The 144,179-nt window shown below is 41.5% G+C and overlaps 2 protein-coding genes across 5 annotated transcripts; one reads left to right on the forward strand and one right to left on the reverse strand.

Annotated features, from left to right (window-relative positions):
- The first annotated feature begins 1,342 nt into the window (after positions 1-1,342).
- Positions 1,343-60,726, forward strand: WASHC4 (WASH complex subunit 4). Of its 3 annotated transcripts, XM_042947587.1 has the most exons (34): positions 1,343-1,458; positions 4,586-4,725; positions 6,075-6,128; positions 6,222-6,287; positions 7,203-7,248; positions 7,715-7,782; positions 10,892-10,974; positions 12,537-12,579; positions 13,038-13,141; positions 14,572-14,692; positions 16,198-16,321; positions 16,421-16,548; positions 17,552-17,712; positions 24,041-24,167; positions 28,727-28,852; positions 31,978-32,085; positions 33,197-33,343; positions 33,469-33,548; positions 34,671-34,776; positions 35,284-35,400; positions 37,019-37,187; positions 37,472-37,626; positions 39,130-39,204; positions 39,473-39,577; positions 42,210-42,344; positions 44,036-44,144; positions 48,685-48,751; positions 49,196-49,282; positions 52,821-52,968; positions 55,373-55,469; positions 55,979-56,175; positions 56,436-56,532; positions 58,453-58,528; positions 59,767-60,726. In XM_042947587.1, exons 1-33 carry the CDS (start codon positions 1,398-1,400, stop codon positions 58,518-58,520), a joined length of 3,519 nt encoding a protein of 1,172 aa, XP_042803521.1. In that variant the 5' UTR covers positions 1,343-1,397; the 3' UTR covers positions 58,521-58,528; positions 59,767-60,726. The 3 variants fall into 3 exon arrangements, with proteins under 3 accessions (XP_042803521.1, XP_042803520.1, XP_042803522.1); XM_042947586.1 differs by having other exon boundaries at positions 58,453-60,726; XM_042947588.1 differs by lacking the exon at positions 6,075-6,128 and having other exon boundaries at positions 58,453-60,726.
- Positions 60,727-65,741: 5,015 nt separating this feature from the next.
- Positions 65,742-119,613, reverse strand: APPL2 (adaptor protein, phosphotyrosine interacting with PH domain and leucine zipper 2). Of its 2 annotated transcripts, none has more exons than XM_042947590.1 (21): positions 119,403-119,613; positions 112,417-112,515; positions 101,344-101,403; positions 100,721-100,792; positions 96,377-96,464; positions 93,332-93,373; positions 92,909-92,967; positions 91,615-91,761; positions 87,098-87,180; positions 83,311-83,469; positions 81,789-81,977; positions 80,471-80,513; positions 80,332-80,388; positions 80,147-80,235; positions 75,467-75,625; positions 75,263-75,315; positions 73,530-73,704; positions 69,180-69,216; positions 68,855-68,995; positions 68,072-68,119; positions 65,742-66,641 (listed from the first exon to the last, which is right to left on the reverse strand). In XM_042947590.1, exons 1-21 carry the CDS (start codon positions 119,454-119,456, stop codon positions 66,615-66,617), a joined length of 1,881 nt encoding a protein of 626 aa, XP_042803524.1. In that variant the 5' UTR covers positions 119,457-119,613; the 3' UTR covers positions 65,742-66,614. The 2 variants fall into 2 exon arrangements, with proteins under 2 accessions (XP_042803524.1, XP_042803523.1); XM_042947589.1 differs by having other exon boundaries at positions 65,742-66,855; positions 119,403-119,612.
- Between the last annotated feature and the right edge of the window lie 24,566 nt (positions 119,614-144,179).

Genomic DNA, 144,179 nt, shown 5'->3' on the forward strand with positions numbered 1-144,179 from the left:
AATAAGCTTTCATTGTTAAAAATTAAAAAAAAATACATAAAGAGATAATAACAAAGCTCGAAAATCCACTTTTCAAATCACCAACACATACTCTTTTCCAGTTGGCCTCTGTCTTGTTTAACGTAATTTGAGTTCTCTTTCTATGCATTTACATGCACACATGCACAAACGTGTTTACATAAAAGTATAAAGGTAACCACAAGTCGACATTATTCGGCAACTGCCTTCTGTCAGTTTCTCATGTCTCCATAAATGTATTTCAGTTTTGGGGCGCCTGGGTGGCTTGGTCGGTTAAGCATCTGACTTCGGCTCAGGTCATGATCTCACGTCATGATCTCACTGTCCTGAGTTCGAGCCCCCGTCGCTGACTGCTCAGAGCCTGGAGCCTGTTTCAGATTCTGTGTCTCCCTCTCTCTCTGCCCCTCCCCTGTTCATGCTCTGTCTCTCTCTGTCTCAAAAATAAATAAACGTTAAAAAAAAATGTATTTCAGTTTTAAAAACAGCTATCTAGTATTTCGTAATATGTATATATTAAACTTTATGTAATTATCCTCTATTGATGGGCATTAAGATCATTTCCTGTTAATATATATTAAAAACCATGCAGCAATGAACACTGCTGTGTAAATATCTGTATACCTGTAGAATTACAGGGTAACACAGATCTCTATTTGCGGAAAAGCCCAGTTAGTCAGCATTTTGGAACACATTTAAATAGTGCTTCTTGTCCGCCCCCGCCCCCCCCCCCCCCCTCGCCTATTTAAGAAGAGGGGACGCGGGATAGGTTAGAGCAAGGTAAGCAGAGTAGTAAAATGCCTCCCTGGGGTGTTCGCGAAGTAACTCCTCTCACACACCGTTTTTTGTTCTCAAGATCAATCAGCACAGGACTTGCAAGAGAAGAGCGGCAAAAACTCTGATGAGGGGGTGGGGGTGGACAGGCAGGGCATTGGCAATTTGTGCTTCTTGTGAGAAGCACCTGGACAGCGACATCCTCGAGGACCACGCCCTCCTGTTAAGCCACTAGTGCGTCAATTTTGCCCTTCTTAGGCTAGACTGATGGAGCAACTCCCCAGGTATTAAAAATGACCTGGAGACACCAGGGAGAAGTCAAAGGCACCGATGTGTCTTCGGATGTGAAGCGAACGGCGGTGAGGACCAAGTCCCGATCGCAGGACGCCTCGAGCACCGCCGCCGCAGCGGCCGCCTCCGGCCGCCGCGGACGACTCGCTTTCCCAGCAGCCCCCGCGGCCCATAGGGCCTTGAGCCGGGCCTGCCCTCGCGAGCGGGGGCGGGGCCGGGGCCGGGGCCGGAAGTCACGTGCCTCGACAGCCGCCCGGGTGAGGCTGCCTCGGTCGCCCAGTCTGGTTGGGGCTGTGACTGTGGGAGGCGCCGGGGTGATGGCGGTGGAGACTCTGTCCCCAGACTGGGAGTTCGACCGCGTTGACGACGGCTCACAGAGTAAGGGAGCGGCAGGGCAAGGGCTGCGGGTGGATGCTCGCCGGCCCGCCTCAGCCCCCCACCGGCGGCGCTCCTGCGGGAGGGCTCTGCGTCGTGGTCGCCGCGCAGCCGTCCAGTTCGGGACACTTGCTGCCCCTTGAAGTGTGAGAGGGACGCGCCCTCGGGCGTTGCTTTCGGGGTTGGGGCTCCAGCGGCGGTGGGTCAGGCCGGCCGGGTCAGGGCTCAGCGTCCGGGGCGGTGGCTCTCCCGAGGAGCCCGTGGTGCCCGGGGTAGCAGGCGTCCCCTCTCCGCTACCCAGGGTCGGGCGGGGTGCGTCCAGGGAGGCCCAGCAGCCCGGGGAGCCGAGGCTGGCCCTGCCTGTGGCCTCTCGGGGCTTTCGCCACATGTGCGGAGTGTGCAGTTCTAGAACGGGCTGAGTGAGGTCCGGGTTCCTGTTTTCGCTTTCCTGTTTTTCTACTTTTCTTCCAATCAACTTTTGGAAGTTTGAGGATTTTTTCTGCATGTTCTTACAGCGTAGAAGACAGCGGAAAAGCACTCTTCACGCGGAAAAAATAAACGAGCGAGTGCCAGTTTACCTCCTTCCGTGCCTTTTATTTACAAGTAGCGTTTTTCAGAGATGTTCTGTAGCTTCCGTTGCACCTAGAAAGGTTGCAAAAATTAAGCAACTTATATTTCATAAAATCGAGTCGTTTCGTTTCTAACTTGAAAGTCCAACCCCCAAAACCAAAGGTAGAGACCAAATAATTATTTTAGTCAAACTCTACTTAAGATTAATTCAAATTGGTAATGCTTCTTACCTGTAGTGCTGTTAATCTGTTTAAGTGATACGAGGGATTGAGACCTCCCACTTGTGAATTTGTTTCTTAATGCAGTTTTCCCAAAAGGTGAATGTAATTTTTAAAAATTACACGTGAACCCTGCCTAACTTTACAAAGAAAAAAAAATCATGTGTACCAACTTACATGTAATTAAGTAAGAAGCATGAGCTCAATTCATAAATGGTTTGCAGTTTGTCATAAAACATTCCATAAGTTAGGAGCTCTTATGCAGCATAAAAAAAAAATCTTGGTGGTAATGACAGAGTCCTTCAACTTTTTTTGTGGAGAGGATTTTGTATTTACTGTTATAAAGTGAACTGCGCCTTGTCACGTATGAGGTTTTATGGACAGAGGTCCCTTACTCTAGTATCTTCAAAAAACTGTAATGAAAATATATTGCTAGGTTTGAAAATGGTTCAACTGAGAGTAGGATGATCGGATTCAGTCAACAGACATTTTCTGCATCCTAGGAACTGTATAAAGTATTAGGGCTGCAGAGATTACACAAAGAATGTTGAGATGAGCATGTAAATACGTTTTTGGATTTTACTCTTGAGGAATCACCCTGGATTTCTTCAAATCTTTTTATCATAACTTTGTACTAATTTTACAACTATTGATTATTTTATCAGCAAGGAGCTTTAATGTTCTTGCAGGTTATTAGTTGCCCATTGCTTTGTGAATTCCCAGACTAACTGCCACCATGCTTTTCTGGCATTGTCATGAAGAACTCATTTGCTGGTTAAATGCATGTAATTGAGAATTAGGCATGTATTTGGGATTTCAAGAATCTCTCACAGTTTTTAAATTTATGAGTCATATCTAGATCGTCTTTTAAAATTGCCTAGGTTGGGGCGCCTGGGTGGCTCAGTCGGTTAAGCGTCCGACTTCGGCTCAGGTCATGATCTCGCGGTCCATGAGTTCGAGCCCCGCGTTGGGCTCTGTGCTGACAGCTCAGAGCCTGGAGCCTGTTTTGGATTCTGTGTCTCCTTCTCTCTGTGACCCTCCCCCGTTCATGCTCTGTCTCTCTCTGTCTTAAAAATAAATAAACGTTAAAAAAAAAAAAAAATTTAAAATTGCCTAGGTTACTCCTGCAGTGAGATAGGAGCCTCACTGAATGGAACTGATCCTCCTGATCTAGATCTCAGGCTCTGAGCATTAGTTGCAAAATAAGGGAGATTGAAGAGCTAGGTCTTTATCCTTAGAACATAATTTATCTTAGAGTTACTTTGCATTGCTAATTTGAGAGAAAAATTTTAGTTTTTTTTTTTTTTAGAAGACAACGACTGAATAGTTATTCACATCAATAAAAGAAACTGAATTGGATTTGCTGTCTTTGGAATAAGTAATTAATTCTTATGTATAAGATAGAATATCTCCTTTTAGTATTAATTTTGATGACTAGACATACTTTTATTGTCCAGTTGATTCCACTGACCCCTTAGAGTCATCTATTGTGTAAATTATGTAAATATTACCACTATATTCTATACTCAGTGTTCTTCATTTGGCTTTTCCAACTCTATTATGACAGTGAAGTCATTAAAATATCTTGGTGAATTTTGGGCGTTACAGAAATAACATGATAGAGCAGGTCTAAAACCGTTTTTAAAAATATTTAGATGTATTTAAAAATTTTTTTTCATGTTTATTTTTGAGAGAGACAGAGTGTGAGCGGGGAAGGGGCGGAGAGATGAAGACACAGAATCTGAAGCAGGCCTCAGGCTCCGAGCTGTCCGCACAGAGCCCCTTGTGGGGCTCGAGCACACGAACTGTGAGATTGTGACCTGAGCCGAAGTTGAATGCTTAACCGACTGAGCCACCTAGGCACCCCTGGATGTATTTTTAGACAGTAGTTTACAGTCTAAGAGAATTAAAAATTACCTTTTTAAATTTTGCTTCTATGACAACAGAGATTTTTGCGCCTGATACAGGTCTTTATTTATTTTTTTTGCAAAAAAGTTATGACTAAAATATAGGATCAAGATGTTGAGCTATTGAAGGCATTATTCACATTATTTATGGGGTAAATAGGACAATAAATTTTTCATAGTACTTTAAAGTTGTAGTTTAAATGTGGTATTACTGTATAACATGCACAGCTTTTAAAATTACTATTTGGAAAAGATGAAAAGCTGAATTATTGTTTAATTTTGAAACTTTATTTTCAAGACGTCCAGACATTCCAAAGTAATACATTTAAAAATGCTTAGTAAGTACTTTGCTGTGACTTTTGAGATTATTTGAAGTAAATGTCCTGTAATTCATTACTTGTACTTCTTACATACTATTTTAAAATTTAAATTTAGAAATTCATGCTGAAGTTCAACTTAAGAATTACGGGAAATTTCTTGAGGAATATACATCTCAACTGAGAAGAATTGAGGATGCATTGGATGATTCAATTGGTGATGTTTGGGATTTCAATCTTGATCCAATAGCATTAAAGGTTTGATTTTGTTTTATTTTTAATTTATGTGTGTATTTTCAGGACATACTATATCTTGAAAACATAATTTTAAAAAATGGAATATACAGTTGGCCCTTGAACAATGTGGGGGTTAAGGGCACTGACTTCCCATGTCATTGAAAATCTGCATATAACTTTTGACTCACCAAACTTCACCTCCTGTGGACCAGAAGCCTTACCAATAACATAAACAGTTCATTGACACATATTTTGTCTGACACATATTTTGACACGAATTATGTATTATATTCTTACAATAAGCTGGAGAAAAGAAAATGTTATTAAGAAAATCATGACGAAAAATACATTGACAGTACTGTACTGTGTTTATAAAAAAATGAATCCACATGTAAGTGGACTCACACAATTCAAACCTGTGTTGTTCAGAGTTCAACTGTATGTTTTTATTATTTGGAATCTAGAGAACTGAAACTTGGAGGAAAAATTGTTAATTTCTTCATCTCTAAGCCATGCAGTTGGTTTTTTTTCGTTTTTTTTTTTTTAAATGAATGACACAGACCTCTTTGAGGTAGCCTTTGTTTTTCACCAAGAAAATGAAGAGGGTTGGAATAAAATATTCAAGCTTTATTTTTTCCTTATTGAGATTATTTTATGTGCAGTGAAATACATAGATTTACAATATACTGTTCGGTGAATTTTGTCAAACATCCATATCCATGTAACTCTAATGAAAATATAGAAGATTTCCATCATTTCCCCTTATGCTATTTAGAGGATCTTAATGTGGGAGTACTGGCTTTTTTGGTTTATTTTTTAAGTTTTTTATTTAAATTCCAGTTAGTTAACATATAGTGTAATACTAGTTTTAGTAGAATTTAATTTGGGAGTAATTTCTTAATGCACAAAATAAGGCATTCCTGCTCTGTTCCATTTTCAGATCATTCTGTCTTGTTTTATCTTTGAAACTGTAATCGGTTACCACTTAATAATTAACATTTACTTAGCATTTGTTATGTACTAGACACTGCCCTCAGTTACATATTGACTTTTTCAGGAACAGTTTTCTTGAAATTCACACATCTCACAATTTTTGGAATTCACATATCGTATAATTCTTTGTTTTTTTAGTGTATTCACAGAATCCTGCAGGTATCACTGGACTCAATTTTAGAGCATTTTCAACACCCTCAAAAGAAATCCTATGCCCCTTAGCAGTCACTCCTGATCTAGTGTGGTGTTAGTGCTAAGTACAGGGTTCAACGCAAGTTTGAATAGAATAGATAGGGCTAGACTCAATTTGTGTATTCAAAATTTCAGTGATTTTTTTTCAAATTAAAAAGAAATGTTCTTTCCCTCTGTTACTATAGCTTTTGCCTTATGAACAGTCTTCCCTTTTGGAACTCATAAAGACTGAAAACAAGGTACAGATTTCTAAACCTAAAAATCTTATTTTTTTGAAATGTTTAGTTATCTGCTATAACTTATATTTTTTATGTTTTTACACATGAAACTAGGTCTTGAACAAAGTCATTACTGTTTATGCTGCACTTTGTTGTGAAATCAAGAAATTAAAGTATGAGGTAATTATTTGTACTCTTAAGATGTTAAAAACATGATAGAAAAGCAAATATGTGCTTACATATACAGTGTATATAAAGATTTATTGCATGTTGAATGAATTGTTTATTTAAAGTAATACTAATAATAGTGATTACCATTCACTGAGTGTGCTTTCTGTGTACCAGACACCATAGGAATCCTGTTCATACGTAGAATGAAAGGCAGATAGTATGAGGAATAGATGAGGAAACAGATGAGCTTAAAGAGGATGTCACTTGCCTAACATTTTACTAGTGGTAACTGTTTGAGTCTGGGTCTGCATACCTTCAGAGTCTGTGTTATCTGCCACATATACTAGCTTTCTAGATATAATTGACTTTTTAGCCTTTTTTTTTTTTTTTTTTTTTTTTAAAGTGAGCTCCATGCCCAGCATGGGGCTTGAAGTCACCACCCTGAGATTAAGAGTTGCATGCTCTACTGACTGATCCAGCCAGGCATCCCAAGATATAACTGATTTAAAAAAAAAAAAAAAAAAAAAAGCTTTGGATTTTTAATATGCTTTGTATTACCTTACCCATAGGTCATTAAAACTCTGGTAGAAGTTGGTAAACTTCCTCTTTTTTTCTGTACCCTTTTGATACCATGCGGTTGCTTTCTCTTCTCATGAACTAGTGGGAGGATGTGGGACAATTAGAATGGTTAGAAAAGACAAAGGCAAGGGTAAAGAAATTAAGAGATAACTTTGAGTATTAATGATATCTTTGGTAGTCTGAAGATAAATTGAATTTACCTGTTTTGTAAGCAGTTTTTGAATTTAAGTGAATTTGTATGTGATGTAGTCCTCTGATTATTATTAAATATGGATAACTAAGAGAGCCTAGGAATTTAAAAACAAAATAGCAACCTTTAAAATTATTTTATTTTTTTTTAAACAGGCTGAAACTAAATTTTATAATGGTCTCTTGTTTTATGGAGAAGGAGGTAAGTTTTAAAATTTTACATCGTAATGTCATAATGCCTTTTTGACATTGAAATGAACAAAAAGTTGACAATTCTAGGACTACCATGATTATATAATGTATTAATGTGAGAAAAGAAATATTCAGATTTTTTGTTGGTTTATTTGTTTTCATAAGCAGATGGAAAAAGCCTGAGTGATGAAGCAGGAGCAAATTCTCTAAAATCTATTTGTGATATTTTTATAACTTACAAAGCACCGTGGCTAGATAAGGATTTTCCTTGAATTCACTAAATAGTGAAACAGATGATTGTTTTAACTGAATCATTAATGATTGTCTCATTTTTCTTTTCAGTATAAACATTCTGTTTTCAATAGTATGCAGTTTAGAAGATATACTAATAAAAGTTGTATTTATTTTTCTTTTTGGGTCTTGACTAAGTTTAAACTAAAAAATTGAAATATGACTCTTTATGTTGCCCTTTAAAGCTACAGATTCCAGCATGGTGGAAGGTGATTGCCAAATTCAAATGGGAAGATTTATTTCATTTTTACAGGTAACTAGTTTTGACTTTTTGCTGTTTTTTTCTTTTTTTTCTTAAAGTTTGGGTAGATTACACTCAAAAAAGAGTTCAAATGCTAAGAACGTGTACTGTGAGAGTAAGACACTTAGTTGGTATTGAATTATAGTTAAGAGGTCATAATTCCTGAAAGATTTTCATAGCATTTTATGGAAATCAGGTATCAAAGTAAGTTTGTTTCTTTCTTTCATAATTTCATTTGTGGACAATTTGTCACCATGCCTTTTAAAATAATTTAAACTTTGGGGTCCTTGGGTGTCTCAGTTGGTTGAGCATCTGACTTCGGCTCAGGTCATGATCTCGTGGTTGGTGAGTTCGAGCCCCGCACTGGGCTCTGTGCTGACAGCTCAGAGCCTGGAGCCTGCTTCGGAGTCTGTGTCTCCCTCTCTCTCTGCCCCTCCCCTGTTTGCTCTCTGTCTCTGTCTCTCTCAAAAATAATAAACATTAAAAATAAATAAAAGTTGGAGGGCTGAAAGAAAAGAAGGTGAGAAAGAATGACATCTTGCCATTTGTAGCAATGTGGATGGAACTAGAGTGTATTATGCTAAGCAAAATAAGAGAGACAGATACATGATTTCACTCATGTGGAATTTAAGAAACACAACAGATGAACATAGAGGGAGGGAAAGAAAAATAAGATAAAAACAGGGAGGCAAACCATAAGGGACTCTTAAATACGGAGAACATACCGAGGGTTGCTGGGGGTGAGGAGTTAAGTGGGTGATGGGCATTAAGGAGGGCACTTGTTGGAATGAGCACAGGGTGTCATATGTAAGAGATGATGGGTTCTACTCCTGAAGCCAGCACTACCCTGTATGTTGAGTAACTTGAAAGTGCATTTAAAAAAGTGAAAAGAAGATAGGTTATCCAGAGAAAGCAGATACCACCTCTGCATCAAGGGAAAAAAGGGAAAGGGTTGGGGTTGCCAGAATCTGGGAGTTTGGAGCAGGAGCCCTGTGGAGTTAGTGGTCATATCTATGAAGGAACCAGCGCTGCCTGGTGGGCTGGTACCTCTGAGACAGCAACATGGGGTTGGTTCTGTAGTGCTGAAAGAAGCTGAAGGCTGGAGCAAACTGCCGTTGATGGGGTGGACTGCTCTTGTCTGGGTTTTATTGATAAAATCAGCAAGAAGTAGGGGCGCCTGGGTGGCTCAGTTGGTTAAGCATCCAGCTCTTGATTTTGGCTCAGGTCACAATCTCATCGTGGTGAGATTGAGTCTCTCGTTGGGCTCAGCATGGAGCCTACTTGGGATTCTCTCTCATGCTCTCTCTTAAATAACTTAAAAAAAGAAAAAGCAAGAAATAGAAAGAATGTCCTTTTCCTGCCCTCTAGTGTCCTTTTAGTGCCACCTGTTGACAGAACCTAATGGGAAACCTTCTGACAGGAGTCTAAGAAATGTAATTTGCAGGGTCCCCAGTGAATGTGTCAGTTTCTCTGTCTAGTTTTATCAAATTTCACATTTCTTATTTTCAGGATATTCTGTATGGTGCATACAAGTTTAAAATTGTTAATCATTCTTTGTAAGTTGAATCTTTTGTGTGGTAACCCTGTTTAACTATAACAATTACATATGTAATATATGATTGCATAAGGATGTGTTATAAACTATAGCTCTGATATACTAACAAACTCTATTTTGTCTGATATTATCACTGTCCCAGCTCTGTTTTAGTTAACATTTTCTTGATTTATTTTTTTATATTCTCTCAACCTTTCAGTATCGTTATGTTTGAGTTGTGATTCTTTAAAGTCACATGTATCTGGATTTTGCTTTATTACATGATCTGAAAATCTGAAGATCTCTGTCTTTTAATTGGCTAATTCTATTTTATTTAAATAGTCTATTATTTAAATAGACTTGTTTCTTCCTTTTTTATTTTGTGCTATTTGTCTGAATTTTCTGTTCTTTGCTCTTATTGAACTTTTAGAAGTTTAATAAGAAAGGTAAAACTAGAGCTATTTAAAAAAATTTTTTTTTAATGTTTATTTTTGAGAGAGAGAGAGAGATAGAGTGCAAGCGGGGGAGGGGCAGAGAGAGAGGGAGACACAGAATGTGAAGCAGGCTCCAGGCTCTGAGCTGTCAGCACAGAGACCGACGCGTGGCTCAAACTCATGAACCATGAGATCATGACCTGAGCCAAAGTTGGACGCTTAACTGAGCCACATAGGCGCCCCTAAAACTAGAGCTATTTAAGTAAAATTGAAATGCATTATTTATTTTTGTTTTCAAACATTTAAAATTGTTTTTGGATCTCATTGACAGCTGCATAAAACTAAAATTTTAAACCTTCAACAAGTGTTTCATAAGCCCTAGCATATGTTAGGAACTGTTCTTGGTGCTGGGGATACAGCATTGCACAAAACCAACAGAAATTTCTGCCCTTGTAGAACTTAAAATTTAGCCACAGATTTAATCAGGCTTTAAATACTTTTGCATACCAGTTGTTTTTTTAGGTTTAAGCGTTGAGAGCTTCTGAAAAGAAATTTTCAGAAGGTATGGGACATGGTAGATGCAAATTAATTTTTTCATGACAAACATATGCCTGCAGTCAGTAGTATTTCCCTTTCTGTGTACCAAATCTGTTTATAGATGAGGTTAAGGGTCATAAGCATTTGAAGTTATTTCAGAGTGACTTCTGGAGAGCCTTTCCCTCATTGTCCTACTTCCTAAAATGCCAGCTCTTGAGCTTCTTCGTTCAGGTGTTCATTTTTTTATTCACTTCACGGGACAGAACTTTATTGAGAAGCACTTGAGGGTTAGTCACCATGCTGGACAGTGGATACTTAAAGAAGGAATAAGACAGTCTCTGTCATTTAAGAATTACATGAGTAACTAAAGTATAATCTTTAAAATAAAAGTATGAATGAAATGCTGTGGGGACAAAGCAGTAGAAATGACTTTGGGATGCAGGAGAAGGGTTAAGGACTGCTTACTTGAAGGATGTTTGGAATTGTCTGTCTGCAGGTTAACTGGAAATTTTACTGGAAAACTGTTTTGTTTTTGTTTACCATTGTTACCATAAAATAGAGAAATGGTGACATTTAAAAAGCAACTATGTAACATATACTCAACTTGTCATTTCAGGAACTATCTTGTTTTGTGACGAGGTGCTATGAAGTGGTGATGAATGTAGTCCATCAGTTGGCTGCCCTCTATATCAGTAACAAGTAATGGATTTTGTAAATATTTGTGCATTTATAATAGAGATGCAGGGAATGTTTTTCTAAAACTAGCCAGTTACCCGAAATAATTTTTCATTTGTTTACTTATTCTTTCATTCATTTATTCAGCATCTTTTGAAGATGCATGATGTTTCGAACAGTACTTGATGTGTATAATACATAGGTTAATAAGACAATTTCTACCATGGTAAATGATGTTATCTCTCTGAATAAGAATGTTGACAGAATAAACTTAAATTCGATTATATAGAAAAGGCTAATATGGAATTAGAGCTTGTACCAAATTCTCTCCCATTATTTCTCCTTTACATTGTTTCCTGGCTTATTAGAATTACATGGGACGTTTCTACAACTGCAGAATCTGGTGGAGTGGTGCCAGGGAATCTACACTGAAAAAGATTTTGGTTTTACTCAGTTGATCTTGCAAGTTTGAGAACCACTGTTCTAAATCAAGAAGAATAATCAAATTTTCATAGAGCCCTTACTGTTCTTAGTACTACAGAGTAATATCTCACATTTGATTAATTCTTTATACTTAAAAACTTTCCCATTTGCTATTTAATTATAATCTTACAGGAACTTTGTTTAGGTATATGACAAAGGGTTCTCAATTATGAGAAGCATCTGAGACCCAGAGGAATTCTATAAGATTCCATAGCAATTGAGATGCTGTTCTTTTGATCACCAGGTCCATTCATTGTTGTTCTTAGTATACCAGAATGCATCTTAACTGTTGCTATGAACTGGAAGACTGTGTTAAGTGTTTCTCATTCTCACGTTTTTCTCTGCAGTTAGGTGTTTACTTTATGTTCTGTTCTTTCACTGCAGCTGTCCTCAGGGCAGGGGGGCATGAGAGCATGAGAGCGTGACTACACATCTGCAGTATCTGATGTGTAATTCAAAGAGAACTCCCCACCACCATGCCCCTGTCCAAAAGAGATGAAATTTATTTGTATTCTGAATTTAATTTTTAAAATATTCTATCCTGTGGAATATCTGTATGTGCTTTGATGTATAAATACTGTCTTAAATTATTTACTGTTGAGTAGGAGATGCCTAGGAAGTAAAATTTGAATTATCCTGGGGCTTTTGACTTTGGCATGTTGTTTGTATGCATTGTTTTTCAGTAGGAATGAGAACTCAGAAATAAACCTGACTAGTTTCCAAATGCCAGTTTGGGTAAGATAACGAAGATTCTGGGTTGGGAATTGAAAAATTCTAATAGTTGAGAAAGAAATGAATATCAGTTTCACTATTTCTCCACCTCCATCCCAAACTTGATCCTTCAGGTTTAAAGGCTAGGGTTATTCATGGGTCACATATGGTCATTTCCCTACCCGTTGAGTTTAGGTATAGACAAGGATAACCCTGACTCGGTATACATGTTCGTTCTCTTCTTAGAAAAGTGGAGTGTGGCCCCATAAATTATAGTGACTATAGCTGAAATAAAGCTAAATACATGTTAAAAGTCCAAGAGCTTCTGCTATGTGTTTTTCTTAAAAACAAAAAAGTTTTTTTTTTTTTAATTGGATGCTATTTTATTACAGGATTGCACCCAAAATTATAGAGACAACTGGAGTTCATTTTCAGGTAAAAGTCATTTAACTTGATCTGTAAAACTGTAATTTTTACTATATTTTACTGTGGAGTTTGTGTGATGGGGGAGTACAACAATTATAGCAAGACTCTTCAGAAAAAAAATTTTTTTTTGCTTTTTAATTTGTGAAGTTGATGAGGCATTATTGACCCACTAGCGATATAATTCTTAGTTTTTCCCAGTAGTGGCCCAATGCAGATTCTCTAAGTGGTCTCTTTGGAGAGTGAAATAATTCTGCAATATCCCAGTTAAGGATGAAATAGTGGGCAAAGCGTTTCTCTAAGGTTTACTGTTCCATCTGAGGATTAATAGTTTCATCTGTACGTTAATAAACTGATTTACCCACTGCTTTAATTCAGTAATTCGCCCAGTGTGTTTAACTTTAAAAATCCATAGGAAGCTTAACTTCTAACTAGTGATTAAATGGTAATCATTAAAGGTTTTTTGACAGACTATGTATGAGCACTTGGGAGAGCTGCTAACAGTTTTGCTTACCTTGGATGAAATTATTGATAATCATGTCACATTGAAAGAGCACTGGACTATGTACAAAAGGTGAGCCAATTAAATGTTTGAAATATTCTCTTTATATAGTTAACGTGTTAGTAAAAAAGAAACAAATGTAAATGATGCAGCTCTTTTAAAAGACCTAGAGACCTATATTTAGAAGGATCTCCTGTCACATGTTTCTATGAATACAGTAACCATTTTTTTAATTAATAATTTATTTACTTTTTAATTTACATCCAAGTTAGCATATGGTGCAACAATGATTTCAGGAGTAGATTCCTTAATTCCCCTTACCCGTTTAGCCCATCCCCCCTCCCATAACCCCTCCAGTAACCCTCAGTTTGTTCTCCATATTTATGAGTCTCTTCTGTTTTGTCTCCCCTGTTTTTATATTATTTTTGTTTCCCTTCCCTTATGTTCATCTGTTTTGTCTCTTAAAGTCCTCATATGAGTGAAGTCATATGCTATTTGTCTTTCTCTGACTAATTTTGCTTAGCATAATACCCTCTAGTTCCATCCATGTAGTTGCAAATGGCAAGATTTCATTCTTTTTGATTGCTGAGTAATACTCCATTGTGTGTGTGTGGGTGTGTGTATACATATATATATACACACATGTATATATACGTGTATATGTACGTGTATACATATATATATACGTATGTACGTACATATATATATGTATACATCTGCTCTATCCACATCTTTATCCACATCTTTATCCACATCTTTATCCATTCATCTGTCGAAGGACATTTGGGCTCTTTCCAGACTTTGGCTATTGTTGATAGTGCTGCTATAAACATTGGGGTGCATGTGCCCCTTCGAAACTGCATACCTGTATCCTTTGGATAGATATCTAGTAGTGCAATTGCTGGTCGTAGGGTAGTTCTATTTTTAATTTTTTTGAGAAACCTCCATTCCAGAGTGGTTGCACCAGCTTGCATTCCCACCAACAATGCAAAAGAGATCCTCTTTCTCCACATCCTCGCCGACATCTGTTGTCTGAGTTGTTAATGTTAGCCATTCTGACATACAGTAACCATTTTTAAATTTCAGATGGGCTTGTTTGAGAGTATGGTATACTTATATAAAGCATCCTAATACTTAAAGTATATTAGAATGTTAATTTGACTACCTTGGAACTCAGAGTTATTTTTTTCTTGGGTTCTGTTCAAGTGACAGTTGTTTTCCTGAACTTGGTTTTATTTCATTGTATATTCTTAAGACTTCTTTAAGTCCAGGGATTTTATTTAGTTCATCTGGTATCTAAGAGTACCAGACACCTGAATTTAGGATGATATAAAAAAGGCATGATTAGAAAATTAAATATCTTAGCATTGTTTTTGTTCAGGTTTTCAAATGTGTAGAGCCAAACAAGCAATCAAACAAATGTAAAATTTTGATTTCTCGGAAATTTTTCAATTGAAGAATTATTAGTAAAATTGAAGGTCTTTCTCCTAATCTTCCACAAGGTTACTGAAATCTGTCCATCACAATCCTTCAAAATTTGGAATTCAGGAAGAAAAGCTAAAGCCGTTTGAAAAGTTTTTGCTGAAGCTAGAAGGGCAGTTACTTGATGGAATGATATTTCAGGTATGACAGCTCTATCAGGCTGTACTAAATGGGCTTGTATTAGTTGATCCAGCTCAGAACTCTGTATGACACTTTGATAGCATACCACTGAAATATGTTTTCTTTAGAAGTGTTTGGCTTAAAACATTGTCAGTGTACTAAATGTAATTATTTCAGTACCTAGTAGCAAACAAAATTAATGGTACTAGTTGTATTTGGGGTGAGGGTTTTGTTTTTTTTTTTAATTATGTAGAAGGATAAAACTATTCAAGGATTAAGATCTAAGCAGTTGCTTTAGTGTTTGTTGTTAAACTCTAGATTTGGGTGTGTTTAGGGACGCCTGGATGGCTCAGTAGGTTAGGCGTCCGACTTCGGCACAGGTCATGATCCTGCCTTCATGGGTTCAAGCCCTGTGTTGGGCTTTGAGCTGACAGCTCGGAGCCTGGAGCCTGCTTTAGATGCTGTGTCTCCCTTTCTTTGTGCCCCTCCCTTGCTTGTACTCTCTCTCCCATAAATGAATGAACGAATGTTTAATTCTTCCTAGGCTCAGGGAATATAATTTGGGTCTGTGTAGTCCAGGTAGCTTCCTACTATTTACTAGCTATTTTAAGTTTAAATTAATTAAAATGAAATAAAATTTCACTTTCTCCACCACTTTCACGTGCTTAACAGCTGCATATATATAATCTAATCATTGCGGCAGACACTTCAAACTTACATGTTGTATATCAATAATATCTTAATAAAGCTGAGGGAAAAATAGCCACAATTAGTCTGTGACTAGCTATCCTGTCAGCATAGAAATGTAGAACATTTCTATGATCACAGAAAGTTCTATTGGATAGCATTGCTTTGGGTAGTATTTATTAGAAATTGCAATATATTTATATTTAAAATCTGCTTCAAGGTTATTTTTAACATATTTTTACATAATGACAATAAAAAATTGATATATAGTTGACACATAATGTTAGTTTCAGGCATACAACATAGTGATTTGACATCTATACATTATGCTATTCTGAGGATCACACATTTTACAGATTGATCCCAACTATTGTTTATACTAATTAACAGCTGATATATTCGATTCAGAAGATGATTTTTTGTCATTGAGTCTTTTTCCAGGAGACATTCTGATACATGCTATAATAAAGTGCTAGGAAAGTAATCATCAGAAAAAATACACTATTCTCTTAAAAGTGCATGGTAAAATAATAAAACGTTTTCCGTGCTTAATCAGATACATCTTCCATACGTCACTGAGCATCACTGTGTATATCTCTTCATGTAGAATTTTGGATTTGTGGTTCAGTTGTATTTCACTAACTAGGTACTTAAGTACATAAGTACATATTTTTCACTCAAAAGGATTTAGTTATTAGATGACATTAAGGTAAAAACTTGAGCCTCAGTGTTACTGAGATTAAAATGATGAATGTAGAAGTTTGTCACATGGTGTATATTTAAGTCTGTTTAATAACTTATTGAAAGTTTAAATTTCCCTTTAAATGTTTCCTATTTAGGCCTGTATAGAACAGCAGTTTGATTCTCTCAATGGAGGAGTATCTGTGTCAAAAAATAGCACTTTTGCTGAAGAATTTGCACATAGTATTCGCTCAATTTTTGCAAATGTAGAAGCCAAACTTGGTAATGTAAAATGCGTTTTTTAAATTTGTGTTGATAAAGTTTGCATTTCCTTGAATGTAGAATTAAGTATATTTTTCTCACATGTTGTTGTTTTATAAGGAGAACCTTCTGAAATTGACCAGAGAGACAAGTACGTTGGAATTTGTGGACTCTTTGTACTGCATTTTCAAATTTTTCGGACTATTGATAAAAAGTTTTATAAATCTTTATTGGACATTTGTAAGAAGGTAAGAACTTGGAACTTTTTTTTTCAACTTGAGTAGGTGAAAAAGATTTTGGATAAAATTGGATATTCTAAAATGTATTTTATTCCTGATTATAAAAATAGTAATTTTTACAGTACTTTGTAATAATTATAAAAATAATACTATAAGAATTTTTAAAAACCAAGCATTCCCAGAGCACCTGGGTGGGTTGAGCGTCCAACTCTTGATTTTGGCTCAGGCCATCATCTCATGGTTTGTGAGTTTGAGCCCTGCATTGGGCTCCACTTTGGGCTCTGTGCCCACAGCGTGGAGCCTGCTTGAGATTCTCTCTCCTCTCTGCCCATCCCTCATGCTCCCTCTCTCTCTGAAAATAAGCATTTTTTAAAACCCAAAAACCAAGCATTCCAGAAATAAGTAACATAGTAAATGGAAGTACTGCATAATTCCACATCATATAAATACCTATTCGTGGAAGTTCTTCCAGATTTTTTCCTATAAATTAACTTCCTATTACTGTCACTGCTGTTTTCTTTTTCTTTGGTTCTTCTCCTCTTCTTGCCATTCCTTCTCATTATTGAAGTGGAAAAAAATTAAAAATTTTTTTTTTTTTTTTACATCTTTGCTATTTCCATGATGTGACACACCTGATTTCAAAATTGAAAACTTTGTGTGTAAAATCAAGTGATATGTGACCATGAGAATCCAGCCATCTTGGGTCTTTTATTTTTTCACTAATATAGAATAAAAGTAAAAGTGGTGAAGATTGAAGTTTCTGTTTGCTTTTTGCATATTTTTATCTGAATATCCATGAGAGTGTGTAAGTGTTTAATATTTAGGCAGAATAAAACTTTCTCATGTCCCATATCAGATATTAGAATGCCTTAATTGTGCCACAGTAAGATAATTTGTGTCATAATGTATAAATGATTGTAAGTTGTCTTCCCGTTGTGTATTATAGGACTATTAAACAGCTTACTGTTAGCCTGAATTTATTGATTTCCCTCTCTTACATTTACTATTTCAGGTACCAGCCATCACTCTAACTGCTAATATTATTTGGTTTCCTGATAATTTTTTGATCCAGAAAATACCAGCAGCTGCCAAACTTCTAGACAGAAAAAGTCTTCAAGCCATTAAAATACACAGAGATACTTTCCTACAGCAGAAAGCTCAATCACTTACCAAGTGAGTTTATAAGTACCCGTAACGAAAGTGTTTAGATACTTTATATTCTTGGATCTTACACTGACTCTAAATATATGGAAAATATTTGGTTATAAGATCAAATGTACTTACTCATTACCAGAGAAGAGGTTAGACAATCTCTAGGAGGCTTAATTTTTAGGAGTTTTTTTGGTTTTGTTTTAAATGTTTTAGGTTTAAACTTAAAGATGCAGGAAAATTGTACTTTATGGAGATGTGTGTGTGTATATAGGCACACATACATATGTATACATGTATTTGCAGACATATACACATACTTTTTATCAGACGCATTAAATATTTTGTGTAGAGTGAAGTTCCCGCAGTAGATGTCATTTGATGACATTAAAAACATTGGGTGTCCATGACTCAGTGATAATTTTTGGAGGCGTTGACTTTAATTTGATGCACTCCTTTTTTTAATTTGTATTTTTATGAAAGTAACATATGTACATACTTAAGTCCAAAAGTACTAAAAGTTGAAAGGGAAAAACAACTGTCCTCTGTTCAGTTTCCCCCTGTACCTGAGCCTGTTCCCTAACAGAATACTTTTTTTTTTTTCAATATATGAAATTTATTGTCAAATTGGTTTCCATACAACACCCAGTGCTCATCCCAAAAGGTGCCCTCCTCAATACCCATTCCCCACCCTCCCCTCCCTCCCACCCCCCATCAACCCTCAGTTTGTTCTCAGTTTTTAACAATCTCTTATGCTTTGGCTCACTCCCACTCTAACCTCTTTTTTTTTTTTTTTTTTTTTTTCCTTCCCCTTCCCCATGGGTTTCTGTTAAGTTTCTCAGGATCCACATAAGAGTGAAACCATATGGTATCTGTCTTTCTCTGTATGGCTTATTTCACTTAGCATCACACTCTCCGGTTCCATCCACGTTGCTACAAAAGGCCATATTTCATTCTTTCTCATTGCCACGTAGTATTCCATTGTGTATATAAACCACAATTTCTTTATCCATTCATCAGTTGATGGACATTTAGGCTCTTTCCATAATTTGGCTATTGTTGAGAGTGCTGCTATAAACATTGGGGTACAAGTGACCCTATGCATCATTACTCCTGTATCCCTTGGGTAAATTCCTAGCAGTGCTATTGCTGGGTCACAGGGTAGGTCTATTTTTAATTTTCTGAGGAACCTCCACACTGCTTTCCAGAGCGGCTGCACCAATTTGCATTCCCACCAACAGTGCAAGAGGGTTCCCGTTTCTCCACATCCTCTCCAGCATCTATAGTCTCCTGATTTGTTCATTTTGGCCACTCTGACTGGCGTGAGGTGATATCTGAGTGTGGTTTTGATTTGTATTTCCCTGATGAGGAGCGACGTTGAACATCTTTTCATGTGCCTCTTAACAGAATACTTTTAACTTTAGTTTCTTCTGATATTTACATCCTTATGTTGTTACATAATGTAACAACAATCAGATGTTCTTCTGATATTTACATCCTATTTTGTTGAAGTCTTACTATGCAAATTTTCAAATATACACAAAAGAGAGAAAATAGATGAGTTCCCGTGTTCTCATCACCTAGCCTCAACACTTAATTTACTGCACATTGTTTCTTGAGTGCATTGCTAAAATCACACACTGACCTGGATGAAGATTTTAGTGAAGTGATGCAGGACTGTGCCACTGGCTCTGTGCTGGACACAGTTTTTATTTGTGATATGATTAGAAGATAATAGGGATATTTATTCATTTTCTTTCGATCTTGACTGTCAAGGGGAAATTGGACCACTACTGCAGAATGGGGGAAGAAGGAGTACATCAGGAATATAGGAGTCCCCTAAAGCATCTCTTAGTACTCTCAAGTCTGGTGGTTCAAGTCCATGGAAAATGACAGTTACTCAATTCAGGCAGGACTACACATAACGTAAATTTCAGAGCTTCCTCCTATCTTCTAAAACAGAACTGAGGAGGGAAAAAGACATAGTTTGGAGTTAAAGCTGTGAATTCAATAAGATGGAGACACAGGGATTAGGTTAATAGTATTAATTAAGGTGTGTGGATATCTTAATTATCAGAAGCTTTATATCTATATCTATATCTATATCTATATCTATATCTATATATATATTTTTTTTAATTTACATCCAAATTAGCATATAGTGCAACAATGATTTCAGGAGTAGATTCCTTAGTGCCCCTTACCCATTTAGCCCATTCCCCCCCTCCCACAACCCCTCCAGTAACCCTCAGTTTGTTCTCCATATTTATGAGTCTCTTCTGTTTTGTCCCCCTCCCTGTTTTTATATTATTTTTGTTTCCCTTCCCTTGTGTTCATCTGTTTTGTCTCTTAAAGTCCTCATATGAGTGAAGTCATATGATATTTGTCTTTGACTGATTTCACTTCACGTAATACCCTCCAGTTCCAATCATGTAGTTGCAAATGGCAAGATTTCATTCTTTTTGATTGCCGAGTAATACTCCATTGTATATATAGACCACATCTTCTTTATCCATTCATCCATCGATGGACATTTGGGCTCTTTCCATACTTTGGCTATTGTTGATAGTGCTGCTATAAACATGGGGGTGCATGTGTCCCTTTGAAACAGCACCCCTGCATCCCTTGGATAAATACCCAGTAGTACAGTTGCTGGGTCGTAGAGTAGTTCTCTGTTTAGTTTTTTGAGGAGCCTCCATTCTGTTTTCCAGAGTGGCTGCACCAGCTTGCATTCCCATCTTAATATTCTTGAATAGTGTGATGCAGTTGCTAAAAATGCCAATACATACTTGGATTATGTTAATAACTATATCCAGATTATGGGAAATGGTACTTATAATATCTAGGCCATGTGAATTGGTAGTTTCATTGAATTTTTATTGGTCAGATCGTAGTTGGTGTCCAGTGGTGTCACATTTTTAAGAGGGACACAAAATGCAGCAACCCTAAATGCAGCTGATCAGGATATGTCAGAAGACCTGACAACCATGCCTTTTGAAGAATCTCTACATAGTTTGACCTTTAAAAGAGAAATCTGAGAAATGATGTGGTGAGCTCCTTAAATATTTGAGGGGCATTCAGGTTGAAGAGGGAACAGATTTGATCTCTGTGGCTCCAGAGATCCAAAATCGCCAACATGATTGAGCTCTTAGTAGCAGGCATTATGCTAAAGGCTTTAGACACTTTGTCTTATGCAAACCCTGTAATAGTCTTCTCATGTGGGAAATAATAAAGGTAACAACCAATATTAACCCAGTGCTTTCTGTAAGCCAATAACTAAACTGTTCCAGGAACTTCACATTTATCATCTCCTTTAATCATGAGAGAATCCTATGAGGTAGATACTGTAATTATGGCCATTTTGTAGGTGAGAAAATTGAAATACAGAGAGATTGAACTTGCCCAAATTTAAACAGCTAGTAGGTGGCAGAGCTGGGCAGTCCCAACTCTAGAGCATAAGCTGTTAACTGCTACTCGACAGTACTATTTTTATCCCATTTTTAGATAAGGAGAATGAGGCTTAGAGAAATGAACTTTGCCAGGTCAGAGAGCTAGGTGTGCTAGTGTGCAAGCCCATACCAGTCCTGCTGAAGAGCCTCTGCTACCAAGTCCTGGAGGCTGTCCTGAGAGGTAATGCACTCTTTTACTAGAGCTGTGTAGGTAAAGTATAGATGACCTCAGTCCAAGATGCTGTAGGAAGTGAGGCTTATCAGGTAGAAGATTGAATAAGTTGACTTTCAAAGACCCCCTCCCCCCCATGATAACATTTTATATTTCTAAATTCTTTGATTCCAAAGATACACAGTTACCATAGAGCTCCAGGGAGCTGAAGGGGATAGTGTCTTTTTCATTCTCCTTGCAGTTATCCCAAACAAACCTAAAATTCACTAAAATGAAACCCAGTAGAGGGGAGACAGTGTGACTAGCATGAGTTTTATCCAGTGTTTTAGGAAAAATTGAGGGAGTGAACAAGAGCTGTCCCAGTTAGGTTCCAGAGTTATTAGATAATGAGGAAACAGTGGGGGACGGTTTCCCTGCCCCCCGCCCAGTATGCACTAGACTTCAGCTGGCCGAGTGTCCCAGCCACATTCCTGCCTGGGGTCCAAGGTTTGTAGGTTGCTGCATTTTGCTTTTCATTCAAAACCATTTTGACACTGGAAATACTGACTTCAGAGGATAGAGCTCTGAACCTTCATTTCAAACCTCTGTTGACATAGAAGTGTTACCGCCATTTGGTGATTTATATTGGGACAGATTTTTTTTTTCCTTAGTGTTTTTCCTGTTTGTACTTTGAAGTGAAGCTGACCATCTGACAGGACCCTTGGCTATTTTTGGACTCCATTTGTCAAAAACTTGTTTTTTAAAACTTGAAACAGCTTAATTTTCATTTTCATAAGAGAGGAATATCATCTAGTGTTTGAATGTAGGAGTGATGGGTGGAGTAATGGATAATCTCTGCTTTATCCTGCATAGTCTGATCTAAAACTGAGTGAGTGCCCTTGACTGTGTTATTAGCCTTCATAAGGTTACTGGTTTGATTACTGTCAAGGAGGGCTCTATAATCTAGGCCTCTTCCTTCTGTCTTGGCTTATGACCTTTCTCTTCCCTCCTATACTTGTATCCCTGCTGAATACTGATCACAGCTTCCTCAAAAGGAGGCATTGCCCTAGGACCCTGCTCATTCTCCGTGTTTCACATTTTTAAGTCAAATAATCCACAAGTCAAATAATGTTAGCACCATTTGAGGCAAAGCCAAAAAGTACAGCTGTTGGTGTCATTTGTTTAATGGAATCCTGGCTCAGCAAGAAATTTTTCTTAGATTTGATGCTAGGGTTTTACCTCTTTAAAAGACAGTTATGAAAAATTTTGGTGTAATCCCTCTTCAGACTGAGTTCTTGACATTGTCAGACTCTTTGGCAGTATGGCTGACCAGTCACCTCACTGTGGGGTTCAGATTTCGGTCAGGTGAGTCTCTGCAGTCCCTTGCCCGGAGTGCTATCCTCTAGTTCATTCTGACTGGCAGTAATGGGATGTTTCTCTGACTGGAGGAAGTCTCTAAAGAGTTGGTAACATCAGATCCCACAAAGGGGAATTGTTTGTTTTTCCACACTAAACCTTTAAAATAAAAAAGAAGTGTATATTAAATAGCTTCTGGGCTAAAAGTTTCCATTTTGAGCCATTTGAGATACATTGATAGAGTGATTCAGTGTTTGTAATTGGCTTGCAGCGGAGAATTAAATCAGTAGATTTAGTCTTTCCTGGATAGGAAAGCTTCCTAGATTTGGGCTTTTATCTTGGGTTGGCTTTTTACCAGTTATGATCTTGGGCACGTTACTTAACTTCTCTGTGTATCAGTTTCCTCTTCTAGATCATAAGGTTATGTGAGGATTAAATGAGTTACTTTGCGTACAGTGATTAGAACAGTGGCTGGCACATAGGAAGCGTTCAATCAGTGTAGCTTTTATATCCAGATTCTGACCACTTCCAGCCTTCCCTTCTGGTTCAAGTTGTCATCCCCTTCTGCATTATCGTGGTAGCTGCCTGAGTCGTTTTTCTGTTACCCCACTTGTCCCCTTTACAGTTTATTTTCAGCATCTCAGCCAAGGTGATTTTGGTCCCCTGCAAAGTTAGATAAAGTCACTCTGCTCAAATGCTTTGGTGGCTTTCCATTGAAGCCCTCTCTACAAGGTCATACACAAATCCTGTTCTACTCCCCACCCTTCCTGCCCCCCAACCCCCACCTTTGTACTTCTCTGATTTCCTTTTATGTTCTCATCCCTGTTCTCTGAGCTCCAGCCATACTGACTTCTTTTTATTACTTGAACATGCCAGACGTTTGCGTTTGTTATTTACTTTCCTAGAATTCTCTTCTCATATATTTACATAGATTACTCATTCATCTTCTTCAAATCTTGGCTCAAAATCATAATTTCAGTGAGCCTGCCTTGATCACTGTAATTAAAATTGTACCTGCCCTCCAAGTCTCTGTCTCTTTTTTTCTCTCTGCTGCATCTTTTCCATAGCACATATCTAACATCTTACAGATCTTAATTATTGATTTCTTTGTTACACAACTCTCCTTTCTTCAAAGAATGTAAACTTTATTGTGGTAGGGATTTTTATCTATTTTGTTTACTGCTAACTTTTATTTTTAGTACTGAGAAACAGTGTCTGGCCTATATAGGCATGAACATTTGTTGAATGAGTAAATTATGTATGTATGTAGGATGTCTGTAATTTGAAAACCAGAAAGGTGGCTCCTGCAAGGAAATATTTTATCCCAACCAGTTCAAAGAAATGGAAGTAAATTTTATTTCCTGTGCTGAGTAACCCCAATATTTTCCTTTTTTAGAGATGTACAGTCTTACTACGTCTTTGTGAGCTCATGGATGATGAAAATGGAATCTATTTTATCTAAAGAACAGAGAATGGATAAATTTGCTGAAGACCTCACCAATAGATGTAATGTTTTTATACAGGTAGTTGCATCTTCTTACTTAGAATATTTTGGGGGTCATTTCTTTGTTAATTCAATGTATAGAACTTACACTTTGAAAAAACTGGAAGGGGTACGATATGTTTTTGTTTTTAAAAACTGAAATTGATTTGATTATGTTTAGATCTGTGTGACTAATTTAGATTTTCTAATACATGCATTTAAATCTCTGTATTCTCTTCAAAGCATGACTTTTTTTGCTGTATCCCATAAGTTTTGATATGTTGCATTTCCATTATTTAGTTCGAAATATATAAGAAATTTTATTGTGATTTCTTTTTTGATCTGTGGGTTATTTTGAAGATATGTTTTAGTTTGTAAAGATAAGAGGATTTCCTAGTTATCTTTTATTATTGATTTCTAGAAGTACTAAAATAATTTTGCTATTTTTAAATTTGTTGAGATTTGCATTATGGCCCAGCCTATGGTCAACTTTGGTAAACATTTCATGTACACTTGAAAAGAATATGTAACTTGCATTTATTGGTTGTAGTGTTCTGTATATGTCAAGTAGGTTATGTTTGTTAATGATTTTGTTTACATATTGTGTCAGTTACAGAATTGGGTTAGAATCTCCCACTAGCATGGTGGATTTGTCTGTTTACCCTTTGTTTTTGTTTTATATGTTTTAAAACCAAGTGAGTGCATAACATTTAAGAATTATTATTTATTCCTGATGAATTGAACCTGTTGTTATGAAATATCCCTTTTATTTCTAGTAATGCTCTGTCTTAAGTCTTGTGTGTATAATAGTAATATAGCTATACCAGTTCTCTTTTAGTTAAGGTCTACATAGTATGTCTTTTTTCATCATTTGACTTGCAACTTGTTTGACTCCTTATATTTAATGTGTGTCTCCTGTGTGTAAGCAGCATAAATTTTTCCCCAGTCTAGTTGTCTTTTTTTATTTTCTCTATGTCATTGCTGATGTATTTGGATTTAAAACCAGCACCTGACTAGTTGCTTTCTATTTATCTCACTTGTTCTGTGTCCCTTTTACTTTCCTTTCTTGCTCTCTTTTGAATTAATTCATCATTTTATTTCTCCCTTTATTATGTTGTTAATTCTGTATCCTTTTACTGGTTACTCTAGAGATTTTAAGTGCATCGTTTAACCTTCAACTCCAAAATAAATAAGTAGTTTTATCTCTTTCTAGACAGTGTGAGGATCTTAAACCACCGTAATTCTCTTTATCTACCGTCTCACTTCTGATGTTGTTGTTTATTTTGATTCATTTTATATATTAAACTTCTCGAGGCATTATTATTGCTGCTGTTGTCTTTATAGTCCTGGTCCATTTAGATTTATCCATATATTTACCTGTTCTGTTGCTTTCCGTTCTTCTGCGTCTCTTCATTCTTCTTATATATGTATACATATGTGTATGTATATACATAGACATATGTATACATATATACATGTATATATATGTGTATGTGTATGTATATACATATGTACGTGTGTGTGTATGTATATACATATGTATTTGTATATATATATATTTTATCGTTTATTTATTTTTGAGAGTGAGACAGAGAAGTAGAGCATGAGCTGGGACGGGGCAGAGAGGAGGGAGACATAGAATCCTAAGCAGGCTCCAGGCTCCAAGCTGTCAGCACAGAGCCCAACACAGGGCTTGAACTCACGGATTGTGAGATCATGACCTGAGCCAAAGTCGGACGCTTAACCGACTGAGCCACCCAGGTGCCCCTCTTCATTCTTCTGTTTGTGGAATTCATTTACAGTGTCCTTCTGTTGATGAATTATCACTATTTTTTTTTGTCTGAATATGTCTTTATTTCAACTTCATTTTTGTTTTTTAACATTTATTTATTTTTGGGAGAGAGAGTGGGTGCAGGGGAGAGGCAAAGAGAGGGAGACAGGATCTGAAGCAGGCTCTGCACTGTGAGCACAGAGAGCGATGTGGTGCTTGAACTCACAAACTGAAATCATGATCTGAGCCGAAATCCAGAGTTGGCTGCTTAACCCACTGAGCCACCCAGGCACCCCTCAACTTTGTTTTCAAAAGCATTTTTGCTATGTAGAGAATTCTGGGTTAGCAGGATCCCTCACCTCCCTCCCCAACTTATTGTCTTCTGGCTTTTATTTTTGTTGAGAAGTTAGCTGTCAGTTTTCTTGGTTTCTGAATGTGAGTCTTTAATTGCTTGTAAGATCTACTTTTTGGTTTTTAGCAATATTGCTTTAATGTACCTAGGTGTAGTTTTCTTTGTGTCAGTGCTGCTTGGGATTTGTAGAGCTTCTGGAATTTGTGGAAAATTCTCAGCCACTAACTCTTCAAGTACTATTTCTGTTTTATTCTCTCTCTCTCTCTCTCTCTCTCTCTCTCTCTCTCTCGTTAAGCCTATCTACTGAACTCTTAATTTTACTTATTTTACTTTTTAGCTTTTTTTATAGTTTCCATTTCTTTTTCTGAAAAAATTTTGTTTCTTTTCCTTCAACGTAGCAGAATTATTTTTAAGCCTATGTCTAGTAATTTCATTATCTGGATGTTTCTGTTATCTATGTTTCTCTTGTTTTTTGATATGTCTCATTATCTCTTTGCCTGGTTATTTTTAATAATGCGCACATTGTATATGAAAAACTGTGGCTATAATTTGAAGATCTGGATATTGTTTTTCTTTTTCCAGAGAGGACTTAATAATTTTTACTTTTGATAAACAGCTAGTCTGGGACAACTAACAACCCAGATCACCTCAACCTAGTCATGGATTGAGATGATTTGAAATGGGACCTAAATCCTATGATGGCTAGTTTTTTGAGTTCATCCTTACTTTTTAGGGGGTAGTTTTTCAGGATCCCAATCCAGAACCTAGGTTTATAGGACCTCCTTTCCTCTTTGATGGGCCACGAACTCCTGTTTTTATTCCCCTCTCCTTTCTGGGAGATGCTGAAAGGTAACATTTGGCTTCTGTCTCCATTCTCTTTTGGAACTGGCAGATGCTTCTTAAGGAAGCAGCCTCAAATGCCAGGCTCACTTCTCTGGGTTTCTTTCTTCTCCCAGATTTTGGCTTTATATTTCCTTATCTTCTTAATAGCTCTTTGATGCCTCCTGAGAGATTAAAAAAATGTTTTGCCCAGATTTGCTTGTTCTTTGTACAGAGGTTAGTCCAGATTATTTATTCTTCCATTAACAAAAACAGACCCTAAACCTCTCCTCTCCCCATTTAGATTTTTAAAATACGTCCTTTATATATATGTTTCACAAGTTAATGACCATCTGGGGACCCATGAATTCTTTCACCCATGTTCCCCCTCAAAAAAGAAACTCCCCTTTTTATGCCTGGCTTAGAGTTATACTTTTGCTGTTCTTTGTTTCTGCTTTTAAACTTTTCATGGTGCTGCACTAGGGCAGAATCTGGTGTGATAGTTCTGTAGCTGACAGGTTAAGACTTCTAGCTCTTTCCTGTGTGTATTCCCCAAGCTTTGTCACCTTTCTTAGGATGCTGCCTTCTCTCTCATTTCTTATTCTATTAACTTTGCACATCTCTTTATCACAGAGATATAATTGGTTCAGAGAAAATCCCCTCTCCCACCCACACTAAGTATCACTTCTTTACTGAGCCACTGTTACACTGATAGGAGAGTACTTTATCTCTCACATATGATAGAGGACTAGAAAAAAAGTTGAGAATCACTAGCATATGGCTTCTGCCCCAGTTCCTTGAATAGATCCATAATAGTATAATTTAGGTTCATCCTAAAACTGTACATGTATCTTTTTTTGTCCTTTTGTAAACCCAAAGAATCTTTATTATGATGTTTCTATGTGGTTTTTTTGGATCTACATGAAAATATATAAGGTAATATCCTTTTCCTTTTCCTGTTTTCTTATTCCATCCCATTTCCCTGGGTTTACTAGCACTAAAAATCTTTTTTAAACCTCACAAGACCTTTGTTCTTCCTTCGTGAATAGAAGAGTAGGAGAGAATATGTTCTTATTGGGCTGGAAGGAGAGAAGGTCTGATTAGGACCAACATAGGCAGGGGACATGGTAGCAGATGAACAGTGGGGATTGGTCCGGGTGAAAAGGAAAGGGGGAATTGGCTTGGAACTGAGAAATACCTTTCAGTATCTGTATTGGCTAGACAGCAGCTCTCATACTCCTTATTTTTCAGTTCCTGGTTCCTTAGGGTCCTTAGCATTTGTCTGTAGCAGATAGGAGTCTTTAAACTCTTGTCTGGCAGGTAAGATAAGGATGAATAGATAGCTTCTGGACATTCAGATCATTTCTCTGAAGGGTTTGTTTGTTTTTTTAATGGGGAGATTCTTTAACTGTGATTTTATACTTTAATTTCAGCAGTACTAAACTTATGGTATGTAATAGGTTAAATACACCTTTAGGGGTTGCTTTGAAGCTTCACCATTGTGTAACATTGCGTGAGGAAGAATATTTCAAAATCTTAAGAGCAGACTTTAAAATAGTTATTGGCAAGTTGGGGAATAATTGTTACATAGAGAATGAAATGTTGAAGAAATGAAACTTTTCCTTGTGATTATAATCATTGTTTTATTTTTTTATAGGGCTTCTTATATGCATACAGTATTAGTACCATTATTAAAACCACAATGAATCTCTACATGTCAATGCAAAAGCCAATGACCAAAACCTCAGTTAAGGCATTATGCAGGCTTGTTGAACTTCTCAAGGTAGGTTTAAGATTATTTTACCTTGCCATTATAATTGAGAATTAACCTGTGCTTAAATTATGGTGATCTTGTAATATTTGACTTCTTGATTATTAGAATAAATAATTGTGGGAAAGTGTACTTATCTCTCACATGGCTAAGGAAACTAGCCATTGAAAGTAATTTCTGAATAACTTTATGAATGGCCAATATATTTAAACTTTATTAAAATTAGCATGTATTGAGAGAAGAAGGGAATGAGAAGGTTAACTTAAGTATTAGTAAAGTTTTGCTCATGGAAGTTTTAAGCATGTTGCCTGAATTATAAAAGAATATGACGTAGTACAAAAATTGGTGCATAGGTCAGTGGAACAAATAGGGACCCCAGAAATAAACCCACAAATATATGGTTAGTTTTGACTTAGGAGGCAAGAATATATAGTGGGGAACATACTCTAATAAATGGTGCCGGGAAAACTGGACAGCTACGTATAAAGAATGAAACTGGACCACTTTCTAATGCTATACACAAAAACAAAATCAAAATGGGTTAAAGACCTAAGTGTGAGACCTGAAACCATAAAAATTCTGAAGAGAGCACAGACAAGTAATTTCTCTGACATCAGCCATAACAATATTTCGTAGATATGTCCTCTAAGGCAAGGGAAACAAAAGCAAAAATGCACTATTGGGACTACATCATACATCAAAATAAAAAGCTTTTGCACAACAAAGGAAATCATCAACAAAACAAAAAGACAACTGATTGGGTGAAGATATTTGCTAATCATATATCCAATAAGGGGTTAATAGCCACAATACATATAAAGAACTTCTACAACTCAACACCAAAAACATAATCCAATTAAAACATGGGCAGAGAACCTGAATAGACATTTCTCCAAAGAAGACATACAGATGGCCAGTAGGCACTTGAAAAGATCCTCCGCATCACTCATCATCAGGAAACTGCAAATCAAAACCGCGATGAGATACCCACCAGTTAGAATGGCTGATATCAAAATGACTAGATGTAACAAGTGTCGGCGAGGATGTGAAGAGAAAGGAACCCTCATGCATTGTTGGTGGGAATGTAAATTGGTACAGCCACTGTGGAAGACAGTATGGAGGTTCCTCAAAAAGTTAAAAATAGAAACACCGTATGATCCAGTAATTTCAGTACTGTGTATTTGCCCAAAGAAAGTGAAAAAACTAATTTGAAAAGAACATGCCTCCTGTGTTTATTGCAGCATTATTTATAATAGCCAATGTGTGGAAACAACCTAAATGTCCATCAATAGACAAATGGTTAAAGAGGATGTGGTGTACACGTAATGGAATATTATACAGCCATAAAAAGGATGAGATTGTGCCATTTGAGCCAGTATGAATGGACCTAGAGGGTATTAATGTGAAATAAGTCAAACAGATAACTACCATATAATTCTACTCATAAGTGGAATTTTAAAAAAATAAACAGAAAGCAGAATCAGACCTATAAATAATACAAGGAACAAACTGATGATTGCCAGAGGAGGGGTTTGGGGGATTGTGTAAAATGGATGAAGGGGAGAGAGTGGTACAGGCTTCCAGTTATGGAATGAATAAGTCACAGGAATAAAGGCACAGCATAAAGAATACAGTCAGTGATGCTGCAATAGCAATGTAATGGGACAGTTGATAGCTATACCTGTAGTGAAGAGAGCATAATGTATCAATTTGTCAAATCACTAGTTGTACACCTGATACCAATGTAACATTGTGTATCAACTGTACTAAAAAAAAAAAAAAGACATCCATTTTGTAGTGTTCAGATGCACATGAGGCTAGTCAACATGAGGCTAATTATTTTGCAGTTTAGGGAAAGTGCTGTAATCTTGTGATTTGAATACTTCTGGAAATACGATAATGTTTTTAGCATACTCTATGTAAGTAAAAACAATAAAAACCCTTTGTAGGCAGGAGAGCCCACTTAACCTTTTATAAAAATTGAAATTAAAATTTTCTAGTAAATTTCTGCTAATGCCTTTAGATTTGCTTAGGAAATAAAATCTTTTGGAAATTTTCAGCCTTTTTTAAAGATATTACATTTTTTAATGAACTGTAAATACAGAAATGTGTGTATATGCATATATTTCATAAACATAATTTTAAGAAATAATAGACAAAAACCCACTATCCCATTTAAGAAATATTGATATTTTCAGAAACCCCCTGTGTTGTGCTCTGTGATTACATCTTACCCTGCTCCCTCAGAGGAAACCAGTCCTGCATTTTATGCTTCTCATTCCGTTGGTTTTCTTTTTAGTTTACCATATATAGATGAATCTATAAACCATTCATCATTTAGTCATGTATGCTCTTGAAGTTTATATTAATGAAGTAATACTTTATGTACTTCTTTACTTTTTTAAACTCAGAATTTTTTTTTTAATACTAGAATTAATATTGGAATTTATCACGGTGATTTTTAGTTTTTTTTTTTTTTAATGTTTGTTTATTTTTGAGACAGAGACAGAGCATGAATGGGGGAGGGTCAGAGAGAGAGGGAGACACAGAGTCTGAAGCAGGCTCCAGGCCCTGAGCTGCCAGCACAGAGCCCATCGTGGGGCTCGAACTCACAGACTGTGAGATCATGACCTGATCCGAAGTTGGAGGCTCAACTGACTGAGCCACCCAGGTGCCCCCAGAATTTTGTATTTGAACTTTTCCATGCTGGGATGAGTAGCTATGGTTCCTTCATTTTCATTGCTGTGTAGCTTTCCTGTAGATGGACTTTGGGTGATTTCCAGTTGTTGCTACTATATACAGTGTTACTGTTCTTGTATCTGTTTCTTGGTGTAGTTGTGCCAGAGGTTTGCTGAGTTTTGTGTCTACCAGCGGATTGCTGGGTTGTGTGTTACTTACATGTTCAGCTTTTCAAGATGATGCCAGATTTTTTTTTTTTAATGTTTATTCTTGAGAGAGAATAGTGGCTTTTGATGAACAGAAATTCTTAATATAATTGAATTTACCGATCTTATATAATAATTCTTTTGGATCCCATTTACAAATTCCTTATCTAGCCCAAGGTCTTAAAGATATTCTGTGATTTTGCCTAAAAGTTTTAAGTTGATTTTCACAGCATTACTTGTGGTTCTTTTTAGGCTATAGAGCATATGTTCTACAGAAGAAGCATGGTTGTGGCTGATTCGGTTTCACATATAACACAGCACCTTCAACATCAGGCTCTTAATTCTATTTCTGTAGCCAAGGTATGAAGGTTATTGTATATTCAGCATAATTATCTTTTTAGTTTGCTCTCCTGTTGTTTTATGTGTGTTTTTTATTTTTAAGCATCTATTTTAAGTTTATTTCTTTTTGAGACAGTGAGCATGAGTGGGGGAGAGGCAGAGAGACAGAGGGAGAGAGAGAATCCCAAGTAGACTCCACGCTGTCAGCGCAGAGCCCAATACAGGGCTTGAACTCACGAACCATGAGATCATGACCTGAGCCGAAATCCAGAGTTGGACGCTTAATGGACTGAGCCACCCAGGTGCCCTTATATGTGTTTTTTTAGTTTAGTCTGTTTACTCCATTCCTTCAAACATAATATTTCTTGGTCCTTTTTCTCCATGTTATTTTATGATTGTTACTTAGAGCAATCAGGGTTAACTCTGAACTTGCAGCATGGAATACATTAACACTCCTCTGTTAAAAAATGACATTGTGGGAACGGCTGGGTGGCTCAGTTGGTTAAGGATCTGACTCTTGATTTAGGCTCAGGTCATGATCTCATGGTTTGTGAGATTGAGCCCTGCTTCAAGCTGTGCACGGGCAGTGTGTGGAGTCTGCTTGAGATTCCTTCTCTTTCTCTCTCTCTCTCTCTCTCTCTCTGTCTCCCTCTCTCTCTGCCTCTCCCTCCCTCTCCCTCTCCCCCTCTCTCTCTCTGTCTCTCTCTCTCACTCTCTCTCTGCCTCTCTGCCCCTGCCCCGCTTGTGCTCTCTCTGTCTCTCAAAATAAACATTTTAAAAAATGACATTGTGTAGTTTTAAAATATGCCTCTTTTTTAAAGAATAATTTATTAAATTAATCTGGAAATTTTAGACTCTGGCCTATGTTGCCATCTTGAACTGCCTTTCAAAAAGCCTAATATAGAAATTTAAAAATATGCTTACTGCATTTGCTGTCCCTGTCAGCATTAAATGGTAATGTTACACAAATAAAGCACATAATGTCAGAAAAAGCTGATCAAGGGAAGCATTTGTCTAAGCTCTCTTAAATTGAATCATGGAAAAGATTACCACGAAGTTTTTCTTGTGAGTCTTTGTTATTGCTTCAGAAATAAAACTGTTATTTCTTGCTTTCTCTTCTTTTGTCTTTTAGAAAAGAGTAATTTCTGACAAAAAATATAGCGAACAGCGTCTTGATGTACTCTCTGCTCTAGTGTTGGCTGAAAACACTCTAAATGGACCAAGCACAAAGCAACGACGACTTATTGTTTCCTTAGCACTAAGTGTTGGCACACAAATGGTAAATTATTGCTGTTATGGAAGGAAACTGAAATTGGAGATTTCACATTTTCCTTCTTACTGACCCAAGAAACCTGTTCTTACTTTGACTGCAACTTCTCTGTCATTCTTTCCCCTCCCTGATAGAAAACATTTAAAGATGAAGAACTCTTTCCACTGCAAGTAGTCATGAAAAAGCTGGATCTTATCAGTGAACTTAGAGAAAGGTAAGTAGGGATATGTAACGATACTCCAAAGATAAGGCTGATAGAAACATCAGTTTTCTTTTTAGCATAGCAAGAGAAGAAATATAACCCAGGTAGACCATTAGTTCCTCTTGTCACTCCTTTAGCGTGACCAAAGTGAGTCTGTGACCGGGGATCGTATTTCTTTACCTTTGCTTCTGTAGTAAGGAAATAGCTTCTGGAAGAACTCCCAGAGAAAACACGGTATCACCCATGGAGCACCTGCTAGACCCCGATGCATATTGTGATTGCTGTGATGAGTCTCCTAGTGGACTTATAAAATTGCTGCTTCATAACAAAGTTTCATCTCTTAGAGATTCATGTCACATAGTTTTCTGTAGTTTTATTTTGACATGAATTGGAATTAATTCAATAAAATGACTTAGTTTTGGGCTTATTTTTGTAGCCATTTGTGACTTTATTGTTTTCTTTTTATTGAGGAAGCAATATGTTTCTTGAAGGGAAAATGGGTCTTCTGAATTTTGATTCCCAGGTGAATTAAGGTTATAGCACAGTTTTTCATTTAAAGCTCATATTTATAACAATATTATGTTGTTCTCAGAAGCTGAGACTTTAAGTGTAGGTACTAGCATTTAACTTTCTATCTTCTCCTTCTTCATTATAAGATATTTAGTGTAACATTTTGTTGCCCCAAAATGGTGTGAAATAGTCACTTGGCAAGGAGTATAGGCAGGTTAAGTGTAACTGTTTTTTTGGTCACAATTTTTTAAAAGGTTCTGCTTTTCAACTTTGAGACAGGTAAAATGGTACATATGTGATGCAAGTATTGTAAGTTCAGTCCTATCAAGTAGTATTGAAAAATTAAACTCTATCTTAAGAGTTATGTGTGTCGTTTTTCAAGTATGCTTTAGCCTGCGTGCAGAATTCTGACAGTGTCTGATATAGGGGAGTTTTGTTACCCATGTTCAATTTAGAAAGTATTTTGTGGCTTTTCTCTACTAATTTTGGGTTAAGTGATGTAGGGGATACAAAAATGGGTAAAACTGAGCTCTTACCATTGTGATGTGTAATGTTGTTCCTTTCATTATTTTGGTGGGGGAGTGCTTTGATTTTGCTACCACTAATTACTACTTTACATTGTAGAGTCCAAACACAATGTGACTGTTGTTTTTTATACTGGCATCGAGCTGTCTTTCCAATTTATCTAGATGATGTGTATGAAAATGCCGTTGATGCAGCCAGATTACACGTAAGTGAAGAATAATATAATTGCTAATGTTTTTACAATACTATCCATATTTAATGAGCATTTATACAGTCTGTAGTTAAATTTGATATAAATGCTAATGAATATCAATATATTTAACTCTTTTACTCGTATTCCTAATCATTCTCATTTCACTTTGATATTAGTTGATGTCACAATAGGCTGACATTTACTTGTCAGCAAGGAATATGTTACTCAGATCTTTCTATTTCTTTTAGAAATAAATATTTGAATGTTCAAGGCAAGAAAGGATAAGTGAATGTGAATTTTTTGTTGATTTAATATATATGCTTTAGAGAATAAAATCTGGCTCTTCTTATTTAGGAAAGTAAGACAGGCATGTGTGAAAAAAATTAACCTTCAGACTGAGGTTTTGTCTTCAAAGATAGATAATTAACTTTTGTGATATATATATTTTTTCCTTTGTGCTATTTTTTAATTAGAGCTCTGGTTTTTCTACATTCGTGAACATTCTGATTTTCTTCTTAGTACATGTTCAGTGCTTTACGTGACTGTGTACCTGCTATGATGCATGCAAGACATTTAGAGTCCCATGAAATACTTCTGGATTGCTATGACAAAGAAATTATGGAAATCTTAAATGAGGTAACGTCATATTTGAGATTGCATTCCAAATACATGTTTTTAAGTTTTTCAGTGTTTGGAAAAACTTTCTGGATTGAAGCAGGCTTTCATTTATATTATATATTCATGTTATGTGTAAGTAGTAATATAAATTATTATTTATGAATCATTGTCTAGAATGAAGGAACTTTTCAGTATCACTGTTATGCTAAATTGGTCTTTAATCCCTAAGTTTTATATAGAAATTCAGACTAGGGATTTGGGAAAAATACTTGACTTTAGTGAATAGCAGATTTTGAGTGTAAAGTTCTGTTTATTAGAAGAATGCAGATACAAAGTGGGTTTGAATATTGAATGCTGCTAATGGTAGCGCACTTCTGGCAGCTTAACTAGTGATATTTTATTGAGTTATTTGGAGAGCTATGACCAAATATTCTGTATTTAAAGATGTATTTGTGTAACAGAAATAATTCAGATATGCAGTGTAGTATATCCCTTCTTGTTTTACTGGAATCCATATTATAAACACTAACATTTTAAATTTTCATCTAGCAGTATTACATGGAGGGAGAGAGAAAAATGAGTAAAGTTCACAATGTAAACCATATGCAGGTTTGATAAAATTATGAAAAATTTTATATAATTTCTTATATTAACTACTCTTATTTAAAAATAAGATACATGTCTGGCCAGTATTTAGAACTTCATGGTAGACCAGAAAAGATGATTGATTTCATTACCTTTAGAGCAATGAATTTTGTGATTTTTTTTTTTTTCTTTTTAATGATTATCATAAGGAAGCTTTTTAAAAATTTCTTCCGTTGCTTGTTCTCAGGACATTTCCTTCGTTACTGGTTTCCATAAGTGTTTATACTTTAGTTTTTTAAGTATTTTTTAATATTTTAATATTTTTTAATATTAGGCACCCCTAAATGTTATACTTTATATTGTATTTTCCCATTTTTTATAATGAAGCCATGAGACATTAGCTTTTTGAAATTCTTTTTAAGAATTTTAAAGTATTAACGAAAATAAAAAACTTCGGATTTATCTAACTGCTTCGTGGTCAAAAAAATTGTTGGTTTAAAATGGAGAGCAGGGGCACCTGGCTGACTCAGTTGGTGGAACATGCAACTCTTGATATCGGGGTTGTGGGTTCGAGTCTCACATTTGGTGTAGAGTATTTAAAAAAAATTTTTTTAAATGTTTATTTAGTTTTGAAAGAGAGAAAGAGTACGGACAGGGGAGGGGCAGAGAGAGAAGGAGACACAGAATACGAAGCAGTCTCCAGGCTCTGAGCTGTCAGCACAGAGCCCAGTGTGGGGCTCGAACCCACGAACCATGAGATCATGACCTGAGCCGAAGTCGGGCTCCTAACCAACTGAGCCACCCATGCACCCCTATTTAAAAATCTTTTTAAAAAAGTATAAAAATAAAATGGAAAACAAAGTAACTTTCATTTTCCTGATAAAAATAATATTTTACCATAGCTTATTTAGACTCTTAAACCAGTTTGACAAATCCTTTCATCATTGAACTCATTATAAAACTCTAGTGGTCAATGCATAGATGCCTTAGAGGAGCAAGGCAATAGGAATATCATTTTGAAAAATTAAGGTATCAATTCCTTTGTGAATAGCATTTACTGGACAAGTTATGCAAGGAAATAGAGAAGGATCTGCGGCTTTCTGTGCACACTCATTTAAAGCTGGATGACCGAAACCCTTTCAAAGTTGGCATGAAAGACCTGGCCCTTTTTTTCTCTTTGAATCCAATTCGATTTTTCAATCGTTTCATTGACATTCGAGGTGAGTGTTTTGCTTTCCTTCTTAAACTCATATACTATATCAGTTTGCCCTTAAGTGTTAACGAGCAACAAAAAAACTTTGAGGGTATTTTTGTGTTATTCATTTATTCTTTAATTCTTTTTTGTTTCTTCTTTTTTATTTTCCTAGTACCTTATTTTAAAGGAAGAAGTCTGATGTTCAGAGACAAGTCGTTTCCAAAAGCTTCATCTTTCTTCCTATTCTGTTTTTTCATGAATCAAAAATTTGTTTATATATTTACTGATTTATTTATTTATTTTTGGTAGCTTATGTAACTCACTACCTAGACAAGACCTTCTATAATCTCACAACAGTAGCTCTTCATGACTGGGCCACGTACAGTGAAATGAGAAATTTAGCTACCCAGCGTTACGGATTGGTTATGACGGAGGCTCATCTTCCTAGTCAGACTTTGGAACAGGTATAGTATGAAATGTTTCTGGCATAGTGTGTTTGTAGCATAGCAGTGTTTCTCTAAAAAGTCTCTTTTTTTCTTCTTAATTTAGCACATGTTTATAATTGAAGAAAATATTTGCTGTATAAAACTACATACTTGACAAGAATAATGGTGCTGATTTGCTTTAGGAATAATTTACCACAGGCTTTCTGTTTACACTCCAGCTTTTGTTGAACATCTGAAATGTACATAGATTTAGATACACTGTTTCAGAAACCGTGGGATAGTGAGGTGGTGACTTCTGCCGAGTTGTAAAAAGTTTAGTCAAGATCACAGTTAAGGATTTTAAACCTAGATATAACATATAAATTTTAACATCTTAAGAAATGGTCAAATGTATATGACTATAAATATCTTCTTAAAATGAGTGCACAGAAGCATTTACTTTTGCTAATTCAGTAAGCTAATTTACAATATGACAGTATCTCATGAGTGCAAAAGTTATGTTTTCAGTTAATTTGCATGTATTTTTCCTAAGAAAATCCAAAAATAGTATTTATCAAAAAACATTTACTCAGTTCTGAAATTTGAGGATAATTTTTCTTCCAGCCTACTGTGTGTAGGTACCATTTCTGGGATCAGTTTGTATTTCCTTTCATTCATTTATGCATTTAGTATTTACTGAAAAGATGCTAGGCACCAAACTGTGTTTTGGGATACAAAAATAAATAGGAACAGTTTCTGCTCATGTACTTATAACCAAGGGGAAGAAAAAGTGAGTTAACAATTTTTAGATTGAAACATGAGAAAAACTATAACGAAAACTTAAAGGGGTATTGTGATGCTGCTTTGGCCCCAGTTAGAAAAGCTGTGGGACAATGCATCTGATGCCATTAGGTGTTAGAGTAGTAACTGAAGAGTTATGGATTCTTAATAGGTAACTTGTATGTTAAAGGTAGTCTAGGGTAATTAAAAGAAGCCTAAGGATTTGGAATTAGACTTTCTAAAAATCCCTGGGTTCTGCCTCTTCCTAGCTGTTTGACCTTGGAGAACTCCCTTAGCTTCATTTTCTTCAGCTGTGGAATTTAGAAGACTAATACCTCATTTTTTGAGAATTACATAAAAAGAACCTTGCTTGCACAGTGCCTGAAAAATAGTATGTATTTTATAAATATCACCACATATCCTGACTACCTTTTAGAATCTGGCCATTAGTTTATTTAGTAAAATATATACAGAAGATTTTTGGGAAGACCAGTAGTCTCAAGAATGGTGGGGAAATGATTGAGTCATGAATGTCTGAAATTTTAAATACAACTGTTCCTGTCCTTACAAAAGGGGTAAGATAACAAGCAGCCAGGTTTCCTAGGGAGACAGTCCTGATTGTAGCAGTTAGAAGGCTGCTTAACCTTTGGTTGTACTCTTTATATAGTTGTTTTTTTAAAGTCATTTTAAATATTGGTAGTAAGTCACTATATTGATACAAGTCTGACTATAATAATAATAGAACTGTGTGGGTTGTTTTAGGGCCTGGATGTTTTGGAAATTATGAGAAATATTCACATATTTGTGTCTCGATACCTCTATAATCTCAACAATCAGGTGAGTGGGTTTTAGAATTTTTTTTTGATGTGGGTGAATGTATAGTAGGAAGGCTGAGGGGCAAAAATTGATTCTCATTAGTGAAAACTAATGAAATAAAGCAGAAAATAATTGTTTAGAGATCTTTTTATTTCTTTGATTATATTATTGAATGACTTTCCAATGAAATTATCTTTTAATGAAATAGATTCTAAAATTTTCTTTGTGTAACTGACCAGCATTTGCTATGGATTGTGTTGTTATCTAGTGTAAATTTGTTTCATTGCAGATTTTTATTGAACGAACAAGCAATAACAAACATTTGAACACTATTAATATTCGGCATATTGCTAATTCAATTCGAACACATGGCACAGGAATCATGAATACAACAGTAAGAGTCTTTTTTGGGGATTGGGTGGGTAATAGACTCCTGTTTAATATGGTAGTTTGGAAAATAGTTTTCTCATAGAACATTCTGGTAAATATACACTACTGCTTGTTTATCATATACCTGAATTTCCATTGTTCTGGTTGGTATAATTATAGTGTCTGGGGAGGGGCTGCCTGGCCGGCTCAGTTGGTAGAGCATGTGACTCTTGATCTTGGGGTTCTGAGTTTGAGCCCCATGTTGGGTGTAGAGATTACTTAAAAATAAATCTCAAAAAAAATGGCACTACAGTTGTGTTGGTTGTCATGGAAGCTCTGTGATACAAAAGGCATTTTCAAATGTCTTACCATCTCAGGGACATCATTATTAAGTGCTATCAGAGATTTGGGGACACTGGCATAGATGTATGTATCTGTGTGGATTGTCTGATATCATTTGTTGCTTTTGCACGCGAGCAATTGATAGCAGTTTATTTAACATTAGTCATGCTTTTTTGGGGGGGGGAGAGCTTACTAATTATTTAATATCCATAAAAGTAGAAATTTACTCAAAATATTTTGAATCTTAGAAATGGGCATACTATCATTTGAGGGAATCACTTGAATTTGTATCCTATTTTTTCTTCTGTGGAGAAGAGCCGTTTTTGACTTTACCTGGTTTTCAGGTACACTTAATTTGTCCTTGAGGAAAGAAAAATATGAATGCTTAAATAGTAAAATCTTATTAAGCATGTTTGAAAGTAAAGAAATAGGGAGGAGTTACATAACTGGAAATTACATAAGGACCATTTTAATATTTGGTGCGGAGCCATTAAAGTGATTGAGCTGATAGGAGATGTGGTTGGAGTTCTGTTTTAGCAGTTACCAATATAGAAATGACATAGAGTTTCTAATTTAAGGAGTCATTCGTGTGGAGATCATGTCTGAACTTTTAAGGATAAAACTCTTTTTTGACCTCGAATCTGTCAGAAATCTCATTCATGTAACAGATATAATTATGTGTGTATTTTACATGTCTGAGACACTGTGCTAGGTGCTTTGGTGAGAAAAACAGTTTCTGCTCTCATGGTGATTACACTCTAGCAGGGGATATAGTCATGAATCAGTTGATCACACTAACGAATGTACATTCCTGATGTTTGATGATGACAAAGTGAATATAGAAGAAATAAGATGAGGGGTGCCTGGGTGGCTCAGTCAGTTAAGTGTCTGACTTTGGCTCAGGTCATGCATGATCTCATGATTCGTGGGTTCGAGCCCTGTGTCAGGGTTGGTGCTGACAGCTCAGAGCCTGGAGCCTGCTCCGGATTCTGGGTCTCCCTCTCTCTCTGCCCCTCCCCAACTCGTGCTCTGTCTCTCTCAAAAATACATAAACATTAAAAAAAAAAAGCCTGGATGATCCCCCCAGGACACTTAAAAAAAAGAGAGAGAGAGAAATAAGATCAGAGACTGGCAGTTACCCATTATTAAGAGTGGGAAGGTTAGGGGTGCCTGGATAGTTCAGTCAGTTAAGCATATGACTTTGGTTCAGGTCATGATCTCATGGTTTGTGGGTTTGAGCCCTACATCGGGCTCGGTGCTGACAGCTCAGAGATTCTGTGTCTTCCTCTCTGCCCCTCCCCCACTCGGGCTCTGTGTGTGTGTGTGTGTGTGTGTGTGTGTGTGTGTGTGTCTGTCTGTCTCAAAAATAAGTAAATAAAAAAAAAAAAAATAGAGTGGGAAGGATAAAGAAGGGACTATTTCTACCAGGACAACTACTAGTAAGATCAAGAAGAAAACAGTGTTTAAGCCACAGGAAAAATTATGACGAAGCACCCATTTCTAACACTGGATAAATGACGACTGTCAAAAAATGAAGTTTTTGAGGGTGGAGGAGATGGAAATTAGTACAAGTCTTCCAGCTTAGGTCAGAAATAATGTCATGTTATTTTGGCCTTAATCTCAGCTCAAATCCAACTTTTTCGGGGTTTTCTGAGTCTTGATCAGGGCCTTTTATTATTATTCTCAAAGCACTGGCACTTCTCATTGTATGAATTATTGCAGATGAGATTTAATAATTTATTTCACATATACTTGTTTAAATGTCTGTTACTCCTGCTAGAATATAGACTTCATGATAACAAGCACCATGTCTAGCGTGAGAGCAGATACACCCTGCCTTGTGCAAAGGAGGTGCTCAAAATATTCCTGGGTACATCATTGAATGTCTTCCTTCAGGAGAGTTCAAAGAGCGCTGTGTTTCTTACTTTAGTATCATTCTAGGCATGTAGATTAGTAATAAGTAAGGAACAGGAACTTCTGATTGTGGTTTATGCCATAAAAGCTAGAGTGTTGAATTTGTATTTTTTATTCTCACTATAACTCTTAGTTCTGTTATGAGGTTATTTTCCTTGTATTTCTTTTTTTTCCCCCTTTTATAGGTAGTTAAAATATTTAAGGGGAGCTTATAGAAAGTTCTGTAAACTTGGGCAATAAAAAAGCTTCATTTATTTAAATATTTTCAGTGTGAATTAGGCTTTGTAAATATTAGACTTTATGAAATCTCACTTAGAGCTTATAGTTGATATTCAGTCACATTGATTTGACATTAATTTTTATATTAACTTCTCCCAATTTTTTGTATTTTAATTTTATAGGTTAATTTCACCTACCAGTTTTTGAAAAAGAAGTTCTACATATTCAGCCAGTTTATGTATGATGAACATATCAAATCCAGATTGATAAAAGATATTCGGTTTTTCAGGGAAGTCAAGGACCAAAATGATCATAAGGTATTTTTTATTTTTATATTCTTTTCAAGGTAGTTTGATTTGGCTGTTGAGTGTATAGGAGATGTTTATGCTGAAGTTCATTATGAAGCTCTGTAATGGGATTTTAGTTTTTTTGTTATTTTTCACAATAGTGTCTTCTAGATCTGGCCTCCACGTTTCTTGTATTTTCCCTTATAGTTTCTTACTCGTAGGCTAAAGTGTAAGGATCCATGTGGCCAGGTGTTACTTTTCTTTATTTATTTTAAAATAATGCAGAAGAGAAACATGCTTATTTTGAAATATTTAAACAATATAGAGTGCATAAACTAAATGACCTCACTCATTTGTCTTTCCTCCCAGTTTCATTCTCTGGAGGCAGTTGCTGTTAACGTTGTGATATGATGCTTTTAGATGTCTGTGTGATAAACATATTTGTTTGCATATACACGTATTGCTTTTTTTTTCCCTAACAAAAAGGGAGTAATACTACAGAGATTATTTTACAGTATGCTTATCACAAGTCTGTACATATAATAGATCTACCTCATTCTTTTTAACAGTTGACAGTAAAGATGTATATACCATAACTTATTTAACCTTCTCCTACTGACAGATATTTAGATTTTTCTGATTTTTTTAGTGTTATGTACAGTGCTACAGGGAACATCCTTACACATTTATTTCTGTGTATTGGGACATTATTTCTGAAAGATGAATTGCTTGAAGAGAAATTTCTAGGGCACAGAATATGAATATTTAAAGTTCTGATATATGTTGCCACAAGTTCTAAAAATACCACACCAACTGTTATTCCCTGTATTATAAGAATACTGTTTTCCCTTCACCCCTGCACTGAGTTTTCCAGTAATGAAGAGAAATGTAAGTGGTACTATTCTGGAGGCTTGTAGCCATGTGGCTAGCATGGTTTTTATATGGGTTTTATATTTTAGATGGGTTTTATATTTGATTTGCCACATACAGAACTATTTTAATTGCTCTTTAGCATCACCTAATTTCAACCGTCTAGTATTCTAGGTGGTAGTTTTCATCAATGTCAGAGCAGTAAAATACTATTTCCTAGTAAAATAACTGAATAAAATTATAGATTACAGTTATAAGTAGAGAATTATATTAACTCCTTTTTACTGGAACAAATTACTAGTATTCAGAGAAGTGATCATTCTATTGTTTATGAGAATTATTTCCATTTGTTAATATAAAATGAGTAATTTTCTCTTTTAATTAGCTAAGACTTGAAAAATCATTTTTTATTAGTGATGGCAATTAGAAATTTTGGCTCAGCTGATGTATGTTTTTGGGAAGGAGTGTGTTTATATATGCAATACCTATTTTGCTACAGGAACTTGGCTGCACGACACTGAAGAAGTGTTTCTAGGAGGAATTGGTTCCTTTTATCTATTGATAGAGTAGTTGGATGTTGGGAGACTAATAATGGTGATGGAAAACTGAAGTTTGGTGGCTTTAATAATTATTTTCCTTAGCTAGTGACAAAAAGAAATTTAATTTGTATTGACCTTAAACATTGGTAGCTTTTGTGCTATAAATTTTGTCAGATTTAAGTGATTTTTTTTTTTAAGCACAGTGGAAATACAAAATTAGAAAGGAAAATGGTATTAGCGTGGTTGATTTTGTAGGCATTTTATGCTTTAGGGGTTTTGTTAATAAAGGTAGTCTTTAAATTATCTCTTTAGTATCCTTTTGAAAGAGCAGAAAAATTTAATCGAGGCATCAGAAAACTTGGAATTACCCCAGAGGGACAAAGCTACCTTGATCAGTTCAGGCAACTCATCAGCCAGATTGGTAAGTTATTATAAAAGAGTTGGGAAATAAAGTACAAATTCCAAATAGCTATCTCCTTGAATATCTCATATAAATAAACAATTTAATATGTGAGTGCCTGAGATCAACTTTATTCCACTGAGTCATTTTCCTACCAAAAGATTTTCAAGTATGATTACACTGTTGGTGCAGAAATAATTGATAGACTGTGGGACTGTGGACTAAAAGAAATTCAATAAAACCTCTTCAATTCAATTAAAAATACATTTACCTCGTCTCAAATATGCTCATATTAGTCAGATTGTAACTATTTATTAGGTACTTACTCTGTTCATGGCACTGTTCTGGGCTTTTAAAATGGGCTCCCTGAAGTTATAGCCTCAATGCAGAGGCATAAAATAATTTATGTGAAAAGTTAACTAGTAACATAGGTAAATAAGTTACATTACTTACAAATAAGTTTGGTTAAGGTTGAAATATTAAATGTTACAATTTTCTGTTATATCATTTCACATTTGTATATAATTTCTTGAGTTGTCCTGCCTTATAGGTAGAACTAGTTTCCCAAAACGTGTTACATTATATTTAAAAGCAAGAACTACATTTAAAAATAATTGTAGATTAACAAAACTGTATACTTATTTAAGCTTTCCACAGAATGCCTGTGCAGGAGGCAGGTAATCATCATTTTAAAGATGAAAAAAGAAAAACTCAGACAAATAAATAGTATTGCTAGGACTTAAACTGGTTTTTTGGCTGAAGTCCAGAGGTATTCTGTATTCTTCACAATTGTAGACACTAAACAGTAAATTCTTATTGACTACACTTTGGTAAACTTATGCTTCCTGAGATTCGTTCATTCATTTATGAAACATTTACTAAGAATCTGTTATACCAAATACTCTTCTAGATGCTGAGAATACAAATAGCCTTTGTTCTCAAGGGGCTTTAAATTTACTAGTGGGAAAGGTGTTATAAGGATTTAGTTCTGGAGTAAAGTCACTGAACGCTAGCTTAAGTTTTATAAATTAATTATGTTTATTTTTTTTGAGAGAGAACACGAGCAGGGGAGGGGAGAGAGAGAGAGAGAGAGAGAGAGAGAGAGAGAGACACAGAATCTGAAGCAGGCTCCAGGCCCTGAGCTGTCAGTGCAGAGCCCGATGTGGGGTTTGAACTCACGGACCTCAAGGTCATGACCTTAGCCGAAGTCGGATGCTTAACTGACCGAGCCACCCAGGCGCCCCTGCATATTAGACATTTCTATAAGAACTTAGAATTTTACATTTGTCTTTTTTTTTCTTATTTTAAGCAATTTAATAAGGAGATTTGTTCCACAAGTAGTTTCCTCATAGAGACATTTGATGTCATTAGACCGTAAGCTTCTGGAGCAGTAGATCTTAGCCCTTTTTGAGAATCTAATGAAAACTCTGAATTGGTTTTCCCCAGAATAGTGCCCATATACTACACATACAGTTCCACATGTTGTTATACCAGAGTTAAGGTGCTTAAGGTCAGAGTCCAGGGACCTCAGACTTAGAGCTGTTTTTCTAAAGCAGCACTGCCTAAAGCTTCATTTATTCGCAACTTCATTTATTCATACTCTGATTATGTATCAGAGTTCTTCTTCCCCACATGTGAATACTGCTTGCACTATTATTTATTTAATGTTTTAATATTTTTTAAAGTATAATTTTGTCCTATGAAATAGTCCTTAAATTATTGAAGAGGACTGTGCTAGTCATCTTCCCCCATACACATTCTCCCCCTAACACATAAAGTCATGTCACCTCACTTGCCGCCAGGAGGCATTCAGCATTTGATGAATATTATCCTTTTCACTTTGTTCCAAAATTTTATTCTTTACTCTCTTCTTAGAAAATACAAATTCTTTATCTCCATATAAACGTAGTAATGTGTTTTTGAGTCTGTTAAATATATTGGGAAAAGGAGTAAGAAATCTCAGAGTTGGAAGCAAAAGGAAAAGTCCTTTTGTCTAATTACTTGCCTGCTGAAATAATCAGTACCACCACTAACATTTATTGAACATCTGTGTGCCAAGGCTTTGCTGAGTGCTTTGTGTGTTCTAACTCCTATAAAACTCACAATGTTATAAGTATTGCTGTTTATTAATTCTGTAGGTATTTACTGAGGGCAACAAATGTTTCTAGGTGCTGATGATATATAGGGCACTAAACAAAATCTTTACCCTGTAGAACTTAATTTAACAGATGAGGAGACAGAGATACAAAGTTTATAACTTGACCTAGATCTTCTAGCTAAAAAGTGGCAGAGTCCATTGAACCCAAGAAATCTGGCTTCAGAGAGTTCCTGTTAACTGTTGCTCTATACTTGCCTCTCAGTAGCACATTTTGATCTGCTGGATATTGGTCTGCTAATAGTAGGAAAACAGTGAAACTAGATATTTTATATTTGTAAGACACATATTAGGGAAACATTTTAACATCATCTCTCATCTTGGGATAGCCCTAAAAATAGATTCAGTGATACCTATTTTGAGAGTTTTTAAAAACATCAGATGAGATAGTGTATGTAAAGAATGTATTGTAATGATTGTGAAATAATAACTTTACCTTTTTGTCCTTTCTCCCAACTCATTTCAGTTCAGTTTAGCCATACATAGATGACTCTTGAACAATACGTGTTTGAATTGTGCAAGTCTGCTTATATGTATATGTTTTCATACTATTGTAGTACTGTAATTGTGTTTTCTCTTCCTTATGATTTTTTTTCAATTTAAATTTATGTTAGTTAACATGCAGTGTAGTCTTGGCTTCAGGAGTGGAACACAGTGATTCATCTCCTACATATGACACCCAGTGCTGATCCCCAAAACTGCCCTCCTTAATGCCCATCACACATATAACCCGTGCCCTCCCAGCAACCCTCAGTTTGTTCTCTGTATTTAAGAGTCTCTTATGGTTTGACTCCCTCTCTGTTTTTATCTTTTCTTGATAACATTTTCTTTTCTCTAGCTTACTATATTGTAAGAATGCAATATACAATACACATAACATACAAAAAGTGTGTTAATTGACTTTGTCACTGGTTAAGGCCTCTGATTAACTGTAGGCTGTAAGTAGTTAAAAGTTATACACAGATTTTCAACTGTGGGGGTCTTGGAGGGTCCGGCACCCCTAGCTCCATGTTTAAGGGTCAACTGTATTATTGAATTCCTACTATGTGTAGGGGTGGAGCAGTGAGAACAGAAGCTGTGCCATGGATCTTGCATGCCAGTTGGGGGAGACACAAAGACACAGAATATGTCACTGTTAAGTGCTGGCTAAGAAGGTGTAATGGTTCTGGCCAATGGTATTCAGTGATGTTCAGGGAAAACTCTAAGGAGCAGGGACCTAAATGACATTGGGGAATAAGTCATGTGTGTATTCAGGGAAGGAGCATACCAGAGCGAGGCCACTGGAAGTGCCAAAGCCCTGGGTCTGTCTGGCATTTTGGGGACCTAGAGGCTGGAATGGAGGAGTTAGTAGAGTCCTGAGTGGTAGGGCAGGATATCAGAACAGCAGCAAGGGCACTATCACACAGGGCTTTGTTGACCACATAAGAGATTTGGGTTTTATTGAGATGGAAAGCCATTGTAGGGTTTCCAGAAAAGGAAGGATATGTACCCACCTACTTTGAAAAGAACCACCGGCACTGCTGCTATGTAGATAAAAGATCGGGGAGCAGGATGCTGACGGTGGAAGATCGGGGAGCAGGATGCTGACAGTGGAAGTAGAAGATTGGGGAGCAGGATGCTGATGGTGGAAGATTGGGGAGCAGGAGGTCTTTGCATATTGCAGAGGTGTAGGCAAGAGATGTGGTGGTTTGGAAGAGGATCATAGCTGTGAATGTGAAAAATGGTGGGATTGTGGCTACATTCTGAAGGTGGGGCTATTATAATTTGCCCATTGATTAGATATGAAGTATGGAAGAAAGAAAGGAGTCAGGGATGACTTCAGGACATTTTGCCTGAGCAGTTGGAAGGATGGAAATGTCAGTTTCTGAGATAGGAAATATAATAGGGTGAAGATCTTGAGTTTGACTTAAACATTAAATTAAAAATTCTTAGTCTTTTAGGTGTAGGCATTGACTAAAAAAGCCTGAAGGAGTAGTCCAGGTTGGAGATGTAATTTGGGGGCATCAAGTAAAGACCTCTTGGTATCATTTCCAGCTGTATTGGTGGGGAGGGGTTGGTCTGGCAAGCACTCAGTGTGAGAATGAAGAAATTATTGAGATAGTAACTTTAAAATGTTTGTTTTTAAACATGTAGTCAGCATTTAGTGAATTTAGTTTATCAAATGCCAGTCACATTTATTTTTAAGATATTTAATATAGCTGTGTATAAGTAGGTATATTTATATTTTAAGTGCACAAATATGTAAGTTTCACTTTTATGGAGTAAGAATTAAAGTAAAAGAGAGAAGAATCTTTTAGTACTTAGGAATAGAAACCCTGTAATTCTACATGTGACTGTATTCCTGATTGTTAGAGTTTAGATTTACTTGAATAAATATCTGATTTGTGTCTGTGTGTCATTTTTAAGGTAATGCTATGGGCTATATACGAATGATAAGATCTGGTGGCCTTCATTGCAGCAGCAATGCCATTAGGTATGAATGCAAACATTTTTGTCTTATGCTATTTAAAAATTTTATGTCATTTAAATTTATTGTAGGCAGTATTGTAGAGAAGTTTTTTTTTCTTATTGATATATTTTGAGATAAATATGGAAGAAGACCATTAGTTCTGGTTATATTTTTTTCTTCTTGAATTTTAAGATTATAGCAGACCTTTGAAAATTTTTTTTCTCTTGAAGATATAGTTATCAGTATACTTTGTGAATGGTTCTAAAGATTACATGATTTTAAGGATTAAATCTGATTATTCAGATCTAAAGGTCAGTTTTAGAACTAAATTGGTTATATTAGTAATATAACAAATACAAAATTCTTTCCAGATAATATAGTTGAAAAATTTGGAGACTTATAGTAGCCCTTCATATCTCTGTCAATTACTCCTATTTAACTTAATAAAATTATTTTCCAAATTCTTAGATTTGTACCTGATCTTGAAGATATTGTAAACTTTGAAGAACTAGTAAAAGAAGAAGGTCTTGCAGAAGAAACGTTGAGAGCAGCAAGGTAGGGGCACCTGGGTGGCTTAGTTGGTTAAATGTCCGACTCTTGATCTCGGCTCAGGTCATGATCTCATGGTTCATGGGATTCAGTCTCGGACTGGGCTCCGCACTGGCAGTGCAGAGCCTGCTTGGGATTCTCTCTCTTTCTCTCCTCTCTCTCTTTCTCAAATAAATTGATAAACATTAAAAAACAAGGTTAAAATCTAATTTTGGAATAATCTAAATTTGGAGATTTAAAAAAGTATATGTTTATATAAAAACATTTTAAAGGGGAGATTAGAAGGTAATATATAAACTTATGTTTTTGTGTTTTTATTATATAAGTTATGGTCTCAGTTTATGAGATTCAATTTTTTTAAGACTGCAGTATTCTGAGATTTTTCCAACTTCACTAAAAAGTTATCTTCTAGAACACGCTATCTAATATAGTAGCCCCTAGCCACTTGTGGCTGTTGAGCATATGAAATGTGACTAGTCCAAATTGAAATGTGCTGAAGTACAAAGTATATAAGTAACTTTGAGGATTTAGTCTAAAAAATGCCAAATATCTCATTGGTAAAATTCAGTTCACCTCTCTTTTAACTGTTTTTATATTTGTTTGCCAGCACTATTCTAGAACACCTGTCCTTTATTTCGTGTAATCTAGGCCAGCATTGTCCAGTACAGTAGCCACTACCACATGAAGCTGTTGAACACTTGATAGGGCTAATGGGCCGAGGAACTGAATTTAAATTTTTATTTTATTTAAATTAGGCAAATAAGATAGCTGATGGGTATGTTATTGGACAGTGCAGATGTACAGACTTCAGTAAGTGGTGATTTTTGAACATAATTTAAAACTTGAGAGAGGCATGAAGAATTATTAAGAAATTCTTTAGAAAACTACAGATTTTATTAATAAAATCTTTGTTATTATATAATAATTATTATCTAATTATAACAGTTTATTGACTCAGACATGAAGGGGCACCCCTGGACAAAGTGGACACAATCTGAGTCTCAAAAAGAATCATGGTAGAAATCAGTTAAGTAAAAAAAGAACATTAAGATACATTAAGAATATTAAGATATATTAAGTAAAAAAAGAAACCATGAATCCTACTGATGATAAGAAAGATTGGAGGAGTAGAGGGAAGGTTCCTTTTTACAGAAGAATGCCAGCTGATAGATAAGATGAGAAAATGTAGGGAGAAATCACTGTTTCGCAATCACCACAGTAAATGCTTGAAATCAGACAAAAATCATCAATAAAAATGGTTTTGGAGAACAGAGTATTCATTTACTATCAGAAGATTTTCCCACAAATTGCTCAATAACTACAAAGGGGGGAAAACTATCTCTATGAGGGAGAGGTTGATGTATTCCACCTTAACTCAGTGATCGAACATAGCATCACCAGTTCACAGGACACACTGACATTATGGGATCTTCTCATGCAATGTAACAGCAAGTGCCTATGTTGTATTCTTGCCAAAAAGGTTTACTCTGGATTTATTTTAAGGGAGATTCTGAGACATTATCTGAGACATTCAAAGTTTGAGGCATTCCGTGAAACACCTGGCCTGGACTCTTAAAAAATGGCATGAAGGACAAAAAAGGCAACGAGACTATTCTAGATTAGGAAACTAAAGAGACCTGACAACCAAATGCAGTGGGTATTCCTTAATCGTATCCTAGATAAGGGAAAAGGGGGGCTATACAGGACATTTGGGGGATAATTAGGGAAATTAGAACATGTGTATATTAGATAATACTGTGTTTTATTTTGGGGTGTAATGATATATTGTGGCTTGGTAGGAGAATTTCTTGGCTCTTAATAGATTCATATTAAAGCACTTGTGGGCCGAGTGACAAGAAATCTGTAACTTTAAATGTTTCCAGAAAAAACAAATGTGGCAAATGTTACATGGTGAAGAGTAAATAGGTGTTCATCATACTATGTTTTAACTTTTCAACAGGCTTGAATTTTTTTTAAATGAAAAAAAAATGTGTGCATATTTATGAGAATAAGGCCCCAACACAAGATTTGCTTTGAAATAGTCTATTATAGGATAGCTTAGTTCTTTGCCAAATTAAAGGAGCCATGTACAGTTAATAATATATTTAAAGTCATTTGCCCTGAAATTACTAATTTTTGGCTTGTATGTCAAAGAAGAAAATCAGACTGTTGTCTCTTATTAAGTGATATCATCCATTTAAATATTGATGATCTTTTAAAAATATTTTTGAAGCAGTTTAAGGTCAGAGAGGTGGGATATTATCTTTTAAGATCTCTAGGGTAAAGCTGTCTGCTAATAGCAAGTTCAGATTTATGCAGAGGAGTGGATGACTGACATCGAAGGAAAGTTCATGGCAGGTGAAGTCAAGGAGTTGTGGGATTGTGATAATGAATCAGTTATCTAAATGGGCAACGGAGTCTTCCAGGATGATGGAGAACTAAAACATGTATCATAGTCCTAAGATAATAAAGGTAGGGCAATGGGTTAAAAGGTTAATAGATACCTGATATCAGGAAGGAGTAGCTGGGTAGTTGGATACAGTGGGATCATGAGAGTCTCAAAGGAGAGGTTTCTACCTTTTAGTGGTGGGGGAATAATAATTTGAAAGTGATGGTAGTTGTGGGGCGCCTGGGTGTCTCAGTCAGTTAAGCGTCTGATTTCAGCTCAAGTCATGACCTCACGGTTCCTGGGTTCAAGTCCCATGTCGGGCTCTGCTGACAGCTCAGAGCCTGGAGCCTGCTTCGGATTCTGTGTCTCCTTCTCTCTGTCTGTCCCTTCCTCAGTTGCACTCAGTGTGTCTGTCTCTCTCTCTCTCTCTCTCTCTCTCTCAAAAATAAATAAAACATTTTAAAAAGTTAACAAAAAATGTGGTGGTAGATGTAAATGAGGGATGAAGGAGAAAAAGCAGCTAATGTTTCCAAATGTTGAGTGGGAAGCTAAGTTCTTGAGGAGGAGCCAGGTTCCAGTTGAGGTAGGGAGGTATAGAAGAAGCATTAGTGAAGAGAGTTAAAAAGAGGAGTTTTTTTACAATGAAATGGAATTCTACAGGGCTTATTGTGGGAAGAAGAAATATAAAACTGTTATTTTAAGTTTGAAGATGCCCTGCATATTTTATTTTAGGGAATAAGTTCATTAAACAATTGGGATCAGCTTTTGTCCATAAGAAAATAAGTTTATTCTGAACTCCAAGGAAATTGACTTAGAAACGAGAAACGTCTTCTAACGTTTTATACTTTTGAGTACTCTCATTGAAACTGATGAGAGTTGGATTTAAAAAGCCAGACCTTCGTGGGGCATCTGGATGGCTCAGCCAGTTAAGCGTCCTACTCTTGGTTTTGGCTCAGGTCATGATCTCCTGGTTCGAGGGTTTGAGCCCCACGTCGGGGTCTGTGCTGGCAGTGCAGAGCCTGCCTAGGATTCTCTTTCCCTTTCCCTCTGTCCCTTCCCTGCTTGCTCTCAGATTAAAAAAGAAAGAAAGAAAGAAAGAAAAAGCCACACCTTCTTTTAAGAAAGGAACCAGGTAAATATTTTTTTGTATTTTAGGCATTTGGATTCAGTCCTCAGTGATCACACACGAAATTCTGCCGAAGGCACAGAGTATTTCAAAATGCTTGTAGATGTTTTTGCTCCAGAATTTCGAAGGCCAAAGAATATACATCTTCGAAATTTCTATATCATTGTTCCCCCTCTGGTGAGTATTTTATACCCAAAATGATTTTTTTTTAAGTTAATATGTCCATTTTCTTTACAGCAGGAAATGCACATAGACTATATTACTTTCTGGTTGTAGATAAAACTTAAATGTAATCTCCGTGAATATGGCCTAGGAATTTTACTTAACTAGTAAAATTGAGACTTAAGATAGACTTAAAGAATGAGACTTAAGATAGATTTTTATTTGTTTGTAACTGCTAGAAAAATCCTAGTGTGATTTAAAGTGAGTGTACATCAGGCGCCTGGGTGGCTCAGTCGGTTAAGTGTCCAACTCTTGATTTCGGTTTAGGTCGTGATCTCATGGTTTGTGAGTTCAAGCCCCATGTCAGGCTCTGTGCTGATAGCATGGAGGCTGCTTGGGATCCTCCCTCTCTACCCCTCCCCAACTCGTGCTCTCTCTCTCTCAAAATAAACTTTAAATTGAGTGTACATCATTATATATGTATCATATAATCTTCGGGCTGAATTATACCATAATATTGTAAGTGATTAATGTAGACCAACTTTAACTGTTACAATATGAAGTTATTTCTAACACATCTCTTGAAAGTATTACTGTTTAAGGACAACTTCTGTATTCAGTAGTAAATACTAACATCTAGACTAAATTTTGAGTGCTTCCTCATAGTATACAGAGTGTCCACTGCTCTAATTCTATATAGTTGCAACCAAAAAGTAGCTCAAGTTATCCAAAATCACATTATACAAACAGTGGTTGCAGTGCAGAAAATGGAGTTAAGAGATTAGAGAGGCTTATACTAGCAATAGGAGTTACGTTTCCCTAAAGATTTCTATAATAAAACTTTTTTTTAAATTGTAAATGGGTAAGTCTAAAATCTAAATATCACTAAACAAATGTAACCTTTTGGTTACATCTGACTTGGAGAGTAATAAATTTTCATATTGCTGTCTGACTTGTTAACACGTATCCTCTTACATATTACTATTATTATCCTTTGAAAGCAGCAGATGGTTTGTAGACACCTTTTCTTCGTAAATGTTCTCTTACACTGTTTTTTTTTAATATGTTTATTGTTAATGCTCTATCATAATTATATGTCATAACTGTGATGTAGCAGAAGTGTCCATATTCATCTGATAAATACTATCTTTTCATCTTAAGACAGTGTCAAACTGGAGGCAGATTTGTCTTATACTCTGTAACAGTGTAGTTAACTTAGGGTGACTTCTTACCATGTATCTTGAACTTGAAGGACAGCATACTGCAGACATGGTGAACAGCGGTCCGGGAGTTTAAGGAAGAGTGGAGTTGTGCAGGGCAACTGTCAGAATTCTAGGACAAGAAGGACACGAAGTGTAGGACACTCTGCTTGTGCTTGAGTTTATCATTGAATTCTAGAAAGAAGACAAACATAAATGAGATATCAAAAAAAGATTTAACCATTTGTAAAGATTTCACAAATATGTGATTGATTGCCAAGTGAGTTTTACACGCATAAAAGTGAAAGTTGATATTGTTTCCAACAAAATAGGCTGTTATAGTACTTTTCACATGTATCACAATTATTTTTACAGGTCTCTACCCTTCTACAACTGTGCTATCCGTATATAGCCACAAGTGGCTGCTTAAATTTAAGTTAATTAAAATTTTATATGATAAAAAATCTAGTTCCTCAGTTTTGTGAGCCACATTTCAAGTTCTCAGTGGCCATATGTGGCTAGTGGCTTACTGTATTGGATAGTACAGATATACAATATTTCTGTCATTGCTGAGAGTGCTGCTCTAGAGTGTGGACTTTTTGATGGTATTCATTTTTTTATCGTAGTTACTTAATACCTGATAGAAGTTTCAGTAAATCTTTATTGAATAAATGACAAGGTATTTTGTAAGAGCTGAATTTTTAGAAAAGCCTTTTTGGGGGGAATTCATTTCTCCAGATGACTCATTCTTTAACCCAGAATCTGATAAGAAATAGTATTTTAGAATGAATTGGGCAGAAGCAATTCTACCACACATAAGAGCACTTACGCTTTGAAGTAAATAAAGCAGGCCTACTTTTCTGATTCCAGCTTTCACTTAGAGTGTGACTTTGGACAAGTTACTCAGCCTCTAGGCTTCAGTGTTCTCATCTGCAAAATGTTCATAATATTTTATAATGAACCATATACAAGGCACTGTGGTTAGGGTAAGTGGTGATCGAGGGAGGGCTTGTAGTTAGAGGATTTGGAAAGAAGAGCCGTTAAAAGATACTTGTACAGATTGTGATCTCACCAGGGGACTATTTATAGGAGGAAGATGTCTCAAATCAAAAGGACAGGAATCTAGAAGAGTTCCTATTTATGATTTTTGAAATGTTTCCTTTATGAACTAAATTCTGAAGATATTTTAGCCCAGTTGTTTCTCTAATATATCTTTTTAGACCCTCAACTTTGTAGAGCATTCCATTAGCTGCAAGGAGAAATTGAATAAAAAAAACAAAATTGGAGCTGCTTTTACTGATGATGGCTTTGCCATGGGTAAGCTTAATGCAATTGTTTTTCCATTAATTTTATGTTCATTATTACCATGGATTTTAAGAAACATTTGCTTAATAGATCTGTGTGCTCTTTGTAGATTTGTTTTTCGTGAGCAGTGTTTACTCTTTATTTTTTAACTGGGTCATCTGATTAATAATCCTTATCTTCCATCAAGTGTAACTATCATTCGCACCCACCTGGTATTGCTAATCACTTAGTTTCATTAGATGTAATGTTTAGACTTTGTTGGGGTGGTGGCTTTAAGAGTTTTTAGCATTTTGTGTTGAGTTCCCCTGTAGCTTCCTCAGTTGCTGTCAAATAGCAGCGGAAGTTTTTCCCCAACCCTCAGCGTGTTACCTGTAAGTGATTTTCATGCCCATGTTGTTTCTTTTTTTCTTGATTGTCTTATTTTTAGTTCTATATACTTTCACTTTTTTTTTTTTTTAAAGGAGTAGAATACAACTTCTGTACTCATTGTAATTTGGCTTTGGTTTTGCTAATGACTGCAGGTGTGGCTTACATTTTGAAGCTTTTGGATCAGTACCAGGAATTTGACTCACTTCATTGGTTCCAGTCTGTTAGAGAGAAGTACCTGAAGGAGATAAGAGCAGTTGCTAAGCAACAGAATGTGCAGTCAACTAGTCAAGATGAAAAACTGCTACAAACCATGAATCTCACTCAGAAGCGACTGGATGTGTATCTACAGGTAGAGGAGAGTAGTAGTCAAATCTGCTTTGATATTTATGATACCCATTCTTGATATCTGAAAACAAATCCTATAGAAATCTCCATTTAAACAGGATGAATAGTGGTAATAGGTATATTTTAAAAGGAATGGCATTTGGAAGCCATTTGATCCAGATATTAAAAATGGATGGATTACTAAATTCAGTTTCTGTATTTATGATTTCTACAGTTTTTTAGGAATGTTTTCAGCTTTTCCTTTACATGTTTTTATTTACTTAGGAATTTGAATTGCTCTATTTCTCACTGAGCAGTGCAAGAATTTTCTTCAGAGCAGACAAGACTGCAGCTGAAGAAAACCAAGAAAAGAAAGAAAAAGGTCAGTGAGTGGCTTAAATTTGGAAAGACCAGTAAATCTTTCTTTAATAGACACTAATGTCCCATTTTATCTAGTCAGAATTCCAGCTTCCTTTTCTTTTTGGAAAATAATTTAGACCTAGAAATGCCTTTTTTTTTTTTTTTTTTTTTTTGAAGTACAGCCTACATGCATCATTTGTGAATCTGAATAGAAATTTACATAGTTTTTACATTTCATTCTGGAGTGACTTTTTGTTCAGTTTCATCATAATTTAAATAAAATTCAACCAGTTTAGTTTTTTCTTTCACCCTTCAACTTGTGTCAGACAAGAAGGAACAAATTAGGAGGAACACTAGAATGTAGTAGAGCTGCTAACTAGACAAGACTGAGTGAGATGGGGCACATGGCTGAGGAGGTGGCAGATGGTAGGGACCCCATTTCGTATCATGGTGAGCGGCCTCCCGCCCTCCTCCGCAACCAGGCCTTGGAGAATCAGAGTTGACAGTGCAGCCACGAGAACCGATCGTTTTGTCCAGATCGTCTTGTCTGTTGTATTCTTTGTAGGATGATATAAATTGCTTATTATTTCATAGTTAAGGCTGCACATGATACATTTCTCCCCAGTTTAAAATTTAGGAACAATTTTTTCCCTGAAGAATGGTGGTTTCCTTTTTTCTGTTATAGAAATGATGTAATTTAGGTTTTCCTCTGCTCGGTAGCTTAAAGCTTGGTACAGCAGCTGAGTTGAGTTTTCATGTTTTTCCTATATCCTTACTTGTATTTCACAAATCAAGGCATAACATTTACATTTTATAAAATAAGATGTTTTTATTAATCTTGCTTTGTTAAATTTTAAAATACATACATATTTTACACTGAATTTGGGTAGACCACTTATATCAAGTAACCTATTCCCTGATAATGTTGCATAAATTAAATATGTTAATAATTAGCATACAGAAGCTTTTTTGGAATCTAATAATTGTGTGCTTGAAAGTGATTTCACGCTGTTACCTGGAAGATACTCAGTATTTATTACGTGAAAATATGTATATATTCTGTTTGGGTCCCTTTCCAAGGCTAAAGTAAATTGAAAGACTTTGAGTGAATTTGATCTAAATTGTGAAGAAACTCAGTTATTGCTTAGGTTCTGCTCAGGCATTTCATGCGAGAATCTTGTCTCCAGCCAAGCTTATACTTACTTTAAGGCCTAAAACATTAAGGCAGAACAAACAAACCTTTTGGTCTCAGTGGAAGTCCTTGCTCTGGATTGTTCTTAAGGAACTCACTGTGATTCTGGTTGATGCGTCTCACCCACATCAACCACCGAGGTGGTTCTTCTGTTGCAAAACTCTGTCTTGGCTAAAGGTTGCTCAGATATGTAGTCAGAGTTGCAGGGTACATGAGATAGTTTTCCTCTGTTAATGAAATGTGTGCATGTGGTATTTCATACACAAAGAGGAATTCATTTTATCACAATCATAATAAAAAGCTGCTTTAAAAAATGAATTACAAACACAGATGGAAAGCTACTTATTCTGGACAATCTTATATGTGAATTTGCAGTAATGTCTCTGGCAATAACAGCAGTGCACTATAATAGTGATTTCTTGGCCTGGCTGGGGGAACCGGCTGAGGGGCAGCATGCCTTCAAACGCGCCAGGTGAAACTCCACGTGGCCCACATGCAGTTCTGAACTCTCACAAGTCTACACCCCTATTAAGTACCAGTCAGAACGTTCCCTTTGCAAAATTTAGCTCAGATTTCTAAAAAATTAAGGTAACTAAACTACATATACATTGTAATATTAGAGAACTATTTGGTAGATGCACATTTTCTTAATTTGAAATTTAGCAGGTAGCTCTTCTCAATTTTTACTTAATTCATTTTTTTAAAAATGAATATACATCTGTCCATTGTTGTTTTCACCCACACTTCCAGAAGAGACCAAAACAAGCAATGGAGACCTGTCCGACAGCACTGTGTCTGCAGATCCTGTTGTCAAATGATACCGATGGTATGCGTTGCCCCTCAGAAGTCATCAGAATTTTGTCAGTACTGTTGCCAGTGATATGGATGTTAGCAAGCTAATGGTGAAGTGTTTCCTGGGCCACATCTCTGGTAACAGGTAGATGTTGCAACTCTTTAAGGCGGTGCTGCTGAGTCCATTCTTCTTCCGAAGGCTCAATCTTCTTTCTAAAGGTTGAGAATGAGATTTTCAGTTGGGTTTTTGCCTGGACTTGAGGCTAGCAGATGTGCCTGGGGAGTGTTGTTTGAAGTGAAGCTGTAGAAGGGCCAAACCAAATTCCTAAACTGCCGCCTCAGATCTCTTAACAATCTACGTGAGGGTTTAAAACTTGTGTTTGCATATTTGATCCATATTTGCTTCAGTCATTGGAAACTCAGTGCGTATCCTCTGTACAGCCAGCAAATACATGTTTAAACAAAGTGAATTAAGTCTGAAATTTATGAGGCATACATATCGACATTGTTATAACAGACATACAGAAAGATGGCTTTGATACAGGTGAGGCACAAGTGTGCTATGTAGCTTTTATGTACAGTATAAAACTGGTTCATTGTTAATTTCATGTGACTCACAAGAGCTGTTCAGGTCTTTGATAAGACATTTTATAACTAGTTTACATCGCTTTGGGAACATGTAACCTCCAACAACTGCTTTAAATTCAAGATTTACTTAATACTCAAGATGAAAGAAAATTCAGAGAAAGCCATAGAGTCCTGCTTGAAACTTCACTTTTGGTTGAAGGCACTACGTGTTATCAGAGAAAGTTGTATGGATTTTTATTTCTACATCCAAACTCAGGTTTCTTCTACATTAGGTTGAATTAAAGTCTTGGTGATGGTTTGGGCAGACTTTTTCTTTAAACCAAGTATAATCTAAGACATCAGATTAAGCACTGTGCAGGCTTTTTAAAAATTACCACTGTGAGAATAAAGTTCTAATAAATCATTTACTGATTTGAAAAGTACAGTAAGATTTTGAGTAAATTTAGTTCCTGGCAGGCTACAAGCTTTATTTTTGTAAAGATTACATCAGTTGATAATTAAATGGTTAATCATGGCCTATATAATCTTTGAATATAATACAGTGATACTTTTACAACGAAAACAAAGTTTAAAACTGTACACATAATAACATCATTTGGTAAACACTTGATTTTTCCATTGCACTTGCCTATTAAGTATTTCTTTGGGTATATCCTGCAAGTAATTCTAATGTTTGATTTCCAGCTTTTGGAACAGGTGTACAATGCCCTATCTGTATGCATTGATTACTGGCAGGGTAACTTTCCCAGCCCAAGATAAACACTTCCACTGTTCAAAGTCAGAAGAAACAAAATAGGTAGGAAATGTTTTTTGTTTATTATGTAAACATGACTTTCAGAATATGAACAATGGGTGGATTAAAGGCATTTAATATCTGTAATTCATACTAACTGTAGAAATGGCCCTAAAGCATGCTGCATAATTAGTAATTTATATTTTCATTATTGTAAATGTTTATATTAATGATCTTTTGATTGTATCAAATTTGTCACCATTTCATAGCAACAATATTATTCTTTTTTTTTTTTTTCTCTCTGACTTCCCTAAAACAATCTCCATTTTTCATAGGGGTAGAAATTGTAATTGGAAGAGAATCTGAGGTCTCTGTTCATTATCCCCACATATATCATTTATGATCGATCTTACAAATACTCTATAGAGTTTATATGCTGACACCATGGATACCTACAGTTGAGAAGAAAGTGATTATTATTTTGCCATTAGCTCAAAATAATGTCACTGTAATCTGGATAAACTACACATATTTGAAATAAAATCTCTGAAAAGATTAAGCATATTTAAATGCTATTAAAGTGCAGAGCAATAGGGCTTGAGTGTTTCACACCTAAGTTAATATATGCATTTGGATGATGTTTTCTTTGCTTAACATATTAATGTTAAATTTTTTTTTTTTGGACATACTGTAGTTTAAAATTAGTGTGAGCATTTGTTGTAAATTCACAAACTCAATAATGTTCAAATTCTCAGGAATTAAGGACTAACCATAACTTTGTCAGTTCTAATTAAGTTTTGTAAAAGATGGCAAGTTTGTTACCTCACTTGAGTGGGGCTTCCCCCTACCCTAATTCTAAGAGAATATAATATGTATAATAAAACATTAATAAATATAATTTCAAAAATTTACTTCCCCTGGATGCTTATGTTCAAAATTGAATGTCTTAAACCAGTACTTCTTAACATTAACCTTTTTGGAATCCCCTTTAATAGAATATAGGGAATCTGTCTTTAAAAAAATACTTGCATGCACATAGGCAAAACATTTCAAGTATAAAATTGGTATTGGCTCCTTTCCATGCAACCCAGGTGAAGAACTTTTCTTTTTCTCTTTGTACGTTCTTGATCTAATCCTTGTTGTTTTCAAATAAAAAGAACCCATGTGAATGTTTACTTTCAAATCCTAATCCTGGGAAGGGATCCTTGGTTTACAGTGTTTAATGTTAGAAATAACTCTAGTGCCATTTGCAAACATGAGTTTAACTGAAACAGTAACAATAAATGAGAGCCTTTTAAATATTACACTGGAGACAGGAGACACATGCCTTTTAAATACAGCTGACCCTTGAACGGCATGGTGTTTAAACTGTGTGGTGGGGGGTGGGAAGAGTGTGCCTGGGTGGCTCAGTCAGTTATGTGTCTGACTCCTGATCTGGCTCAGATCATGATCCCAAGGTCGTGAGATTGAGCCCCGCCTCAGGCTCTGCGCTGGGTGTGGAGCCTGCTTAAGATTCTTTCTCTCCCTCTCTTTATGCCTCTTCCCCACTCACGCTCCCTTTCTCAAAAATAAAAATAAACTGTGCGGGTCCACTTATATGTGACTTTTAAAAAGAAATCCAATATAGTTCTGTAAATGTTAGTTTCCTTATGATTTTAATAGCATTTTTTCTCTAGCTTAGTTTTTTTTTTTTTTTTAATGTTTATTTAGAGAGAGAGTGGGGCAAAGGCAGAGAGAGAATCCTAAGCAGGTTCTGCACTGCCAGCATAGAGCCCAACGTGGGGCTCGATCTCATGAACCGTGAGATCATGACCTGAGCAGAGATCAAGAATCAGATGCTACAGTGTGGAGGTTCCTCAAAAAATTAAAAATAGAACTACCCTAAGACCCAGCAATAATTCTACTAGGAATTTACCCAAGGGATACCGGAGTGCTAATGCATAGGGGCACATGTACCCCAATGTTTATAGCAGCACTTTCAACAATAGCCAAATTATGGAAAGAGCCTAAATGTCATCAACTGATGAATGGGTAAAGAAGATGCGGTTTATATCTATGATGGAATAGTACTTGGCGATGAGAAGGAATGAAATCCTGCCATTTGCAACAATGTGGATGGAACTGGAAGGTATTACGCTGAGTGAAATAAGTCAGAGAAGGACAGATATCATATGTTTTCATTCATATGTGGATCTTGAGAAACTTAGAAGACCATGGGGGAGGGGAAGGGGAAAAATAGTTGGAGGGAGGCAAACCACAAGGGACTCTTAAATACAGAGAACAATCTGAGGCTGGACGACGGGGGTGGGGGAGAGGGAAAATAGGTGATGGGCATTGAGGAGGGCACTTGTTGGGATGAGCACTGTATGTTGTATGGAAGCCAATTTGACAATAAATTATATTAAAAAAAAAAATCAGACGCTTAACTGACTGGGCCACCCAGGCGCCCCTGTTAGCTTAGTTTATTGTAAGAATACGCTATATTATCCAAGTAACATCTATAATATGCGTTCATTATGAGGTTTCCAGTCAGCGGCAGGCTCTTAGTTTAAGTTTTTGGGGAGTCAAAAGTTACATGCAGAGTTTTGATTGTGCCAGGAGTTGGTGCCCCTCACCTCTGTGTTGTTCAAGGATCGGCTGTACTACACTGGAGAAACTTTCCTTGGTAAAGTCTGATTACTGCTCCTTTTCTTTCCAGAGGCAGTAGTGGGAAGATTGTGGGAAAGATGGGGTAGCACCATCACATACATCATCATGTTACTTGTTGATGCTGGGTTGGCTAAATGGAAAAAGATTTTAACTAATTTTAATAATTTTATGGGGTTTTTTTTCCAGCTAAAGTCTGCGAAAGTTCCATACTGATGGTATTCTTTTTAAGAAAGTTTTAATGCTACAATTTTAACAGAGGTTTTTTAGATGTTAGGAAGAATTTAACACATTAGAGATTTCCGCTAAAAAGAATCTGGAATATGTGGAAATCTTTAAAGTGAATATCATGCAGTGAACTCAGATGGTGATGGCAAAGTTAGGGCTTACTTTGATACAAAAAGTTCTTATATATAGTGTATAAGAACTCAGTTTAGGAAAATATATGGATACTTGTTGGCCTCTCTTAGTGTAAAACCTAATTTATCAGATAATCCAGTTCCCATTAGTGGAGTTACACTCTGCAAAGGAGAGGAATTCATCTCCTGATCAGTGTAGAGATGATGTCATAATTCTGGGATCATCTTTAGAGACTATGCACTGTAGGGGCGCCTGGGTGGCTCAGTCGGTTAAGCGTCCGACTTCAGGTCATGATCTTACGGTTTGTGAGTTTGAGCCCTGCATTTGGCTCTGTGCTGACAGCACACAGCCTGGAGCCTGCTTCACATTCTGTGTCTCCCTCTCTCTTGGCCTCTCTCCTGCTCATGTTCTCTCTTTCAAAAATTACCATAAAAAAAAAAATTTAAAGACTATGCATTCTGTAATGTATGCAAGATCTTTGTGTAGTGAAACATTCTTTAGTAATGCCCTCATTATCATTAAAGTGAGGGGGAAAGTTAATACTTTATATCAAGAAGCACGTATCTGTATTAGTATTACAGCATTTAATCATTTTAGAATCCACAAAATGCAACAGGGCATTAGAGATGTACTTCAAGGTGGTATAATTACTGCATATCAGAATAATTTTCAAAGGTTTATGTACCTAATGAGAGAACCATTTGGTGATTGCTGTGTGGTTTCTCTGTGCTGTGTATGTCACAGAGCAGTTAGAAGCATAGACTGTGGAGCCAGACTGTGATTTGAAGCCTGCCAGCAGCTTACTTAACCTCTCTGTGCTTCATTTTCTCAGGCACAAAATGGCCTAATGATACAGAGCTTGTAGATTGAGGACTGACTTTTGTGTAAAGCACTTTATATATTAGGAAACAGTAACTACTGTGAACACTAGCTAATATGATGACTCCTAGGCAGAAATGCACTTGGCATATAGTTGTTAGCTTTACTATTACTCTCTCAGGTGGAAAAGTTGGAAGATAAACAGTATGTGACTCTGAGTGGGTCTCATAAAAATTATGCCTGTTTACATGGCCCAGCTAAGTGCAGACAATGGAAGAGAAGTCCTGCACTTCCCCAAACAGTCTGACAGCTAAACAACCAGAGGCAGTGCTGGGAAATGAAAACCGGTGAGAATAGCTGGCTAATAAAGGGTCCCCTTTTCTCCCCTCCCACCTTTCATTTACATGGCACTTGATAATTTTTCATAGTGCTTTCATTTGGGGAATTTAAAGGGCAACCTTCTAAAGTTTAACATTTTAAAATCTATGACCCATGCACAAGAGTGTATGATATGTGTGTACTGAATCAAGAATAAAACAGGACGTTTGGGTAGCCACCGTACCGTGTAGGTTAAAAGCCTGTTGCTCCTGCCTGAGATGTTCCATCGTTCTTCCTCGGATCGCCGCTCCCTTTTCCACTCCGGAGGAAACACAACGCAGAATTTTGGGGTAACTATGCCTTGCTTTTCTCTAGTGTTACAACCTATCTGTAGTTTTCTAAATAACACGGTGGTGGTTTGCAGGTTTTTAAAAAATTAATATAAATGGATTCTTACTGTATATGACTTGTCTCTTTTGAAATTCATCCATGATGATGCACATACCTGTAGTCCATTTAGTTTTCCTTCTTTAGTATTGTTACACAAATACACAGATCTGTTTTGCTGATGACATGTGGGTCACTTCCAAATTTGGGATGGTACGAACAGGGCTACTGGCTGCACGCATCTCTGTGTACCTGTGTTCAGAGTTTCTCCAGAGTTCTACTCGCAAGTGAATCTGTTAGGCCATCTACAGGTGCAACGGATACAACGCCAGACTTGTCCCGTCCCAGCAGCGGAGGAGCCTCGTCGTGCCCATCCCAGCAGCTATGTTTCTACAGTCTGGTGTGTATATAATATCCCAGTGGGTTTAATTTGTATTTATTGTATCAATTTTGTATATTTCTATTTAAGAACCCCTTTTATTTTTTATTCTGTGAAATGCCCTTATGACTTTATTTTCAATTTTTTCTAATTGCAGGAATATTTTACATATTCTGGATACTAATATTTTGTGGGTCATCTGTGCTTAATATGTGCAGTTCATTTTGTGTTTTCATTCTGTGGTTTTTTCAATGAAGTTAGTTTTAATGGGCTTCAGTCTTTTTTTCCTATGATTTGCATACTTTGTGGCTTAGGCAAGCCGCATATTTTTGAAATATGAAAAAATTAGGAAATGAAAGAAATTGATTTTAGTTTCTAACAATATTGTTTATGACTAGTTTCTTCCCTCCCACCCTGAACAATTCGAAGAAAAGGAAATTCAGGGGACTGTGGCTCTTGCAGCCTACCGGAGGACTTACCGGTTTAATACAGTTATGATACACAAATTTTTGTAAGGCATTCGCTAACACCATACTAATAATTTCATGGTATATCTCATGCTGGCTTAGTCTCTGAGGCTCACATTATAGAAGTGGACTCTGATACCCCTGTAACATTAAGTTTGGATTACAAAAGTTGTTTTATTAATCCACCATTTTGGGAGCTGTGGTGGCTCAGTCAGTTGAGCATCCCACCTCTTGATTTCAGCTTAGGTCATTGTCTCATGGTCATGAGATTGAGCCACACTGAGTGCAGGGCCTGCTTAGGATTCTCTCTCTCTCCCCCCCCTCCTTCCCCATGCTCTCTCTCCCTCAAAAAAAAAAAAAAACAAAAACTTGGTACTGAGATCACATTGTTCAACCAGTGTTGAATAGAGGTATTTGATAGGGCATAATGAAATCACAGCAGAGGGGGGGAATGTACTGAGGTTTTGGAAATGAACAGCTGAAGCCACAGAACTAACTTTAGTTTTCTTCCAGGGATGTTCTAGAAAATAACCACAAAAAGCAAAAGAAAGAAACAGAATGGTAGTTTTTATTTGCTAGCATTTGTTGCTAGGTTAATTTATTACAAAGACAACGGTATTCTGTTGAAATTGGTTATAATTAAACACATGGTGCCAATTCAAGATCATCATACTTCATAGGTAGGGGTGGAATAGGATTTTTATACCAAGCCCCGCAACCAGCCGTGCTTTCATTCAAGTGAGTTTTAAAATTAATTGGTCCCTTCCTTGAGGAGGGTCTGGCTCAGAAGAATCAGGAACTGGTAGAGCTTCACACGGTCTATAGTGATCCACCACTAAAACCATACCTGAAGGACCGTAAACTTCTGAATGCTGGTTCATCAAGGTTCCCATGTAAAACTGAACATCTTGTGTGGTGCTCGTCTGCTACTCTTTTTATTGCATGATGTCTGAGAAAAATGATCACAACTAGACCTGCATTTTTGCTAACGCTCAGGCCCTCCAAGCGGGGCTCGCCACCTAACTGCACAAACTGATGCTGGTAGGTCCGACTGTGAGACAAGCCTGATTATAAATACACAACTTTCAGAATGACAGGCACTTAAAGCTCATTAAGGAAAATATAAAAATAGATTATATTAATAGGAAATATTTAGTGTTTATCAAATTATAAATCTAGGCTTTTACCATTTTTTAAAAAGGGTACTTGGAGACTAAAGAGATGACATTTGAATAAAGTGAACAATGCATTTTTTCAGTAACTTTCATTCTGAGCGCTGAACAGTACAATCTAAGAAGACGACTTACCACAAAGCACCTAAAGTAACATTTGTAGATGGGTAGGAATGTTGTCAACCATTTCTCACTGTTTCCCTCCCAAGTCTCAGTATCAAGGCATCAAGAGTACATTCCACAAGCGATTGTCAGCGTTCTGAAACCAGGTCGTGGGCCTGTATGTCAGAGAAGTTGAAAACCCTTAAGGAGGTAGCTCTCCTTCCTGGGTGCTCTTTCCCCAAAGGCCCAAGAGAGTTATGCTTCAGATTCTGCGCCTCTGTTTTCATTTGGACTTCCATCATTGTCATCTGGTTGATCGTTTAACAGTACATATTTTCCATCATTGGTTAGTGGTATGGACAGCATTAATTGAGCCAATGCTTCTGGATCCTGAAGTTATGAGAGTTTAAGAAGGAGAAAAGAAAACGCTTAAAATGCACTTAAAACCCCTATGGCATGGCTTTCAGTATTCTGTAATCTAGCTTCTTTCCCTCCAGGATCTATATGTGCCTTCAGGTGAGTCTCCTTGCTTCTCTGAAAAAGCTCAATTGCATTTTACTTCTAGACTCTAGGCCAAGGTTTTGCTCTTAGCCAAAATGTCATTCACTTAGCCAAATCATAATCGTCTTCCCACAAAGAGTCCAGAGAAGAACTTCCTTTATAATACCTTTGTCTTCTAGATCACTAACTCCTTCCTCTTTCCCTATAAACCAAGAGTTGGCAAACTATGGCCACCTGGCTCACTGTTTTTATAAATGAAGTTTCACTGGAACACAGCCATTCATTTATATACTATATATGGCTGCTGGAACAATAGCTGAGTTGAGTAGTTGCAACAAATATAAGCCTAAGAGGTTTCCTGTCTTGCTCTTTACAGAAGTTGATCCCTGATCAATACCATAAAATACTAACTTGCACTGCTTGCTACCATTTCATGTATACTGGTCTTAGTCCTCCTGCCCTCCCCCAACATTAGGAAAGCTAATACGGTACTCAGTAGCTATATGTTACTGTTTAAAAATCCAGTTCATCCTCAAATTAGCTACATTCAAGCTGCCTATTGAACAGTACAGACACAGGTCATTTCCATTATTGCAGAAGTTCTACTGAACGAGAAGCCTCCTGGGGCAGGAACCGTATCTGTCTTGCTCACTGGTAGAATTCTAAGATTTTTCTTGTACAAACTTGGCTCTCAGAAGTCTGTGGGGTGAGTGAAAGATTGTAAGCTGCTGAGATACAGGGAGGTCTGGGAATCGTCACGTCTAGTACATTTCCAGCTTGATGTCTGTCTGTGACCGCTCAGAGGAGCAAGGCCTTCGAGTACATACTTACAGTTTCTACCATCTTAATTTGAAAGACAGAATATCTAGCCAACAACAGCAAGCAAAAAAGTGATAACGCAGGAAGCAGTGATATTTATTAAGAACTCCACATGTGTTAACCGGTGACTGTGGCCCCAGCCAGTCTGGTGGTTAGAATGCTTCAAAGGAAATCTCAAGTTTGGCCACAGTGTCCGGCGAACATCATTCCTCTTTTTGAGAGAGATCTTAGTATGTCTATAGATCTTTTGAGTAGTTGTTAAAACCAGCACTAAAATGTACCTTACCTTCTGAACCGCAATGATTTCTTTTCCCAAATTAATAGCATAACATATCTGTAAGACAAGAAAAGCAGTGTTGGGCAAAGGCAGAAAGCGGTAAGGGATTTTAGGAAAAATGTGGTTATGGAAGTACAACGAGGTCACTGCTCATGTCGGTGTGGGGACAGAGGACCTGGCTGTTAAGAAGTTCATCGCACGGGGCTCTGAACAGTAGAGGCCACCTGTCCTGGTCTCCGGTTGCCAATCTGTGCAGAGCAACGATATCCAGGGTAAGTGGCAACTGAAATTATCCCAGTGCTTAACATTCTTAACGGAATACTTTCCTCCTTTCTCTCTCAATCACATTCTGCCACTGTGTGTTCGCGCGCAGTGGCAAAAAGATACTTGCTGAAGAGTTGATTAACTTTAATTCCAAGTAGCAAATACGGTCACAAAAATTTTCATACTATATGAGAACAGTTTCCTGCTGTCTGCTTCCTTCGTTTGCTCTGAGACTAGATTTTCTCCATTGTAACTTCTTTCATTTTTAAAAAAGAAACTTGAAGGCAACTGCTTTTCCCATTTCATCTCACCATTAACATTCTTCCTCATCACTGTTTAGAATGGCACGCATTTCCAAGGGAAAATTTATTCCAGTCGTTTCTTTCAGTGGGGCCTTCCTAGAGGTATTCTCTAAACTCCTCAATGGGGGCGCAAAGAATAGTCAACTAAACTCCCACGGGGTGGTGCAAAACCCCTTTAAATATCTTTGGACAGAGATATGGAATCTTAAGATGAAAAAAAATAGACCTTTTCGCCTTCTGAGTTGCTTTCAAAAACGTATGTACTCAGAGACTGTCCACCTGTGGATTCGGGCGTGCGGACCACAAAGCCGACTAGTCTCTTGTTTTCTTGATGGGCAGCAAACTGGGTGATGCTGGTGAGTTCAAACTGGAAATAACAGGAATAGACAACATCACATAACTGGAATTAAAAACAGACAATCATTCTCCACGGACAGCGTCACGAAAAAAGTGCACTATGAGTGACAGCTGTTAAATTTGGCAAAATCTATAAAGTGCCTACTTTGAATTAAGGAATAACTACTAAAATTAGCGTGCATGGAGGTACTTACATTGGCCCTTGTTACTTGAGTCTGAGGATCTATCAACCTGAAATTTTAAGACACGCGTTATATTACACATGTTGGAGAAACCTGTATTCTTAGAAGAGTCTAGAAGTTCAGAATGAAATCACACAAATGCCCTTCAAATATGAAACTATAAGGCCCGGCCGCAGCAAGGCGAGATGGCTCCATGGGACTGTCCAGAGGGAGCATGCGCCATGGGTCTGCCTGTGCTGAACCCCATGTAGTTGAAGCTCCGGGAACAGCTTTATGGAAGACTGTAACAACTGGAGACTTTCACATTTCAGTGCTTATCCAAAGGGGCAGCATTAGAATTCTTCACAGTTCTGATGTAGAATATAGATCATATTCTGTACAGCCTACTTCTCAGAAGACATTTACTGACTATGGTCTTTTCCTTGAAGTCTAACTTTTTTCCCCTAAATATGGGGTGGGGTGAGAAAACAGTCAACAGATTTTAGCAAAACTATTCTGTGTCAGTTTGGGTGTGGGGGAACACGGTCTTTTAAGAAGGTATATTCTAGGGGTGCCTGGGTGGCTCAGTTGGTTGTCAGGCTCTTCAACACTAGCTCAGGTCATGATGCCAGAGTCATGGGATTGAACCCCGCATTGGGCTCCGGGCTGGGCCTGGAACCTGCCTGAGATGCTCTCTCCCTCTCTCTGCCCCTCCCCACTCACACGCCTGCTTGCTCTCTCAAAAAGCAAAACAAAACAAGACAAAAAAGGAAAACTTCTGTCCTATTTATAGAAGGAATAGCACATATTCTTTCTCCCCTTCCCCTCTCTCCTGCTCATGCTCAAAAATAAAAAAAATTTTAATTAAAAAAGAAGGTATTCTAGATGTATTCTTTAACAAAACTTTAAGCAGCATCTAATAACCAGGCTGATGTATCTGCAAAGTACACTGCATTAGAGAATCTATTGCTGTCATACATACATATAAATTTCTACTTTCTAAACATGGTATTATTTATTGATTTGCTATAAATTCTGTGGGCGAAAGCAAAAAATCTATTCTCGGTCTTAAAAAAATGGTTAGTATTCCATTTATATGAAATGTCCCAAACAGGCAAATACATACACACAGAATATTAGTGTTTCGTGGCTGTATGGGGGGGGGGGTGGTTAAGAAAAGGGAATGAGGGCTCACGGGTATGGGTTTTCTCTGGGGATGATGAAAATACTCGAAAACTGTGGTAACTAATGGTTGCACAACTCTGAATATACTGAAAACACTTCAGATGGGCGAGCTGTATGGGAAGTTAGATCTCAGGAAAGCGGTCATCCCCCCCAGAAAGGCTGCGGTTGGAAATACGTGCTGTTCAAGTATGGGCCTCACCACAGTCAGAGGGCTCTGGGCTGGCTGCTCGACTGTGCCCTTGTGTAAGTCACCCTGACGCTTCCAGACTCGTGTGTAAAAGTGGGAAAAGGACCCCACTTCAAAGAGGTGGTTAAGACAGTAAGAAAATGTGTATGGAATTTTACACATTTACAAGCTAAATACATGTTTTCTTCATGTCCCTATTAATTTGTATGAATTTAAAGATTTAAAAAATATACCTCATAAACGGTCTCCCTCAAGTAAAGTTTCTTAGGTATTTTGTAAAACTTTTCCCTAAATGTGAACTTAAAACATGCATATTTTGTGAGTAACTTAAAAGGTTGCTATCTTAAACAGGTAATACGGACTTGCCTAAGATCTGATTTTCAGAGCACCTGGCTGGCTCAGTCAAGCGTCCAACTTCAGCTCAGGTCATGATCTCATGGTTCAGGAGTTCGAGCCCTGCACGGGGCTCTGTGCTGACATCTCAGAGACCGGAGGCTGTTTTGGATCCTGTGTTTCCCTCTCTGCCCCTCTCTCCCTCCCTCTCTCTCTCAAAAATAAACATTAAAAAAAAGATCTGATTTTCTGTGGGACTTCTCATTTGTCTCAAAACATGAATTCCAATGCAGGGATCTGTGTGTGGAAACTGTGGTGAAATATACCTAACATAAAATGGACTACTGCAGACTAATGGACTATTTAGTACATTTACCACACTGTACAACCATTACCACTGCCTGGTTCCAAACATCTTCATCACCTCAAAAGGAAGCTACACACCCATCAGACAGTCACTTCCATTCTTTCTCCTCTTAGCTTCTGGCAACCACTAACCTGCTTTCCATCCTGGACACTTCAGATACAGGATCAAACAAAATGGCTGACATCTTCCACCGAGCATGTTTTCAGGGTTCGAGAATGTTGTACCACACATCAGGACGTCATTTCTCTTTAAGGCTGGCTCCTACTCTGCTGTGTTAAATACCCCATCTTGTCTATCAATTTGTTGATGGAGTTGGGATTGTTTCCACTCTTTGGCTACCGTGAACCACGAACATTCGTGTAAACTTGGTTATCTGAACAGTTTTCAATTCTTCCGGCTGTCTACCACGGCTGGCAATCTACATTTAACTCCCAGAGAAGCTGCCGAACCATTTCCCACAGTGGCTGAACGGTTTTAACTATTCCCACCGGCAGCGGATTCCAATTTTTTCACACCCTACCTTTTCCTTTTTATTACAGCCATCTAAGTGAGCTGAAGCGATATCTCACTGTGGACTTGATGTGCATTTCTCTAATAACGAGTGACACTGGGCATCTTTTCACATGTGCTTGTTGGCCATTTGTAGATCTCCCCTGGAGAAATGTCTACTCAGGTCCTTGGTCCATTTTTTTGGTTTTTGGTCTTTTTGTTGATTCTTATAAGAGTTCTTTATATATTCTGAACATATAGCTTTATTAGATACATGATTTGCAAATATTTTCTCCCGTTCTGTGGGCTTTGTACTTTGATAGTGTTCGTTTGATGTACTGTGATTTTTCACAATGCTTTTACATATATTTACTCTGTTCTTATTGGTGGAGATTACAGGAACGATGAGCCAATGCCTATAAAGGGTGCAGGGCATGCTTGGAGAAAAGCTTTAAATAAAGTTTTATTCATAAGAAACTTACTCTCAGTAGAAGGTGTATAATGAAACGAAAAAGACTGGTTTTAATGAATGGAAGAAACTATATTCTGACTTTAACAAAGTCCTATTTAACTTTTTGAAGCTAACATTTACTGAGCACTTATGCCAGTTGTGGTTGTATACATGTTTGATGTGCATTAACTCATGTAGTCTTTGTGTCAGCCCTATGCAGCGTGGATACAGTTATTTTCATCTCCTAGCCCAAGAAGCTGATGCACAGAGGTTAAACTCGCCCAGGTCATATAACTAATGAAGGCCAAAGCCAGGGATAAACGTAGACATTCTGCCTCCAAAGCAGTGCCTGTGATCTCACAGGAATAAAATGTAAACCTCATATACATGATCTGAAATTTTCTAGCAGTCACATCAAAAAGAGTGAAATAGATTAAATAAAGTATATCAAGTTAATGTCACCTAACAGATCTAAAATACTACCAGGATATGTTATTAATATAAAAATTAATGGCATATTTTGCCTTCTTTTTGGGGGTTAGTATGAGACCTTAGAAGCTTGCTATATGTATTTTACACTTAGAACATTTTAACTCAGACTGTCATTCCGTTTCAAGTGCTACATGTGAGTCCAGTATTGGATGGTGAAACTTCATAAAGCCTGTGCTAACCATGGCTTGACGGTCCTTTGCCGTCACTCATACAGATCTTATTACCTAAAACTCCAAATCACGTAGTTAACATCACTTGACTTATTTTCATCCCAACAAATATTAATCAGATTTTACTTGTGGTGGTCTAATGATCTCAGGTAGGTTCATGTTCTTTTTCACTGTTGTTAATTTTTATAAGTAGTACTGCATTCAAAAATGAAAATCCTGGGGCACCTGGGTGGCTCAGTCACTTAAACGTCCGACTCTTGATTTCGGCTCAGGTCGTGATCTCACGGTTGTGGGACTGAGCCCCACGTCAGGCTGTGTTGACAGTGCAGAGCCTGCTTGGGATTCTCTGTCTCGCTCTCTCTCTGCTCCTCCCCCGCTCGTGTGCTCTCACAAAGTAAACAAACATTTAAAAAAGAAAAAAAAAACCCTTTCTTTTTCAAGCTCTGAGATATACTGAGCAATTCTTCAGTGATGGCATCATCACAAACGAGAGGACTCATTCACCACTAAGTCTCTGAGGGTACCCACTCCTTAGGGGAACAGCTTCTATCCACCGTATCTTGTAAGAACGTACAAAGGAACAGGGCCAAGACAAGAGTAGCATCTTCACTTAATCCGATCAAATATTCTAGTATGAACATTCTAGGTGAGTAAATGTGCCTTAAACGGGGAATCAGGTAAAGCTGTAAGGGTCTGAAACGAAACATACCTCAGAGTCTGACTGGTGACCATCAGATGGGACTCTGTCGTACGGAAGATGTTGTGAATTGCCCGAGCGGCCAATACTTGTCTCATTGCTTCGTAAATCACTTCAGTAGTGTTGTCTGTTTTGACTGCCATCGAGCCCAAAAACCGAACTACAAACATCTGCTGCAAAAGGGAATCTGCAAGAGAGCGTTTTCTGCTCAGGATCACATTTGCTTCCTGCCTGCTGCCGGTCTAACAGGCAGAAAACCTCAGGTCTGGTCTGCCTCCTGCGGAGGGCTTCCCGGCAAATTCCTCAACACGGTGTCGAAGCCCTGAATCGCCTACTGGCTACATTTTGGTTCTTTGGAATGACTTCGTTAGACTAGAAAAGCACCTCTTTGTGCATCCGTAAGATGAAAAGGCAGTACCACACGACCATCCTTCTAACGCTAAAACTCTAGGTGGCGGTATATACGTCTTTTCTCTGAAAATAAGAGCTTCTCCGCTAGATGACAGAAAATTCATTCCTCGGGCCCACTGATAAAGTCCTCTTGAAGAAGAAAATCCATCTGAAGAACAGAAGACCTGATTGGGGGCTCATCCAGTTCACACATATTGTGCATTACTGAAGGGCAGCGACGATCTCCCAGGAGCTAATGGCACATCTCCAACTACTCTGCTTACCAGATTCTAGTAAACTGCCAGCACTGGCCCCCTGATAATGGCACATAATTGACAAGACTGGGTAACTGCAACCACAACTGGAAGATCACAGAGGTTTAAAGGTTTTTGTTTTTTTTTTTCTGTAAGAATAATTCACTTCTCCACCATTTTAAACTAAGATGGCTACTTTTTCCTCCCTCGATCTATTAGTGTCTTTGCCCCTAAAAATAACTTAAGGGTTAAAAGAGGAGAAAAATATAATTAATGTAATATTATAAGAAGTGACTCCCACATGAAGACAGTTTTTACAAGTTCGGAAGTTTTTTTTGTAGAGGCTTTACGGGGTGGCCTATATGGAAGGTCAGCTAGAGACGGGGCGGCAGACCTGAGGCACAGCCTGTTAGCCTCCTTCCTTCCTTCCATCGGCCCCCTTTCTGCCCGATTCCGTACGAGGTGCCGACTCTCAAGTCCTGCTTTTAAGTCTGAGGAAGCGGCATCTCATTCTAACGCTGCTCTCAGGCTCCAGGCGTGAGGCCCTCAACTGCCTCCGCTCTGCGGAGTGCTAGGTTACGGTCAGCTCTGCCGGGTGTGCTCTTAGGTACTAGAAGAATGTAATCAAACGTCAAAAATCTGAACTTGAACAAAGTAAAAACCACTGAGCCATGTCATCTTCAAACACAAGAATGAGCTGTTATGTGTGTTTTCGGCATTCTGAAACGAAACAGCATATTCATGTCTCACCCAGATGGCATTTTATTGTGACCGCTTTATCCTCTTTGAATCTGTTTTGTAGTAATCTGGTCTCTGATTTAGGTTTGGCCACTCTGTACACAGGAGCTACAGAAAGGGTAAGGATGGGGCCAACACTGTGACACAAGTGGAGAATCTGTCCACATCCCTGCGGGTTTCATTTAAGACCTGCCTTCCCTGTACACATCCTAATGAGTTTTCAGAGAAGGACAGACCCGTGGGTCATAATTTCAATTCATACCTTCAAGGCCCAGCTCTCCAGAACATGATTCTGCTCCTCGTTTCAATGGCCCTCGCCATTCTGTGAAGGGGAAAGAGCAAGCACACAGACCACCCGCTCACCTTCTGCTTCTGGAAAGGTCTCATCCTCAGTTTCACCAAAAGGGTTGATGCGCCTAGGGAAACGGCCAGAGGCACACAATCAAGACATTTCTGGCCAAGAGGACACTCAGTCAGAATGGCAACAGTGTCTGGAGATGGGGGTGGACACAAGAGACACCCAAGGTCACTTTCATTTCTCCCGAGGTAACCTCCCTGAGCCCGCACCTGCTCCCCCGGTTCTGGTCCAGGAATTCTGTGGCAGGAAGGACGATATCAAACTGGATAGGTGTTCCCGGTGCGATGAGCTCATCGGCGTCGTCGGCACGGACGGCTGCTTGGGACACAATCTTGTCATCTTCTGTCTCTGCATTTCTCAGGTTCTGACTGGAGTATAAAATAGGGGGGAAATAAATCCCTTTTAACCTATGCCTTTATGATCAAAAGAACACATGCTGAGTGAGCACTGATGTGACTTTTACAAATAGATAAGGGTGAAGATTTCAGTCAATCCTTCAACTCCTTCTACAAACAAATCTTCACAAAACGTCATTCGTGTCCTTGGTTTAACCCCTTCAGATCCCCCCACAGTGAGCTCTGCTGCCCAGCATTCTGCGCTGTCATATCACTTAACACACGGTCTACTGATTTTCTGGATCTTTCTCCCTGTGAGACAGGTTTTTGAGGGCGGGGGCTACAGCTAAATCATATTTGTTACTTGGTATAAAGGCGGCACTCAAAACCGTTACCTGAACGGATAAATACACCTTGGCCTGCGTTCAATCACAACCTGGCTTTAACTTCCCGAGAGCCCCCTGCCGCTCCTGTAACGCACCCTCCACCAGAGGGAGCTACACCAACACACCACAAGCTTTTCCTTCTTTCAGTCTCCATCCCAATCCTCTTTCCCGCCAGAACAAATTCCTCTCCATCCACTAAGCCCGTCAAGCCAGCCCGACCCTCTGTCCTCTGCACTCCAGTGTTTCTTCCCAGTGAGCCCCGGGACAGTCTCGTGTGTCTGAACGTCCTGAGCTCGGCACCGTGTCCACACAAGCTGCAGGTGAGACGGTGGCCCATGACAGGAGAGAGCTGCCAGTACGGTGACCAGTCACGTGCCACCGCGTGTCTTCTCTTTCAGTGACAGGATGCTGTAAGAGCAGGTCTCATGTCTTTATAATCTTCTCTCCCCAGCTGGAGTGTAAACCCCTTTGAGGGACAACGAATGTCAAAATATTTTCATTTCTTCCGTTATCTGGAGCCCAAGACGTCTCTCCGATACCCTTCTGTTCCTCGTTCTCAAGTCTGTCGGTAACTGAACGCACCGTATGCAAACTACTCTAAGACAGCCAATCGGCAGATGAGCGCACTGACCGGACAGTGGACGGAAACACGACACAGGCTTGTAGACAGTCACCGCGAGGAGAGACGGCTCTGCTTCAGCTCCCTGTGACAGGAGAGGAGAGAGCGTGCGGTCTCTGGAGCCCCGGAGTAATTGTGAGGGCGCTGGGTTGCCAGGTGGGGGAGCCAGACTGGGAACCGAAGTCTCCCCAGGGCCGGTCGTCGTTTTCCCACCGTGTCACACCGCTTCGGTCCAAAGTGGCACAGCGGCATCCGGTCTTTACGAGAGGGGCACGAATTTGTAAGTGGTGAGCACGGGAGGAAGGCAGGAGAAGTTCGGAGGGAAGAGGGTGCGTCCGAGATGCTGGCTCCCCAGAGAGACTCAGGGGAGAGAACACCAGGAAGAGGGAGCGGGCCGGGGTCGTGGAGGGCTGTGACACCGTCGGGTGAGGTCTGCGCTTGACTCTACGTTCCCGGGAGCCACTGAACACTCTGAACCCAGGAGGGACATGACGGAGCACCCCGTGATCGCCACGTCACCAACTCCAATGGACACTTGGCGACCACTGTCCTACGTCACACACCCCACATCAAAGCATCTAACGTAGGTGAGCTCTCCCCTCCTTAAAACTCTTCTTTCTCGGTTCCTGCTGATTCCACTTTCCCTGGTGTTTCTTGGTGGCTTTTACAGGTTCCTTCCCTTCTATTCCAAATGTTGGCGATCTTCAGGATTCGGTCCTAGGCTCCTCCCTTGTCCTTCTACGCTCGCTCCCAAGATGATCTCTCTCGCCCTGCTGCGTCCATGCCGATGAGTTCCTGATTCATGTGCTCGGCCCTGGGATTTCCTCTGTGCTGCAGACTCGTATCAGGAACGTGACCACCGGCTCGTGCCGCGGGCCCCTCAATCTTCTGTCCTGAAGTGAGCGAACCCCTGATACCCACTCCTTTTCATCTCAATACGCCACCACCTGTCCGGGTGCTCGAGCCAGACTGCGGTCGCCCTCTTGGTCTGTCCCTTTCCCTCCACTCATATCTCCCTCTAGCACAAGTCCTTCAGATTTTGCCTCCAAAATAAGCCCCCCATGACATCTACTTTCGCCTCCTCTGCCACAATCCTGGTTTGAGATGCCACGGCCTCCTGACTGTGCTCAGTCACGGGCTTGCCCAGCTTGCCCAGCTCAGTTCTGTGTCCTGCACAGCAGCCAGAGCTGCCCCCGGACGACGTCAAGTGAGTCACCTCTCCTCTCTGCCACGCACACATCTACCTCCCTGAACCCTTGGACGGCTCCCACCGTTCCTGACCATGCCTGCCTGCCTGCCTGCCTTCCTTCGGGAGCTGTTCCTGGCCCCACGCTCCCCAGCCGGTCCTGCTCCCCCAGTGAGACTGGCCTCCCTCCAGTTCTCCCGACACACCAAGTGCTCTGCCCGCCAGCCTCCTCAGCTGCTCCGGGAACGCAGGCCACCTGGCTCTTTGCGAGAGTGGCCACTCCTCATCCTTCACTTCTCAGTCTGAATACCGTCTCCACGGCCAGGCCTCTTCAGGACAGCACCTTCTTTAACACCAGCGCGGCTTTTCCCCATTTTAACCAAGTATTTATTTACCCTCCGCCTGGCTTTACCGACAAGACTCAGCTTTACGCCCCAGCCCAGTGCCTGGGCACAGAGCAGACACCCCACAAACCGACCCTTGACTAGCTGGATAAACGAGTGCGCGTTAGAGATACGCTACCTGGGGAGGAGGGGAAGGCCACGTGTGAGGCCTGCTTGGGACTGAACAGCAGCTTGTTCCCAAGATCACAGTTTCCCTGCTCCTTCCCCCTCTGTCAGCAAAACATTTCTTCCTTCTGAATGAGCTGACCCTAAAGAGAGATCCGCCCTCTCCCACCTCCCCCCACAGCTCTGGGCCATCTGGCGGCCACATCTGTCACCCTTCCAGGCTCAGTGTCGGTTCAGCCGACTGGCTAGAGGATTCTGCCGCGTGACTGACTTATTCCCCAACAGGGAGAAAAATCAGCTCTTGAATTAATTAAATCTGAGCCACAGACTCTTTTTCAGAAAACCAGCCACCTCTTTAGTAACGCTAATTAAACCACACACTGTCACCCTAGCAAGATAGTGTTTTCAGGAACGGAAAGGGACCTGGGAGGTCATCTAGTTTTGCCTCTTCCCGTGTCAAAGTCGAGGAGACAGGCACAGAGAGCTGACCTGCTCCAGGCCACCCAGCTGTGTTCAAGGCAGAGCCATCAGAGAGTCCCCAAACTCCAAAGCCAGCACCCTGCAGTGCGCCTTCTCTGTCCCCAAGGCCGTACAGGGAGGAACAGTGCCATCACCCACGACGACGAGGCCCAAGGACAAGCGCTCAGACTGCTGTCCTCAGAGCCGCCCTTAGCAACACGCTCCCCGCACAAACTGTGGGATCCAACACCTGAGCGTGACCCGCTGCCTCATGCCCACTTTCGTCACCTTCGCTCACGTGCACGGTTTCAGCTACTGCTGCTGTAGCAGACACCCCGTCCGGTGACCCCACCCTGCCCTCCGCCCGCCACGCCTCAGACCCTGTGTCCTACACCCGCAGTGCCGCAGGCCACTCTTTCTACACGGGGGTCACCCCTTTCTCAGGGCTCCCAGTTCCGCTCCACAGCCCAGCACCGGTAAGCAGGGCACCCAAGTCTTTCGCGATCGAACTTCCGACTCTCCCGGCCTGATCGCGGCTCCTTCCCACGTGCCCCGTGCTGCGCACACACTGGCTCCCCCTTCACAGAGCCCAGACCCTGGGAAGTTCGCTCTTAGCTTTCCAATCACTTCTCTCTAGAGACATGCGATAATATCTGCAGATCATTTACGTAATGGGGTTCCTTCTACCGTGCCTCCGAAAAATGGTCACCAAACACAGTCCTAATTGTCATTTACCTCGGATGTTGTGCTTTCATTAGCAGCCCTCTATGATTACAACCTTCTTACTATTTAACCAAATGGAGCGTCCCATTAAGAAAGAAGGTGGGATTCTGGGAATAAACCCCAAAGCCATATTCAAAACAAGAATGAAGGCAGAGGCAGGAAAATATTCACCGTAAACGATAATAGCAAACTCAGGAAAGGGAGACTACCTAAACATTCAACTGCTAATAAATCAAGGAAGAGAGTGTGTAGTTATCATAAGGAACAATGACGAGAAGTGTAAAAATATGAAAAATACACGCGAAAAAGCAAGATTAACGCACAAAGGCCTGGGCAGTAACACAGACCACTGTTCCGGACCTCAAAAAAGTTCTCGTTTTGGTTCCAGAACTGCTGATGTGGACAGGAAATGTGCGACTCCCTGGGCAGCAGCCCCTCGGTGCAAGTCCTACGTGCTGGGACTGCGGCCGGCCAGGTGCTCCAGCAGGAAGACGCTCTGGACTCACGCAGCCAGTGGCTCCTGCCCCTCCCCTCCCCTCCCCCGGCAGTCCTTACTGCTTCTGTAGAACAGACCCGACACCATCCCTCCGTGCCGGGTGAGGACAGGAGGACTCCTGCCGATTCCCAACACCTCAATACAGAAAAGCCACTTCTCCACGGTCCTTTAGTTACCTGGGGCACGAGCTTTCTGGTTTTTTCCCAAAACTCGTAATGGGGGTCACTGCTTGGAGAGCCGTCTGATTCAACTTGATGGCGACGGCCTACAAGGGCACAGGAGGACACGCTCAGTCCGGCAGGGGCGCTGACCCTTCAGACCGAGCGAGGGGCGGGGACACAGGTAAGGCCGTGCGAGTTACCTCTGGGTTGTCAGTCAGGTAGATCTGTCGGGAGATGTTGTTTATGGCGCATATCCACTGTGGAGAGAGGGCGTTAGAAACCTGCTGGATCCCAGTCACCGGCTAGGCCAGGACAAAAATGAAAGAACAAAAGCTTTACCTCTTCGTTTTCCTTTCTGCTTTCTGCCTGGAGGATTATTCCCCTGAAATAAAGCGCATTCAAGTCAGTGCTCCCCAGATCTCGGTGACCGAAGCTTACTCCACATTCACTGAAGTCAGCTGGGTCCCAAAGAGAAGGACCACAAAAGGCAGCACGACCGGAAAGAAAAAATGGGGCTCTGGCTTGCTGCTCATCCACTGTGTGATCCTGGACGACACTTCCTTCCCCTGGGCCTGTGCTTTCCCATCGAAAAGTGAGCAGCTGGGCTCAGGTCTACTAGCTCAAGTCTGTGCGCCCACAGGCACAGACTTCTCGTTGGCCCCTTAGATGATCAGGGCAACCCCTCCTCCCAGCCACGCCCAGAGAAGCCAGACACTCTGCTTTCCCACCGAGGGGAACAGGACAAAAATAATACTGCCCTGCCCTTGGTGAGGGCTTAACCCTTCCCAGGGACCCCACAGCTATGTGAGGTGGGAGCACAGACCTCAGCCCTACTTTACATGTGAGGAAACCAAGGAGTTAACTGCCCGGGACCACGACTGGGATCCCAGGCCTCTCCTGCCGCCCAGGAGGAAGGGTGAGGTCTGAAGTTGCTCTGCGAACCTGGGAGGGGAGCCGGTCAGCACTGTACCAGCTTGCCAGAACACGCTACCGTCCAGACAGAATCTCAGCTCAGAACCCCACCCGGAAGCAAACGCGAGCAGAGCCAGCTCCCATGGAAGGCCGGCCGGCCCCACTCCTGGGGGCTCAGTTTGAAGCTCCTGCTCCAGAGGGGACCCCATTGCAATGGGATCTGTGAATGACTCCAAGTGACCTCTTCTGGGCCCCTGAGGCACGCGGGGGTCTGTGGGGACAGCACGTTCCCACAGGGAGTGCCGTGGCCGAGCACACCGCCCAGTTTGTCTCCAGTTTCAGCCGGAACAGCAGGCTCCCCAGGCAGGTCTGCCCGCCCTCCGCCCCAGCACAGTACACAGAGCTGGTCTGGGAACAGGCAGGGGTGGCCACGGCCTTCTCTACAGATCTTTGCCGACAAACGACTCTCCTGTGGCTGCCTCCCACACAGAGACACAGAGGCCCAGTCTCCTCCAGGGCCGCAGACAAAGCCGCACTGGGACTCCTCACACAAGGCAGACTGGATCCCACAGGGGTGCCGTGTGCTTGCTTAAAGAGAGCATAAAACAACCTCCCCAAAGACCAACGATCCCCGGAGGGGGCCTCTCCCATGGAGGGCTGGCATGGAGGGACGCGCCAGGAGGCCCCGGGCAGGGGTGGGGTCACTACCCTTGCTCTCCTCCCAAATAAGACCCGCGTGGCGTACGATTTTCCATTGGGAGTGGTGATCTGGAAGCAGTATCGTCGGTCTTCACAATCCACTGCCATCACCGAGCAGTTGTCCAGGTCCTGGATCAGGCCCCCGGCAACAGCTCCCCGGGGTTGACACATGAGGTTCCCGCCTTGCGTGAAGAAGTAAAGCCGCTCCCAGGTGGTGGTGACCAACCCTGTTTTACTGTGAGAATCGTGACTTTAGAGAGCCCGTCAGTGCTCGGAAGCCCGCGCAGAACCTCAAGGTCTTGCTGCCTCTTTACCAGTGTTGGTGGCATTTTAGAAAAAATGCTTCTCTACATTAAAGCAAAACTGCGAATGCAGAGCAGCAGAAGAGGCAAACTGTAGCTGGAGTGACCTGGAAGTCACGGGCTCTGCCCACTCGGGGGATGCCTACCCAGGGCTCGCTCCGGCACGTGCCCACCCTACAGCAGCCAGACGCTGGCTTCTCCCCGAGACCTGGAAACGGGAGCTGTAAACCGAGACGGTCCACTAAGACACAGACCGAACTATCTAAATCTAGTGAGAGTCACCAGGGTCACCCTGGCTCACAGAACCCAGAATTCCGGGGACATTAACTAGGTTGAGTTTTGCTCCAACTGGATGTTACTCTGGTTTTGTGGGCTGCTTGCAAGAGGAATATCCAGTAACTGGCAAGTAACACCAGAATCTTGTAGGATTTTCCATCCGTATAAACTAAAGGAGATACTTAACTTGGGATCTCAACAAGCGGGGAGAGCCTTGAGGAGCTCCATGTTGGTAAGAAAACAGCCGGCAATTCCTCTCTGTAGCCCCTCTATCTGCGAGGTATCAGGTGCACTTACCTGATTCAATGTTTCTCGAGTTGCAACTATGTGCAAAGCACTAGGTTTCCTGCTTCCATGATTGCAATTATTTCGCAAAACTGGAACTAGCTAACGTGTGAGTGCCTATTCCCTGCTAGGAACGAGTTCATTTAGTGGGACTCATTGCCAGCTGTTTCACGGGTGACACGACTGAGACCCGGCCATGGGGTCTGACTGAACCAAAGCCAGAGTGTTCACCACACCGGACAGCCTCCGTCTGCTCTTGGATACAAGGAAGCCCGATCATCCTCTCTTTGATTCAGCCTACATGGACCCGGATGACCCGGAAGGCCTACAGGCCCCGATGCCAGTCTCAGCTGCGGGCCCCGAGCACACTGCTCTCACACGTCAGCGGCCTGGGCTAAGGGCGGGGTGGGATAGGAGCTCTCAACGGTCCAAGCTGATGACGGTTAAGAGCAGGCTATCTGCACATGGCCACGGTCACCAGGGACGGGGTGACCCGCCCCTCAGAGTCCACAAACAGGCCTCTTACAAGGCTGTTTCAAGCCGCTCTCTCGGCTCTTTGGGCCCCGAGCCTCAGAGGCTTCCTGCGTGGCAGGTGGGAGGGGCACTGTGCGGGAGTCCTTCCCCACCCTCCCCTGCCCCAGCCCTCCCTTCCCCCTCTGAGGGAAAACCGATTTTAGAAAAAGAGGCCAGCAACGGCATTCTCACTTTCTAAGATTCAGGTAACCAGCCTTCTGGATGAGGTTCCTGTTGATCTGTGGTGCAGCCACATCAAAGTCTGGGGCGTAAACAGACTCCTCGACAGAAAGCAGTTCTTGCTGCGACACCCGCATCTTTTCCGCTTCGGCTTCTAGTTCCACCTGAATGCTTAAGACAGAAGGCGTCAGGTCAGCGGCTCCTCATGGCCAACCGAGTGCTGCTGAGCCACAGATGGCGGAGCTGTCCCCGCGGCTTCCTGCCCCACGAAGGGAGCTCAGACCCCAGACGCTGAAGATCGAGGGGACTCAAGTCCACGTTGCTAAAAATGTTTACATGACTGCTGTTTGAAAACAGAACAGGTTGGCCACTGGCCAGCGCCCCAACCCAGCGAAACAATCTCTCTGCTGACAAAGTGGTATCCGGGCTCAGACCTGTGGATGCAGATTTTAGGAGAAAAGCTTTAATGAGCCCATTCTCAGGGCTTCAGGTGCAGACCACCTGCGAAAGTGCTGGAAAGGAAGGAAACAGCAGTCATTCCCTGCCCCTCTGCTCCCCCTAGTTCTGGAAGCGGCCATTGGAGGACGGAAAACAACCAGGAGGTAGGACGAGGGCACATGGACAAAGACAAAGGCAATGCTTTTCCTCTTCTAGAAGCCATACAGCTGCCCGAGACCATGGAGCTGGGCCCAGGGCTGCCCACAGCCATACAGCTGCCCGAGACTGCGGGGCCGGGCCCAGGGCTGCCTGTGCTACACAGCACAGGGGAAGAGGGCCAAGGTCTGAGCTCTGGCTTGTGTGCACTTGTGTGCCGAGCTGTGGAAAACCTGAAAGCTTTAGCTTCGAAGAGGCAGCTGCCCTTACTTCCCACAAAGCGATGCCTCCACAGCTCCCCACCCAGCGCTGACAATCTCGGATATAAAGTGCCGAACACGAGCTGCCCAACACGGCCCGGCCCATCCACGCGAGAAAGCAAACCACAGACGCGTTGTTCCACTTTTCCACCATGTTAAAGAAGGACCGAATTACAAATGTTAAAGTCAGAAGGAACTTTGGGGGCCAGCTGGGCCACTGTTTCCCAAAGTGAGTTCCTTAGGAGTTTCTCTCAAAGGGTTAAGTTTGGGCTTGGTCCACACTCTCCTCTTGGAGACTCACAGGCAAGCTGCATACGTCTTAATGCAGCTCAACACAGGCAGGCAGGCAGGCGATCTAAGTTAATTTTGGCTCTTCTGACATTTGAATAGAATGGTTGGACTCCACCACTGGCAGCCTGAAGACGGGCGAGCTGGAGAACAAGCCTCATTGGCTTACCTGCTTGTCACTGCCAAGACGGGGCGAGTGAAATGGAGAAGAAAGTTAAGCAGCTCAGGAAGTGGAAGGAGAGAGCCAAAATATACAAAACCACTTAGGTTCTTAAGCTTTTAGGGGTGGCAAGGCTCCTTGAGGACCCAGTGGAAGGTAAGGATCGCCTCCCCCAGAAAAATACTCCTGTGTACCAGCAGGACACCTGGCACACAGCTTCAGGGAGCGGTCAGTAACTGCCCCTCCCTCCGCTCTCGGACCCACACAGACTCCACTTCAGTCGCCGCGTGAAGGGCTCCCAGCACTCCAGGACAGGGTAGAAAAGTACTTTCCAATAGGCTTTCTTCCAAGACTAAAGAACAAGAAGTTTATTTAATTGACCATCATATTGATCGATCGATCAGTAGGAACAAAGAAAAAAAGCAGAAGTGTATCCCTGCGGGGTTAGAACTAAAAAGAAAAGCGCCTGGGATGCCCAGGTGTCTCAGTCAGTTAAGCATCTGACTCTTGATTTTGGCTCAGGTCATGATCTCACAGTTCGTGAGTTCGAGCCCCGAGTCAGGCTCTGTGCTGCTGACTGTGCAGAGCCTGCTTGGGATTCTCGCTCTCTCTCTGGCCCTCCCCCACTCTTCTGTGCATTCTCTCTCAATAAATGAATAAACTTTAAAAAAAGAAAAGAAAAGCTCCTGGCCCTCGGGGTGATTCGAAAAGCCACCGTGTCTGGTTTAGGCTGGGTTCAGACGCCCCGCACAGCTCACACAGCAGAGCTCGGCCACTCACCTCCCAGGGAAAGGAGGGCAGCATCCGGAGCCAGCACACGGTCCTCGGCCCCTCTGGGCCAGCAGTGCAGCCGTCACCTCGTGGCCTGAGAGGCGTGGCCGTGTTTATCTACTCGCCAATGGAAAAGCCAAGTGGTAGGAAAATTAGAACCTGGATCTGAGTGCTTTAGCCGTTCGAACCAGGAGGTTCAAGTGCTTCCAGCTTCGGCTGGGAATGCTGTCTGCGGCTGCTGCCCTTGTAATGAACTAGGCCTCATCAGGCAGCAGAGGGAGGGATGAACCACAGCTCCGAAGGCCGTGGAGCCGGGGCTTTGATGCTGGTCCCGTGGAAATGCCCGAGCGGCTGAGGGGCACTCTGGACGGCCTGTGCCAGCTCACACAGATGCTGACGACGGAGGACACAGAGGCTCTGAGGTTTGCGGAGAAGTACGTCACCGCGTCTCAAGCGCAAATGTCCCACTATCCATCAATAAAAAAATCTAGTGCGTGAACAAACTTCGAAGCCCAGACGGTTCTCTCAGGACCAGAAAGCCAGGGAATTCCGGGAGCTAATGGAAGCTAAGAGAGAGGCAGTCGGGAGAGGGCAGGGGTAGGGGTGGAGGGAGGGATGAAGTGACAGCAGGCACCTTCCTTTCCCCTCTCCTAACGCTCCCAGCGGCTCACAATCAAATTAGGCAGGAAACGGAAATGGGATTTCAAAGTGCCTTCTAGCCTCATCACGAACGCAGCCCACACCGCCGGCGGCCGGGGACGAGCAGCCAGTGACTTCCAGGCAGGCGCAGACGACTTCAAACCGCAACCCTCCCGCATGCCGCACGGAGCTCAGCTCTGGCTTTTCGGCTTCATTCTCTACTGTCAGCACTCGAGGTACACTTCTGCCTGAACGGGGTCCACTGCTTGGCCGCGAGGTGTTTGAAAAGCAACACCCTCAAGAAAATGAGCGCCCTTGCTCCACTTTCCCAAACAAGATAAATTCTACACTCCTACTTCCATTCTGTGTATCTGCTGATCAACTACTCTCTCTCTGTGCCATCCTCCAGAAATCACGTCTGCAGTGTTCATGAGACAAGGCTCCCTGGGGCTCACGGACACCGGCAGCGGGAGGTAAAAGGACTCAGAGCAGCCACGGCATCAACTAAACGTGGGCAAGACGGTCTGAAGAGAGGACGCCGTCTTCTTAAAATATAAAGATTCATGAGGCCGAAATGCAATTTGTTAAATTGATTCAAAAGAGGCTTAAAGCCTCATTTATTGATCACGAACTGACGGGACGGTTAGTTTCCAGAAGAGCCACAGCACTGCTGGCCACATACCTCTCGGCTCCAAAGGGGAAGCAAAGCGTGCTTCCAAGACCACAGCGAGTCTACACCGGACTGACGGCTTTAACATGCGAAGGCTGGGCCAACAGACAAGAGGCCCTCAGCACGCGCACCGGGACCTAACGGGAAAAGTCTCCCCGCAGACACTTCATCTTTTATTCATATACAGAGTCTGTTCACGGGTGGGCACGCCTCTGGGCTCCCCATGGTGGGAACTGCAAAACGCATTACTTTTCAACCACAACCCAAACACCGGCGGCTAAGAAGGGGGCCCGCTGCCCAGGGAATCCCAGCATGGTGGGGCTCCATGGGACCCCCCGGGAGAGGGGACCCCCCGGAGGGACGGGTTCAGCAGGAGAGGCAAAGGCCCACAAGACCCAAAGTGGAGTGCAGCCTTACCTTTGAACCATGTCTGCTACGGAGGATAAAAAGCTGTCCATGCTTTGGGAAAACATCTCTGCTCCCTTCTTGAAAAAGTTAATCTGAAAGACAGAAGTGTGACGCCGTGAAAGTCCTCTAGGAAAGGAGACGGATGAGCTCACTCGGTGCGGGACTGGGAGCACCGGGGGCGGCGACACTGCCCCCCTCCACACCCCCGCATGCCCGTGGTGCCTCAGGCGCCTCCGCTGAGCTCAGCGGGCCAGCAGGGTTCCTCCCGAAGCCCCAAGTGCGCTGCAGAATGGGGGCGGTGGGACCCGGCTCTCTCGCCGAGAGACTGTCAACATCGGGGACAATGTAAGTCGCTGCTTGGCACAGACCACACGTGGGTGCGTCAGCAGTTGGTACTGACAAGTAGTCTTGATGTTCTCGCCATCAGCTGCTTTCCTCTGTGAATTCTAGACAAAGAGTTTCTTGGGGGCAAGGGGTAGGTCTCCACCTCTGCGTCTCCAGGACCTACACTGGTGTGTGACAAATGATGTGCACAGTGCTAGCAAGAGGCCGACGAGCACTTGACGCGGCACGGCAGGAGGTTCTCCGGGAAGAGAAGCGCACCTCGGGGCCACCAGCTGACCCCACTCACCGAGCCATGTGCAGCTCGGAACCCAAGCTGACAGATAATCCGGCTGAGACACTGAGAAGGGGAAACTGGACTGACGACCCTTAAAAGGCCCTTCCAGCCTGGATGGGCGCCTGGATGGCTCAGTCGGTTAAGCGTCCGACTTCGGCTCAGGTCATGATCTCGAGGTTTGTGAGTTCAAGCCTCACATCGGGCTCTGTGCTACCAGCTCGGAGCCTGGAGCCTGCTTCGGATTCTGTGTCTCCCTCTCTCTCTGCCCCTCCCCTGTTCACACTCTGTCTCTCAAAAATAAATACATGTTAAAAAATAAAATAAAATAAATTTTAAAAAGGCCCTTCCAGCCTTGAGGTCAACCCAAAAGATGCAGCCGAGCTCTGGCCCCGAACAGGCGCTTGACACAAGCAGGGTCCCTTCCTGCTCCCCACGTGCTGGATGGACGCTCTCTCAGCCCAGGGGAGAGTGGCCCCAGGAGACCTCAGTCTCCTTTGAAAACAAAACTACAAGTGCTGGCTTTCGGGGAACCAAAAGAAGGAATGCCTACTTCCCGTGAGTCCCAGGTATTCACTGCCCAGAGAGTCCGGGTTGCCTGTCAAACCTTGAAGGGCAGGGGGAGGGGGGAAGACGGGACCGTCCAGTGCATTGCTGACATGTGTAACCATCCTGCCCCAGAGCTACAGTTTCTACTTCTTTCTATGGCCAGGGCTTTAAAAAACTCTCAATACTGGGTATGAACTCCATTTTACATGCCTGGTCAGAGAGAGGGAACAGTTGCAAAGCCAAGTCATGAAAAAAAAGACACGCGGTTTGCATGAAGGTATTTTCTCACACTTTGTCCCAGCTCATGTGTCTGATCTGGAAGCTGCCTCTGCCCTGGAAGGTGGGCAGAGAACTCGACCTCACATCCCAGTGAGGCTGGCAGGCACTGTCGGGACAGTTCTGACGTGTTTACACCCTGGGGAGGTATGCGACCCCACGTCCTCAGTTTTCACGGTACAAAAACAGAGGATGATCGCCATTATCCTAACGCAAGGTGATAATGCAGGAAGCTGCTCTGGCCCCATGATCTTTTAATCATACAGAGATCAACACGGTAAATGCCATTCTGGAGCTCGAAACATCAGTCTGTTAAATGAGCTTTCCGCATTTCTAAGGACACAGCAGCACAGTGGCTTTCCTCTCCTTCCCCTCTCTGAACTCTTGGAATTAATTCCACGTCTTAGCTCCCCTGCTACTCTGTAAGCTCCTAGGGCAGGGACTCATGCAGCCCCTAAAATGATCTGATTAAATGAATGAATGAAAAGGAAGGAGAAGATACTGGCGTCTACAGTCACCTTTCCTAGCACCTACCCTGTAAATACTAGAGTTCATTTGGTGTTCTCATAAACTTGGATGCAGCTTACAAAACCTCAGTTTGTTTCCAGGCATGACGACTAATCATGATTTCGGTGCAAACCTATTGAACAAGGGCCAGGGAAGACAGAAGTGAAGCCAAACCACTTGCACTGACAGGGGTGGTGCTGAGAAGCTGGATTCAGCCCAACGTCCTCCAAAGACCTGGTGTGCCCGTGTGAACGACAGGAAGTACAGCGGCCCCATGACCGGCAGCTAATGGAGGTAGATGCCGCGTAGACATACATGGCTTTAAAGGGGCCGATGAGGCAGAAGGTATGCCTTGGAATTGCCCAAAAGACTCACAGGGTTAGATGACAACTGGTCTATGTGAGACAGCCAAGTCTGCAGCAAGATGTGAGGTCTGCAAGGGGTGGGGCTGTCTGGTCTTCTGTCCCGACATCTGGGTACTTTCCACGTGAAAAACGAAACTGTGCCATCCTCAATCCTCGAAACTGCTGCTGTGGCCACCCAGTGACGTGTGCTCTGCTCCGCAGCCAGGCCCCCTCGGCCCTGCAGCAGCATTCGCTTAGCGCGGGCCGGGAGAAGCGGCGTGGTCCTCAAGGTGACACACGGGAACCCAGCCGGGAACAGGTCCACCCTTCAGGCCTTGCGAGGCCCCTCCCCTAACCGACCAGGCTCTGTAAACACTAACTGATCAGGCCCGCAGCCATTCAGCTTTCTGAGGCTCTCGGGCCAGGACCCTGTCTGACCCTGGGCCTCTAAGTCCACAGGCAAGGACCATCAATCCAGGAAGGACAGACGTGACAGGAGGCGTTAATTAGACCAAAGGCAGTACCGATGTTCCCTCACAAAGCCGGGACGTCCTCTAGGGCAGAGGTGTAAAACTTGAAGGAGAGAGGAGGGCACAGGAGAGTGGACGAGAACACATCGTGAGGAAGCTGGACGGCTGCAGAGGGTCTGCTGAGGGCTGGAGCCCACAGCCCACGAATGGACAGGGCTGGTTTTTGGTTCAACCCAGCTTCACCAAGATGTCACGGAAAGGTTAGAGTGCTCTATTTAAGCACCACCTCTGAAGGCAGAAGCTGACTTTAGTTACCTCGCCATTCAACAACGTAACAACCACATTAAGAAGACAGATACTTGAGGGGCACCTGGGTGGCTCAGTCAGTTGAGCGTCTGACTTGGGCTCAGGTCACGGTCTCACTTTCATGGGTTTGAGCCCCGCGTCGGACTCTGTGCTGAGAGCTCAGAGCCTGGAACCTGCTTCAGATTCTGTGTCTCCCTCTCTCTCTGCCCCTCTCCTGCTCACGCTCTGTCCCTGTCTCTTAAAAAAATAAAACGTTAAAAAAAATTTTTTTAAATAAAAGACAGATAATTGAGCCTGAATGCTTAAAGATCCTCTCTTGTTCCCCTCTCCCCTGAATACTACTGATGCTGTGTTTTTAAAAACAGATCCATTTTTTAAATGTATTAAAAAACAAAAGATGCTCACGTGTGTGGAATTTAAAATCTTTTTTTTTTACATTTGTTTATTTTTGAGAGACAGAGACAGAGCACAAGTCGGGAAGGGGCAGAGAGAGGAGGAGACAGAATCCGAAGCAGGCTCCAGGCTCTGAGCTGACAGCACAGAGCCTGATGCGGGGCTCAAACTCACAAACTGCGACATCATGACCTGAGGCGAAGTCGGATGCTTAACCGACTGAGCCACCCAGGTGCCCAAACACACGTGTGGAGTTATAAAAAGTTGCCGACTTTTTTTCTTCCCGACATTCTGCTTCCCGACATCCCCTTCCGTTCCTAGACTGTCAGTGGAAAGAAGATTCGCGGGTGTGTTTCCCACATGCCGGAGGGAGGTGCTGGAGCCCACATAAGTGGGGCTGAAGCAGAGCAGGGAGGGAGAGGGGCGGTGCCCCTGGCCTCACACGCATACCCACTCCCGTCCCCACCGGGCTAGAACCCCGCCCCTCCCGCCACCTTAGACTCCTGGCACGCAAAGGTTCAGTGGACCACTAACTGGGAAGGGAGAAGTCAATATACCCTCAACAGAGACCTCAGCAAGCAGTGGTGACATTTCACCACGACCCAGATGCCAAGGGTGCCGGCAATAACCTCAGCAATGAGAACGGCCCAAGCGAGCGTGACCCCCCACCACACACAGCAGCAGAGGGATGTGCGGGGTCTCGAGCCGGAGGCCCACCTCCACCGACCTGAGCGGTCAGCTGCTTCTCAGAACCGCAGACCGTGCCTGGCTTTCACTTGGCTCAGAGACGAAGGGCCATGCCAGCCTCCCCCCGCCACGGGAGGCCTGGGATCAAGGCCATCACTTCCCCGGGCGTACAGCCTAACGAGTCCCGCTAACGATAAGCCAGCCCACCTGGAAGCTCTCCATGTGCTGAACCTACGGGAGGCTCCAGGGAGGTGGTGCATTCGTGTTTCTTTTTCTCGTGATGCTTTGGTTTCTCCTAAACACTACCTCAGCGGGAACGCCAAGCTGCCCTCCCCAGCCGGCTCAGGTCTTAGCCCTCAGGGGAAGGGAACGGCCTACCTGTCCGTGGGCGAAGCCTATCATGGGCTCCATCATGGCCACGCGCTTTCTGTACTGCAGCGCGTTGAGGGCACAGTAGTACTGAAGGGAAGAAAGGTGCTGCTTCCGCCGTGCAGCCGCCACCTCCTTCACAACATCGGTCTTCACCTGAGGAGAGGTGGGAGGAAAATGTCGGCTCGTCTAACGGACATGGCAACTCTAGAAGAGCACGAAGCTTCAAAGATGTCCCTTTATTCACAAAACCCATTTCTGTGACAAATACAATAAAACCCAGATAAGGTTCCACCTTATGCTTTATGTTTTTAATTTAATTTTTTTTGAGGGGGCGGGGAGAGAGAGAGAGAATCCCAAGCAGGCTCTGCACTCAGCACGGAGCCCCACGAGGGGCTCGATCTCACAACCTAAAATCATGACCTGAGCCGAAATCAAGAATTGAATGCTTAGCTGACTGAGCCATCCAGGCTCACCCCTGCCTCATGTTCTAAAACTCTAAACTAAAAATACCAAAGTCCTAGCATCTTTGTGCTTGTGAGGCTGCGCTGGGGTGAAGCCAATTCCTGTCTGCTGGCAGGACTACAAAGTGCTGTGATCCTTTGGGAAAACAATATGGCGGCGTGCACTGAAAGCCACCAACATTTTAGTTCACTCATAAGATTGTATTCCAAGGAAATAATTTAGCTCAAGGAAATTATGTAATGGAAGTAAAAAGTCACATGTGTTAAAAAAAAGTTTCATATCATCTATAATACCAAAAAACTTGAGCTAAAGAATCAGAGTGGGGGCACTTGGGTGGTTCACTTGGTTAAGCGTCTGACTTCAGCTCAGGTCATGATCTCATGGTTTGTGAGTTCAAGCCCCACATCAGCTCACTGCTGTCAGCACAGAGCCTACTTTGGTTCCTCTATCCCCCTCTGTCCCTGCCCTTCCCTCGCCTCACACACTCTTTCTCAAAAATAAAGTAAACGTTAAAAAAAAAATAAAAGAATCAGAGTCAACACCCAGGGCAAGAAATTGAAGTGACCTGAATACATATGAGGAACCAAGCTTACGTGGAAATCAGTGAAATTTTACAAAGGTTCCAAGCTGGTGTTCAATAAACCAGTTTGAAAAGCTAGAACAGGGAGGCAGAAGTCTACTTATAAGATTCAGAATAAATAATTTAAAAATTTATGTATATGAAAGAAGAGAAAGGATTCATCAAGATGCTCTCACTGCCACAAATTCACAACAGGAAACTAGAAAAGGAGCTTAAGCAAATGATGTGAAAAACAAAATGTAAGGTAGGTACTCTTACCTTTTCATTCTCCTTTTTTTTTGGAAGCCTGCTATATTTTGCCATCGAGAGGTCATGCTCTAAAAATAAAGGCGTTTAAAAAAATTTTTTTAATGTTTATTTATTATTGAGAGACAGGGAGAGACAGAGCATGAGCACGGGAGGGGCAGTCAGACAGGGAGACACAGAATCCGAAGCAGGCTCCAGGCTCCGAGCTGTCAGCACAGAGCCCGACGCGGGCCTCAAATTCACAGACCACGAGATCGTGACCTGAGCTGAAGTCGGACGCTTCAACCGACCGAGCCACCCAGGCGCCCCAAAATAAAGGCATTTTAGCACGCAGATAAGTTGAAAGGCAAGAGCATTTGGTCAGCACCTCCGCCCACACGCATGCCACACCCACACTAAACCCACGCACCAAGAACAGAGAGGATGCCTACCTACCATTACTGGCGAGTCCAAAAAGATCCTTTAAAGTGCTTACTTCTGAATGAGAAAAACAAAACAAAACAAAACATCTTAGAGCAAAGAAAAATAAAACGCACCCACCCAGAGCTCTGTGCTTCCCCAAGAAAACAGAAGTACATGCACGGTAGGAGGCAGGCTCTGTGGGCACCAACTCAGGGCCTCCGCCCTCACGAGGCACCGCCCTGTGGGCTCGGAATCCCGGTCTGACTGGAGCTGGTGGCTTCGGCTGCCTCCCATACCTGGTGACCCTGACTGCTCCTAGGGCCACTCGTCTTAGACAGCATCCAGGGATCTGTGAAGCAGGGGGCACTGTGGGGACGTGGGCTGGAATGTGTGGTGGCCAGGTACTATTCATGGGACCTAGAGTATACGGCTAAGCTCATATTCTCCAGCCCCTAAAAAGAGCGTTTTAATACAGCTTTCCTCGGAATATCCTGACAGTATCCAGAACCTAGAAATGTCCTGTTGCTGCCATTGTTAAATCTGGCAAGGCCACCATTAATAAAGGAATACGAGGTACTTGTTTTAACGAAAAACTCTGGAGCAATCTAGTATATGGTACCTGTGACAAGCCAACAGACATCACTATTACCCCACGTGGGTGCCACAGCCATCATCACGCACAGACAGGCCTAACAAAGTCCAAGACCAAAAACACCAAAAACACGAAGAGATAGATGAGGGTGATGCTGTCCAAGGTTACAAACTTAAAAACACAGAGACATCTACAAGATAGCAATACTTTGTACAACTCTAGAACAATCCAGTTTTGCTTCATCAAAGGAAATCGTTTTCACATCACATCTTTTATGCCGCTTTTCAGTTTGCCTCAAAATTCCCTCACAGCTTTTAAATCTCTCTTCACTTTATTCTTACCCTTTCTGGAATCAGAATGTTTTCTGCCTTTGTTGGGTTTCATCTCCCTTTCTCTCTGTCTCCCCTTTTACTTCCTACTGGAGCTGTGTTGGGGTTTTCCCTTATGGGGTTAAATAACTTCGTTAAGATCTTTAGTGTTTTCTTCATTCAGATTGGTGCGTAAATGAAAAAGGCATTAAAACCTAAGATAAAAATGGGGCGCCTGGGTGACTCAGTCAGTTAGGCGGCCAACTTCGGCTCAGGTCATGATCTCGGGGTTCACGAGTTCAAGCCCCGCGTCGGGCTCTGTGCTGACAGCTTAGAGGAGGGGGCCTGCTTTGGATTCTGGGTCTCCCTCTCCCTCTGCCACTCCCCTGCTCACGCTCTGACTCTGACTTTCAATAATAAATAAACATTAACAAAAACAAAAACAAAAACCTAAGATAAAAACCACTAAGCAGAGAAGAGGCTGAATTCTAATCTGTTTCTCAGGCTGACTCAAGTATGACCCAGGCCAAACACTTCAAACCTACGTGTTGGTGTCGTCAGAAAAGGTTACTTTGATACTTAGATACTCTAAGATACTCTCTAAAACAGATAACTCTGTTTTCATAGCTTCTCGGTTTACTACCACTAGATAGTTTTATTGTCTTAAAAAACAAAAGAAAACAAACGCCATCCCAGGCAAATACTACTAATCCACACCTGAGCCATTCAGGATTAAGGAAGGCCCCGGTCATTGCTGCTGCTGGGCACCCCCAGATGGGGGCTCACTTCCCAGGCACAAAGCTGAAAGACACAAATCTGACAACACAGGTCTCCAGGGTGATTATTTTCTATCTAAAGAACTTGGAGTTTGGTTCTTAAATGGTATCTCCACACATTTCTACTGATTGTATTTAGAGGAAATCTTTATGAAACAAGGCACTCAATAAGGCTTTCAGTTCGTATTGGCTGATCAGCACGCAACCACATTTAGATTTGGAATTTCATGCAATTATAGATGAGCAACACCAAAAACACTAAAAGTCTTTCTCAAGCAAGGTTTCTCTTGACACAAGGTAACTGACATGCCATTTACTGTTCTTCTGTCAAGTCTCAGTGCTGTCAAGCTGCCCTGGGGCAAAGTTGATGCCAGTCCTCCCCCTGTCCCCTATAGCCTCATATGACATGATCACAGGGAATCTCCAAGTGAGGGGCGAAAAGAACATCGTCTCTAAGATATCCTGCATCTTTTCTGCCTAAACAGATTTTACACTTTAAGGTGTTATATTTTTAAAGAGGAAGTACGATACTGAACAGATCTCTTAGTACTCAGGTTTAGACTTTTTTGGCCACTGACTTTTGTACTAGTGTTCTAGAAAATATAATTCTTTAATCTCGAAGCAACGACTATTTTCAAGGATATAAAGAGCAAAAAGACTACAAAGTTTGGATTCCTTTTTGTAACATCCAACTACATTTTTTCAAGATTATTTTTTTATATCCATATTTTGACTAACTTGATTTCCAAGAGATATAAAATTATTCTAAGGTTTTTAGTTGAAGAACCAAAACTAGTCAAAAAGGGCAACCAGGCTCTCTGAACCAGTCTCAGATACACCCACCCACTAAAATGTGAGCTCCAGGAGAACAGGGAGCTGGTCTGCCTTGTTCACAGAGTCCAGCACAGGTAAAGCATGGTCCCTGCCCTCCTTCCCTGAGCCACCCTCTTTCCATTCCAAAGCACTCATGGCTCCCCAGGAATAGCATGCCTTTACAAATGCTCCCACAGTAATAATAGCCTTGCCATCTCTGTCCCTTTGGTAATCTCTCAAAACCCAGCACACAGATCACCTTCTCCAGGAAGCCCTCTCTGGTACCCAAAAATCAAAAGGGTAATCACACCTTTCTGTGTATATTTATTCCTTGTACCTCTCTGTCCCGCTGCCCTACTCACATGATGTTATGATTGCTTCCAAGTCTGTTTTCTCATTAGCCCGTAACCTCCTTTAGGGGAGCTAAGAACATAGTGGGAATTCAATAAAAGTTAGCTAAACTGAAGTGCTGAATAAAAGGAGGGCATTTCTCAATGATGCACGTATTTAAAGAAATTAGTACAGTCAGAAGTATCATGAAATGAACTGATATTTTGAAGGTAACTGGCACTGAACTCAGGAACATTACCTGTGAGATCCTTTTCTCGAAACTGTATAATAGGTAGAACCATTGTGTCTGCCAACTGTTTAGCCAGCTCTGTGTGAAGAACATTAAGCTGAAAAAAAAAAAAAAAAGAAATCTTGCTGAAAAAAAATTATACCCACTATTATGGCAGCTATCTGATTTCCATACAGGATCACATTGAACACTTCCACGTGGCTAGAATTCAGGTACACTTCCTTAGCAAATAAACACCCTTCATTTAAGCCGCAAATGATCCAGGCCTAGAGGTACTAAAACTAAATGCAAGGTTGCAACTGACCTGGCATCAGTTAGGTTTGCTAAAGGAGTTTCTGAGCTGAGCCCACGTTGTGGTCTGTTTACTGTGTCGACCCTGGTTCTATGTTCCCAGTCGGAGCCACACCGGCTGGAGGAGAACGCTTTCGGGTACTTGCAGCAAACATAGGCCACCACAAGCGCTCAGCTCTGGTCACACTTTACCAGGCCACCGTGAGCTCTCTCCCTCTCAGACGGGGCCAAGGTCACGCCTGAAAGACCAGCCTGCTGGGAGCCTACTAACCCTAAAACCACAGCAGCTACGGGCCTGGAAATTATTCTGGAGAAAGAAGGCTCCCCACTGAAACCTCAGATCCCGGGCCTCTGTTCTTCAGAAAAGGATCTTTCAAGAACAAGATAACTGTTCAAATGTGATCTTCCTCACCAGATAATTTTAACAGCCCCTGATTCTTTCCTTCTGGCTTGTCAGGGCCTTTCTAAATCCTGTCATAAATGGCATAGGAGAAATAAAGTCATCCACCTCAGCACTACCACTTTTGAATACTTCCTGTGTGCCAGAGTTACATGCTTTGTATCATTTGGTTCTCAGCCACTCTGGGAGCTTGCTTTTATTTTACTCACTTAACAGACAGGCAAATTCTCCAAAACCAGACAGCAAAGAGGTGGCATAGCTGGGATTTTCATCCTGGGCTATTGGAATCTGAGCTCCAGACTTTTCCTACTACACTGTGTTGGATACAGAGCCTGTCTTACGTGCTCGCAAAGTTGCCGAAACTTCAAATGTTTGGTAGTCTAGACATTAGCAATAAATGTAGACGTTACTGAGGATGCTCTGGGATTCCTGCCGGGTGAACAAAGAGTAAACCACCCAGCAATCTTTTTTGCCGTACACATTTGGCAAAGTTGCTTTCAGCGGTGATGGCAGTTACATACGAAGCCCCCGTGTGCCCAGAGCTCTCCCTCCAACAGATCTGGACCTTTAGGACTGTGCCTCGAGAGGCTGCTTTGAGAAGCTTACAGACAATCGCTTGCCAGGCAGGGGAGCTATGGGCCAAACAGTTAATGTTGTAGCTTTCGGTTAAGCCAAAGCTGGCAGCTTTGTTCTGCTGAGAACACATGAAGACACCATGCCAATAAATGCCACCGGGACAGAATGCGTTAACTATTTCTCTCGAATACCTTCAGTAAAAAAGTACTGCTTTTTTTTACTAACAGTTAAGTGAATGAAAGTCACCAAATGTACCTACTATGTGTCTGGCTATGTGCTCAATGCTCTGATAGACATTATCTAATTTAACCCTTACAAAAGCCCAATTAAATGGGCTTTCTCGCCTGCTGCTGCCATTTACAGATGAAGAAACCAAAACTCAGGGAGATTAAGTGGCTTTCCAATGATCATGCACTTCAGGAATGACCAGCTTCCTAGCTACTCATTTTCTTCCTCGTTTCTTCTTAAGGATCAAGGGGATTGTCATCAACTTTTGGCCGTGGGGCTTTTGAAAGGTATGGGACGATGGCTTCTGAACACGGCGCCTTCACTCAGGAGAGTGGCAAGAGACCACCTCTTGGCACTCCAGTATCATCATACCAAAAATAAGGATAACACCATCTTCCTTGCATGGCTACTGTGAGGACAAAACAGTAACCGGAACAGAAGACACTCAGAGTAGAGAGTTTGGCTGACACATACTCGTTAATGTAATCTAGAATGATGACGACTTCCTGTCTTAGGTGCACTCCATGGTAGTGACCTAGAAACCCTGCCTGTGGGGAAATCAATAAGGACAAAATCTCTGCATGCCTACAACATGGAATGTCTGATTCCAAGGCATTCTATTAAAAATGTAAGCCACATGATTCTCTACTTTTAGTTGGGTTTTTGATTTCTGAGTCAAATGACTTGTCTTGAAAACTTTCAACCTGGTATAGGCCCAGACAGACAAAACCACCTGAAAAGCTACTTAAAAGCTTCCCACCTGAGCTAACAGCTTTCACACATGTAGGTCTCTACACCACGAGGTTTGTCTGAAAGCCCCTTACACTGCCAAGCTTGGGCGGGGCCGGGGGGACGACGACATGATACTACCTATAAAATCACATTTCCAGCCTTCCAGCCTTTGGGAATGATTCACTCCCTACCAAAAGAATCATCATCCCTGCCCGTGAAAATCTGGTTGTAAGTAAATATCCTAAACTGGAAACCTTGGTTCTGGGGTTTTGACGACTAACCACATTTGCTTAGCAACTGTCTTCTGCTCGGGAAAACACATGACTTCAGTGGGTGGAGTCTGCTCCTTCTCCTCCTGGGTTATTTATTCATAGTCAATTAGGAAACATTCATCTCCTCACCTTCCAAAAAAACTACTTTTTGCTCCCCTCTAATTACTTTTTCCATTTATTCTCCTCTTCTGGAAAAGATACCCATCCATTTTAACATACACTTTGAAGACAGTCAAGGTCATGGGAGAGAGGACGAAGCTTACAAAGAACCGGATGTCATGTTCTCTATTGTATCGCCAGTGCCCAGAACAGCATCTACTAAACAGTGGTGCTCAGTACATGTTTGCTGAACGAATAACACCTTGTTGGTCTGATTTGTTGAATGAACAAAAATGCAATCAGTACAATGTCACGTTAGTTTCTCATTTTATTTTTTTTCATGTTTATGTATTTTGAGAAAGAAACAGAGCACTGAGCAGGGAAGGGGCAGAGAGAGAGGGAGACACAGAATCCAAAGCAGGCTCCAGGTCTGAGCTGTCAACACAGAGCCTGATTTGAGACTGGACCTCATGAACCGTGAGACCATGACCTGAGCCGAAGTCAGATGCTCAACTGAGCCACCCAGGCGCCCCTCATTTTCTTTATTTTTAAAGTTTATTTACTTTGAGTGAGAGAGAGAGAAAACACACATGAGGGGTGGGGAAGGGGCACAGAGAGAGAAAGAGGATCCCAAGCAGGCTCTTTGCTGTCAGTGTGGAGCCTGACATGGGGCTCGATCTCAGAAACTGTGAGATCATGACCTGAGCTGAAGTCGAACACTTAACTGACTGAGCCACCACAGTGCCCTAGTTTCTCATTTTATAACCTGAAGACAGTATCTACTTTATATCAGTTAAATGGCATCTGCATTTTTTATCATGATTTTCTACTATATAAGTATTGCAAACTCCTTGCAAGATGAAATACCAAGTTCATACCAACCCAGTTTTGCAGAAGGTTCTGCCCAGCACCAGTAGCATTTGAGCTGGAATGTTTATTACGATGAGGGTTTATGCACTTTTCTCATAACAATACCTGTTTTCCACAAATATTCATGTATTATACAATATATGTATTATACAATACAGCTATAAGAGCAGTTATGTGAAACCCTTTGTAGTGGGGTGAATTGTGCCCACTCTCCTCCTCCCCCTAAAAACGTCCATCCAGAACATGAATATTTGGAAACAAGGTCTTCGCAGATGTAACGAAGGATCTCCCAGTGAGATCATCCTGGGTTATCCTGGTTGGCCCTAACTCCAATGACAAATGTCCTTACAAGAAGAGAAGACACAGATGGAAGGGGTGAAGTGCAGTGTGGGGAGGCGGCCATGGAAGTCAGAGGGAGAGACTGGACAGATGCAACCATCTGCCAAGGGACACGCAGGGTCACCAGAAGCCGGAAGAAGTCAAGAAGGATTCCCCCTGGGGTCTCTGGAGGGAGCACGGCCCTGCCAACAACTTGATTTCATACTTCTGGCCTCCAGAACTGTGAAAGAATACATTTCTACTGTTTTAAGCCACCGACTTGTAATTTATTACTAGCATCCCGAGAAACTAATATACTCTCCTTAGGAAACTGAATTCTTAGAAATCTTTCATTTGGTCCATCATTCATGTATACCAAAGCCCTTCCCTCACACCAGAAACAAACTAATCACATACAACCAGTCTTACGAAATGGACCTAGGAAGAGCAACAAGTTGAGTTACCTTCTCAGATATTTAAGCAAGTATCTAAAAATGGAAAGTGGGCCAAAACAAACATGAAAGAAAATTCAAGAAAGAATACAATTTTGCCATGTTGTGATCTTACCTCATCTACCACTTTGGAAAAATAGTGGAGTGTAGAAATTACTTCTTCGTCGCCTTTGCCAAGAGCAAAATTCTAAGACCAGAGAATAAAAGATCCAGGTGTTAATGCTCGGGGCAACGCCCGCGTCACCCACGTTGCGCCGCCCCCCACGCCAGCTCCCACTCTCCTCCCAAGTGCACGTCAAAGCGTCCACGCACAGAAAAGCGGTGCACTCGCCTTGTCCTACCTCAGCGATGCACTTAATCGCCCCTCCCTGACCGCTGCTTTGGTGGTCACCACCCTTCTCCTGTCTGGATGTAACGGCATCTTTGAGTTTATTTCCTGGTATTGGGTTATTTCCTGGAATTTGATTCATTTGCAGCCCCTCAGACTATAAACTCTCAAGGCAGTGGGTTACTTCTGTGCTAATTAGAAAATATCATACTTTGGGATGATCACCAGTTAGAATTTATCAGTGGAAAGGAAAAGGCAAGACAAAAAATAAATAAATAAGACTGGACTATGGACAAAAAGAAAGAAGGAAATCAAGGTCTCTCTAGGACGCCTTTGGAGAACTCCTTAAAAGAACCCCACTTATGACAGTCCTGAGCGCCACATCACATGCCACATAAACATCAAGTTACCTGTTTTTCATATGCCAGCAGCTGCTTAGAAAGCTGTTGAGTGGCCAGGCACATCTCATTCTGCAGGGAGAAGAGAAAAGCAGGTAAGATTTGTCCAACACATGTATTTCAGTGATGACCAAAAAAAGAGGTCACCTCAGAGAATCCCTTAAGAATGTATGTTTGTGTCTGTAAAATAATAGCGTGTTCAGAAATTATTTGGAAAACAAGACCAAAGCAAATTAAAAGGTTAAAACAGCCTGCATTCCCCCTGCCCGCCAACCATTTGCAAGTTACTGCTCCTTCTGGTCAGTATAAAAACAGTTATTAAAAACAGATATTGTGCCCAATATCCAACAAAGACGTGATCTTCTCACTGAGGAAGCACACATCAAAAAATTGTTACAAGCATGATGAGAACTGCAAAGGAAATCACGGACATGTTAGGAGGCTCTAACAAGAGGACCCAGATGGTCTCCAAGGAAGAGAGGTTCTAAGCAGACACTGAAGACAGACTAGGAGCTAGCGATGGGAATCAGCTTTCCAGAAGGGACCGGGATGGGGAGAAGATGCACAGTCTGAAGAGCTACGGAGCAGAGTAGCTGGAGCCAGGGGTGCAGGAGTGGGAGCAAGACAAGGCTGGGGAGCAGGCAGCGTGAGGGCACGCAGGCCTACGGTCCAGAGCTAGCCTCGACTCTATGTGCAATGGGAATTTCAACAGCACCGTGACATGATCAGATCCAGCAAACTTAAGACTACTAGGTCAGTAGTGCCGGATGGTAACATGGAAGCACAGCTGTGACATCCCAGGAGGCCTGTTTTGTGCCATTTTTCACTGGCCCCTACTGTTCATCTTCCTCTTCTCCGATTTATCGCTGTAACCTCTGGCAATAGGGCAGTTTTCCATCACTAGCCTCCCACCATCGATGCACTCAGCCCAGAAAGCGTGTCTTACGTTTCTAAAACTCAGTGAAAGCCTGTCTTCAGATTCAGGACTCACTCCTAACAGAGGGGCAGAGCCACAGGGTCTGACCTGGAGAGAATGAGGGGAGGGCACTGGCCAGCCTCGGCCTTAGCCTTCACTTACTTTCTAATTCCCCTGGGCTTACTATTCCTTTAGAGGCAAGGCCTGAACTCTGCAGGAGCTTGTTTTCTTTACCGTGGTTCTCCTTTGCAAGCCCCATCAGAGCCCTAATCCTACTTTTTTCAGCCCCCTTTGCTGACAACTAGCCAACCTGTTCCTTGACTTCCTTCATCGGCCTCAAGGAACAGTTATTAACAGACCCTGAAACATGGCTCTCTTCTTCCCCAGAATAAGATCAAACAAATATAATAAAAGTTCTCAGCTTTGGCAGTCTACCAGCATGCCATCCCTTTCAAAACTATCCAGAGCTGGTGGCCAAGAGCAAGGCAAGTGAGCACCTGCACGAGCACCAAGCCCTGCACTTAGGGAGGGGCACACAACAGCTCCCAGCACAAGGCAGGCTCCCAACGAAAGCGTGATGAATGAATGAATGAACAATCAAGGTTAGAAGACTCCTCTAAGTCGCCAGCTTAAAGCAATACTTGGAATCAGGGAGTCGGGAAAATACTTCCTAACCCTACAAGGAAACATCACAAATGGGGAGGGGCAATAAAATACAGACTGGACAGGCATGAAACAATCAGCCATGAAACACTGCCTGTTGAGCATCTTCAGCAGTGCTGCTTGGAAGGTCAGTGTGCACAGGAACGCGGGTCTTGGCCCACACTGTGGGCTGAGAGCCTCTTAGATCAGAAAATCCCTTGCTCCTCCTCTTGGAGTTAGTAGCTGAGGCTTTAGGGTCGATTTGCTCAAGCTACTTTGGCATCTGCCTAGGGATAGCATCATGTGCACTGGGATTTGCAGATTCACAGAATCATCCTAACAACAGCACCTAACACTGACAGCATTTAATCCGTGACAGATGCCACGCTGAGTGGATTCCATGCATTACCTCATTTAATTCTGACAACCCTATAAGGTAGGTTCTGATTATTAACTCAAATTTACAGATGAAGAAACTGAGGAACGGAAAGGTTAAGACACTTGCCCAGGGTCACACAGCTAGTTAGCAGCAGGGCTGGGATGTGAACCCAGGTCTGTCCCATTCTAAAATCAACACTCTTAAACACCACTCTCTAAGATCCCAAGTCCTGCTAAGAGCTGAGGCCTATGCTTTAGCCTAGAGTTGACAAACTTCCTATAAAGGGCCAGATAGACATGATTTTTGGCTTGTGAGATATGGTCTCTGCTGTGACTACTCAACTCTGCTGTTGTAATCCTAACACAGCCATAAACAAGACATAAATGAATGAGTGTGGCTACCCTCAGTTAAGCAGTTATTTACAGGGGTGCCTGGGTGGCTCAGTGGGTTAAGCCTCCAACTTCGGCTCAGGTCATGATCCCACAGTTCATGAATTCAAGCCCCACATCAGGCTCTGTGCTGACAGCTCAGAGCCTGGAGCCTGCTTCAGATTCTGTGCCTCCCTCTCTCTCTGCCCCTTCCCCACTCACACTCTGTTTCTCTCTCTAAAAAAGACACATTAAAAAAAAATTTAAACAGTTATTTACAGAAACAGGAGGCCAGCCCAAGGGTGTAAATTGCTGATGCTGCTTTAGATGGTAAACGTCTCCAAAGACCCACCCTTCAGGAGACTCTCCATTAAGCTACAGTATTTCCAATTCAAGGAACATCTTCTACTCCTTCAAGTCATTCTTTTCTTTATTTTAACTAAGTCTAAAATATTACTCCCCCATACCTGTATCCTTTAGACACTGGTCAACAGACATGATAACTACCCTCCATGCCTTCCAAACAAGCAGGAACCACGGACTACTTGAATTCCTCTCTCTACAGCTCGGTGGCAAATGCTCCAAGTGTAGTGGGAAAACCTGCCTGAATGCTGCCAGTGTCAGACTGCCCAGGCTGGCAGGGAGCACCCGTGGGCCACCCACACAGCAGGAAGACGGGGCACAACGCACAGCACTCAGCCGCTGCTTTCTGGAACTCCCGTGTACAATTGAGCTCTGCCGAGCCTCTCCTAGAAATACCTTACGAAAATGCCGTGTATTTTCAGATGTGTGTGGTTGCAGGCTGCAAGATTCTGTTCTGCCAGTACGATCTCACCGGGAACAAAGCACAGGTGCAAAATGGGCTGTCACCTGCCCCGAAAAGAAGTGAACTTCTGTACAGAGCACATCACATGAAAAATCTTTTGAACTAGACCAACTTTAACCTTACTCACACTTAATCTATCGTACACAAAGGTTTTATGAAATGCTTTGTCAACATCGGCCAATTAATCCACACCCTGTAAGGTAAACCCACACCATTATCTCTGCAGAAGGCTTGCAAAACTGGAGCTTGGGTGCAGAGTAAATATTAGTAATGACGATAATAGAGGCAGCTGCTAACATTCAGTCTTTCCTGGGTCCTTGAGAGGGCTGTTGAACGTTTTTCAAACAGTATCACATTTAATCCTTATAATGCACCTGGGAGGTAAGAACTATTATCATTATTGTTTTACAAATGAGGAGACAGAGGCTCAAAAAGGGGGATTACTTTCTAAAATCACAACTAGTAATGGCAAGGCAAAGATTCCACTCAGGTCTGGCAGACCTGCAATCTAGAGCCCAAGTTTTTAACGCTATGCTATTTCCAAGCCCTGTCGGGCCTTTGGATAGGAACATTAATCCCACACTTGACCAGCTGTGGTTCGGCACAGAGGTGGCCTAGAATTTAGACTCTAAATGGAGTTCCACGAGTAAGATTTCTGTGACATTCTGGAACCGCTCTCTGGCTATTATCTATGGTATCTGATGCCCGTGAGAATCCTTAAAAAAGATAACCTGACAAACTGATGACTGACAGCATCTCCTATATTAAATAGGACTTCCATGGCTCCTGCCAAGGCAGAAAATAGCAGTGGTGAGCAAACCTGAAAGGAAAGGAAAACCAAGCTTTTAGCAAAGGAATGTTTATCTCATAGTGGCCCAGAGTGCTTACAGAACTGTAACTGTCATCCCAAGCCACCCAAAGGCCTCTGCTGGTGGCCCAGCCACGGTGACTAGCAAGGGACAGGCTGGGAGCAGGGGCAGAGGAAATCCACTGGGGTCGAAGTCACAACGGAGGCACTTGCTTCAATCTCAGCAATGCTGCTGGCAAGCCGGTAGGGGGAAGTCTCTGTCACCATGGTGCTCACCACAAAGCCAGGGTCCAGGAGCCCTCGAGCTGGGCCGCACACAGAAGTAGTGAGAAGCGTGGGGAACAGAGGCAGGAAGCTGTGTTGGGGGGCAGGCTGTGAGGGGTGCCTGCTGAGGCTGTGGACATTAATCTGTAGAATCTGCTCTCTGGGATCTCACGGTCTAGAGGGTCAAGAAAACTTCACACTCGCTACAGCGTAAGTAATCTGACCAACAAGCGTATGGGGCATCCGGGCATGCTGCTGTGCTTTGGCCAGGAAGGGAGGAAAGGAAGAAAGGAAGGGAGGAAAGGAAGAAAGGAAGGAAGGAAAGGTGCCAGAGACCTCGAACGTGAGGTCCTAAAGCCAGAAAGGCTATTTGTCAGGGCAAGGGTTTGATGGGGATTCCTGGCAGCAGGAACGGCAGAGCAAAGTCTCAAGACATGTAGAGGGTCTGGCATAATCTGGAAAAACCAAACATGAGCCTAGAAGAGTAGGCTGATACTCAGTTCATGAAGTATGAAGCGCTTTGCACATAACTTGCTGAGGAGTTTAATCTCCACCTTGCAGTTACAGGGAGCCACGGAAACATCTGAAGACAGGGAGGGAACGGAGGTTTGGAAGTGATTCATTTAGCTGTAGGGTAGAGGTGGGACTGAAGGGGGGCAGACACCTCCCTACACGCAGGAAGATGGATCAGGAAAGAGCTGAGCACTCACTCCCACGGCACCAATAGGCAAATGTTTTTGCAATAAAGACCCAGAGACAAGGACTACAAACAGATTCTGAGATGGCCAGGCTTGCTGAAGTGATCTTAGCCCTGGAACCAAATAGAGACTAAACAGAGAAGGGTTCCAATGGGATTTTGGAGAACACCAAGACTTAAGGGTAGGCAGCAACAGGGTGCCAGGAAAGGAGAAAGACCTAGAAGGACGGTCAGAGAACTAGGAGGGGACCAGAGGGGGCCTTGTCACAGGAACCAAAGAAAGACTGCTTTAAGAGGGGTGTTGTTAAAGAATCAGGTGCTACCCAGGGCCTGAGGGTGGAGAGGGTATGATTAAGGCATTAAGCAGCCCCCACTGTAAGGTGAAGAGGGAGGCCAGACCCAGGTGGCTTGAAGAGTGAGTATCAAGCATCAAGTGACACAGGGAAGAAACCAAGTATAAACTGCTCCTTTAAGAAAGTCAGGATCAGAGGGCCAGGCTCCTATTTAACCCAAATAAGAGTCCCAGAGTAACGTGCCATCTCAAGTACTGTTATTATAAGACTTCAAAGATGATGAACACCCAGGGGCGCCTGGGTGGCTCAGCCGGTTAAGTGTCTGACTCTTGATTTCAGCTCAGGTCAGGATCTCTCAGTCATGGGATGGAGCCCCACACTGGGCTCTGTACTGAGCCGAGCGTGGTACTTGCTTGAGATCCACCCCCCAAACCCCCGCATGCTCTCTCACTCTCTCTCTCTCACAAATAAAAATAAAAAAAAAAAAATAATAAATAAATAAATAAAAAAGATGATTAACACCCAGAGGCCTACGTGCCAGGAACTGATCTTAACTTCACAGGTAAACTCTATTAACCCTCACAACAACTTGATGAGGCAGCCATTATTACGGCCTCTGTCAACTGATAAGGAAATTCAGGCAAATAAGGGACCTGCCCAACATCACACAGCAAGTGGCCAACACTGGAGCTCAGATCTGCTGAGTCCAAGGCCAAACACTTAACCCCTGTACCTAAGTGAATGACTCTCACCCAGAATCATCTTTGACCCCAATCAGAAAGCCTTCAAAGCCATCATGAGGGAAAGCTGTAGGCCCTCCATGCAAATCGAGTGCAGGATTCCAGGTCTCCAAAGCTGTTTTCAGAGACCACTCAGGCTCTCTGCTCCCTTACACCTTAAGCTACATACATATTTTTTCCTCAGTCCCTGTCATATCCACGTCAACTTGACTTTTTCAGGGCTACGCACTGACTAAAAACAATTATGCATAAAGACCAATCCAACAAGGAATTGGCTCCCACTTCTAACTTACAGGGGGCCCCCCTTTCCATGGGGGACACACTTCCAGACCCCCGGTGGATGCCTGAAATAGTGGCTAGCAATGAACTCTACATATGCCATGCTTTTTCCTACACGTACGTACTTACGATAAAGCTTTAATATATAAATTAGGCACAGTGAGAAATTAACAATACCTAATAGCAAAATGGAGAAATTACAATACAGCTGACCCTTGAAAAACATGGGTTTGAACTATGCAGGTCAACTTACATGAATTTTTTTCAATACATACAGAGCTGTAAATGTATTTTCTCCTCGTGATTTTCTTAACATCTTCTTTTCTCTAGATTATTTTATCGTAAGCATACAATATCCGATACATACAACATACAAAATATGTGTCAGTTGACTCTTTATGTTATTGAAAGGCTTCTGGTCAACAGAAGGCTATTAGTAGTTAAATCTGGGAGGAGTCAAAAGTTACATGAGGATTTTCAACGGTGTGGGGGTCAGCGCCCCAGCCCCTGCATTGTTTAAGGGTCAACTGTATACTGTAATAAAAGCTACGTGAACGTGGTCTCTCTCTCTCTCGCTCTCAAAATACCTCGTGCTGTACTCACCCTCCTTGTGATGGTGTGAGATGATAAGATGCCTACGAGGGGAGATGAAGTGAGGCGAGCGAGGTAGCACTAGGCTACCAGTGACCTTGTGGTGAAGTGTCGGGAGGAGGAGCGCTTGCTTCCAGACTGCCGATGACCGCAGGGAAACTGTTCAGAAAGCGAGCCCGCAGCTGAAGGGGGACCACCGTGCTACAAAGCGGTTCGGCTGTTCTAGAGTGGGGGTTATTCTACGATGACAGGAACAACCTCTGAACGCTCCTACTTCCGTAGCCTCTGCTGCCACTTCCGGAGACCGGTACGTCCAAAGAGTCCAGTGCAGTGGTTCAGAGTGAGAGTGCGGGTTTTGGAGTCAAAGACCCGAGTGCAAATTCCAGTTGTGCCCCTGTGACATTAGGCAAGCCACATAACCTGATCTGCAAACACATGCTAGAGTAGCTCCTTTCTTGTGAAAGCTAAATGAGACTCTACAAAGGAAATGCTTAGCCTGGTGTGTGGTATGTTTATGTGCCCAACAAATGGAGACTACTATTTATTTCTATTACTAAAACATGCAGCTCTGACCCTACCTGCCTTCCAAATCCATCCCCATCCCTATTACAAGCTCACACTCCTGGAAGTCCACTCCTCTCATTTTGTTTCCCAGTAGGTACGTTAGGTTGCTTAACTTGATATCTCTATACTCTGGATCCGTGAACAACGGAGGGGTTAGAGGGACCGACCCTACACCATGCAGCCCAAAATCTTTTAATTCCCCCAAAACTTAATAGCCTACTATTTTGTTTTGTATTTTTGTGGGGGGAGGCAAAGAGAGAGGGAGGAAGAATCCCAAGCAGGGTCCGTATAGTCAGTGCAGAGTCCAATTCGGGGCTCGATCTCACGAACCGTGGGATCCTAACCTGAGCTGAAATCAAGAGTCAAACAATGACTGAGCCACCCTGGCACCCCAAAGACTTAAAAATTTTTAACCTCTCCAAGAAAGAGACAAAATTATGGCAGATCTACTTGACTGTATATGTTATTCTGTATACCAAATATATTAAATGCAAAATTTGAGACTGACCGAGTACGTGTACATGAGCATGTATTCAGACATTATGGAGATTTTCAACATAGTTAGCCAACAGTTTGCAGGACAGCACATGTTTTTAAGTAACCCATCTCTGCTGTGTTAGTGCTGCTCCCTTCACTCAAATGACTCACAATGAGGTCCTTAGTTCTCACAATGTGCAAAGGCACATCTGACAGTTAAGAGACCAGATGTGACTTCAGGGACTGGCGTAAACTGCTGAGAACAGCTCAGAGACCACGGCTTCATTCTACCGCTTAAGTCAAAATTCAACATTTCCCCCAAAGCAGCTACAATCAGCAAAACTGTTCCCATAACTTTCCTCTAGTTTTTCTCACTCTTCCTCTTTCTAAAACTGAGGTCCAAGGGCATTCCTCCTAGCAGAATACAGAAATTTACCAACTGATCTGATTCAAAGTATCTCTCATAAACATTTATCTTTTATCAGCTGCATAAATCTGGTTTTTTTAAATATAATAAAAAAACATCTTACTAAGTGCCTGTGTTGTTAAAAAGATTATAAAACCCTATTAACTTAATCCGCCATGTCTAGGTATAAAATATGTAAGGAATAATGTTAAATAAACAAAACACAACTCGGGGAAAAAGTTAAATGAAAACAGGTCATTACTATACACACACACATCATCCACATGTGTATACACACACACACACACACACACAAACTGATCAAAGGGTCAGAAAAGTTCTTTTTTTTTAATTAAAAATAAACAAAACAAAACACCTAAGAGTTCAAATAGACCTGGAAACCAACTGACGCTGACCCAAACGATCTGGATGCTGACGGCCGCTGCTAGGCTCTGTCGCTGAGTTTGGCACCACTGACCGGCCGTTCCCGCGAGCCTCTCCTGCAGGAAATGCCGAGGCAGGAGGAACGGTTTCTGGCCAGTAGAGGACCCGTGTGCTGATCATGTGGTGTGAATGAAAAGCCAGTGTACAGACTCTTGGAATGTACGACCCACTTAATTTTGGCAAAATGTAGTTTTCTGGCTCAAAAGAAAAAACACGTAAAGAAAGCATTTGGACATCTCCAAGTAAATGACTCTGACAGACGTGGAAAGGCAGAACAGAGACTCTTGAAGTGACAGAGACATAGTCCCTAAGTCTTCGGGATCCTGAACCTTTACAAGAGGTAAATCATTTAATGACGATATTCAAATTACTGAACAGCAAGTTCAGGTGTTAAGTCCAGTTAAAAAAAAAATCCTATTTTTGGGGGTGCCTGGGTGGCTCAGTTGGTTAAGCGTCCGACTTTAGCTCAGGTCATGATCTCACAGTTCACAAGTTCGAGCCCCGCATCGGGCTCTGTGCTGACAGCTCAGAGCCTGGAGCCTGCTTTGGATTCTGTGTCTCCCTCTCTCTGCTCCTCCCTCGCTCATGCTCACTCTCTCTCTCTCTCTCTCAGAAATAAACTTAAAAAAAAAAAAAATCCTATTTTCTTAAATTTTGACTATGTAGAGAAAAACATAAAAACATACAATATAAACAAGTAGGGTTTAAAAAAATCAAAATAATATGTCCCCAGTTTCTGAATGTCTCAGCCAAATAAGTAAAATCACACAAAAGCACATGATTTGTTTGGGTTTTATAATTAGTTCCAATTAAGTTGCACTTGTATAATACAGTCTAGTTTGCAACTCTGTATCTCCAGCCTGAACTCTAGATCTGAACTTTCAACAAGCTCTTTCTCCACTTTGGACATCCCCAATCAGCCTTTCAAGAAAGAATTATGACCGGCATCCCTGTCATTCCTGACACACACACACACACACACACACACACACACACACACCCCTTCCATCTCTTCCTCTGTGCTCCCAACCATCCACCCTGTTGTTCAAGTCAAAGACCTGGACATCATTCCTGACTCATCCTTTACACATCTGACTCCTTCACATCCAATCAATCACCAACCCGCCTCCTAAACACCTCTGAATTTCATCCACTTCTTTCCACCTCTACTGCCACTTTCTAGTTCAGGCCACCCCATGCTCAGTGGCTGAGAGTTTGGGCTCTGGCTTCAGGCGGACTTGCTCTGCCACGTATGAACAGGGTGCACTTGGTCATGGTCCTGGTCGTTGGAATCCTTCAGTCTCCTGAACTATAAAACGAGGACAATGACAACAGTGCCCATCTCACAGAGTTGCTGGGGAATTTAAACGAAATATCCATGTAAAAGTCCTGAAATGTTCAGTCAATGTCAACGACCACCATCATCCTCTCTTTGGGTGCTGAGCACAATTCCTCAGGGTTAGGTGACCTCCTTTCCTAGTGGTGCAAACACTCTTAGGTAATTGTTTTCTCTGTCCTCCACCCCAAATGTAAGCAACTTGATGGCAAGCACTAATAAAACAATGACAATAACAAATCATCATATATGAATGTTAAGAGCTATATAATAATAATAACTGACTATACACTATTATTAATGTATACATATTATATACTGAATGTGGCATTTCTTTAGAGGTCATTAGTGAGAAAAAGAAACATTAACACACACAGATTTAAGTCGGCAAGGAATCAATACTCAAAAGCATCGGCTGCCATATTTTGATGTGTGACACTCAACATTTTAAGCAATTCGCAAGTCTTCCCTGAGAAAGTAACATACATGGACACTTCTTGATCTTGAAAAGATTCACTTTTGCTACTCAGCAATTTATTTTGCGTTGTTTTGCAAGTCAGAGAGATCTGTTCCCCAAAACAAAGAAGCCGCCCAACAGTTTCACAAGTGTGACTCAAGTCTTTTCAGAGGAAGCACTTGAAAAGAGCCTCTCTAGCCGCCTGCACTGACATCTAAGACTCCCATTTAGGAGAAAGACAAAGAGCATGTCTCAGAATACTGACCTCCCGCATTCACAAGTAGGAAGAGGAGATTCAAATGTTTCCCTGTGGGGCTGAATTAAAAAAAAACAACAACAAACAAAAAACAAAACTAAAACCAGTGACATGGTCCTTCTCTACTGGTTTTACTAGTCACGGGAAAATTACCCTCTTTCTTAAGCAATGAAAACAGATCGTCCTCCGTTTTTGAAAGTGAACGGAAGCAATTCTGATTTTATTTCCAAATTTTAAATGGTGTTTTTCTGACTCAAATTCCTCAACCTCCTGAGAGAAGTTCAAGATGAGGGCAGAGGGCTCCTACTCCCCCCGCCCAGGTGAGGGCGCAGCTGTGGATACCTGGGCTCCGTAGACGCGCTGCATTGCCTGGAGCAGCTGGTTGGTATAATCCGTGAGGGTGGCAGCATCTTCTTCAAAAACACTCAGTAAAGAGCGAGTCTACAAGAAAAGAAGAAATGAAGTCGACTTGATTTCTAAGTAGAAAAGTTACAGAGGAGGTAGAAAACACACACCTCTGAAACGTGGACAGAGAAGGGGCCTATTCTCTGGCTTCATTCTTTTACTGATGATAGTAGGAAGAGTTGATTTCTGGAGCTTTCATTTAGAACTGCTTTTCTAGGGGCGCTTGGGTGGGCTCAGTTGGTTAAGCCTCTGACTTCAGCTCAGGTCATGATCTCGAGGTTCGCAGGCTCAAGCCCCTGGGCTGACAGCTCAGAGCCTGGAGCCTGCTTCAGGTTCTGTGTCCCCTCTCTCTCTCTGCTCTTCCCCCTCTCATGCTCTCTCAAAAATAAATAAATGTTTAAAAAAAAAAAAGGCATTAGAACTGCTTTTCTAATCCTTCAGACTGCAACGCAGGGACAAACAATAGAATTCGAGTGTCGAGGCCAGAGAAGGAAAGCCAATTTTTAAAGAGTTAAGACTCCAGCACTATTACTGTTTCAACTTAGCCCCTACCCAAGCATCAGGAGAGTCTATGCAATTAAATTAAAAAAATTTAAAAAAAAAAAAAAAAGAGGTAAAAAGGCAGCTTCTCCTTTCCAGCCCATAAACTGAACACGACGTCAGGCCTGCGTGTTTACCTGGGGTGTGGACGCCCAGCAGTATACCACCCCAACAGCCAGCCATCTGTCTGGTTTTCTGCAGTCTTGGACATCTTGCAGGAGTGTGTCATTCTTTCCTCTTCAGACACTATGGTCAATTTTCATGTCTTTTGTCGTCTTTTATTCAACCAATTTAAAACTCACAGCCAGGACATTTCCAGATCTACCCTGGGTCCACCAGCAGATCTGGGCACAACACCGAGACAGCAACTTAACAAGAACGTGAACTCGGTTCCCTTTACGAAGACTAAACCACTCAGTGCCCTGGAGCAGCTGAACAATGTCACCAGATGAAAGGTACTTCCTACCGTTCTTATGCACAGAGCCCGACACATGGCGAACTCTGAAGAAGTATTTACATATTGATGGCATCTAAAGAAGTATCAAGGTGTCACATAAGTGACTATATCTACTCAGGGGACTTTACTTACTGTGTCCAGCGCAGTGGGAATTTAAACTATTATGCCAGGGATAATGGAATCCCTGAGAATAACCCATGAGGCACAGAACGAACAGTGAGTTACAGAAATGCTTTTAATAAGATGGTATCAAAGCACGTTACAAAGAATATCCTCTTATGGCTCATCATTTCCCTGCAAAATGAATTTCAATTCCTTCTTTTTCTCAGCTCAGGTAAGAGAGCAATAACCGGCCTCCAAGCGCCCTCAATTATCTGGGCGTTTGGGTGGTTCAGTCTGCCCTTGATCTTGTTCCACAAACTCTGGTACGCTTCACAGTAACACACACTTGTCCTGGCTTTGCCTGAGGCCTTTAAGGCTAAAAATACCTGCTCTGAGACCAGTATACTCTCTTTACTATCAGTCCTTTTTAACAGAGGGACCAGAGGCAACGAATAAGGAAGATGTCGGATAGGTTTTTAAAAAGCTCTCAATGACAGCAAAATATCAGAGTTCCTACAGTGCGTAATTCGCGTGCTAAAGCAGAGTCCATCAAACTTTTTAAAATGAAAAACGACGGTGCGCAACACATTTTACCAATGTTCGTCATTAGTACGCATACGCGCTGATTTCTATTCTATTCCATTTGTAAACAAAAATCATGATTGTGACTCACTGTATCTCATAATTGACTCATGGATGTCAACCAGTAGGTGAAAAACACTGGGTTAGAATTCTTCATTCTGTCTTCTTAAAATATACTTTTTTTCAGGGGCGCCTGGGTGGCTCAGTCAGTTAAGCATCCAACTCTTGGTTTCAGCTCAGGTCATGATCTCAAGGTTGGTGAGTTCAAGCCCCACATCAGGCTCCACGCTGACAGCACAGAGCCTGCTTGAGATTCTCTCTTTCTCTCTCTCTCCCCCTCCCCTGCTCATGCTCTCGCTCTCAAAATAAATAAATAAAACTTAAAATTAAATAAATATAATTTTTATTTTGGAAAATAAAAAAAGACTGCATTCATTCATTGATGCATGCGTCTCTGCCTTCATCTAATATCTGACAAAACATTGTGATGGGAACTGGGATTCAAAGGTGATCAGAATCGACTCTATGTTCTCCAGGAGCTTATAGCCTGCTGCACCTCTCAAAGGACCTGGGAGGACCTTGGGGGACCATGTCAGTGCTGAGTCCAAATTCAAGCTCTGACACTAATTTGCAGGGTTACTGAGATCATGAATATACATAAAGTGCCTACTACTGTGTGACCTAGAGTTACAGCAGATGACACTGATTATGACGATAATGAGCGCTGATTACTTACTAAAGATAATAGAGGCTTTACACGTAGGATTTCATTTTGCCAACTGAGAGCAGAGTTTGCTGAAGATACCGAGAGCAGCTACAGACGAAGCCTCTGGGAGACTCGGAAAGGGAAGGAGCACGGGTCTGTGTATGATTTCACTTTAACACCACAGCAATGGTTATCTATAAATGTTATCTAAGAGTGAAGGACCTTGTCATCTTTTTGTAGTCATGGTGTCAATGCTGTAGGAACTCACCCATGTCTATTATGATCCTGGTATCTTTCTTCGCTGTACCTACCATGTCTAGGATATTGAGAAGAATGATACAACTGGATTGAGGATATTTAATTTTTTAAAATACTATAAATATCCATTTAGTCAAGTCCTACTCCTTGTTTTCAAAACTCTTAGGAATAAAATTGAGTGGAAAATGATAGGTAAGATGAAAAGAGAAGGCTTGTGTTAATGTCCTCCACAAAGAGAACAGGAAAAAAAACGAAAACTCCTTTACTCTGTACCTCCTAGGTGTGAGACACTGTGGTGGGCATTAAATATTTGTTATTTCACTGAATCCTTCCAACAACTTTAGGAGACAGATACCATGGATACAGATACCATGGATATCTGTCACAGACGATAAAACTAAGGCTCATCAAGGTTAAGAAACTTGCTCAACCTCCCGTGGTGGGGAAGCAGCAGGGCTGGGATGTAAATCCAGGTTTGTCTGGACCGATGGCCATGCTTCCTCCACCGCAGGAGGCTGTACCTGTCACCCAGCAGGCTGAGCTTTACCAGTGGGCGTGCTCTGTGGTCCACAGCCCAAGTCCTTCCTGCCTGGAGCTGGCTTCCCTTTGGTCATCCTACTGCCACGCTCTCACCTATAACAACTGCTAAATACTTGTATCAGAAGAGTTTTGTTTTGTTTCCTTACACTCTGGACATGTTTACCATGACCCCCATTAGCACTGGCAAGAAAAATCCAGTCTTTCTAATTTAACTAGGTCATGGTCACAGCTGAAAAATACACCCAGCTATCTTAGGCACTGTTTTGATATCCACATTATCAGCTCCATATCTGCTTAAATTTATATTTGGAACAACAGGAATGTTCTTAGTCATAAGGAATGAGACCAAGCACCAGGCACAGGTACATCAGACATCAAAGACTCTACTTAAAAGTCTGAAAGACGATGGTGCGTGTCACTTATAAAGATAACAGCAATCATTTATGGCGTGACTATGACAAGCAGGCATAAATAACTTTAGCACGTTATTTATTCTTCATAAGAAGCCCATTAAGTAATTACTTTTATTCTAATTTTACACATCTCAAAACACAAGCTCAGAGAGGGTGAGTAACCTGCATAACGTAACAGAGGCAGAAACAGGATTTCAATCCCATCCTTTCTCTACTATGCACTCTTAAGAGTATGTCCAGCCAGAAAAACCAAACCAGACACTCCAAGGATACAGCCTCAGCTCCACATCACCCCTCCATCTTAAAGAAACTGGCTGTTCCCTAATAAAAGAGTCCCAGACATGGTTTACTCTCCAGAGTAGTATCTGATTATATAACGGCACAGCCTTAATAACTCTGATTGTAAAATACATGCATTGTTCTTCACAAAGAAGACATAACCACAGGCTGTTCTGAGGCATCTTGCTTGAGGAAAGAAAAGCCTGGCTTGGTCAAGGACGGCCGTTCCCAGTTGGGCCACTCAGTGCATAAGCTCAGAACTAAGTCTTTTTCTCTGGGCTTCAGTTATGCCAAGGGAAAGGAAACAAACAAACAAAAATCAAGAAAACAGCGAGCAATAGTGCCTTTGTCTGCACCTTATCTCAAAAGCATGCTATCACGCAAAAGACAGTAAGCCCCTGGGGGCTGCAGCTGCCCGCATCAGTCCTTATCTGTCTCCCGGAACAGACTGTGCACCAGTGGCGGGCAGGCATTCTCACCATGTCACTATATTCCCGGCATCTAGCAGAGCCTGGCAAGGAGCCGAGGCTCGTAATCGGCCATGGAGACAAGTATGTTAGTCCCTAAAACACTGTGCATCTCACATATCAGATGTAACTAGAAATAACGTGTGTGTGCACAGACGGGGTCTTACAATACACCCCGCAGAACTAAAAAGGAGGAAATGAATAGATGTGTCTAAGGGAGGTCAACTGCTATTCAGCTCTTCTTGGGTCACTGAGTTCAAATACAAAAGCTTTTGTGTTCACTAATCAGTCCTGCGCAGGCTGCTGCGGCAACCCTCATAACTACTCTTCAGAAAACTAGAACAAACAAACGATAGATGGTTTCTCAGGACCTTTTCCTTTCAGCGGAAAAACATTTTAGGTCACCGATGACAGAAAATCCAGGTGCCAGGTAGCTGGGTCAACTTGAACAATATACTCAGACTCCCTGGTTCCAATCCTGGCTCAGCCGCTGCAGTGTGTATAATCTGGGGCAAGTTATTTAACTTCTCTGCTCCTTGGTACTTTTAATAGGAAGCCTACTACTTCAAAAGACTGTCGGGAACATGAAGTGAATTAATACAGGTGAAGGATTTAGAATGGTGCCTGGCACACAAAATGCATGCGTGATATAGGGATTTGTTACTGTTTTTACTCTGCACACATAAAACGAAGGACTCTGATTAGCTTCTCTCCAGTTCCAAATCTATGAGTCTCCTTGGAAGAAAGGCCGCTTTAGGCACATGCCCCCTGTAAGACTGCTAAATAAATATATTCTGATGAGTATCAAAGGCCTTCTTGAAAGTTAGCTTCCACTGAACAACCTCGTGAAGAACCCCAGCAGGGTTACACCCAACTCCCAAAGGCAGTAGCAACTTCCCCACGTGAAGAGGAACATCACATAGGAAGGGCAATGCCACACAACCTCCTCTTTCACATAACAAGCTCAAAGTTACAAACCATGCACTATGATAGAATTTTAAGCTTCGAAAGCCCCTTAGAGGTCATCTGCTCCAGGTCCCTCATTCTGCAGACGAGAAAACGGACTCAGTCACAGGGTGGAGATGGCTGACATGCCCCAGTCACACGACGAGTCAGTGGGAGAGCAAGAATCAGGACCCAGGTTTCCTGACTTGCTTGCCTCACTGCTGAGCAAACCCTGTAAATGACTCAGAAATTGTGCCTGTTCACTTATGCGAGAGGCAAAAATGCAGCATGTGACTTACCAGCAACATGGAGAGTCAGTTAGTACAACCTCTCTGACCTGGCTCAGCCCATCACCATGATCAGTTAGGAAAGCAAGAGATCTTTGCACTGTTTCTCCAACTACAAAGCAAATGGAAATCCTAAATTCTACCTTATTATCTTCACATCTCACACTATTTGTGAGGATGCACAAAATGACTTCTCCAAAGAGCTTTGGTCCCATTAAAATGCCACCAGTCTGAAGCCTTCAAAGAGCCCTTTGAAAAGTCAATCAGACCAGCGGATGCCAATTAAAAAAAAAAAAAAAGTCACAGCTTGATCAAGTTTCTCACTTGCCTACCTAAAGATCAAAAAAAAAAAAAAAAAAAAGGGGGGGGGAGAGGGCAGAAGAAAACTTAAGCACGCAGCCCTTTTACTACTTATTCTGAACTGGCAAGATGCAGAGTGGGTGTAGCTAAGTCCATCAAAAGGTCATTGAACCAGGAGTTCAATCCGCTAAGAAAAAGGAAAGGAACCGAAAAGAGAAGGAAAACAGGTTAATATCATAAGAATTTTTCAAGAGTTGAGACACCTGGGCATAAAGAGACTTCTTTAAACAACTCAGAACCAGGAGAGCGGATATGAAACTGGGGAAATGCTAATGGGGAACAAAAGTTCCCTGAAGAGAAGCCCATTGGATTATAAACTAATGTCATTCTGCACTCCTCTGCCATATTTACGCAGCCCCTTTCATCTGCAGAACTCAAAGGACTTAACTTCCATCTCGAGCGTGCTAATGAAGTTCCCCCGTGCCACAAATAGGGCAGGTGCTGTCATTTTCTCTTGACAAATGGGAAAACTGCCGAAGGGTACCGCTGAGAAAGAGATCTAGGCTCTCTGCCTCCCATCTTGGCCCTAAATCCACCAGGACCTATCCCATCAGTGGTAGTAGCGGGGATAATAATAACTAAGATTGACTACTTCTTTTCTACCAGACGTTACCCGCTAACAACCTGACAGGCTTTCCCTTACTTAATTCTGACAACTCTACCAGGCGGATACAATTATTACCCCTGGGTTACAGATGACAAAACTGCAGCACAAAAAGGTTAAATTATCTGCCCGAGGCGCTCAGCGAAGCGGGGGAGCCGGAGTTTAGGCCGGGCAGCGTCAGTTTCAGCTGACTTTGGGAAGGGGTCGCGCCACAAAGACTCCGGCCGTGGGGTGCCCCCCCGGGTTCTCCAGCCCCGCCTGAGGGGTGCCCCCTCCCGGCCGGCCGGCCCACCCCGCGTGCTCCAGGCCTTCATCCCGGGGCTTGAGGGGGGCCTCCCCGGCCTCCGGCCCCCGGGCGAGGTGACCGGAGCGGCGGGAGGTACCTGGGGGCTGTCCTGCAACGCCTCCTCCAGCAGGAGCTTGTCCACCGCGGGCATGGTGGCGCGGAGCCGGACCGGAGGGCGCAGGGCGGGAGGCGCGGCCGCGGAGGGTGCTCGAGACTGAAGCGACGAGGCTGACGCTCCGTGCCCGCCGCGGCCCCGCGCGCGCCCACGCCTGACCACAGGACGCCACCCCCGCAGCCTCCCGCCCACCCGCCGGCCCTCCTCCCAGCCCAACCCTCGGCGGGGCTGAATCAACAGGAAGTGTGGCGACCGCATGGGTGAGCCACCGGAAGTGTGGCTGCCCCGCTTCCGCCGCACCGCACCTCACGGGAAGCCGCAGAGCCTCGCGCGGGTCCGGCTGCTCAGTGCTGGCCGCGGGTGTTAAGGTCTGCGGTTAGGGAGCCGGATGCTTAACGCTGGTCCGTGTCGTTAGCGCCCCAAACCACACCTCGAGAGCGGAACGACAGGGTTTTATCTACTTGTGGTTGCCCAGAAGACTTTTGAATCGAAGGAGATAGGAGCGAACAGATTTTTGCCGCGGCGACTCTCGCCGCTTTTTTACTGGAGGGAAAAAGCTTACGCTTGCCACGCCACTTTTTTCTAGATAAATCCCGTTGGCCCCGTAGCAGCTCTGAGCGCAGAGTCGCCTAATTCTTGAGAAGAAAATGGATAACGGAATCATCTGTGTTTTTCAGAAGTAGCCATTTGTCATTTTGGAAAATTTCATAATCTAGTTTTTAGACTTGGAAGGAATAGGTAATATAGTTCGATTCTCATTTGGAGGTAAGAAAGCTGGCCCCAGAGAATGAGTGATTTGGTCAGGGTCCAACAACGAAAGGTATTGGAAGAAGAGACGGAAGCAGTGGGGAGTACTGGCAAACGGAACTTGATGTCTTCTTATCCCAAAGGCAAGGGTTTCAGAAGTTCTTTCTTTAAGAATCAGTGGGGTTTGTCTAATAGAACGCATTACCAGAAACAACAGGCAGGATATGATAAAATTACACAAATGCTATAGAAACACCTAGGTATATTAAGGCACAACCTGAGTTGCAAACACCTGTGAAATTCTGGTGGCGTACTGCCTGGTCCCTTGGAGATTTTAAGGCCATTATTCCTAGTTGGCTCTGGCCAGCACCAACTTTTCCTGAGCCGTTGTACAGCTTCCATGGGGGAAATCATCCAGCATCCATTTCCCCACCGTATTCTTTCTCCTTAGGTATCATGTTCAAACCATGTCCCTTCCTTTCCTTATATATTCTGTTAAGTACCATTCAGTTAATTTCACCTCCTGCGCTCTCCCAGCCCTCTCCTGACTGAAATCCTCTCCCAAAGGCCAGATTCAAGTTCTTCTTTCCTCCTCCCTGGCCCCAAAGATCACTCCCTACTCTGAACAGCCCCCTCCTTCATTGACACCCAAGGCGTCTTACCAGGTGGTGCTTTTTCTTTCCGTGTAGAGCTCACTCCCTGTGTAAATAGAAAACCTCTCAAGAGCATAGTACATCTTTTTTTTTTTTAATCTGAATACTGATACATGTGATAAATACTTGTTTGCTGTTTATGACATGTTCATCTCTTACAACTCTTTTCCAATTACTTTTTTTTAAACGTTTATTTATTTTTGAGACAGAGAGCATGAATGGGGGAGGGTCAGAGAGAGGGAGACACAGAATCTGAAACAGGCTCCAGGCTCTGAGCTGTCAGCACAGAACCCAACGCGGGGCTCGAACTCACAGACCGCGAGGTCATGACCTGAGCCGAAGTCCCCCGCTTAACCCACTGAGCCACCCAGGCGCCCCCCCAATTACTTAAGAGAAATTTCCCCCAGCCTTCCATCTTGCGTTGTTTCTACCCTTCCAGCCAATTGAAAACAAAACAGTTATCAATTGCCTACCAGGCAAACAATAATGATCCTGCTGATAAGAATAGTATAAGATTGTACCAAGAGAAAGAAATGCATACATTTTAATTTTTTAATGTTTGTTTATTTTTGAGAGACAGAGACATAGCGTGAGTGGGGGAGGGGCAGACAGAGAGGGAGACACAGAATCTGAAGGCGGCTCCAGGCTCTAAGCTGTCAGCACAGAGCCTAATGAGGGGTTTGAACCCACAAGCTGTGAGATCATGACCTGAGCCGAAGTTGGAAGCTTAACTGACTGAGCCACCCAGGTGCCCCAGAAATGCATATATTTTAATATGAAAATAGATGTTAAAAAAGTCACAATGCCCTCCATGATCCTTGAAAGGGCTCAGAAATCCCTTTGGGAATCACTACGCTATTTTTCATGTGCCATCTCCTCTCTCTCCTAATTAAAGTCACTTTTCCTCAAACACCTGTATTCAAAAATGTTGAAGCATTCTTACACAATGCCATTACTTTCTTACATTTTATTGCTACATTATGGGTAAACAGCCTTAGTGGGATTTCTTGACCCTTAAGTATCATTTATAACATTGTTTCTATGGGAGAATGCATCCCAAATTCAAACCAACTGAGTTACAGAACAAACTCTGGGAATACAACACATTTGCAAAGTGTTAATTCATTTTCATTAGTTCAACTAATCATTCATTAAATACAGACTGCTCAATGTTAAACACTGTGTCTCCCACTTATTTTACTGTCGTTATTATGCCTCTCATTTAAATTCTGAAGACAAGTATCTTCCTTTTCAACAGATAATCCTTGAAAAACTATGTAAGAGGAATTTTTATGCAAACATGAGAACAGTTTTAAATGTCTCATGTAAAAGTTTCTGTCCCTATTAAACTATTGCGAGGGTTGGGGCGCCTGGGTGGCTTGGTCGGATAGGTGTCTGACTTTGGCTCAGCTCATGATCTTGTGGTCGGTGAGTTTGAGCCCTGTGTTGGACTCTGTGCTGACAGCTCGGAGCCTGGAGCCTGCTTCGGATTCTGTGTCTCTCTCTCTCTCTTTGCCCCTCCCCTGCTTGCTCTCTCTCTCTCTCTCTCTCTCTCTCTCTCAAAAATAAATAAACATTAAAATAAAAAGAGAGAGAGATGAGCATGCTGCTAGGAGAGGCACGGGCCACAAGGGAGCACGTGGTAGAAGGCTACCGTTGACATTTCTGGGAATCGGGAGAGGAGCATGGGCCAGAAGAGTGACTGCCACTCTTCAGTCCACCTTGCTCGGAGCCGGTGCCATGTCTGTCTGTCTCTCTGTCCGCTGCTGCATCATCCTTGGAAGGAAAATAAATATTAGTAAGTTTATACGTATAGTATACTGTATATGCATCTTTTGAGCAGCGTTCCAAGAAATAACAAATCCTGGAAGAGGAAGTGCATCCTAGAATTGACAATGTTGACACAAGCTGCAGTGGAGTGCTGTTAGCCTTGTTAGAGGAGATCAGTGATACGTTACTCAAGTATCACCCAGGAACATTCCCTGCTGGCTCCCAGTGTTTGCATAATGACTAGAGGTGATGGTTCTTCATAAATACCACCCGACTTAATTTTTCTTATGTGTTGAACAATTGTGGATAGCCGTAATAGTGAGGAAAGAGCCTATAATACTGGGAATATGTTAGGAATAGCTTATGATATTAGGAATTTCTGAGATTTCCCAGGAATTCTGATTTCTGGAATTTGGAAACGCCAATGTGGGCCTGTAGGCTAAACAAAGACCTTCTCTGAGTTGCCTTATGCCGATTCTGCCTGTCTTTCCTCCGTCTGCCCGTGAGACTTGGTACATGCTTTTAGTAGCATTTGTCCCATCATCTTATTTATTTACCTGCCTCTCTCTCCACTTAACTGTGAGACCCTAAATTACAAGTTCACTTCATGCATCTTTATTTCTTTAACTCCGAGCTCAGAACCTGACATTCAATTGGCTTTCAGTGATAATTTGCTCAGTGACTGAAGGAATTCAGTAACGGCATCAGTTAAGGTTCGATTTGCCTGTAACTAATTAGAAAAAAAAAATAATAGTGTGTTAAACACAATGGAAGTTCTCTCTTCCGTATTTAAGAAGTCCACAGGTGGTCAGTCCAGGCCTAGTACGGCCTCCAGAGTGTCAGCCACAGATTCCTCCTAATCTTGTTCCAGCTTCCCTTCCCAAAGTCATCCCACGGTCCCATCCCATGATCCAGGATGGCTGCTGGCTCTCCTGTCACTAAGTCAGCTTTCCAACTAGCAGGTTGGACAGAGCAACAGAGGACATGCTTCCACCCACATACCACTTCTGCTCACATCGCATCCCACAAGCCAGGACTTAATTGTAGTATGGCCGTACCTAACTGCAAGGGAAGCTGGAAAGTCGACCTTTTTCTAGGCTCCATATGCCCAGTTAAAAACCAAGGTTTCTCCTCATATTCTGCTGATGGGAACGTACAATGGAGCAATCACTGCGGAAAATAGTTGAGCAGCTCTTCAAATTGTGAAACATAAAGTCATCACATGACCCAGCAAGGCCCTCCTCGTGTCCACCCAAGAGACTAAAAACATCTGTCCGCGGAAAAACTTGTACATGGAGGTTTGTAGCAGCATTATTCGTAACAGCCAAACAGTGGGAAACAACCCAAATGTCCGTCAACTACAGATGGGTAAATAAAATATGGTATTATGGTATAGCCATGCAATGGAACACTATTATTATTATCTGGCAATAAAAAAAAAGAGTGAAGTGCAATGTGGTTAAATCTTGAAAACAATATGCCAAATAAGAGAAACCAGACACAAAAAGCCATGTGTCATACGACTCCAGCTACATGGAATGTCCATAATAGAGAAATCAGCAGAGACTGGAAGTGGGTGAACGGTAGCCAGGGAGGCGGCGGGGAGGAGGGAATGGGGAGGAACTGCTACGTGTGGGGTTTATTCTGGGGTGATGAAATAATCTGGAGTTAGTAGTGATGATCATACAACCTTGTGAATGCATTAAAAAAAAACATTGAATGGTAGACTTCAAAATGATGAATTTCATGATATGCGAATTATATCTGAATTAAAAATATATTTTTTTAAAACTGGGATTCTACTATTGAAAGAAGAGAGGGAGAATAACAACTTGGGACAATGGTCTCTGCCATAATTCCCTAGGATCAGTGAATCAGAGAAGATTCTCTTTAGACTACCTTTTGATTAATGGAATAGGAGGAAAAGAAGGTTCGGTAAAGAAGAGAGTGTGGCAATTGACAGAGAATCAGGCTCAAGAAATGGTCACAGAGAAATGTTCTCAAGTTCCAAAGCCTTGGGCTCAGTGTGTTGTCACATCCTTGTGACTCTCACTGGGAATTAAGACTTGACTCTCCATTTGAACTCATAAAAGAAGACAAAGTTTAGAAAAATGTTTCACTCATAAGGTCACTGACTTTAGACTTCCACAAAATTAGCAACTAAGGCCCTCTGCAACCAGTGACTTTCAAAGTGGGAATAGTTAGAGCCTGGGAATCACTGCCGAGAAATCATTGGCCTATGAGGCCTTTGGTCATTAATCAAGAAACGTGGAAGTTCGGTAGCATGAATGTCCCAAAATTTGAAACAGAGCTTCAACTTTATAGAAATTTATAGAAAAGAATGCTAAGACTAATGAACAGATTTGAAAGAAAGGATGATATCACAGAAAGATCCCGACTTTAGAGCTAGGCCTGCATCTGAGTGCTGGCATCGTGGTTGGCCAGCCATGAGATTCTATCTAACCTTCCTGAGCCTCGGTTCGCTTCTCTGTGATATGGGAGTGACGTCTATCACAAGCTGTTTCCATGGGCACCTAGCCACGTGTCCTGTATTCGTCAGGACTCTTTCAGTCGCAAAAGACAGAAACCTAAGTCCAACTGGCTTAAGGAAAACATGAAAGGCTGGAGAGATTACCGCAGAGCAAGGGAAGACTGGATTTCTTAGACTGTGTAACTAGGAAGGGCAAAGGTGAGCGGAAACCTCCCCAACTGGGAGCTCAACGCTCTCAGGGCTTTCTCTCCCTGCTCATCTCTCTGTTGGCTTCACTTTCTCAGATCTGAGTCTCCAAGGTGCTAGAAACATGTCTACCGACAGTTGCAGACTCCCTTCTGGCACTAGAAAGGAACAGGTTGATTCCTGGCTTTAGTTTGAAGATCCTAGTTAAGGACTCATTATCCTGGCTGAGGACAGACACCTACCTGCCTACTCCTTGGACCACTAGCTGTGGCCGTGTGTGCACAGGTGGGCATGCTACTAAGTCCAAGGATGGTGTCCAGAAGAGGTGGGGTCTGTGACCAGAAGAAGGTGGAGGGGGGAAGTACTGCACAGATCCAGGCATGAGAAGTCTACCCCATGTCCCAGACCAAGCTTCACCTTCACCCCAGCCTGCCTCCCTCACCCATCCACACTCTCTCTTCCTCCTCCTCCACATCTCAGGGGATGGCATCAGCCAGTGGCTGGAACCGGAAATGCAGAAGTCAAGCTGTATTCCGCCCTCTTGCTTGCTTAATTCCCGTTGGAATGAATCACCCAGCCCTCATATGGTGCCCATGAACTCCTCACACATCTATTCCTTTCTCCACCCCCCACTCCCCTCCCTGCACCTGCTCTAGTGTAGAATTTCAATCTTTGCCTGTGATGCAATGAGAATGGGTCTTCTTTCTCCTTGTTGTACCTCCCTCTATTCTAACTTCCACACTCCGGCAACAGTTATTTTTTTCCCAAATGATACAAGTGATTAAGAGACATTTTCTGTGTCTCTTCCCTGCTCAATATTTTTTTAATGGCTCCCCATTAAGGGTAGCTACATAATTTCTGGGGCTTGGAAAAATATTCAGAAAGCAAGGGAAAAGTGAATTGAATGTCCTAAAATATGAAGATTTTTCCTTTTTGTTTTCTTTCTTTTCTTTCTTTCTTTCTTTCTTTCTTTCTTTCTTTCTTACTAGTCTGTGTCTCAATTTGTCATGGTGTTTTTATTGGCCATTTAATGTTGTTCTAAGTAAAGAAATACTTGAATTATAAGTTCTTAGCATGAATTCTACTGTTCATGTTTATATTGTGTAATGCCAGCTTTAAATGCAAATGTAAGAGCATTTAACTCATATGTGGAATCTCTGAAAGGATACAATTGATATTTTGTGACCCATTGCACAAAGTAACCCAACTGTTTTTATCTCACTTTTTTAAGCTTCATTTATTTTGAGAGAGAGAGAGAGAGAGAGAGAGAGAGAGAAAGGGGGAGGGGCATAGAGAGGGGGCAAGAGAGGATCTCAAGCAGACTCCTCACTGTCAGTGCAGAGCCGGCTGCAGGGCTCTATCTCACGAACTGTGAGATCATGACCTGAGTTGAAATCAAGAGTTGGATGCTTAACCGACTGAGCCACCCAAGTACCTCTGTCTCGCTTCTTAATATGGACACACAGTGGAAGATGGTGGCTTCCATAATATGCTTCCCTTGGCCTTGTTTTGAGCTGCTAAACCCCCATGCATAGTAGGTCCGCTGGAATTCTGTGCTCCCAGAGCATGAGGAATACTACATGTGAATGAAACAGCAAGATGATGCAGCCACAAATACTGCACATATTTCCACTGCTCACATGCTTGCTCCAATGTCCCACTGGACTTCACTTACAGGGCACAAGTAGAAAGAAAAAATTATTAAGAATTTCAAGATGGCCGACAGCAGAACAGTAAACCAAGCAAGGGGCCCATCTTATCATGGAATCCCGGGGGAATGTACAGAGTCACATCAGCCCAAGAAGCTAGTTCTGCTTCCTATTTTCCATAGGGTGGGTTCAAACCACTTCAGAGGAAATACTGGACCCTTCATGATAAAACCTGAGCCTCATCTTTTTCCTTTATCCTGTCACCTACTTTCTCTGTTCCACAGAATTTTTTCTCCTGCAAGGATGAACATCTTTGTATTTTCTCTCACACCATTCTCGTTGCCTGAAATGTCTCAGACCCTCTGCTCATCTTGTCTCAGTGCAAAGGCCCCCTTCTCTGTAAAGACTGTCTTCATGCCCCTAAGAAGACTGAGTTCTTCTGCATTTCCCTGCACTCTGAGACAGCCTGTGGTCATCATGCATTGCATCACCATTGCTAAGACCGTAAGCTCTTTGGGGACAGGAATGGTCTCTTTTCTGATTTGAGTTCTCAGTGTCCAGCAGGGTGTCTGGCAAATGAGGGGAGGTCACACAATGGAATAGTTATAAATGGAAAGAATGAAACAATGCCTGGCAGTAGGCATTCATTCACTAAGCCATTCTTTCAAAAATATCTACTGAAAACCTATGAAATAGTGGGGTCTGTGCCATATCTGTCCTTCCTTCAACAAATAGTGTCTACAGCGTGTCAGGACTTACGTTAGGAGCTGGGAACACAGGGTGAGCAAGGCAGGCAGAGGCCTCTTCCTTCTAAGACCTTACACTTTAGTTGGCTCTCGGTAAATGTCATTTCACCTCCTCCCCCTTTCCCTGCCCCTCCCAAGAGGTAACCAAATCAGTCATACATATTTTAGGACTTTCTCTGCTTCCACCTTCTGCTCTGGATTCCCTTTCTCTGCAACATTCTCGGCTACCAAAAGATGAATGCTTGATCATGCCAGAGCTGTTCGGTTTTCTTTTTTGTTTTCAACCACTACAGAGGTTAACGTGGAATGGACATGAAGCCGGCTCCATAACCCCTGCACCAGCCTGGGTCATCTCACTAGATTATTCTGGAGGTTATTCCCCTGAGGCTCAACAAAGTCACTAACTGCTGACCACTGTTTTCATTCCCTTCCTCTCACCTAATCGTTTCTCTCACACATTTGAGAGAACACAAACCATATCTGTTACAAGAACACAAACCATATCTGGTCATGAAAACTGTGTGTGTCTCACAGGGAGTGCAGCTGACTCCAGAGCTCAGCTCAGGCTAACTGGAGAAAGGACGGAACTGTTGCCTTGGTGCTGGAGTTCTCGCTGACATAGGCCATTTTCCCTTCTCCCTTCTCTTCTCCCTGACCCTCCCTGTAGAAGTGTTTTCAGCGGAGAAGAATGTTATGAAAGTCTTCTTTATACAAGTACCCTTACTCATACAGAGCTTATGTTACCCAGTGTTCTCTCAGCTGAGATGAAATGTTTCATCCTTAATCATGGCTAAGAGGGGAAATATTTTGGAAAGTCTGAGCAAACTTACTTCAGAGACTATTTATGACTTAGAGAATTCCACTGTAGAAATCTTTTAGGTGAAGAAGTTGTGGAAAGGTTATACTATGGACAGAATTGTGTCTCCCCTGCCCCAAATCATATATTGAAGCCCTGACCCCAATGTGATGATATTTGGAGATGGGTCCTTTGGGAGGTAATTAGGGTTAGGTGGGTCTTGAGGGTGGGCCTCTCATGATGAAATTAGTGCCTTTATGAGGAGAGGAAGAGAAAGAGATTCTCCCTTCCCCCATGTGAGGAGACAGTGAGAAGGTGGCCATCTATAAGCCAGGAAGAAGGCTCTGACCAGGAACTGAAATGGCCAGCACTTTGATCTTGGACTTCTCAGCCTCCAGAGGTCGTAATTAATTTCTACTCACTTCGGTTAAGTGCTGATCACTGCTGAATAGTTTGAGTCCCTACAGGGCATGTCAGAGGCTAGACTGACCACATCAACCGTTGTAGCCACTCACTGCACATTATTGATTTAAATGATGACTAGGGTGGCTCAGTCAGTTGAGTGTCCAACTTGGGCTCAAGTCATGATCTCACAGTTTGTGGGTTCAAGACCCGTGTCAGGCTCTTGTGCTGACAGCTCAGAGCCTGGAGCCTGCTTCGGTTTCTGTGTCTCCCTCTCTCTCTGCCCCTCCCCCACTCACACTCTGTCCCTTTCAAAAATAAATAAACATTAAAAAAAAATTTTTTTTTTAAATGACTGACTCCAGCTGAGCTCTGACACATTGAAAGTGACAATGGATTCCTGGATCCAGTGACTGCTTGAAATCATTCCCAATACATGGATAGGTTTTCATAGAATTCTTGTTCCTAAAGAAAGCATTGTTATGGAGAACTCAGCTCTTAGTCACAGCATTTTGGCTCACTCTGCTCCCCCAGAAAGTGTTGGAGGAGGTAATTGGGAGGACATGACCAGCAGTCGACCAGCAAGCTGGACTCAGGCAATCAGAGGCTCCTCGCCCTCTCCCCTGTCTGTGGAATGAATATTCTGCTCACTGTTCCCACAGTGGGAGCTGTTCCAGGGACGTAGCCTTGGGACAGTACGATGCTGTTGAGACCACCTGGATGGTGTACGTGACCAAACCAAGTTAAGGCCTATCTATAAATATGAAGATGCTGGTGGGCAGGGATTGACTCTCTCATGGCCGCCCAAATAAGCCTCATGAGTAACTTCCCTTGCTTATTAAACCTGCCACCTACCAATCTGGAGTGGCTTGCCTCTTTCTTCCACCTCTCTCTGCCCTCCATGTATGGGGCCAGTTTGCGGACCAAGGTCACTGAAGATTTAAACAAGGCGAAGGGATGATTCCTCTCTAGCTCGAAATCGCTCTCTAGCACCTTTACCTATCAAATACAACACTTTGCTTGGCATAGAATGATGATAATAATAGCAATAATAATAATAGGCAGTGATACCTTACACAAATGGAGGTCTAATACATGCCAGATGTTGTGCTAGATATCTATCATCTATCTATCTATCTATCTATCTATCTATCTATCTATCATCTATCTCAACAGCCGTCCAAGATACATGCCATTATTTCTGTCTTGTGTGTTAGGAAACAGAGGCCTACCTAGCGAGCTTGGAGGTGGGTTTGAGATTTGGATTCAGATCTATCTGATTCCAACGCACATGCTTTGCTCACACACTGCACTGCCCCCCTGCATCCAAAATATGTTTCTATACCCGGATCCTGCTTTCTGGGATACTATAAAATTAACAATTGAAGTTAGGAACACACAATTCTGCTGGTCCAGAGAACAATGAAAATGTGTCCTGAAGTAGGACTCCTCTTGCAAGGATTCCTGTGATCCAGCATCTCAGGAACAAGGTGTGTGCCCCACATCATCAAATTGCCAGTTTGTCATTAAGAGAAAGTGTTTTTGAGGAGGGTTAGAAAATCTTGGGGAAAGAGAACATATGTTTTCTTCACTTTTTAAAATGTTTTTATTTTTTTAATTTTATTTATTTAAAAAAAAATTTTTTTTTGACGTTTATTTATTTTTGAGACAGAGAGAGACAGAGCATGAAGGGGGGAGGGGGCAGAGAGAGAGGGAGACACAGAATCGGAAGCAGGCTCCAGGCTCTGAGCCATCAGCCCAGAGCCTGACGCGGGGCTCGAACTCACGGACCGCGTGATCGTGACCTGAGCTGAAGTCGGACGCTTAACCGACTGTGCCACCCAGGCGCCCCTAAAATGTTTTTTAATTATTTTTAAGACAGAGACAGAGCCTGATCAGGGGAGGGGCAGAGAGAGAGGGAGACAGAGAATCCGAAGCAGGCGCCAGGCTCTGAGCTCTCAGCACAGAGCCTGATACGGGCACGAACTCACAAACCTCGAGATGATGACCTGAGCTGAAGTTGGATGCTTAACCGAATGAGCCACCCAGGTACCCCCCCCCTTTTTTTTCCCTTATTAAAGAGAGTAGACTGGATGTAATGAATTCTATTCTTGGTGTGTCAAGGCTATTTTTTATAAGCATGAGTTGTGATTGTCTAACATAAATAGCGTCATCCCTGCAGCTATTGTGGGCTGCTTATAGGGAGATTTTGCCTCTGTTAGCCGGCACGGGTCGCCTTGTTTTGCTTTGTTTCTGTTGCTTCTGTCTTTATGCCTCCTTTTATGCAGTCAGCCGTCACTTTTCCTGATGTCAAAGGGATTTCTTCCGGTAGTATTTCTCCACTTCCCCAGTTCCCAATTTACTATATCTAATCTGCTATTCTTCAAAAACCATCTTGAGTTTATTGAATCGGGAGCTTTGTTTTTCAAAGAACTTTAATCACAGGGAGGAAGGGTGTACCGTTGCCTCCATATTCTTGCTGGAGGCAAAGTATGCAGGCTTATGAAGGTGCTCATTCTTGCCACTATCTTCTTTGTTTTTTTTTCTAGATTTGTGCCCATGCTTTAGGTATTTCAACCTGCTGCAAGTCTGGTCTTTGGACAAGATGTCATTACTCATATAGTAATGATAGATGCTTTTACTTCCAAGGAAGAGACAGCCTTACCCAAACTGGCTTAAACAATAAGGAAATGTGTTATCTCATATGACATTCAGTCCAGATAGGGCAGGCTTCAGGGTTGCTTGATTTAATGACTCCATGGTGTTATCAGAGACCCAGATCTTTCTATCTCCTAGTTTCCATCTCTAGAATGGCTCGTGGTTATAAGATGGCTGTTAGCAGCAATGGAGGCCTCATCTGACGGAAGTGAAAGAATCATTGCTACAAACATGAAATGTAAGTTCTTCTCTTTAATCTGATTGGCCAGTTTAAGTAACAAGCCCACCTCTGGACCAATGACATCTGCTGGGGGAATTCAGTGCTCTGATTGGCCTAGACTAAAAGTCAGCAAATGTTTTCTAAAGAGGACCAGGCAGGAAATGTTTACTTAGGTTTTGGGAGCCCCACAATCTCTGCCACACTACTCAACTCTGCGGTTGTATCACAAAAGCAGCCAGATGGAAATAATGGGTGTGGTTGTTTTCAAACAAACATCATTTTCAAAAACAAGTAATAGGGCCACGGGCTGACCTCTGGTCCATACTAACAAGGATCCACCCCGGAGCCTAGAGATGAATCAGTGTCTCCAGAGTCAGGTGGGGTAGGACTGGACATGTATGAAGACCCAGGGCATGTTCTGTTGGGAAGGAAGGGGGTGCCAGTAGCGGCCAATGGTTTACTGCATTGCCCTTTGCAGGAGTGGAGTTTAAAACCAATACCATATACCTTTTTCAATGGCCATGAAGGTAGAGAGAAGGACTTTTGAATGCTGGCTGACCATATGCATTTGATACAGCTTATCATTGAACTGATCACTTTAAGAACCTCTCTCTTCTTGCTGGGTCTTTCCTTACCTGGGGGCTCTAGCCTTACACACTTCCTAGAAGGTGACAGGTTCTCCTGAGTCTTTCCACTCCTTTCTTAGAAACACACTCTCTCCTCCTCCCTACTATTCTCTTGGTTATATCCTAGTCATCCCTTAAAACCATGCTGCATCATCTTGGAAACCTTCCCTAAGGTGGGATCCTTCTCATTTAAGGTCCACACAGCCCTGTACATAACTCTATTAAGGCACGTGGCACGCTGTGCTGTAAAGATCTGTTTACAGGTGGGTTTTCCCACCTGGCTGCACCATCCATTTGTTCCATTGTGTGTCGCAGTCCCTGGTTAACACAGGCTTTGCCTTTAGCAGTTCCTCAATACGTGTGTCTTTTTTTTTTTTTTTAGTAGTTTTATTTTTTTAATGTTTATCTTTGAGAGAGAGAGAGAGAGAGAGAGAGAGAGCAGGGGAGGTGCAGAGAGAGACAGAGACATAGAATCTGAAACAGGCTCCAGGCTCTGAGCTGTCAGCACAGAGCCCGACGCGGGGCTCGAACTCACAAACCGTGAGATCATGATTTGAGGCGAAATTGGACGCTTAACTGACTGAGCCACCCCGATGCCCCTATCAATATGTGTTTCTCAACTGAAGGAGCATTCATGTCTTGGATGATGAAAGGAAACTAATTATGTGTGAGGTGATATCATTGAGATCAGAGTAGGAACATGGATACAACAAAACCTTGGTTTGTGAGCGTAATTCATTCTTTGCAATCCAAAGCACTTGTATATCAAAGCGAATTTCAAGAGCCATCGGCTCGGTTGTGATCACGTGATATTTGGTGTCACGTACTACACCTATTGCAAGACATCGCTCCTTCATCAAGTTGAAATTTATTAGAAATGTTTGCTCGTCTTGTGGAACACTTGCAGAACGAGTTACTCGCAATCCAAGGCTTTACTGGTACGTTATTTTTGTTCCGAATGCTTTTCTCGTTAAATTGGAATTACTGAAGTTTGACCCCTCTGGTCTCCACACGTGAGTCAGATTTGATGGCTTCCATGTGCCTGTGTCATTAGGTGTGACTTCAGCTTCCATTCTGCAGCTCTGCCCGTGCTGTGAGACCCCGCCGAATCCATATTCCAATATTCACATGCCCCACCCCCAATCTACACATGAAGAAGTGAGGTTCCCTGGCCTCTGGCTCGCTATAGAGAAGTCAGTGCAGGAGGTTCTGACTTTTCAGTGCTCTCTGGATTTCTTCCTGAGGTGTGTCCTTGCTGAGAGTGGAGCTCCACTCCTGAATGACTTGGGACTGAGTGGATTTGCAAGGTGAAGCAAGCACACCGGTGGGCAGAGGAAGGTTTCTCCCAAACCCCTCCTGCAGCAAGTGTCCAGGAGTGGGCTTGGAGGGAAAAACCACCCTGCCCGGGGACCTGCCTGGTTGTGTAGCTTCTCTAATCTGCGGCTATCTCACTGATAAGGTGAAGATAATAGAAGTCTCTACATCATAAGATTTTTATGAGGATTCAGTAAAATAACACATGTATAGTTACTCCTTGCTTCCTGGCATACAGTGAGTTACTTATTGGCATATAGTAAGCGCTCAATAACAAGCTACTAATAGATACCCAAAATGTGCATGCATGTGTGTGTAATTGACGATTTTAAGAAATTTAATTTTCCGGTCTAGAGATTCCAGATATGACTCATCTAAACCTCTCGGGCAAGGTTTTTTTAATATGAGACATTACAAAACACGCCAACTAAGAAGCAAGAAAACGCAATTCAAGATCAGGATTAAGTTCAGCTGTAACAGCAACTTCAATTAACCATGGTTTAAACAACACAGAAGCTTGTGTTTCACATAAAAGCCTAAAATTGGCAGTCTTGAGCTGGTATGGTGGTTTTATTCTATGACGTTCTTAGAGATCCAGCCTCTCTGTAAGCTTTTTTTCTCCCCAGTTTTTTTTAAAAAATAATTTATTTACTTTTTAAATTTATATCCAAGTTAGTTAGCATATAGTGCAATAATGATTTCAGGAGTAGATTCCTTAATCCCTCTTACCCATTTAGCCCATCCCCCCCTCCCAAAACCCCTCCAGTAACCCTCAGTTTGTTCTCTATATTTAAGAGTCTCTTATGTTTTGTCCCCCTGCCTGTTTTATATTATTTTTGCTTCCCTTCCCTTATGTTCATCTGTTTTGTATCTTAAAGTCCTCATATGAGTGAAGTCATGATATTTGTCTTTCTCTGACTGATTTTGCTTAGCATAATACCCTCTAGTTCCATCCACGTTGTTGCAAATGGCAAGATTTCATTCTTTTTGATACTCTATTGTGTATATATATATACACCACATCTTCTTTATCCATTTATCCGTCGATGGACATTTGGGTTCTTTCCATACTTTGGCCATTGTTGATAGTTGCTGCTATAAACATTGGGGTGCATGTGCCCCTTCGAAACAGCATACCTGTATCCCTTGGATAAATACCTAGTAGTGCAATTGCTGGGTCGTAGGGTAGTTCTATTTTTAATTTTTTTGAGGAACCTCCATACTGTTTTCCAGAGTGGCTGCACCAGTCTGCATTCCCACCAGCAGTGCCAAAGAGATCCTCTTTCTCCACATCCTCGCCAACCTCTGTCAATGCCTGAGTTTGTTAATGTTAGTCACTCTGATAGGTGTGAGGTGGTATCTCATTGTGGTTTTGATTTGTATTTCCCTGATGATGAGTGATGTTGAACATTTTTTCATGTGTCAGTTGGCCATCTGGATGTCTTCTTTGGAGAAGTGTCTATTCATGTCTTTTGCCTATTTCTTCACTGGATTATTTTTTTGGGGGGTATTGAGTTTGACAAGTTCTTTATAGATTTTGCATACTAACGCTTCATATGATATGTCATTTGCAAATATCTTCTCCCATTCTGTCGGTTGCCTTTTACTTTTGCTGATTGTTTCCTTTGCTGTGCAGAAGCTCTTTATTTTGATGAGGTCCCAATAGTTCGTTTTTGCTTTCGTTTCCCTTGCCTCTAGAGACATGTCGAGTAAGAAGTTGCTGTGGCCAAGATCAAAGAGGTTTTTGCCTGCTTTCCCCTTGAGGATTTTGATGGCTTCCTGTCTTACATTTAGGTCTTTCATCCATTTTGAGTTTATTTTTGTGTCTGGTGTAAGAAAGTGGTCCAGGTTCATTCTTCTGCAGGTCGCTGTCCAGTTTTCCCAGCACCACTTGCTGAAGAGACTGTCTTTATTCCATTGGATATTCTTTCCTGCTTTGTCAAAGATTAGTTGGCCATATGTTTGTGGGTCCATTTCTGGGTTCTCTATTCTGTTCCATTGAGCTGAGTGTCTGTTTTTGTGCCAGTACCATACTGTCTTGATGATTACAGCTTTGTAGTATAGCTGGAAGTCTGCGATTGTGATGCCTCCTGCTTTGGTTTTCTTTTTCAAGATTGCTTTGGCTAATCGGAAGTCTTTTCTGGTTTGATACAAATTCTAGGATTGTTTGTTCTAGCTCTGTGAAGAATGCTGGTGTTATTTTGATAGGGATCAATTAAGGGTATAATCGACAAAAAAAATTATATATACTTAAAGTATACAACTTGATGATTGATACATTGTGAAATGACAACCACAATCAAATTAATTAATGGATCCATCATCTTATAGTTACTTTTGGGGGGGGGGTAGAATCCTTGAGATCTACTTTCTTAGCAAATTTCAAGTATATATTATTATTAACTATACTCACCATATTTCCGCCATAGATCCTCCGAACTAATTCATCTTATAACTGTAAGTTTGTACTCTTGGACCAACATTTCTCCATTTCCTCCACCTCCCAGGCAACCAGCATTCTATTCTCTTTTTCCGATGAGTTCGACCTTTTGTTTTGTTTTGTTTTTTTAAAGATTCCACACAGGAGAGGTGCCTGGGTGGCTCTGTCAATTAAGTGTCCGACTCTTGATTTTGGCTCAGGTTGTAATCTCATGGTTTGTGGGTTCAAGCCCCGAGTCAGGCTCCGTGCTGACAGCTTGGAGCCTGCTCGGGATTCTCTCTCCCTCTCTCTTTGCCTCTCCCCCACTTGCGATCTCTCTCTCTCTCTCTCTCTCTCTCAAAAATAAGCAAATAAACATTAAAAAAAGATACCACATACGAGTGGAGTACACCATATTTGTCTTTGTCTGTCATATCTGTCTTTGTCTTACTTAATTTAGCATACTCTCCTCCAGGTTCATCTATGTTGTTATAAATGGCAGGATTTCATTCTTTTTTATGTGAAATATATAAGAGGCCTACTTGGCTTGAGCCATCAAATCTAAGTTCCAGGTGGTAGGAAGTAAAAAAAAGGGCAAAGAAGACAAAGTAAGTGTTACATGCCAGTTCTCTCTCTTTTTATTTATGGGGCCCCTGGGTGGCTCAGTTGGTTAAGCATCTGACTTTAGCTCAGGTCATGATCTTATGGTTCGTGGGTTCAAGCCCTGCATCGGGCTCCGTGCTGACAGCTCAGAGCCTGGAGCCTGCTTCAGATTCTGTGTCTCCCTCTGTCTCTGCCCTTCCTCCACTCATGCTCTCTCTCTGTCTCTCTCTCAAAAACAAACATTAAAATTTTTTTTAAAAATTATTTATTTAAGTAATCTCTATATCCAATGTAGGGCTCCAACTCATAGCCCTGAGATTAAGGGTCACACACTCCCCCCAGCTGAGCCAGCCAGGTGCCCCCATGCCAGTTCTCTTTTAAGGAAGATTCCTGAAAGCTGCCACGGGACACTTCAGCTTACATCCTTACAGCCAGAATTGAGTCACATGGCCTCATCTAGCTGCAAAGGAGGCTGAGAAATCCAGTCTTTATTCCGTATTGCCGTGTGCCCCTCCCAAAGTCAGGACTTCTGTTGCAATGGAGGAAAAGGGAAGATAAATACCGAAAACAATCTTTGCCACAAAACCCCATCCGTGTCTCCTTGTAATATTCATATACTTAGCGACTTTGAGCGAACTCCCCCAAATTTCACTGTATTCTTTGTGATACATTCAATAAATAGGGCATTATACTTGCACCAATACACAGGCAATAAATCTAGTCACTGCGGTACAAGGATAAAGAAGAAAAAGTTTCTCCCCAGATGAAATTAGTACAATGTTTCACGTGCTGTACCAGTGGGGGTAACAGAGTGTTACTAGACAAGGAGGAAGAAATTATTAAAGCTTCTGGAGGTCATAGGGGAGGGCCTGAGGATGCTTCAAAGAAAACAGCTTTTGTTCGGGATGTTGGCAGATAAAGAGAACCCTTCTAGAAATGAGCAGATACAAGCCAAAAATCAGTGGCTGGGAGCATTCTCAGCTGTAGGCAAGAGATTCTTGGCTCAACTAAGTGAATTCAAGCAAAGAGTTAGGGAGAAATGGAAAAACCCTCTCCCTCCCCATTCTGTGCGCCCTAAGGGGCCAGCAGGAAAGAATGGAATACAATGATTTTTTTTTTTTTATTTTCAATGATGAAACTTGGCTAGATCACTTACTGCCTTAGTCCAAATTCTTTCCCCTGAAATATTGGATACTTTTCATGCTGAAGAACAAATACAGTATAATGTGAATGGGGCAGAGAGCCCCTTTTAAGAGACAGATCAAGAGTATCGTGCTGTAGAAATAGCAGATGTATGTATGATATAAAGTTTCTTCTAAAATAATAGAAAATAATCTCATTGAAAGAGTGTCAGAGGTCTGGGAAAAAATTGATGCCCAAAATGTGTGTGTGTAATGATGTTAATAAAAGCAATCTCACCTACTTTATTATTATGAATGGAGAAATGGAGTGGTAATGTTAAATAGCTTTCCCAAATCATGGGGCATTATTGTGGAAAAAACTCCAACTTTCTCCTTCTTGGCAATGTTGGGGTTTTTTTGTTTTTTTGTTTTGTTTTGTTTTGTTTTTTAATTAATTAATTTATTTTAATGTTTTATTTATTTTTGAGACAGGGAGAGACAGAGCATGAACAGGGGAGGGTCAGAGAGAGGGAGACACAGAATCTGAAACAGGCTCCAGGCTCTGAGCTGTCAGCACAGAGCCCGACGCGGGGCTTGAGCTCACTGACCATGAGATCATGACCTGAGCCGATGTCGGACGCTTAACTGACTGAGCCACCCAGGCGCCCCTGTTTTGTTTTGTTTTTGAGAGAGAGAGAGAGCACAAGCAGGGGAGAGGGGCAGAGAGAGAGCAAAAAAAAAAAAATTTTTAAGCAACCTCCATACTCAGGATGGAGGGACCTAAGGGATCATGACCTAAGCCGAAATCAAAAGTCAGATGCTCAACCAGGCACCCCCTCATTCTTGGCAGTGTTTCGTTCCCCCAGTTACTAAGCCTCTTTTGAATGTGGACATAGGGTTATTTCCTATGCTGCATTCAGGTAACATTTCAAGTTATAGTTATATAATTTTTCATTACTCATTTAACAAATATTTCTTGAGCACTTAATATTCATCTACAAAATCTATGTGGTGGCTTTAAATCTTCTATATTGCCCAGGTTCATCCCAGGTACTACTTTTTCAAGTGGAGTTGTTTGTTAGGGGCTCACATCACATTTCCTCATGCAGAGGAGCAGTGAATTTTATGTTCCCATGGCTTAGGGATCTCTCTGGGAAACTGATGGATGTTGGGGGAGGTCTCTCCACACACCGATGTACCCAAAGGCATAACCTTAGGGACTGACTGACAATTTTGTGGCCCATTCGTGGGCTCTCTGGGCCCTTAAAAACAAGTCACAGATTGGGGAGTTGTACCAATAAGATTCCCTCTAACTGGGAATTCCAGGAATCATTTGTGATAAGAACCGGGTGGCCTCTACCTGTTTGAAGGTCAGCTGGATAAAACACCAACACCGGTGGAAAGGTCTCTATCAACCACTGGGAGACTCCTGCTATAGGCAGAGAAATCAGGGAATGAAAATCTTTTCAAAATGTGAAATAGATCCTCTTACCTGTTCAAACTAAGGTTCCCCCATTACGGGCACTGTAAAATCCAGTCTTTCCCATAGCCTGAAGGTTCTACCTTTTCTGGCCCCTGCCTCGCTCCACCCCTGCCCCTGACTCCCTTCACTCCAACAACACAGCCCTATTGTCTGGTCTCAAGCTCATGAAGCTGATGCCTGTCTCTTCTGCTTGGAGTTCTCTTATTCCAGACCTTCTCATGGAACCTCTTCCTGCCATTCAGGTCTCAGTCCAGGACTCTTGCCTTCTGAATCTAAAGGAGCCCCATTCATTCTCTATTGTTTACAGTTATTTTATTCCTGGCACTTGTCATTGTCACACTTTTCTTCTTTCTTTATATGTTTATTGTTAATTCTGAACCCAAAGGATGAGATCCCAAGAGAGTGGGAGGGATCTTGTCTGTCTCATTCCCTGCTGTATTCTCAAATTTGAGGACAATACCTAGCACACAGTTGGTACTCAATATAAAAGTTATCAGTTGAATAAATGAACAAATAAATAAATGAATGAGGGCAGTAGTAGAAAAACTTGCTTCCTTTCTATTCTAATTTCATCCTATTAACAGAAGAAGTGGTTTGGGGAATGAAGGATTTATACAGAGAAAGTCCATGAATGGTCTCAGCATCAAAGTGATGGGGTGTAGTGAGCCTACAGAATCAGGAGTCAGACTTGCCGAGTTCAGTTCCCAGCTCTGCTGCTATATGACCTCTGGTAAGTTCTTTAAACTCTCTGCAAAATGGGCATGATGGCAAAATTACCTGTTGTTGTTTTGAGTGTTCAATGAACACAAACAAAGCTCTTAGGATAGTGACTAGCCCATACTAAATTATTATTATTGAGCAGATGTTTGGTAAACTTCAAGCCTCTTCTTGCATGCCCACCTTCTGCCCCCACCTCATGGTCAGCTTTCCCAAATGCCAAGCATTGCCTAGGAAGACTGGAGGCTACCCCAATTCCCAAACTCTCCCTATGACACTCCCATGGGCTAAAGAAATTTCTAAGTGCCTTGGGTTTAACTTTCATTCCATTCCTTTTTCTCTTACTGAAGAAAACACTTTGGAAGACAAGGGTAGTTATTAGAAGGACACCTCGAATCTTTTCAAACTTGAAAACAAAAGTGTAAATCATTAGAAAAGTTGGTCATCTCTGAAGTGACCAAGACAAATGAGATTTGAGAGCTACTGGCTTCATGGCATACTGAGAAAGGAAGGGATTGAAAATGAAATGAGAAGAAATCTCTGAGCAGTAACACTTGTGGTCCCAGGCTAGAGCTGATGACCTTGTCTGCAAGTGTCATGGAAGCAGGTCCCAGAGAGGAATCTTCCCTGAATCCCATCTGGGAAGTTACACTGTCCACCAACCATAATGGAATTGGATCCCTTCTCCTCCATAGGGGAAATGCCAAACATGTGTCCTCAAGTAAACAGAAAGAGAAGCCATCCCCTTAGTAATAAAACATAAATGGTTGACACCAAATTCCTTCAGCAACATAATTAATTAAAAACCGTTAAAGCTTGAAAAAGTCTATTAGCAGAGATAAGAATAAATAGCCCATATACCCAAAGCTAGCAGAAGGAAGAAAATAATAAAGATTAGTTCAGGGATTTAAAAAATAAAGAATAGAAAAGAGACAGAGAAAATCAACAAAACAAAGAGTTGGTTCTTCAAAAAGAGCAACAAAATTGACAAATCTTTAGCTAGATTAACTAAGAAAGACAAGAGAAGGGTCACATAACTAAAATCAGAAAGAGCAGACATTACTACAGATCTTACAGAAAAAGGATTATAAAAGAGTGTTATGAGGGTGCCTGGGGTGGCTCAGTTGCTTAAGCATCCGACTTTGGCTCAGGTCATGATCTCATGGGTTTGTGGTTCTAGCTTCACATAAGGCTCTCTGACATCAGCACGGAGCCCTCTTCAGATCCTCTGTCACCCTCTCTCTCTGCCCCTCCCTTGCTTGTGCATGCAACTGTGTGCATGCGCACACGCACGCTCTCTCTCTCTCAAAAATCAACATTAAAAAATGAGTACTATGAACAGCACTAGCAAATTTGATAAGCTAAATGAAATAGACAAATTCTTAGAAACTCACAACTTACAAAGACCAACTCATGAAGAAATGTAAAATCTGAACAGACTTATAACTAATAAGAAAATTGAATCAGTGTTCAAAAACCTTATCTCCTCTCTGGCTTAGAGCATAGGACTCTTGATCTCAAGATTATGACTTTGCGTATGCAACGGGCACAGAGATTACTTAAAAAACAAACAAACCAAAAAACCTCATAACAAAGAAAAGCCCTAGGACAGGATGACTTCATCAGTGTAATGCCCTAAAGATTTAAAGAAGAATTAACACAAATCCTTCTCCAACTCTTCCAAAAACCTAAAGAGGAGGGACACTTTCAAATTCATTCTATAAGGTTAGCATTGACCTGATACCATAGCCAAACAAAGATGTTGCAAAAACAGAAAACTACAGATGAATATCCCTTATGAAAATTGAGTAAAAAATTCTCAACAAAATGCTAGCAAACAAAACACAGACACAAAAGGATTATATACCATGACCAGGTGGCATTTATTCCAGCACCGTAAGGATGGTTCAACAAATGAATATCAGTTAATGTAATTCACTACATAAACAGAATGAAAGGGGAGAGCAAAAACACTTGAAAAATTCAATAGACTTTCATGAAAAAGAATAATCAAGAAACTAAAAATGGAAGGAAACTACCACTATTAACAAAGATCATATATGAAAAGCCCAAAGCTAACATCATACTCAATGGTGAAAAATTAAAACTTTTCCTATAAGATCAGGAGCAAGATCTGACTGCAATTGCCTTGACCCCATCAATTCAACATAGTATTGGAAAAAGCAAGTAGGCAAGAATTAGAAATAAAAGGAATTCAAACTAGAAAGGAATAAGTAAAAGTATCTCTGTTTGTGGAGGACATAATCTTTTTTTAATATTTATTTATTTACTTTGAGAGAGAGAGAGCATGAGCAGAGGAGAGGTAGAGAGAGGGGGAGAGAGAGAATCCCAAGCAGGCTCTGCACTGTCAGCATGGAACCTGACATGGGGATTGATCCCATGAGCTGTGAGATCATGACCTGAACCCAAATCAAGGGTCAGATGTTTAACTGACCGAGCCATCCAGGCACCCCATGGATGACATAAGCTTATATGCAAAAACTCCAAAGATTCCACACATGCATCCAAACTGTTAGAGCTAACAAATGAGTTCAGCAAAGTTGCAGGATACCAAGTCAACATACAAAAATTAGTTTTTCTTTGCACTAACAATGAACAATCTGAAGAGGAAATAAAATAAACAATCCCAGGGGCACCTGGGTGGCTCAGTGGGTTAAGTGTCTGACTTTGGCTCAGGTCACAGTCTCGCTGCTCATGAGCTCGAGCCCTGCGTCAGGCTCTGTGCTGACACCTCAGAGCCTGGAGCCTGATTCGGATTCTGTGTCTCCCTCTCTCTCTGTCCTTTCCCCGCTCATATTGTCTCTCTCTGCCTCTCAAAAAATAAATGAATGCTAAAATAAACAATCCCATTCACAATAATATCAAAAGGATAAAATGCTCGGGAATAAACCTAACCAAGGAGGTGTAAGACTTGTACACTGACAAGCACAAAACATTGGTGAAAGTAATTAAAGAAGCCCTAAATAAATGGAAAGATATACCATGTTCATGGTTAGAAGGCTTAATATTGTTGAGATGCCCATGTTACTCAAAGCAGTCTGGAGATTCAAGGCAATCTCTTTCAAAATCCCAATGACATTTTGTGCAGAAATAGAAAATTCCATCCTAAAATTCAGATAGAATCTCAAGGTAACCCAAATAGCCAAAATAATCTTGAAAAAGAATAAAGTCCGTGGCTTCACACTTCCTGATTTCAACTTACTACAAAACTATAGTAATGAAAGATATAAAGCCCAGTGGAGTAGAATAGAGTCCAGAAATAAACTTTTACATATATGTTTGAATGATTTTTAACAAGGATGTCAGGACCATTCAATGGAGAAACAATGGACCTGGGAAAACCGGACACTCACAGGCAAAACAATGAAGTTGAAGTACACAATTCTCTATGTTGTGTTCTATCACAATCCTCATTTTTTGGTCTTTGTAAAGTCCTGCAAGGAGGTACTCCTAAAGACTAGTTATAGATCTGAATTCTAGTTCTGTATGTGAACTAGGTTATTTGACTGTCTTAGTTTGTGTTCTTTCCAAGCCAGACTCCATGACAAGGATTCGAACGTAAGTTGTTTCCTTGGCAAGTGCAAGGAAAGTGGGCAGGTGCTCCAGGAAGGGAAAGAAGCCAGTAAAGAGTGTGTTATGGAACCAGTGACTTCAACAACTGAAATTTAATTCCACAGAAAAATTCTGGGCAATGGTGTAAAACACACATCTTGGAATAATCCTACACAAGGGGCAAGAGACTTGGACATGCTGTGGGAGGAGGAAGAGGCTGTAGGAATTTTCTGGTGCTTCTGGCCTGCTGCAAGCACATGCCAGCTAAAGGGCCTTCAATAGTTCCAAAAAGAACCTTCAGGTCCCTACATGTCCTTGCCGGGAGCTCCGTCAGCCTGACTACAGAGCTGGGTGAGGGCTGCAGGTGGGACATCCAGAGCAGCTGTCAATCAAGGCAGGCTAATCTGGTTCATACCCCAGCCCTACCATCATTAGCTGTAAGGTCTGTGCAAAGTTTACACCTTTCTTAAGCCTCAGTATTTAATCCTAAAAATTAACACCAGCCTTTATGAAGTTGTTGGGAACATTAGTTAAGAAAATGTGTGTCAAGCGGTGCCTGGGTGGCTCAGTCAAGTGTCCAACTTC

This window comes from Panthera leo, chromosome B4 (assembly GCF_018350215.1).
Source record: "Panthera leo isolate Ple1 chromosome B4, P.leo_Ple1_pat1.1, whole genome shotgun sequence".
Lineage (NCBI taxonomy): Eukaryota > Metazoa > Chordata > Mammalia > Carnivora > Felidae > Panthera > Panthera leo.

Coding starts and splice junctions, on each gene's coding strand:
- WASHC4 (XM_042947586.1), top strand. CDS start 1,398: ATGGCGGTGGAGACTCTGTCCCCAGACTGGGAGTTCGACCGCGTTGAC. Junction 44,145..48,684: donor GCAACTCATCAGCCAGATTG/GTAAGTTATTAT, acceptor GTCATTTTTAAG/GTAATGCTATGGGCTATATA. Junction 49,283..52,820: donor GAAACGTTGAGAGCAGCAAG/GTAGGGGCACCT, acceptor TTTGTATTTTAG/GCATTTGGATTCAGTCCTCA.
- APPL2 (XM_042947589.1), bottom strand. CDS start 119,456: ATGCCCGCGGTGGACAAGCTCCTGCTGGAGGAGGCGTTGCAGGACAGC. Junction 93,374..96,376: donor TCGAGAAAAGGATCTCACAG/GTAATGTTCCTG, acceptor TTTCTCATTCAG/AAGTAAGCACTTTAAAGGAT. Junction 66,856..68,071: donor AAATCATTGCGGTTCAGAAG/GTAAGGTACATT, acceptor TCATAACTTCAG/GATCCAGAAGCATTGGCTCA.